This window comes from Macrotis lagotis, chromosome X (assembly GCF_037893015.1).
Source record: "Macrotis lagotis isolate mMagLag1 chromosome X, bilby.v1.9.chrom.fasta, whole genome shotgun sequence".
Classification (NCBI taxonomy): Eukaryota; Metazoa; Chordata; class Mammalia; order Peramelemorphia; family Peramelidae; genus Macrotis; species Macrotis lagotis.
The window spans coordinates 623,899,690-624,043,868 of NC_133666.1; the positions used below are offsets into that span (position 1 = coordinate 623,899,690).

The window sequence follows — 144,179 nt, forward strand, 5'->3', positions numbered from 1 at the left end:
CCTCATTTTTACAGATTAGGAACTGAGGCAAATAGGAGTTAAATGACTTGTCCAGGATCACACAGCAAGGTAAGTACCTGAGGCACAATTTCAACTCAGATCTTCCAGACTTCAGGCCAGGTGGCTCTATCACTGCACCACCTAGCTAGGGAAGACCTAAAATAAGGTTAAAACACCCCCTTCACCACCAAGCAATTCCTCTTCAAAAGCATCTCTCTTCCCTCTGCTCCCAAGCCCTCAAATCTCCTGAGTTCTAAAATGACCCCAAATTTTATACAACCTTAACCCCTTTCCCCAGCCAAGGATGCGATTAGGTTTCCTCAGTCAATCCATTTCATTTCTTCAGTTACTCCAGTTCAGTCAATGACTTTCAAGTTCTTGCTCATAGTCTTCTGGTGATTAATTGAAAGGAGTTCAGCTATATATGAGAGAACTTTATCATTTACCTTAAATGGGGTGGGAATAATTGATGGACTGACTCAGCCATTCATTCACCTTTACATTAAAAAAAAGAAATAGCTCTGCTATTCAGAGCTGCATTAAAAGGAAGAATTTTCTTCACTTTGGATACATGAAAGTTATTCGATCATTTATTCTCATATAATATATATATATATATATATATATATAACTATATACAATCTTTTTTACTACTTTGAATATGGAAATGATCTGTTGAGCTTGAATTAAAAGCAGAGGTTTGAAAAAAATTTAATTTTCAACAGAAGCTAAAAAAAGGCTTATGCCAGACTAACCTAATTTCTCATAGAAGTAATATAAGATGAATAGGGCATTGAACTTGTAGTCAATAAGACCTGTGTTCAAATCCGGACTTCCTCCTTACTGCCAGTAAATATCCTCAGATCTCCCCCACCCTTAAAATTAAAAAAAAAATTATGTAACCTTGCCATCCCCTCAAGTTACCACCCTAGATCTCTTTCACAGCCAGCCTCTAAGAGTTATTTACTCTTGTTGCCTCCCCCTTCCCACTCCAACTCCTTTCAATCAGGGTTCTAATTCTATTCCCATCATTTAATAAAACTTAGCTCCAAGAAACCAAGATGTCTTACAACTTCTAAATCCAAAGGCTTTCAATCCTGACATTCCTTGTCTTCTCTGTAATTTCTGACAGACTATTCCCTTTCCTTGAATATTTTTTTTCTCCTCAGGTTTTTGTGACACTATATTTTCCTGGTTTTCTTAATACCTGTTTAGTTTCTTATGTTGTCTCTTTGTCTCTTTTGCAGTCACAAACAATTTTACCCCTAAGAAAAAATTCTATCTCAAATTCAGACCTAACATCATCATCTCTCTCTCTCTCTCTCTCTCTCTCTCTCTCTCTCTCTCTCTCTCTCTCTCTCTCTCTCTCTCTCTAATAGATGGAGGGGGGAAGGAGGGAGGGAGGGAGAGGGAAGGGAGTGGGGAGAGAGAGGGAGGGAGAGAGAGAGAGAGAGAATTAAAATGAGAGCTCATTATCTTTCATTCTAAACCAAACCCTCTTCCTAGCTTCTGTTTTTAAAGGTGATATTATATATAGCGGATCCTTGATATTTGTAGTTGAATTGAGTTCCAGTAATGTAGTGTAGTAGAAAGAGAATTGAATGTGGCATTATACAGTTATTTGGGCAACTGTGTGGAGAATGAATTAGAGTAGAGAAATTTAATTAGACTTTTATAAAACTCCAGGTAAGAAGAGATGAGCATATACAAGGAATGAATACAGGTATTGTGGAAGTTAAATCAAAACCTGGCCAGTTGCCCAAATAACTGTATTTAAAGCAGAGTTCATGTCACCATTATATTGCTTTTAAATTATATTGCTTTTGTTGTCACTCCAGAGTATAAACTCCTTGAGGATAGGGATTTTTTTGTATCCCCCTATACATTATATATAGTAAATCCTTGATATTTTTAGTTGAATTAAGTGATTGAGTTCCATTAACGTAGTGTAGTAGAAAGAGAATTGAATGTGGCATCAGATGGAACAGATTTAGGTTCAAACTAGTTGATTTTAAGCTTGAAGGGTGTTTCATTTTTGTATTTGTATTCCTAGCACCAATAGCTGGCACATAGTAGATGCTTAGTGCTTGTTCATCAATGCAAATTCCACCTCTGACACTAAGTGGATTAAAGACAAACTTCTCTTGTACTATCCTAACTTCATTACCTATAAAATAGAGATAGAAATACCTGTTCTACCTGCCTCATATGGTTCTCACAAGGAGATATTGCATGTAAAATGTTCCATTAAACCCTAAAATTCTAAATACCAGCTATTTTAGCACCAAGGAACTTCTCAGTCTAACAACTTCTTGGGGACAGATTGTTATGATTAATCTTTTAGTATTAATGGAAGTAGCATAGCCCAATGTAGAGCTGTTAATAGGCTCACACACCATTACTGTCACTGACTTGGCAGTCTTTGGACAACTCTCTGGGCCTCAGTGACTCACCTGTAAAATTGGGGATTAACTTGAAGATCACTTCCAGTTCCAAATCTATTCATAAACCTAACCAGTTTTGTTCCAAACTGAGGTTGTCCCAAAATGCCATCAAAAACTTTGCAAAGTAGCTGATAACCCATCCCAAATCCACCCCATCTTCTGACTCAGTGTTCAACAGAGCAGGTACTAATTACATATTTTAAACTCTACTGTTCATTCATGAGTTTAAAGAGCCAATGGATGGAACAGGAAGACCAGTCTTTATAATCACTAACTTGCTAAGTAACCTTCTTATGCCCCCCACAATTCCTGTCCCAAATAAAGACAAGGTAACACATCGATAGATTTAAGACTTGAAGGGGGCCTTAGAGACAATTTAGTCCAATCCCCTAATTTTACATGTGAAAAAACTGAACCCAAAGTTCAGCAACTTGCCCAAAATCACAAAGGTAAGGAAGTAAAAGATTTTAGATGTGAACATTGGTTCTCTTACTCCAAATCCAGAGCTTGTTTCATTTTATTACATTAGTAACAACATAAATTCCTTGGCAAAATGCTAGAGAATTTTTTGAAGGAATATTTCTGAGCACTTAGAAAATAGAACCAGTGATCACTATTAGCTAGCAAAAGCTCATTCTAATTACAGCAGTCAACTAGCAGATCGAGGGAATGTAGTGCACATGATATACTTGCATTTCACTAAAGCATTTGACAAAAACTATCAAGATATCCTTGCAAACAAGGCAGAGGGATGTGAATTTGCTCAAAGATAGTACAATTATATAGATTTGGAACTAGTTGGATGATTGGACCCAAGATGTGCAGTTGATCCAAAACTGGAATCTAATGAATGACAGAATCACATTCCAAAGATATATATATGCTAAGAATGATAGGCCAAATCTTATGAAATTTAATAGGGATAAATGTAGAGCCCTCTTCTTGAGTTCAAGGGGCAGCTAAGTGGCACATTGGATAGGGTGTCGGCTCTGGAGTCAGTAAGACTCATCTTCCTGAGTTCAAATCTGGCCTCAGATACTGTGTGATGAGGCAAATCACTTAACCTTGTTTATCTCAGTTTCCTCATATGTAAAATGACTAGAAATGGAAATGGCAAATCACTCTAGCATCTTTGCTAAGAAAACCCAACTAGGTTCATAAAGAGTTGGACATGATTGAAATGACTAAACAACATGCATTCAAAAAAATAAACTTCAGAACTACAGAATTGAGAAGCACCTAGACAACAACCATGAGAAAAGAATCCAAGGGGTGGCTAGGTGGTGCAGTGGATAGAGCACCAGCCATGGAGTCAGGAGTACCTGAGTTCAAATCCAGCCTCAGACACTTAATAATTACCTAGCTGTGTGGCCTTGGGCAAGTCACTTAACCCCACTTGCTTTGCAAAAACCTTTAAAAAAAAGTGAAAAAAGAATTCAAGGATTTTTTTTGTGAAATGAAAGCTCAATATGAGTCAACATCATCACTCAAATGTCAATGAAACAAAAAAGGGTTAATGCTCTAAGAATCCACTGGTCTAAGCATCCCCAAATGAGCAATATGATAGTCTGTCTTCTGCAGTCATATCTCATCTGAGGTATTACATTCAGTTCTAAGTGCCAATTTTTTTAAAAGACACTGATAATGTGGCAGCTAGGTGGCACAGTGAATAGAGAGAGCACCAGTGTTCAGATCCGACCTCAGACACTTAATATTTACTTAGCTTGTGTGACCTTGGGCAAGTCACTTAAACCCATTGTCTTGCAAAAACAAACAAAAAAAACCCACTGACAAATATTCAGAAATGAATGGACAAGATGGTGGTGACATCTGAGAAGTGATTTAAAGATGAGTTCAAAAAGTTCAGGCAGCATGAACAAGAATGTTGTCTAATTATTTGAAGATGTCATGTGGAAGAAGGATTAGATTTGTTCCACTTTATTTAGAATCAATGATAGGAAGCTGCAAATATTTAGACTGGATATAAGCAAAAATTTCCTTGTAATTAGAATGGTCAAAAGTAGAATATGTGAATCTTGGGAGATAGTTTCTTATATTAGAAGAGCTCCAAAGGGAGCCCATATGATCACTTGTCAAGGATGCTAAGGAAGGGATTCTTTTTATTGAACTAGATACCCTTTGAGATCTCTTCCAATTCTGAGAGTCTATGATCCAGTTTTGCCACTATGTAAATCATTATTGTTATCTCTGTCACAGGATTTCTCTTCAGTATTTTTCCTTTTATGTCAAATACAACTGATGAGCTAAATAAAGTCCTTGACTCAGTCATATATTTCCTTTTTATGAATTCTTTCATACTTAATAAGAGCAGAGGAAGAGTTTTCCCATATTTATTTCATTCATAAGGTTTTATTTCACCCATGAGGTTTCTCTGATTATATTTTGTGTTCAGTAATAAATACTCTTGAGAATAAAGACTATGCCACATTCATTAGAACTTCTCATCTGTATAATTGCTATTAATGGAATTAGATTTATATACTGACTAAAAGCTTTTCTGAACTTCCAACTCTTATTGAGTTCCTCTTAAATGTGAGGACACACAGAAAGCTTTTTCAGTCATTACAGTCATAGCATGTTTCTCTAATAATTATATGAAGCTTTAGAATACTATAAAGCATTTTAAGTGAAATCTACAGTAATGAAAAAAGAAATTGATTTAATCAGTTAAATCCCCAAAACAAAGTGGACTAAAAACACACACTGAACAGATTATGACATGCAGTGAAAGGGAGAAGGCATTATGTTAGTCCAATTTTTTTATTTGTATGTATCTATGTATGTAGGTATGCATGTTTGTGTGTATGTGTGTGTATATATACATATATATATATTTATATACTCCCCCAGAGAGATACATATATACATCATACATTTATGTGTATATGTTTAGGAATCAGAAAGAGATCTCACTGGATTGGGATACACTTGAGAAACTGCACATTGCTTTCAATAAAACCCAACAGCTTCCCATTGCAACAACCCATCTCTTGAAAAACCAATATTCTAGACATTATGTGGTTTAAAATTATGGAACACGATAATCTAAATAGATACCAAATTAAAAGTGACTCAAAAAGTAATGAAGTCATAGCAGCATGTTGCCAATCATGATTTACATTAGAGAAGTAGTATAAACAATATTATAGAAGACATAAAATGCCTGGAAAAGAAGGTTAGTCAGTCAGGTAGTGAGAATGACACACAACGAAGAGGCACACCGAGTGGCACATTTGGTATCCTGAAGATAATAAAAGGATCAAAAAACCTCTGGTACAGTGGGTGGCTATTCTTTGGAAGATTTATAGAAGAACATAGATGAGAAGTTATAGAGGAGTGTCAGTCTGTATGGGCAGAAGTAATCACAAATCTATGAAAGTATGCACTGGCTAGAGTTCAAAATCAGCTTAGATCTGAAAGCTCCCCTGGATTCATAGCACTTATGATAATATTTCTCTCCTTAGCAATTCTATGATGTTGAACAAGGAAAGGTTTCTGACTAAAGGTTTTAAAGTCTTTTATATTCACTTCCCTCAGATGGTTCTTTCCATTCTCAATTTTCAAATGTTGATGAGAGGATGCAGATTCACTAAAGGCTTCCCTGCTTCCCTGACCAGGCACGTATTGGGTTTCTCTAATACACACACCGGATTTCTCTCCTGTGAGAATTATTTTATGTCTAATGAGTTTGAAATTCTGATTGAAAGCTTTCCCACATTCCATGATCTCTCTAGTGTGAATTCTAGAATGTCAAATAAGCAAATGTTTTTAAGTATTTTTAAGTATTTCCCACATTGTTTTCATAAGGTTTTCTATGGAAATTCTCTAATGATTGAGCAAAGTCCTTCTAATAAGTCATTTACATTGTTAAATTCATGGGACATCTCTCCAATATGAAGTCACTGGTGATCAATAAGAGCAGGCTTCAAGATTGAGGGCTTTTCAATATTAATTAACTCTTGTTTCTTTTCACTGTGAATTTTCTGGTGACTAGTAAGGGTAGATTTCTTTCTATAAGCTTTCCCACATTCCTTACACTCATAGGGTTTCTCTCCTGTGTGAACTCTCTGGTGCTGAATAAGGAAAGCTCTTCTGATAAAGCATTTGCCACATTCACTACACTCATAGGGTTTCTCTCCACTATGACGTCTCTGATGATCAATAAGAGTAGACTTTTGACTGAAAGCTTTTCCACATTCATTACATTCATGAGGTTTCTCTCCAGTATGAAGTCTCTGATGTTGAATAAGGGATGCCCGTGTACTGAATTGCTTTTTGCATTCATTACACTCGTGATGTTTGCCTCCATTATGTAATTTCTGATGTTCAATAAAAGATGGCCTATGTCTGAAAGCCTTCCCACATGTACTACATTTATAAGGTATCTCTCCAGTGTGAAGTCTTTGATGATCAATAAGGGTAGACTTCCTCCAGTAGGCTTTACCACATTCATTACACTCATAGGGTTTCTCTCCAGTATGAATTCTCTGATGTTGAATAAGAGCAGATCTATGACTGAATGGTTTTCCACAATCACTACACTGATAGGGTTTCTCTCCTGTGTGAATTCTCTGATGCTGAATAAAGTTTAGGCTTTGGGTGAAAATTTTACCACATTCATTACATTCATAGGATCTCTCTCCAGTATGAAGTCTCTGGTGATCCACAAGAGTTGACTTTTTTCTATAGGCTTTCCCACATTCATTACACTTATACGGTTTTTCTCCGGTATGAATTCTCTGGTGTTCAATAAGTAAAGCCTTTCTGATATAGTGCTTACCACACTCATTGCATTCATAGGGTTTTTCACCTGTGTGAAGTCTTTGATGATCAAGAAGGGCAGATTTTTGACTGCAGGCTTTTCCACATTCAGTACATTCATATGGTTTCTCTCCTGTGTGAATTCTCTGATGTCGAATAAGCAAAGATTTTCTAATAAAGCACTTATGACATTCACTACACTCATAGGGTTTTTCTCCAGTGTGGATTTTTTGATGATCAACAAATGTAGACTTCTTATTGTAGGCTTTCCCACATACATTACACTGGTAATGTTTCCCTGCATTGTGAATTTTTTGATGATCATTAAGAAGAGATTTCTTACTGTAGGTATTTCCACATTCACTACACTCATATGTTTTTGCTCCGGTATGAATTCCCTGTTGTTGTATAAGTAAAGACTTTCTGATAAAGTGTTTGTCATATTCATTACACTCATAAATTTCCTCTCTACTGTGAATTTTTTGATGTTCAATAAGATTTGAGCTCTGTCCAAATTGTTTCCAATATACAGAATTATCACAAGGTTTCTCTTTTGCATAATCTTTCTGATATTTAATTAAATCTGAATTTTGTTTGAATCTCTGACCCATTTCATCCCATTGCTGTAGCCTCCCTCCTGAAGGATCTCTCTGAAGTTGAACAGGGTTAGAATTAGAAGCCAGCCTGAAGTTTCGTCCAAATTCTTGGCCTCTCCCTCCAGTTGGAGATGTCTGATGGATCACTGGAACTGTCCTGATACCTATCTCATGAGAAAGGAGCTTCCTCCCTACAGAGGATTCCCAATTTTCCTTTGGTCTTCCTTCAAATTCATAGGCTTCTCTCCATTTGGATCCCTGAGGAGCATTCCCTGTGAGTCTTTCCAAAATTGACCATTGTGTTTCTACCTCTTGAGAAATTTCCTGCTTTGGAGACAGTTCATTTTTCTCAGTCCTTGATTCACAATCTAAAACAATAAATATAAAATAAAAATATTAAAAATCAACAAGAAATAAGGTCTTAGGATCTATGGGACAGATAACCCAGAGAGTGATGAGGATGGGGTATGTTTATTTCATATGCTCTGCTTATAAATGAGGTTCCTGTCTATCTTCTCAGATATGCTAAAATGGCTTCATATATGCAAACTGGATATCAATTGATCAACAAATACTAACTGAATTGAAGAGCAAATAAATCTTCATTCTTCCTTTTCCATTTTGATGACTGAGAAAACAAACAATATCCCTTTGTAGCTATGCTGAGTAAAAGGCAAGGGAAGTCACTGGGAAAGACTGGAGAAAAGAAAAAGAGTTGATTGCAAAGCAGCCATGACAAGCAGAGAAGAAAAGCCAATAAGGAATACTCACAATTTGACCTCACTCATTTCACCTGAGAACCTAGCAGCCTAGGTGACCATGCTCTGGATCATAAGAGCTGATCTACTAGAAAAAAGAAAAAACTCAGGGAATACTAACTGAAATTAAAAGAGAATTTTTCCCCTTATGTAATTCACCAAATGGTCCTTCAGTTTGTTAGTAACTTTGGAAATCCTACTATTGCCCTAATTTCCTTCCCGATGTGACCACTCAGGTCATAGAGTTAACAATGCATGTGAGGCAATCAGGTTTCTGGGATACTTACTGGGCTTGCTATCCAATATTGAAGTCCTGATCCATCCTGCCCCAGATCCCATGAATGAACACAGAAAGTTGGTTCATTATCTCAGAACTCAGCAGAGTGGGAAACTATTTTCTTATGGTTAGAACATTCTTTCCTCCTATTCAACTCATCACTGTGATTCAAATGAAGTCTGCTAAAGCAAAAATTACTTGACCCTGTTACTATTCCCTAGATTTTCATCCTGACCCAGCTTAGCCCTAACCTTCCTCTCCCTATTCTCTCTTTCCTTATCATCCCTGGACCCCCATCACTAAACTAGCTCTCAGCTAAAATTCACATTCTTCCCATAAAAACTAGTTTTCACTAGAAATTAGATTCCTCAACAGTGCTATCCATTTACTTTCTAATGTCCCTCAGGACAAAAGAAAAGTTGGCCTATTCCTTATTCACTATTGCTTCTTTTAGACTTTTTTCAATCTTAACTCTGAAACTCCTCCTTTAAACTTCATTCTAGTTGTCTTTATCACACTATCCAGGATCCTTATTACTATCTTCCATTAGCCTCCAGGTCACTCTCCTTACTCTAAGAAATATAAGTATTTAGCTCATGGTTTCCTCCATGACAACTGTTCCCCTTATATAATGTCTTGTCTGCCCAGTTCTTTAATTTCCTAAACTCTCTCATAACCTGCATCTTTATTCCACTTCTGTCACCTAGAAGGGCAGTCTAATGTTAAAATTTACCATCGATCCAGACCATGTTACTTTCATGACACTGAAATTCTCCACTCTATTACTTATCTTTATATCTCACTCCTTTACTAATCCTTCCATCTCTACATGCTCTCTTGACCCAATCTCATTCTCCTTCCTTCAAAATCTTGATTCTGTGTCAATCCCAGTTCAGCTAAGTGCTTTATTTTACCCTCAAATCCCATACTTCCTTTTCCTACTATCATTCATATCCTGCTAATTCTCAGTGCTGGTTCACTGTCATCATATGGTTTCCTTTATCTCATGCTTCTGATTGCTGCTAAAGCAGCCATGCAGTCATGATACCTGGGTCCATTACAAATTCATATTAATCTAATCTCAGGGAGCTCATCAGGGCTGTTCAACTATCCCTCTACTCTTCCATGATTGACTATTATTCCATGTCTGCCAATCATGATCTTTGAGGCGAAAGCTTTGCCTCTCTCCTCAAGCATCATATGCCACTTTCACCCTTATTTCTCTATAAGCAGATGACTCTCTTTTCCACAGAAAACTGAAGCCATTTGATGCGTGACCTCTTATCTCCTAGTCAGCACTTCAAAAATTCTCTATAACTTCTCTCATCCTCTCCTTCTTTGCTTCACTTTTTCTCAAAGGTAGCCCTCCTTACTATTGATATCACTCTTCATTTCCTCTCAGAGCGTCATCCCTTTCCCCTGAGAACATGCCTTTTCTTTCTCACCTTTCACCTTTTCCTAACTACAGGTTCTTTTCCCATTGCATAAAAATATGGCCAGGTATCCTCTGATCTGACCCTGCAATCCTGTCAAACTACCATCCTAGATCATTTCTTTCTTTTTCTGTCAAGTCCCTAGAAAAAGTTATAACTTTTTGCCTCCATTTACTCACCTCTGAAGCACTCAACACTTTGAAGTCTTACCTGAATTACAACTCTACCCTACCACTTTAATGAAATAGCTCTTCCCAGACCTACTAATGATCTCTTAATTGCTAAATTCCAATGGCCTTTCCTCAGTTATCAGGCTTTTTGATAGTTCTGGTTTTTGACCCTGTTGACCATCCCTCCTTCTTTGAATATTCTCTCCTCCTTTGGTTTCTGGGATACTGTTGTCTTCTGTTTCTCTTATTACTGTCAGATGGTCATTTTCAAGATACTTCCCTGGATCATTATCTATTTCCTATCCCTTAATACTGATGTCCCTCTAGACTGGGTCACCAGTCCTCTTCTCTAGTCCCTCTTCCTAAGTAATTTGATAAAATGAGATATTTGTAAATCATTTAACAAAGTGCTTGCCACATAGAAGACCCTACATAAATGTTTATTCCCTTCTCTCTTTATCTACTATAATGGGTTCAATTATCATCTTTATATAAATGACTCCTTAAATCCATACAAATAATCCAAATCTTTCTAATGAACTTTATTCTCATATCATTAGCCACCAGCCGGATGTCTCCATCTGAATATATGGACATATAAAACTACATTCAAAACAGAATCACATTATCTTTTCCCTTTAAACTAGTGCCCCTTCCAAATTTCTCATTTCTGCTGATAGCACCAGCAGTCTTTCAAGTCATCTGAGTTAATAACCTTGGAGTAATCTTTGGCTGCTCTCTAATCCCCACATAGTCGAACACCACTTTTTTCTTCCCTCTATTCAGTTGGTCACTACTATAATTCAGGCCCCCAACACCTCTCAGTTGCTGTTCAGTCATTTTTCACTCATGTCTGACTTTTTATGATCTCAGTTGGAGGTAAAGATACTGAACTGGAATACCTTTCCTTCTCCAACTCCTTTGATAGATGAGGAAATCGAGGCAAATAAGGTTAAGTAATTGAGACAGAGTTAAGTTATTTGCCCAGGGTCACACAGCTACTAAGTATCTGAGGCCAGATTTGAACTCAGAAAGATGTCTTCCTGACTCCAGGTCCAGTACTCTATCCACTGCACACCTGAGCTATCAGTTATACCTTTGTAATAGCCTATTAATTGGTGTCTTTGCTTCTATTCTCTTCCCTTCCCCAATGTAATCTGGAATATCACCATTTCTACTCATACTAAAAACTATAAATTATTAGAGATATGTACACAAATTTCATTAATAAGACTGATTTATTTTCCCCCTTCTTTCAATAAAATTTTCTTTGGTAATAATGTGAACTATGTGTTTTTGCACTCAGGGAGTTTGGCTCAACCCCAAAGTATACATGGAGGTTTTTGAGTACCTGACACTAAGATCACATAGGTGTTAAGATAGCATAGTGGATAGAGCACTGGCCTTGGAGTCAGGAGGATAGATGTTTGAATGCTGCCTCAGACACTTGCCACTTGATAGCTATGTGACCTTGGGCAAGTCACTTATTTCTGATTGCCTCACATCCAGGACCATCTCCAGAAGTCCTGATTCATATCTGGCCACTGGACCCAGGATGGCTCTGGAGCAGAAAGTGAGGCTGCTGACTTAGCACAGCCGCTGCCCCCCCCACTCAAATCCAATTCATGTGCTTGTCATGGCATCACCTCCCCTGATGTCATGGTCTTCTTCTAGAATGAAGGACAAACAACAATGTGTAAATAGACATGCCTAGAAACAAGGAAGAAAGGGTAAAGAATATCTGAATCTCATACCAGAACTGGTCAAAAGAAGGAAGAATACACATTCACACACATGCACACACATAGAGTTGGGGGAATTAGAGATGGTAGACTTAGAGAGGAATTAGTCCTAAACAAAGCAAATTCTAAAAATATATAAAAATGTCTAAATCTCTTTTTGAGGTGGCAAAAGATGGCAATCTTATAGGGTACTCATAAACTGAGAAATGAACAAGATTTGGTAAACAACAGAAAACTATTGTGCTAAACTCTTATCCACATAGTGACCAACCAAGATTCCAGATAAAATATGATTCCCTACCTTTCTGATAAAAAGATGAAGGACTCAGAAAGCAGAATGAGCAAATATTTTTAGGACATGGTTTGTATAGAAATTTCTTATGACTGATTAGGTATATTTGCAATGGTTTTTGTTTTTTCTTGTGTTTTCAATTAGGATAGGTAGGGGAGAACAGGGAGAGAGTAAGAAAGTGATCTTGTCTGATTAAAAAACCCAAAAAAAAATCTATGTGTGTGCATGTATCCCAAGTCATCTTTACATATATAAGTATGAATGTATTCACCCACTACATATTAATATATATCTATATTGGAATAGATGAATAGATATAGATATCACTAATGAAAAATTTTACTTGACTATATATCTTGAAACAGAAGTTTGCAGCTTTGCTTTTCTTGCTTTCTCAATGGGGGAAAGGAGGGTGATGAAATGGAAGTGAAAAGTAGAGAAGGATGAACTTTGTTAGAAAAGAAAAGAAAAAAGTGATGCCTACTGGAATAGGCTGCGAGTAGAAAAATACTTTTCAGACTAGTACAGAATAATTCCCAGAGATTCTTCTGAATTCAGTTACCTACTAAAGCACAGAGAGCTGCCTGTGAAACTCAAATTACAAACTCTCAAAAAAAGGGAGATGGCCTATGTGTTAGGATTTTTCAGAATTTCTGGGTTTATGAGAATGCTTGCTTGTACCAGTCTAATTTTTTCCTCTCATTTGATTAGCAATACATGAATTTTACATTTTATAACAAAATTAATATGTACAGGGCACCAAAAACCTCCAGGGCATAAATAAATAAACCTTTTCTATTTTGTCCAGGTAGACAAATGTCTAAATTATCATGGTGATGTTCTGTGGCAAAAGACTGCATTTTCTTCTAGTGTTATAAAGGAGCCGTATGTAATAAAATTGCTTTTCCCTAACAAGTCAAAGTGGATCCAGGGAAGCTTAGGAGTCTGTCTGGAAGTGGGTAGATTTCTTTTATGTATACTTTCAATAACTACTTTCTTTACTCCACTGTATTTCTATCATCCTGTATCTCTTGTCTCTTTCCCAAATAGTTTTACACAAGTAACTTTCTTCCCTCATCTCTAATAATCCTCAATCACTTGCAATTCAGATTCTGATCTCACCACTTTAAGTAAATTCTGCCTTAAAGGGAACAACAATCATGTAACTACTTAATTAAATGGTTGCTTCTCAGTCCTCATCCTATCTGACATCTTTGCAACTTTTAATATTATCACTGCCTCCTTCTAATTACTCTCTCCTCACTTGGTTTCTATGACATTGCTTTTTTCAGTCTCTCCTCTTACCTGAATGTTCCTGAGTCTCTTTTGTTGGATTATCATCCTCCTGCCACCCATGAAGAGTAGGTGTCCCCAAGGCTTCGTCCTGGGCCTTCTTCTCCTAACTATACTCTCTTCCTTGGTGATCTCATCAGCTCCCAAGAATTCAGTTATTATCTCTATGCAGTCAACTCCCTTCAACAGAAATGGGGAAGTTTGGAAAAAAGGCTGGTTTTAGAGAAAAATATGAGTCACGTTTGAGATATGTTGATTTTTAGATGCCTACAGGACACCCAGCAGTAAGTTGGTAATATGAGAATGGAATTTAGGAAAGAGATGAGAGCCAGATATATAGATAGATAGACAGACAGATATAGATAGGTACACACACACACACACACACACACACACACACACAAACACACGCTGCCATTCACTTTGTAGGACCTGGCTCCCTTCTACAAGCTTCCTTTTCCAGCAACAGTTGTACTTTCATTCCTATCCCCAAAATCACGGTAGGAGAGATAAAATACTCCTTGTTTCTCATCTCCACTCCCAGACTTCACATCTATCTCCACTATTCAGAAATCTTCTCCTCTTTTGAGATTCATTCAATCCATATTTATTATATAATCAAGATTCTGATCACTTGTTATTTCCTGACCTCCAAGGACACTCTTCTTTTTTCAATGAATTCAGTGTGTGCTTCACAGTCTTTCTCTCCTCCCCAATTTTTGTCCCCAACAAAGGAAATAGATACATAGATAGATGGATGGATGGATGGATGGATGGATGGATGGATGGATGGATGAATGGATGAATGGATAAATGGATGATATGCATATTCTCTTAAAATATTTCCCATTACTTAAGTCCACTTTAGATATACATAGAGTCAAAATCATATCCTTGATCTTGCTGCCATCAACTAGTGTTCCATGGTCCTGGAATCTGAAATTCCTTTATTGATCTTGCATCCTTAACCCTGTTCTTTGTACTTACCATGACCCCCAATCCCTCAACCTCTCAGTTCTTTCCCAGGTCACAACCCCTGCATTGGCTACATTTACTTCCCTTCTCCATTCTGACTCCTTCATGAAATAATTCATCTCTACACTTTCTTCTGTCAAGTCCCTTGGTGCTCTTGTCATATCACCAAGTTCCAGGCTTAGAATATACTCATAAACTACTATTTACACTGTTATTCACATGCTGATGAATGAAAACTACAGAAAAACACAAAATGGTATTGACTGGGTCCACTACAAATTTATGCTACATATTCTCAACTGGGTTCTCGCCATTGCAAGGCAATGATTCAGTTCTCTATCCCAACTCCAGGAACTTTTCTTCCTTCCTCAAACCTCTTTTACTTCATTGAAAAAGGTCAGGACATTCGCCAGGAACTCCATCTTTTCCTCTTCTCCTCATCTCATGACTCAGATGTCCTTCCTTCAGTATTTTGTCCTTCACTTCTGTCTCATGTGAAGACGAGACCTTTCTCTTAGCTAAGATGAACCCCTTTATATAAACAATTGGTCTCATTCCACCCCTTCTTCTCCAACAGATTAGCCCTTTTATCATTCCCATTCTCACTATTCATCAATCCACAAATGCTGACTTCCTAATTTCCTTCAAGTCTTAGTTAAAAATCTTACTATCTTCTGCAAAAAACCTTTCCTAGTCCTCTCTGGGCTGGGAACAAGAAAACCTGAATTCAAATCCAACTTCAGATATTTAACTAGTTGTGTGACCTTGGGCAAGTCACTTAACCCTCTTTGTCTCAGGTTCTTCATCTTTAAAACAGGGATTATTAAGAGCACCTACCTTTCAGGGTTACTGGGAGGCTCACAGGAGATTATAACGGTAAAGCATCTGGCATAGTGCCTGGTACATATTAATGTTGTACAAATGCTAGGTGCTGCTGTTGTTGTAATCATGATCTTATTTGTACAAGTTTGATTACATGGGAACTAGAAGCCACAAGGCAGGACAGTGGACAAGGTCTGGATGACTTGCATTCAAATCCAGCCTGAGATATTTACTAGCTATCCTAATTTCTACCTGCCTCAGTTTCCTCCACTGTAGAATAAGGATAATGATAGCACTGACCTTCCTGCCTTCATTTCCTTCCTCCCCATTAGACTGTGAGTTCTGGTTTCAACAGTCTTTATTTCTTCGTGGCACACAGAAGGTGCTTAATAAATGTTTGTTCTTGACTTAATTATCCATCAATCAAGGGGGAGGAAATCATTGGTGATGTGGAACCCATTCACAACTGGAAAGCTGAAATGTCAACCTAGGGCTTTTTTTCATTTGTTGCTATTGTTCAATCGTTTCAGTTGTGTTTGATTCTCTGTGACTCCATCTAGGGTTTTCTTGGCAGAGACACTGGAGTGTTTTACCATTTCCTTCTCCAGTTCATTTTACAGATGAGGAAACCAAGCCAAACAGGGTAAAGTGACTTGCTCAGAGTCACATAGCTGGTAAGTGTCTGAGGTCAAATTAAAATTCAGGAAAATGAGTCATCCTGACTCCAGGTCCAGCACTCTTCCCACTGCACTCACTCTTCCCAGCTGCCTTCCTTTTGTTTACTAATAGGTAAATAGCCTAATCAGACATTCAGTCTGGACTATAGACATATTCCATAAAGTACAGAGAAGATATACCATAACCAGAGATTCCAGAAGAAAAATGGCATACAGTAAAAAAAGGAGATTCTTATTAAATACCAATTATATAATTGTGAATGGATATAAGGAGGAAAATGACAAGAATGGGAAGCAGTGTGGTATAGGTGAAAGAGCATTGTCTCTAGAGTGAGGGGACCTAGGGTCAGATTCCATAACTATACTTACAACCTATGTGACTTCAAGAAAGTCACTTAATTTCCTGTGGTTTCCATTTTCTTATCTGTAAAATGAGAGAGTTGGCCTCTGATATCCCTTTCAATTCTAAATCTATTATCTTATGGTATAAAGACCTCTCTAATAAACTAAAAATTTTAAAGGATATATAAAAAGAAACTTATGAACAAAGAAAATACAAAAGAGTGATGTGGATCTTAAGAATAGTCTTATAAACACTAAATTTTAGACTGAACAAGGATTATAAAAAATAAGAACACAAAATGAACAAGAACATAAAAAGGGATCAGAAAGTAGTGGCTAGAAGTTGGTACCAAGAAAGAGTTGGCAACAACAAGAGACAAGAACAAGGAATAAGGAGCCAAAGCTACCCCCAGAAAACCCAGGCAAACAGCTCAATGCTTCACATTAGAGGTCCCCATTGAGTAGATGACCAAATTATGGTCCTTTCTAAGCCTATCTGCCATCTGTATCCTATATCTTACATATATGCCTATTTATGTACAATTTGACTCCCACATTTGGGTATAAGCTCCTTAAGGGAAGGTACTGTTTTTGCCCTTTCTTTGCATTTGCAGTGCTTAGCAAATTCTTGCTTACTTAAGTTTACTTATTTAAATTGAGATCCAAAAAAGATTTCAAAAGATTGGAATGGTGGGCTGAAGTTATTAAGATTAAATTTTTTTTTAAGTATCTAGTCCTTCAATTGGATTAAAAAACCAAACTGTAGGGCAGATGGGTTGCACAGTGGATAGAGCACTAGTCCTGGAGTCAGGAGGACCTGAGTTAAAATCCAGCCTCAAACACTTATGACCTAGCTATGTGACCTTGGGCAAGTCACTTAACCCTATTGCCTTCTTTAAAAAAAACTGTACAAGTATAGAAAGAACCAGTTGACTAGAAAGTAGCTAATGGGAAAAACAGTGAAGATTTTCATAGACCCCAGGCCCAATATGAGTCAGCAATGTGATGAAGCAGCTAAAAAACTAAATGCAGTTTTCAGCTATCTTACTATGTCATATCCAGTAAAACGAAGGTTATTATCACTACTGCATTGCTGCCCTGATTAGACTACATCTACATTATTTTGTCTAGTTTAGAAAACTATGTTTTAGGAAATACACTGAGAAACTAGGATATAGCCCAATAAAAATTACCCACATAGTGAAGAGATTTTTACAAACTATGTCCTATAAGTGTCAACTGAAAGAAATAGGGACATTCACTAGATCTAGACCTAGGAATAACATGAGCATTCTCTTCGAATACCTGGAGATTTATTACATGGAAGAAAGATTAGATTTAGTTATTTTGATTCTAGAGTATAAAATTAAATATTTTCTTTAGAAAACTATGACTCTAGAAGAGAGTAATTATTGTTTTTGTCTTTGTATTTCTAATGCTTGACACATAGTAGGCATTTAGCGAATATTTGATGAACTGAATGAATGAATAAATGAATGGGCAGAAGTTACAGTGGGCCAGATTACATTTTAGCACAAGGAAATACTTTCTGATGATAACAGCAGGCCCAAAATGGAGTAACCAATTTCCTATCTCTTGAATTGTTGTTCTACATCAGTGGAAGTTTATGTAAATGGAAATTCTCTGAACCAATGAAATCACAGATCCAATCTTTTTTGCCTACCAAAAAAAAGGATAGAAAGAAAAATATCTTCTAAGAGAATAAGACCAAATAATAGTTTCTACTAAATTTCTGTGAGCCAGGGACAAAAAGCAGGTTAAAAAGATTACTATATGTTTGGTCAGAGAGTAAGAATGAGCAAGAATCAGACAGTAACTTTATTTAAAATTGTATCTATCATTGGGGAGGTTTTCTGCTGTGAAGATACATATACAATGCATACTCTTCCAAAGAGAATTTGTTCTTTACATCTTTGAACTAAAGACCTAACCACTGTGCCCCAGTGTACCACTGAGCACACAGGAGATAATCAGTAAATGTGTGTCTTCAATGACTGAATAAAGATACTACACTCACCCGAACAGTTGCCTCTCAGCAGTTCTCTTCCCTCAACTTCCTGAATGTCTAGGATCCATGGTTCTTCACCTCGTTCTAGCTGGGAGATCACATTTGGTTTGGATACTGGAAACCCTGTGCATGGGGAAGGAAATGGGGCCCAGTGATTTGTTCTGGATATACAGAGCTGTACCAAGTTCAATTCCAGACCCTGGATTTTCAGGTAGGTGAGAAGAAAAAAAAAGTCCATGATAGAAGAGCCGAGAAAAATCTTAATAAATTTCTGGATGGAATCTTGAAACTGTGATCCCAGTGGTGATATGGGTACATGAGGCAATGAACTAATTCTGTGCTACCCACAAATTTAAAGGCTGAAAGGTTTCATTTGCTAGAACCTCTAAATTAGATTCCAGATGAGATGCCTGGTCCTAAATCAGGAAGAAGTATGAGTTTTTTTTTTTACAAAGAACTGAGACTTGATTAGAGTTAAGGAATATCTTTTTCTAATTGTAAATATACCAAGTCTATCAACTGCCATAGGTAAACAGAACTTTCTTATTTGCAAACCTCAAAAGGATTAGAAATCTGTAATCCCTGATCCTCAGGTCCAAACCTAATAAAAAAATTTTATGCCCTACACTGATTCACAAAACAAGAAAGAAAGGAACTTGGATCTAAGTCCTAGGGAAATTCTTACCCAGAGAGACTACATTTCCATAATTCTCCAGCATCACATCCCTGTAGAGATTTCTCTGAGCAGGACCCAGATGGCTCCACTCCTCCCGGGTAAGATACACAGCCACGTCTTCAAACATCAAAGTTGCCTGAAATATGTTCCTGTGGCAGCCCAGTGATAATCCCAGTGTTTGGCCCTAGGGTAAATCATACAATCATAGAAAGTCAGAGTTGGTGAGGAAGGCAGAGGCCTGTTCCTGAACAAGAATTGGCTATGCAATATATTGGCTGTTAAGTGTTTAAAAGATCTATAGGGAAAGAGTTCTTGAAAACATTGGAAGGTAATCTAATGAAGCAGATGTTCTGCAGAGGTCTATGAAACACTATGAAAGTGTGAAAATATGTGTGCATCTAGATATGTAGGCTTGGATATACATTTTGAGAGATCCTCAAGAAAGGACTAAGAGACAAAAATGAATTCAGAAAAAAAAGGAAAGGATGAATTTTTTAAAAACAAAACCTCCTACCTCAAGACTTAACTTCAATTTGGTAAGTTACAGAGGAGGTCCCCAGGTCTTACTGTGCAAAGACAGTAAGTATATTTCTGAAGACTGAGTGAAAAGTAGCCTAGAGAACCAATGAGCTCTGTTCATGGAGACCCTAACCCCAAGGGAAGGAATAAAGATTTATTTCCCTGGGTTTGAAGTGGGAGGTGCAGGAAAGTAGCTGGCTAGAGAAACTCTAGCAAGGGAACATAACTGAGTTGTCTAGAGTCAGTAGTAATGGGATCTCAGGAAGAAAAAACTTACCTGAGATCTGAGTGGAAGAAGTTCATCTGCCATCACCTGATCTCTTAGGTGCCCTCTGGAAGAAGGGACTGAGCGGAAAGAAGGAAATCTTGAGTGAGACCAATACTGTCCTGTGCTTTCTCTTCTACCTAACCTTAAGACTCTCTGATCCTCCTTACCAGTGCTTCAGGGAAATGAGGAACCATTTAAAGCCCTGACTAAAATTAAATCAATCAACTAATGAGCAAGCATTTATTAGATAATAACTACTAGTTTCAGACATTATGCCAGGTGCTGGGAATACAAAGACAAAAACAAAACAATTTCTCCCTTAAGGAAGCATACATCTTATCAGAGACAACATATATACATATATAAGTATCTGCAAAATACATGTGAAAGAACTTGGGGAATAATTTGGCATGAGGGGAAGGTATAATTATATTAGTGAAGTTAATAAAGACTTCATGTAAGAGGAAGTACTTAAGTTGAGTTTGAGAAAACTAAGGATCTTGAGGGATGCAGGCGAAGTGAGTGTGTACTTCAGGCATGGGGGACAGCAAATATGAAAGCAAGGAAGCAGGAGGTGGAATGTCCTATATGAAGAACAGCACAATCTGACTGGACTGCAACGTGTGTGGAGGCGAGTAAGGTAGGTTACAATCAAATTGTGAGGAAATGTAAATGGCAAACAAGGGAATCCTATTTGATCCTAGAAGAGAACCACTGAAGTTTACTTAGTAATGGAGTGACATGGTCCAAAAATTAGGAAAACAGGAAAATCACTGGCACTGAGGATAGACTGGAGAGGGGAAAGACTTGAGACAGGGAAACTAATTGAAAAGCAATTACAATAGTCCAGGCAAAAGATGATGATGTTAGAATGGTACTGCATTAGTGAAAAGAAGATATGAGAGATGTTAAGATAACCAAGGCTTAATCATTAAAAAAAACAGACTTCTGATAGCTTTATGCATTCATCTGATAAACATTTCAGAGTCCAATACATATGAAGGACTATATATTCCATCAATTATAACCATATCTAAGGCAGTATGGTATAATGGAAGAATTTTATATTTTTAAGTTGAGAGAACCTAAATCCCTAGCCATGTGACTTCAAGTTCCTAACCTATCTCTTTCACTGTTAAAAAAAAAATGGTACATACAGTGTTTGAGTTGCAGTCTGGTGGCATTCCTCCCATTCTCTAGCATTTTTTTGAAGATCGCAGAAAGGCTAGAAAGATGGGTTGAATTTTAAAAGATGGGGTGGATAAATGTAAAGTCCTGTACTTGGGCACAAATTACACAAGTATTGTATATATATTCAATGCTTCATGTGAAAAATAACTGGGGATTTTAGTGGACTTAAAGTTCAATATGACCCAACAGAACAGTAACATGAGAGCCAAAAAGGCTAATTCCATCATAAGTAATGTGAACTGAAGCATTGCTTTGAAATATTAAATTAAATTGCAGATGCTACATTTTAGAAAGAATGTAAGCAAACAAGAATATAAGAGGGGACCAAGGTAGCTAAATGGCTCAATGAATCGCACATTAGGCCAAGGGCCAGGAAGATGAGTTCAAATATAACCTCAGATACTTACGGTTTGTGACATGAGCAAGTCACATAACATCTGCCTGTCTCCGTTTACTCAACTGTAAAATGAGGATAATAATAGTACCTACCTCACAGGGTTGTTGTGAAGATCAAATAACATCTGAAAGGACTTGATACAGTGCCTGGTATATGTGTCTGCGTGTGTCTATATATCAGTGTCAATATCTGTGTCTTTGTCTATGTGTACATATATGGCACTATGTAAATACTAGTCATTTTTTTTTATTGGTGAGAACATGAGAGATCATACTTCATGAAAAAAAAGCTTGAAGAAACTGGACACATTTAACCTGGAGGGAAAAAAGGTTTAGGAGACACATGATAGTTGTTATTTAAGGCTAGAAGACCTATCATGAGGAAGTGAGATTAGCCTGCTTTGCTCAGCACCAAAAGGATGAAAAGTAGAAGAGAAGTAAAACACACACACACACACACACACACACACAGAGTATTTAAGGGATTCAGGGATTCTCCCCCAGGAGACTAACTACTGAGATTCTTTTCCAATCAGAAATTCTGAGTCTTTGGTGAGGATAGGTTTAGAAATAGATAAAACAGGAGAGGAACTCACATCAGATGGGATCAATCTCCTCAGGACAGAAGGTGAAGTCATCTGATTAAAGAAAGCAAGGATATTTATGATAAAAAAAATACCATCCATATCCAGTTAAGGAACTATGGAGTTCAAATGTAGAACTTCAATTTTTAAGTTATCTTGTGTATTTTGTTTTTTTCTCTAATGTTTTTCCCATTTTGCTTTGACTTTTCTTTTACAACATGATTACTATGGATCTCTATTTAGCATGGTTATACATGTATAGCCTATTTTAAATTGTTTTCTGTTGGGAGAAGGGGGGGAGGGAGGGAGAAAAATATGAAACTCAAAACTTTGTAAAAAAATGATTGTTGAAAACTACTGTTGCATGTAATTGGGAAAATAAATTTTTTTTAGGTTTTTTTTTTGCAAGGCAAATGGGTTTAAGTGGATTGGCCAAGGCCACACAGCCAGGCAATTAATACGTGTCTGAGACTAGATTTGAACCCAGGTACTCCTGACTCTAGGGACGGTGCTTTATCCACTGTGCCACCTAGCCGCCCCAATAAATATTTTTTTAAAAAGAAAGGAAGAGGGGCGGCTGGGTGGCACAGTGGATGAAGCACCGGCCTGGGAGTCAGGAGTGCCTGGGTTCGGGTCCAATCTCAGACACTTAGTAATTGCCTGGCTGTGTGGCCTTGGGCAAGCCACTAAGCCCCATTTGCCTTGCAAAAAACCTAAAAAAAAAAAAAAAAAAAAAGTAAAAAGAAAGGAAGAATAGCTGTGTGTGAAGGACTAAGAAAGAAAGCTTTGGAACAGTTGCTATGAGAAATATACATGTTTTACATTGACACAATACTTCAAAGTTTGCAAATTTTCATCATCTTCACAATAATCCCATGGATTTTTATAACAGGTATCATATTGCTTGCCTTCTCAATGGGTCAGGAAGCAGCTTGGAGGGTGAGAATTTGGAACTTCAAAATATGTAAATAAATATTTTTAAAATATAAAAAAATTTGTATGGTAATTCCATGAATTCCATGATACAAATAGTATAGTTAGTAGTATGCCTATTTTAAGATGAAGATGCTAAGGTTTGGAGATGTTAAATAACTTGCCAAAAGTCACAAAACTAATGACAGGGCTAGAATCCAAATATAAGTCTTCTGTTTCCATGTCCAATATTCTTTCCACTAAACCTATTTGATATTCAAAATGAATCTGTGATATCATAGACGAATTTTCCTTCAATCCAGATCACAACCCAGCTATATTTACTCTAGTCCTCCCATAAATTTGCTACAGGGTCCAGCCAATATGCTGGAGTCCTTCCTCAATTTCTTTTATCATGAGACTACCAGTCAGAAAGAACACTCACTGGTTATTTATCTGGCAACTTTCGGGTCCTTTCAGGACCAATACCTCTTCTTCTATTTCATTTTTCTCATGATATTTCTAACTTCTCATCTTCAAAGCTCCTCCCTGATGACATTACAATTGGCTCATACTTACCACTGCACATCTTCATCACCCAATATGAGATATTCATTTTTCAGTTATATCCCATGTCTCTCAGACACAATGATAGAATGTGGTATGAAAAAGTTGGGCCTTTACTTCTAGGGGAAGGTGAGGGTGATTAAAGTAGTTCTTCAATTTCCTAAAGGGTAATCCAAACTATTCTCCTCATATTTAATTCTGGGCCCAAATCAGGTGGTCATAGAAGTTGAGAAGGTTAAAGATATGTATTTCTAGGGTATTAGAATAATAAAGTGACAACTATACTCTCTGAAAATGTCAGCAAAATATATCTGTGGTCTTGGATGCTGATATATCTACAGTTTGTCCATCCAATTTCAAATCACAATCTAGGAAATAAGACATTACTTTTCTACTTCATTTTTCCTATGAAGGTAGCCAGGTCAAATTCTTTTGAGTGGTTTGAGATCCCCAGTCAGGAAGTTCTACAGTATTTCAGGGCTTAAAGAAACAAGCAAATTGCCATCCCTGAACAGGAGCATTTGGAGATCTCACCATGCCCTGAAAATACTCTTTGACTTGGGCTCTGTACTGGATTCTCCTCCATTACAGTAAAGATATCTTTGTATGTATCTCCTTGTTTTATGACTCACCTGATTCTTATGATCTCAGGGACATTAAACAAGGTTATTTCTGTTGTTATGTTTTTCAAATCATCCAGGATTGATTCTGATCAATGTGCTTGGCACAGTGTCGGCCACATGTAGGTACTTCATAAATTCCCTTCCCTAATAAAAGATAGCATGTTAAAAGAGAGGTTGGATGACAGTTTAATAGTGCAGTGAATCAGCATGGTTTCTCCAGGGAGAAAAGGAATAAAAAAGACATATGATGGGAGTGCACCAGAGTTGGTAGCTACCAACCCAGGAATAGCAGAAGGTCAAGGGAGCCAAAGAATTTAGGGTAAAAGAAAATGTAATGTGAAAATAGCTGAACCTTGGTTGATAACTGATTAGAGAGGAAAATTAAAGCAGAACAAGGACTGAGAAGGAATCAAAGAATGAAAGGTTTCTCTTCTCTATGAGAAGAAGAATAAGGTTGAAAGAAATCAAGAAAAGACTGTGCTCAGAAAGGAGAATTTTAGAGGTAAAGATCTACAAATTAATTCTATATGAAAATGAGATAGAATGGTAGGTAGCTGAAATAGAAATCGAGATCAAAGAAGTTGAGAAAGTTGAAGTCTATGATTCTAGGATATGAGAATAATAATTAAAATGACTAGAGTCTCTGAGAATGATAGCAAAATATGTAGTAGAGAGGAAGATCATAAGAGAAAATGTCCTTGAGGTAAGTAGGTAATAGTGAAAAATAATCATGAAAATAAGGAATAATTGGATCGCCATGAACTTCAAAGGAAGAGTTGGAGCAGATAGTAATAGAGCAAAGGTCAACAAGCAGCAGAAGGGGAAGGGTATATGCTCACCCCATCCTTCTTCCATTTCTTGAAATTATGAAGTAACCAACCTTAATTGTTGTTAGGTGCCAAAAGTAGGTGCCAAAAATATAGACTTCTCCTCCCACAACAATTCCAAGCTTCTGCTTCTACAACATCTGTCACTTTTCATTTCTTTTCCATCCCCATAGACCAGGGCTAGTCCAGACCTTTATTGCCTCTATTCCTCCCTGAAATCTCAATCTCTCTCTCTCTCTCTCTCTCTCTCTCTCTCTCTCTCTCTCTCTCTCTCTCTCTCTCTCTCTCCTGTCCACCTTCCTTTCTCTCCAATCTATGTAATATAAGATGTCACATTATTATCTCTGAAGCATATGTCATCTCCTTTCTTGAAACATTTTAAAGGCTCCTTACTCCCCCATTAATGTGGCCTGAAAACACAATCTGACACCAGTCTTATTTCTAGCTTTATCTGAAACTATTCCTTTTCCTGTACCTTTTGTCCCAGTAAATCTATTACCACCTCCTTGTCTTCATCATCACCTTATTGTGCCCAACCTCATTCTGCAGAAATTCTATCCTTTAAAGCCCATCTCACGGGTATGTCTTTCTTGAAGCCTTCCCTAATTACTTCAGATGAAATGATCCCTCTCTCCATGGCACTTTTAGATTTGCATTTCTCTTTTACAATGATCATATTCTGCTTCACACTATATTTATCTATAACTTTCTTCTTCCCCTACTGAAATAAAAAATTCCCTGAAGGCAAAAGCCAGATCTCTCTGAACCTCAGTATCATTCTACAGGAGACTTCAAGAAACATTTGGTGAAGGAACACTGAGATAGAACATTTCTTTGGCTGGAAGATAAAGAGGGCTTGTAGCAAAATCAGTCCCCAATTATATTTTGGGGCTCTTCATAGGGTTGATGTACAGAATAGAAGAATTCCAGGCTCATGAAGAAAAGGGGAACATAAATGAATATAATAGCTAAAAAGGTCTTCAGAATCAGGATACCTTTTTTTATTAAAAAAATTAAGTTTAGTGAAACAATAAATTTAAGTGTAGTTTTATAATGCCTCAAGTAAATAATAAGCATTAATTATTCAAAATTATATACCAGCAGTTCTTAAGTTCATGGACTACCAACTGGTCATTTCGTAGATCTCAGGGGATCCAAAAACTTGGATGGGGAAAAAAAAAATTAAACGTTTAATTCAATATAGTTAATTTCCTTTGCAATCCTATTTATTTACTTCATGAATTGAAAAACAATATTCTGAGGAGTTCATGGGCTTCATGAGACTGCCAAAAATATTCATGACACACACAAAAAAGATTAAGAAACCCCGCATTGTACGTGAAAGCTGTGACTTAGAGGGTTTCAAATGTAATTACAAGTTCATTTCAGCTCTTTAGGATAGTCAACTGACCAGGGGCCATCCTTATGTAGGAAACTCCAGACATCATGCCTGCTAGGATAGAATGGTCTTTCATTTATCTCTATCCCATTTATCTCTATGCCATAGTTCATCTTTTACAGATATTATTAGGTCTTATGGTAGTATAATTAATTATTATAATAAAAATTAACACAGAAAAGAAGTACTTAATATGTAAAATTAACAACAATCTTATTCTGCAAGACCAGTCAAGGTCAAGCTTACTAAACAAAAGGAAATAAACCTGGTCAATAATCACAAAGGTTACAAAAGTTACATTTTTCTTATATTCAATTTTTCTTGGGATTTATAATATAATGTTTATTGCAGATTTTAACAGTTTTATTATATTATTTGAAAGCCAGAAATAATTTTGCTCCTTTAGCTATATTGTATCATATTTATTTTTACTCATTCAGAATTTTTATATTTTAAAATCTACATATAAGCTTTAACAGAATTAGAATGGGGGGAAAACAGTAGATCTTTAACCTTAAAAAAAAAAGCAGGTATTTCTAAAAATATTGACAATCAATAAACAAACAATAAAAAACTCCAGCAAAATCTTTATTTCTAAATATGTATTACTGGCCATAAAGAGAAATGTGTTCAAAAATTAAAATTTAAAAGTTAAGTACTGAATATTATTTGTTTTTAATATTTTTTTCAACATGTTTCTAAAAAGTTTTTCACTCCTGTTTGGGAAGGGTTTCAGTATTTTTAGTTTAAAACTACTTACATATTTTATAATATAAATGTGTATGTGTATGTGTGTAAAAGAAATCGATAAAAATGTCACAGCAAACCTTTTAATACAATTATTATTATTTAATTTTTATGGGATCTTTGGTCTAGAAATTGTGAAGAGCAACAGTATTAGATATGCTTTCAAATTAAGTAAATTCTCTCTTCTATTGTGGCATTATTTAAAAATTAAATCAAAATGGTACAAATACATATAATAAAATAAAAATCTACACTAACAATTTGTAATTTTGTTTTAACAATGATACCCAACAGTACTTATTCCATGTTATTCATTGTATTATATTTCATTGCAACCATCTGTTGCAAGTTCATAATATGCTTTAAAATTGCAACAACAGTGGATAGAGCATCCACCCTGGAGTCAGGAGGACCTAGTTCAAATCCAGCCTCAGATATTTAATAATTACTTAGTTGTGTGACCTTCGGTAAGCCACTTAATCCCATTACCTTGCAAAAACAAAAAAAAATTTCAGCAACAACAAAAAGGAAAGTTCTTTGACTTAACTTTGACTTCTGTTCATGGACCACCAGCTGGTCCTTTGGTAGATCTCAGGGGATCCAAAAACTTGGATGGGAAAAAAAAGTTAAACCTTTATTTCAATATAGTTAATTTCCTTTGCAATTCTATTTATTTTACTTCATGAATCGAAGTAGTTTGATTATGAACAGATATTGAAAGCTGGCATTAACACAGAAATAGCAACCTATACCTTTAAATCTGTTTTTTTAAGCCAAACCACAACTCAGATATTACATATAATCCATATGATATAAATAAGCTACAATTCTCTTAATTTTCATATGGAATGAAAACTTAAAAATACACAATTTTATTATTATTTCTAGGATTACTTTTAGATGTTCTTCCATCTATTCCAAAGCAAATCTGTTTCCCTAATACAGATGGAGGACAACGTCATTTATTTGGTTTTTACTAACTAGTATCCAGATAAAAGAAGAATGATGCTGAAAAGCTTTTAATAGCATCATCATTCATCAGATACTGATGCATCTCTGCAACTGCTTTATTATTGTGCCAGTTTTCTCAGCTATTTTATTTTAATTTTTTTTTCAAGGTAAAAAGTGACTTGCCCAAGGTCACACATTTAGGTAATTACTAAGTGTCTCAAGTCAAGAGTCCTCCTGACTCCATGGCTGGTGTTCTATCCCACTGTGTCACCTAGGGGCCCCTGTCTCAGCTATTTTCAAAGGATCAAGGAGTAAGGCTTGATTCAAAAAACAAAAGAAGGAGCTTGCTTCATTCCAAATGTTGTTTCCAAATGTTGACTTCAATTTATAGCACAGCCTTTCCCTGAGGATTGAGAAGTGCTCTGGAAAACATTCTTTTTTCAAAGCCTGGGGCTTCATGACAAATTAACCAGGCAGCAATAAGGAGTCGAGCTGTTAGTTCTCCAGGCAACTCAAACGTCACGTGCCCCGATTTTGCAGAAAAACGAGCAGCTTTCCTTGACATCTGCGGCGCGAAACAGTTTTAGCAGCTCAGACAGTCTTTCACACATTTCAATTTGAACTTCACTTTATGTCCTACCCAGAGCGGCGGCACGGCCAAACTTTTTAACTTTGGTTACATAAGTCTCTGGTGCATACTTTTATTCCATTTTATGTACACATTTTATATTACTTATTATATTATACATATAGTATAAATTATAACTACATAATATATAAATTATGTTATGTTTATACATTTTATATTATTTATTATATTATAAGTTATAATTATGTAATATGTAAACTATAATATATATAAATTATATTGATACATTGTATTTCATTACTCAAGTCGCTGATTTGATCTGATCTGACACCCACTGAACTTTATGTGCCTCTAACTTCACTTTGCAATCAATGACGCTTCTCATCTATTACCAACGAGTGAAATTAGCAGCCTCGGTAATGAACCCCAGATGAACTTGACCCTACATATCATCCACGCTCGCTTGAAGGTGGGGATGGATACACTGTGAATACACTGGAGGAGCCCCTTGGGGTTAACGCGTCTCAGGACGCCCACTCCCGGGTACTGCGAGACGGAATTGGGGGGAGGAGACCCCGTGGCTGGGAAAGTGGAAAGAAGGGAAAAGGGACCCCATGACCCGGATCCTTTTTTTCCGGGTGCGAAAGGGTTAAAAGTGACCCACTAGGTGAGGGGGAGGGACGGAAACCTAGAGGAGAGAGGAGGAGGAGGAGGAGGAAGAAGCAAGGGGGCGGGGCCTTCGCAGAAGGGGGAGGAGGAGGGGGCGGGGCCCCGCGGGTGGGGGAGGGGACGCCGCGGGTGGAAGGGCCCCAGGAGCCCAGAGGACTCACCTTCCAAATCCTGATCGCGGGCGGCCAGGCGGCACCGCCCGAAGCTCAGACTGGAGGTGGCCGGCCCGGGGCGCGGACCTCTCTGTCGCGCCCTGGAAGGCTCGCGGCCACAGGCTCGCCCTTGGCCGATCGATGGGCTCCGCGGTCGCTGGGTGGGGGTGGGGGGCGGGGACGGGGGAGGGGCGGGACTGGGCAGGGAGCCGTTTTTGTTCCAACAACCGGAAGGAAACGTCGGGCCGCTAGCGAGAGCTCGCCGGTCCTCCGCGCGGCCTAGAGCGGCTCCGCGCCAGCCCGGGGCTTGGATTGGGTGGATCCTAAGGAGGAGGTGGGAGTCGGGAGTTGTGCTTCCGGTTCAGGCCGTCCGGCTCCTCCGAGAGGGCGGGGTTTCCGGGTCCGGACCTCCCAGGTTCGCTCGGAGACCGGCGCCTCCTTCCCCCCCTGCCGTGGCACCTCGGAGCGGAGGGTGAGCGCCGGCCCCGCCGCCTCGTGGGTCCGCTCCTCTTCCCCACAGTCTCCAGGCGTGAGGTTAGAGGTGAGCGCTCGTCCCTCTTATTCTGGGGGGGGGGGCCCGGCTGTCATTCCTCCGACCCGGCCCCGGCAGGGCACTCATAGGAGCCCCCGGCCGGCTGTCCTTCCCAGGCACCCCTGAGGCGTTCCATAAAGATGCACAAGAAACCGGGCGTGCTTACCTGGCCTGAGGAGGCGTGGATCAGGAGTGCAGGTAGATAGAAGGGCCAGGAATAATGACACATCCTTCCCCATAGACAGGAGGGAAAGAGGGCGATGATTCCAAGAAGCAAAGGAGGACAATTGATGGGAGGCTGGAGGTCACCGACCTATCTAACTGGGGGGGGGGGGGCTGAGATTGCCCTTTGGGTACTTGAGAGATTTCAGAGAGGAGGATCACAGAGGATTATAGACTGATCTATACGTTGTAAGAGATGAATCAGTGAAATGTGTGACTTCCTCCAGAAGCCAGACAGAAATCTGCACCTATCACAGTGCCTATAGCTGTAGCATGCATCCTCATAAATGTTTGTGGAATGTATAAATGAAATTGGATGATGGGAATCACCTTGAGTTGAGGATTAGACTCAGAGAACTGGAGGCTCCCTGGCTAGTGAATCATTAGGACGGGAGGCTGCAGAGTCAAGGCTAGATTTGGGGTGAAATGAAGTGAGGGACAGAAGGAGAGGATAAGGGACTCAAGATCACTACCAGACTGAAGAATAGTATTACTATGTGTAAGAGAAAGGGAGAGATGGAAGAATTAGAGATAACCTGAGAGTAGAACAGCAAAGTCCCAAGATATGAGAGGTGTCATTTCTGAGCTGTGTCTGGGTATGTTTATGGTAAATTTTTAGCAGTCACCTTTCCAAAACTAAGCAAACAAAAAAGACCAAAAAGTTGCATAATCAAACAGTTTTGAATCTATTCTGCATTATTAGTCTAGTTTATGACTGCATAAGAGTGGAGAAGAAGTTTAGATTCAAAAAGTTAAAGGAATTATGTGTTTGTGGTATTAAAGGAGTTTTTTAATATGTAAATTGAAGTTTCCAAGGATAAAAAACTAGGAATAAAACAAATAAGAATACCATAAACCAATTTAAGAGTCAGTAAGGAAGTTGGAAGAGTAACTAGAGTAATTGTAGAACATTAGTATCAAATTAAAAAAGAAAGGGATCCTGCTGATTATATATATTGTCATAGAAAACCACAAAATAGCATTATGTTGAATTTTTATTTTAAGTATTTCACAATTTCATTTTAATCTAGTCAGGGCCTTGGCTATAAGCATGAGTTTAACACCTGTTATAGATGATGATTTTAAAGATTGAGGGAGCATAATATATAATCAGATTATATGGATTTTAAGGGAGGAAAAGGTTTTGAAGTATTCTAGGAATACAATCCTGAGACTACAAAGGATGCTCAGGACTTCCCTCAACCTGCCTAACATGAAGTCTATTGTCTTCTCTGTCCCCTGAAGATTCAGAGGCTAGGTCCTGGATACCCAGGACAAGCCATCAGATCCCATTCTCTTTCCTACAAGCAGGTTTTTAAATGTTTAAACTCATGTGAGCTCCCTGCAATAGTGAAAAGAAGAAGTGTGAGTCTTAGGACATGTGGACACAAAGGAAGCTTGAAGGGAAAGAACATGAGAAGGTAAGTGAAAGAGAACTGACATTCATTCATTGAACAAAGACTTACTATACCTAGTTGTCAGGTCTCTCTTTAGATGTAATAAAAGACCATTTTGTGTTGTTTAGAACTACTAAGGTCCTTTCAGCACTAAGAAGTTGGAAATTAAGAGTGTGACTCTTATGAGAATAAATCCTCTGCATCTTTTTAACTACATTTTCATTGGATTGAGTTTCCCTTCTTACCTGCTTCAGCAGAACAGGGATCTTTTGATATTTTTTCCTTCTCTGTGGGGTTGATTTCAGGTTTCTCAACTTGTTCCATTTTCTTCCTCTGCATCATATTTTTTTGGATACCATTTCTTTTTTCCCCCAAATATTTTATTCTCTTTTCTATTTAGATGTGAAAAATGTTTAACATTTTTATTGACTTTCTAATTCTCCTCCTCTCTCCACTTCCCCCTTATGGAAAAGGCCTGCCATTTTATTTACATGATGCATGTGAAATCATGCAAAACACATCTCAATATTAATCATATTGTAAAAGAAAACAGCAAAAAAACAAGAAAAATAGTTTTTTAAAAAATATCCTTCTAGGGCGGCTAGGCGGCGTAGTGGAAAAAGCACCAGCCTTGGAGTCAGGAGTACCTGGGTTCAAATCTGACCTCAGACACTTAATAATTACCTAGCTGTGTGGCCTTGGGCAAGCCACTTAACCCCCTTTGCCTTGCAAAAATCTAAAATAAATAAATAAATAAATAAATATGTTTATTTATTTATTTATTTATTTTCTCTCTACATTGAGATTTAAGGTACCATTTCTGTCTAGTACCTGACTGTATAACTCTTATACTGGCTGTTGTCTCATCTAAATGTGAATTTAGTATGAATATCCCTTCCCTCTGTCCCCTTACTACCCAAATAACCATAAACCCATTATCTAATTCCTGGAGCACACTAAGGTTTACAAAACCAGACTTTCCTCACAATACCTTAGGATACAGGTGGTACAAGTGATGTCATTCCATTTAGGAAGAAGAGGCCAAGACTTCTGAAGCTACCCATTCCATTTTGGAGAGCTTTAATTGTAAGTCATCCAGCCTAAACCAGCCCCTTTGAAACTCCTAATTCTGCACTCAGGGGCTAAGCTGAGTAAATTTAATCCAACCATTTCAATATTTAGAATCATATGAAACCTATCTTACTAATTTTTTCTACAGATTAATGTTTACTAGTTTCCTTCAGTGAATCCTTACATGGCACAACCTGTTTTGATTCAATCAAATCCATTGTGGTTGTTTTTCTCTATATCAGAAGTTCCTAACTCATGATAGGTGAACTCTTTTGCAATTAAATAGATGAGTCAATATACAAGGCAGACCCATGCATTTATTCTGGAAAAGAGTTCAATGCATTGTCCAAGGTAGAACTTGAGTTCAAATCAACTCAACTCTGGGTCCAGTTCTTTTTCTTTTAATCCCCTCGTAACATTGATGAGAGACTTCAATTACCCAGATATCTACAACAAAGCTGAGACATTACTCAGAGCTTGACTTGCCTTAATGATAATTTCATTCTTTATTTTCATCTTCTGATCACATAAATGTCAGTTGATGAGTTTTCTCTGCCTTCTCATCAGTCTTTTTAACAACTGATTCATTTTCTCTAATCAGAATTGTCTTTGTCAGTATTTCATACTTGAACTCCTCTTTCCATTCCTCCTAATCTCATTTCCCTGATAACATTTTAGTCCACAGAATCCTACCCATACTTTTCTGAATTCCTTGGATTCTGACCTCTCTAAATCCTAGTTTACATTTTAGACTATTCTCAACGTCTTCTCTAGCATATCATCTAAGAGAGAATAGTTACTTTCTTCAACATTCCTATCATTTTCGGGGTTTTTTTAGGTGTTTTTTTGGCAAGGCAAATGGGGTTAAGTGGCTTGCCCAAGGCCACACAGCTAGGTAATTATTAAGTGTCTGAGACTGGATTTGAACCCAGGTACTCCTGACTCCAAGGCCAGTGCTTTATCCACTACGCCACCTAGCCGCCCCTATTCCTATCATTTTTCAACCCAACATCTAGTTCCTGCTCATTGGAAAGATTCAGATCCAAAATAAAATTTCCCTTTATTGGTTCCTTCACATTGTGAACAATGAAATTGTCATTGATACAAGCCAAGAACAATGATTATCATTTCTGCTTTGCTTCAAGGTAATTAGATAATGAGTTTTCCTATCATTGTTGTGAGAATCTTAATAGAAAGAAATTTGGGTCAGAGTTGGGGAGATCTAGGCTCAAGTGTCCTACTTTGATCAACTTTAAAGTTAATATATGGAACCCTTTGCCAGAATAAATGCATGAGTCTGATGGATATGTTGACTCATCTACTTAAGTGCAAAACAGTTGCCTATTCTGAACATTTAGTTGCTTGTCAGGGAGGTGAGCAAAGCCCAAAAATAGAACTTTTTTTAAATTTAGGGCAGTAGGGTTAAGTGACTTGCCCAAGGTCACACAGCTAAGCAATTAAGTGTCTGAGGCTGGATTTGAACTCAGGTCCTCCTGATTCCAAGGCCAGTGCTGTATCCACTGCGCCACCTAGCTGCCCCCAGAAATAAAACTTTTATGGATCAATAAAAACCAAAGGGTAGGAGAGGTAAAGACCAAGTTAACCTGTATATTCAGGAAATAGAATTGTATGAGAAAGATCCAGGAACCAAAGGAGAGAAACAGGCAAAGAGCATCTGAATGACAACTGAGAATCAGCCTGCCTTTGCTCTGAAAATAAGTACTGGCAACTGAGGATCCTTTGCTTTGCTCTACTCATTCTTGCCAGTCCAAAAAACCATGAAAACTCTTAAGTCTTTTTTTTTTAAATTATGTTAACAGCTGCATTTCGGTACCCTTGGTTTCCTTTTTAATCCTATATATTTTATTTTATACATTTTAAAAACATTATTCCAGGAATGTATTTCACCAGACTGACTAACAAAGGGCTCTATGACACAGAAAAGGTGAAGATCCTCTGCAAGTCTTCCGTAGATAAGGTGAACTAGACTTCCTTATGAAAGGAAGCAAATTTGGCCTTTTACTTTGCACTGATATTTCATCAGATGAAACCTAGGGCAGAAATATAGGTTTGAAAAAGAGTATACGTTATTTGAAAGGGACAGGATCCATAAAAATCAAATAGTGGGGGGAGGTAGAGAGCAAATTAGCTTGTATGTTCAGGAAATACATTAGTTTGAAGAAGATCCAGGAATCAAGGGAGAGAAACAGGCAGGGAACATTCTAGTGACAATCATGAGACAGAAAAAGCAACACCATCATATATTATATACCACCAAGACAAAAAGAGGAAAAGAAGAGGTCCCAGGAAAGAACTCACTAATTTGGCATGAAGGAATTGAGTAGTGATGGGGGGGGGCGGGAACAATAATGGAATAATGGCCCAATCCCAACATTTATTAAGAATTCTCTCTTTTAGGGGCGGCTAGGTGGGGCAGTAGATAAAGATCTGGCCCTGGAGTCAGGAGTACCTGGGTTCAAATCTGGTCTCAAACACTTAACAATTACCTAGCTATGTGGCCTTGGGCAAGCCACTTAACCCCATTGCCTTGCAAAAACTAAAAGAATTCTCTCTTTTTGAAAAACAGAACAGCTGGCTACCTCAAAGGTTTGCCTTAGTGATAATATTCTTCAAAAGGTGGAAGAAACAATGAAAGGAATTTTTCTTAGGGACCCAATTCTTATCAGTGAAAAGGAATTGGTTTTGGGGGTAGAAATGGTGGGAACTTTGGGAAGAAATAATCATTCCATTTGTGATAGAGAAGGAGAAAGCAAGCTGGTAATAGAATAACCTGCAGAATAGATCTGGGGATGGAAAATTTAAGGAAAGTCATCCTTTGAGGTATGGGAAGCTCTCAAATAGGACATTAAGAAAATGCACAATGATTTCATGTTAGAGCTAGTATTCTGCAACTGAAGCAATATATTACTCTGAGACAAGATTTAAACAAACAATCTCTTTTACTAAAATCAACCTGGTATTGCCACTGGGAAAAGCAATTCACAGAACAACTCAAAAGCAGTCCAGAGGATTAAAAAAGCTAATAATCCCAGAATCCTAACGTAGAAAGGCAACTCTCCAGAGTCTCGGGATCTCAAAAACTCTTGGCTGGAGCTCCAGAGTCTAATAGCTGGATCCCCAGTCAGTGTTCCCAGGGAACTGACAGTGTTTCTGCTTTCTTGATCTACTCCACCAGGCCAGGGTTGTGAGAGATAGGGGGGTTAACCCACACCTCCCCATTTCTGTCAATATCCTGGTAACTTAGAGTGGATGGGCAGGAACTTCATAAAGCAACTCCAGTTTCGGGTTATTTTGGGTGATTTTTTTTTTTTGGTGTCTTTGATTTCCACATCTGTGTGTGTGTGTGTGTGTGTGTGTGCCCCTTCTCCCCACATATGAGCTTTCCCATGTGACAAAAAAAAACAACCAATTTAAATTTTTAAAAGACATAGAAAGTATAAACAAGGGCAGATAATGAATGAATATAAAAGCCTAACATGATGTTCTAGGAATTGATTTAGGAATGCAGATTTGCTGAGTCTGGCATGTAATTCTTAGAGTTTTTTGTTTTGTTGTTTCGTTTTTAGCTATATCAGATGGGGGAACAGAGAATTACAGAAATAATAGAACTGTTTGTTCACAGTGGATGAGAGGAGAATTAACTCATACTTAATTCTATTTTTCTCTACCAAGAAGAATAATTTGTATAAACTAAAAAAAAGCAGAATGAACATGGATGATATGTAGGAAGAGAATAGTTATTACTTTGATGAGTTTCAAGTCAGCAGACCCAGACAAACTGTATTGAAGATACTGGCAGAATCAGTAAATGTGGTAACTGAACTATTGTCAGTAATGTTCTCTGGAAAATAATGGAGAACAAGAGATGTGCTGAACCAGCAAAGGACAGATTTTTCCCAATTTTTTTTTAAGCTGAAATATCTATAATCTGCAAACTGTATACCCATAAGCATCTTTTCAATTTCTTGACAATCCTGAAATGAGTTATCAGCAAGAATGGCCAGTAAATAATGAGCAAAAGAAATATCTTCCATCACAAATAACTAATCACATTTCCTTTTCTTATAGAAGTAGACTAATAGATCAAGACAGTGATGATGTCCCTTCCTTCCTGGAGAAGCCCTTGACATCAGAGAGGTGATGCCATGACATGCACATGAATTGGATTTGGGTGAGGAGGTGCTGTACTTAGTCACCACCCTCACTTTGTCCTCCAGAACCATCTGGGTCCAGTGACCAGATATGAATCAGAATGACTGGAATTGGTGCTTGTTCAAGGTAATCAGGGTTAAGTGAATTGCCTAGGGTCACACAGCTAGTAAGTGTCAAATGTCTTTAGGCCAGATTTGAACCCAGGTCCTCCTGACTCCAGGACTGGTACTCTATTCACTGTGCCACTCACAAAGCAAGTCAGCAAGTGTATTATGTGCCAGACACTGCTCAGCAAGTTAAGGATAAAGACAGATAAGTCTGTGCCTTCCCAAGAGCATAAAAGGAATTATCTCAGGAGGAGACAACATGCAAGCAACTGATACAGACAAGATATTTGCAGGATAAACTGGAGATAATTCAGAGAGAAATCATGAGCATTAAGGGAGACTGGAAAAGAAAATGAGATTTTAGCTGAGACTTTGAGGCAAAGGTGAAAAGGGGGAAAGCATTATAAGCATCTTTCCAATCAATGAAAAGATAGGAGATGGAGTGTCTTGTAGAAGGAACAATAAAATAAAGGCTAAGTGTTATGGAAGCACAGAGTAGATAGAGGGGAGTAATGTATAAGACAACTAGTTCTGAAGGCCTTTTAAATACCAAATAGAAGGTTTTATATTTGATCCTGAAGGAAACTCTGGAGTTTATGAAGTAGTCTGATAGATTTGAACTCAGGTCCTTCTGACTCCAGGGCCAGTACTCTATCCACCGCACCACCTAGCTGCCCCCAAGTAGTCTGATGGATATACCTACTCTTTAAGAAAATCACTTTGGGGCAGCTAGGTGGCACAGTGGATAGAGTACCGGCCTTGGAGTCAGGAGGACCTGGGTTCAAATCCAGCCTCAGACACTTAATAATTACCTAGCCGTGTGGCCTTGGGCAAGCCACTTAATCCCATTGCCTTGCAAAAAGAAAAAAGAAAAAAAAAGAAAATCACTTTGACAGCCAAATGAAAGCTGAACTGAAGTGAGGAGAGATTTGAAGAAGACAGATCAACAGGAGGCTATTAAATAGTCCAGGCATGAGATGATCAGGGCTTGCACTAAGGTGATGGCAGTCTCATTGAGGGAAAAAGGATATATTCAAGAAATATTGCTAAGGTAAAATTGACAGCCCCTAGCAACAGTTTAGATGTGGGTGGTGAGGAAATAGGGAGTCAAGGAGGACACCGAGGTTGAGAGACATGATAGCAGTTTCCTAGGCAAGCAGTAATAGGGAAGTATGCAAGAGGAGAGATACAGTTTTTTGACAAAAAGTTGGGGTGGTTTTGTGGAAAAGATAATAATAGCTGGATTTAGATTTATTAAATTCCAAAGGTAGTCAATAATAGAATCGTCTAGGAAGAGCTCTTAGAGAGCCCCAAACTCTAAGCTTGATCCCTAGTATTTAACATTTTTTATTAGTGACTTCAATAAAAGAATAAATAGTACTTCATCTCAAATTTATAAAATTTTACAAAACGTGGAGATTTAACACATTGGATGATAGTCAGGATTCAAAAAATTTTAGAAATGCTAAAAAGTAGGCCTGAATCTTTTTTTTGTGGGGATTTTTTTTAGGTGTTTTTTTTTTTGCAAGGCAAATGGGGTTAAGTGGCTTGCCCAAGGCCACACGGCTAGGTAATTATTAAGTGTCTGAGACCGGATTTGAACCCAGGTACTCCTGACTCCAGGGCCTGTGCTTTATCCACTGCGCCACCTAGCCGCCCCAGGCCTGAATCTTAGATGGAATTTAATCAAGATAAACAAAGTTTTATACTTAGATTCAAAACCTTCTTTCACAAATATAAGATCAGATAGGTATAATTAGATAATACTTTGAGTGGAAGAGATCTATAGACTTTAAGGTACTGCAAACTCATTATTAGTTAATAGTATGATATAAATGAATTAATGGATCTATGATTTCCTCAATAGATAGTATTTCCCACATGAGAACTTTTGATTTGTAACATACCTACCCAGCTCCTAAGGTCACAAAGCTGGTTAGTGTCAGTAGCAGTCTTGAACTCCAGGTCTAGTACTTTATTCACTGCCTCAGGATATCTACAATTGAAGAAAACTCTAAGGAAAAAACATCACAGTACTTTCTAATGTTTCTGTAAATCACTCAGAAATTAATTATTGCTGATCCACATGGGAAAGCAGATAATCAGAGAAAATCACAAATTTTTGACAGTTTAGTAGGAAATAAACATAGAGCAAATAAAAGGTGGAGGTCCATATGAAAGCTGAAATGCATTATATAGTCAAATAGACAAAGAACAGTAGTAAATTAACTCAAATCATTATTAAATTATTGTTATTTCAAAATTTGTAGAATATATCCTAAGCAGTAAAAAGCCATAAATCCTAAATACTGAATGGCTATAATGTTAAAATAGCCTCATGACTATCTGACCATTCATTTCTGAGTCTTCTTCATGAATCTGCATTTACTTTATCCTCACTAACTTTGGTTATTCCTCAGAACTCTGTCTAGGACCTTCATTCACTTTTTTTTAATATACCATCATGCTTAGTGGTCTTATCAGCTATTAATGGTTCAATTATTGAACTCTATGCAAATAATTCCTAATTCCAACGTGAATTTTTCTTTGGAATCCTTGTTTTCTACCATCTACCTTTTGGACATCTAAGATGTCCCATAGGCATCTTTTGCTCAGTGTGTCCAAAACACTACATAGTATCATTCCCTCAAAATTTCCCCTTTTTCTAATTTTCCCATTACTGTTGATGATATAACCATCCTTCCAGTTCCTGCTACCTTGGTGTTATCTTCAACTACTCATTTATACTTATTCTACATATCCAATCTGTTGCCAAATTTTGTCATCTCTTCCCTTATGATATTTCTCACCCATGTCTTCTCTTCATTCACTACCCTAGTTTGAAGCCTCTCCATCTCTCACTTGGACTATAGCAAATGTTTTCTGATGAGTCTCTTCCCAATCTAGTCTATTTTTCACCTAAATGCCCAAACTGGTTTCCTAATGTTCACGTCTGAACCAGTCCCCTCTATTTAATACACTTTAGTGGTTCCCTTTTACTTCCAGGAACAATATAAAATCATGCGACACTTAAAGTCCTTTATAACCTGGCCCCATACTATCTTAACACTTTACTCCCTTCAACAAATTCTACAATTGAACCAGTCAGTCAGTAAACATTTACATATGCCAGGCACTGTGCTGTGTGCTAGGGTACAAAGAAAGGCAAAAGATATTACCTGCTTTTTTGGGGGGGGGGGTAGTTAGGTGGCTCAGTGGATAGAGCACCAGCCCTGGAGTTAGGAGTACCTGAGTTCAAATACAGCCTCAGACACTTAATAATTACCTAGCTGTGTGACCCCGGGCAAGCCACTTAACCCCATTGCCTTGCATAAAAAAAAAACATTATCTGTTTTTCAAGAGTTCACAATCTAATGGAAGAGAGAGTGGGCTCTAGGGGTTTTGTTAGGTTTTGAAGGAAGTGAGGAGGTGAAGGTGAGGAAGAAGAGCATTCTAAGCATGAGAGTTGGCCTATGTCCTGTAGCGTGGAGTCTTGCTCAAGAAGCAATAAGGAAACTAGTGTCACTGGATTGAAGAGTATGGATGGGGAGGAGTTATATAAAAATGTAAGAAGACTAGAAAGTGCAAAGTGGGATTGGAGTCTAAATTATGAAGGATTTTGAACACCAAAGAAATTTTGTCTAGAGAATTTTGATTAAGTTTGGGGCTGTTGTATAGTATGACATAGACCTCCACTTTAGCAAAATCACATTAGTGGCTGAATGGAGGATGAATTGGAGAGAAAAGAGATTTGAAGCAGGCAGGCCCACAAATTTTGTCATCTCTACCTTTGTAGAGGTGATTGTGTTCAATTGTTTTTCAGTTGTGTCCAACTCCTTCATGATTCCATTTGAATTTTTCTTTACTTTTTTTAAATTTTTTTTCCCCTAGACAATTGGGTTTAAGTGACTTGCCCAGGGTCACACATCTGGTAAGTCAAGTGTCTGAGGTTGGAATATTTAGGGAAAAATAAGTATACTACTTTGGTGAGAGTGAAAAGTTCAAATCTATTTTGGGCTTCTTCTACAAGGGACTTATTTGATCTCCTGCATTCATCTCACCCTTCTGTCACTACCCTGGAATAGGTCTTCATTATCATTTGCCCCCAGACTATTAAAATTGTTTTATTCACTACACTACTGCCTTAATTCGTGTTTTTCTTGGCAAAGATACTGGAGTGGTTTGCCATTTTCTTCTCCACAGATGAGAAGACTAGGGCAAACAGGGTTAAGTGACTTGCCTGGGGTCAAACAGCTAATAAGTATCTGAGGCTGGATTTGAACTCAGAAAAAGAAGTCTTCTTATCTCCAAGTACCACACCCTTATCGACTTTGCTACCTAACTACCCAGTAGCTTGTTGCAGTAGTCCAGGTGTGACATGATAAGAGCCTACATCTGTGTCAGAGGAGAGGAGGCACAGTTGAGAAATTCTAAAAAAGGTAAAATCGACAAGCTTGAATATGAAGAACAGGGATGAGAGATATTCCAGCGTTGGGGAGACACTTGATCATTGAGTGATGGAGCACTGGGAAGTAGTAGGGATGTTTTGAAGAAGGAAGAGTTATGCTGTCTTCACACATGAAATTCTCATGTCAAAGTTGACTTTATCTGTCATGTGTAAAGAGCAGGTATTCGGGACCCCAGGAGCAGGAAAATCATAGACACAGAATTAAGGAGAAAGGATGCATATTCAGGATAGGCAGAGAGTACTCCAATAAGGTCAGCTAGGTAGTGCAGTAGATGGAGCACCAGATCTGGAGTCAGGAGGTTCTGAGTTCAAATGTGACCTCAGATACTTAATAATTACCTAGCTGTGTGATCCTGGGCAAATCACTTAACCCCATTGCCTTGCAAAAAAAACACCACCACCAACAAAAAAAGATGTGAAGCAGTATAGTAGAAGGCTGGAAAGGGGAGTGGCATCAAATTACATAAGGCCTTGACTGTCTAGCAAAGGAATTTGAACTTTATTTGGCAAACAGTAGGGAGCTACTGAAGATTTTTGAGCAGAGGAATGATACATCCAATTCTGCACATAAATAAGATTATTCTAGCAGTATTACAAAGGATAGATTTGAACCTGGAAGTACCTGTTAGTAAGTCATTGTAATAGTCTGGGGGCAAATGATAATGAAGGCCTATACCAGGGTAGTGACAGAAGGGTGAGATGAATGCAGGAGATCAATAAGTCCCTTGTAGAAGCCTCAAAAGGACTTGAACTTTTCACTCTCACCAAACTAGTATACTTATTTTTCCCTAAATATTCCTTATGTATTTCCCCTAACTTTGTATGTTAGACACATTTCAAGAAGTTTACAACTAGAAAAACCCACAGTAGGCATGTGCAGTATGTTGGAATAAAAATTAATATTGTATCACAATTAGAACACATAGCTAAAACTGACAATGATCAATCAATGTCACCCTGTAAATCCTTGAGGGGAGGCCTGGGAAATTATAAAACAGTACTCCTCTATAACACTCTCCTTTTTCTCCCTTCAGTGAGAGCTCCTGTTGAACACAGAGGAGAGCTGAGGTCAGATGATGGCATCCAAGTTCATACCAGCTGAGCCAAAGGTGAGCCTCTCCCTCAAGCTACTCATCCCTGCTGCTTCTAAGACCTCTTCTAGGCAAGGGAGTTCAGAGTTCCCCATCCCCATAATTAGCATACATGCAAACACACACGTTTACTCAGAATTTCACATCACTTCAAGCAAATTATCATGCACATTGTATCTTTCTATAATTAACGTGTGCAGACACTTACACACCTACACATATACATACTAGTGGTAGAGAATTTCAAGTCAACCAACCATGTACCCATGCCTATAATCAGCACACTTACAGAAGTATACTTCATCACTATCTACCTGTATTATTTCTTTTTTTTAATACTTTTTTCCAATTACATGTAAAGATAGTTTTCAACATTAATTTGAGTTCCAAATGTTTTCCCCTTCTTCTCCTTCCCCTTCCCCATCCCCAAATGGCAAACAATCTGATATAGTTTATGCACAAGCAAGCAATCATGTTAAATATATTTCCACATTAGTTTTGTTTTGGTTTACTTGGTTTTTGGCTTTTGCAAGGCAGTGGGATTACGTGACTTTCCCAAAGTCACACAGCTAGTAAGTGTCTGAGGCCAAATTTGAATTCAAGTCCTCCTGATACTGGGGCTGGCACTCTATCCTCTGTGCCTCCTAACTGCCCCCCACAGCAGTTATTTATATTGGTTCTTTTAAGGATTTTGCAAGGCAGTGGGGTCAAGTGACTTGCCCAAGGTCACACAGCTAAGTAATTATTGAATGTCTGAGGCTGGATTTGAACTCAGGTACTCCTGACTTCAGGGCTGGTGCTCTATTCACTGTACCACCTAGTTGCCCCTCTATTGGTTTTTAATTTGAATTCCAAAGTCTGTCTCTCCTTTCTTCTTACCCCTCCTCCCTTCTTGAGAAGGCATATGGTTTGATAGAGGTTTTCCATGTACAGACATGCAAAATATAATTCCACATTATCCATGTTGGGGTGGGGGGGTTGTACAAGAATAAAGTTTTAAAAGTTTGATCTGCGTTCAGACTATGTTAGTTCTTTCTCTGGAGGTAGATAGCATTTTTCCTCATAATTCTTTTAAAATTATCTCAGATCATTGTATTGCTAAGAAAGCCAAATCATTCTTAGTCAATCATTGTACAATATTGTTATTTTGTGTTCAATAGTCTCTAGGTTTTGCCCACTTCACTTTGAATCAATTCTTGTAAGTTCAGACTTGTTCAAATTGATTGGCATCCCCTCAGTTTCCAATTCTTTGTCACTGCCTATTCTGTTTCAGAGGGAAGCTCGATGGTGTAATGGATAGAACACCAGCTATGGAGTCAGGAGGACCTGAATTCAAATCCAGTCTCAGACACATGATACTTACTAGCTTTGTGACCCTGGGCAAATCACTTGACTCTAAATGTCTTGCATCCAAGACCATCTCCAGTGGCCACTGGACCCAAATGACTCCAAAAAGAGTGAGACTGATGACTTAGCATATCATCCCCTCACTCAAATCACATGCATGTCATGATATCACCTCCCTGACTGATGTCATGATTTTCTTCGAGAATGAAGGACAAACAACTGTTTCAGTAGTCCTTTCTCATCACATTTTCACAATCACAAAATACACTTTTTTTTTAAACAAAATACACTCTTGCTCAGCTTTTATGCCATTAGATGTTGTTCTTGCCTAAGGTTTTTCCCTCTTATTAGTACTAAACTTTGGAAGTCACTCTGGAGCTATAGCAGTAATCTCTTGTTTCAGGCCCTTGTGACATTTGTGGATGTAGCTGTGAATCTCACCCAAGAAGAATGGCATCTTCTGGGCCCTGATCAGAGGAGTCTTTACAGGGATGTGATGCTAGAGAATTATGGCAACATTGTTTCTCTGGGTAAGGCTTTCTTTGGACTTAGATTTGGTTTTTAACAAATCTAGATAGCTTGGGGAAAATTTTCATGAAGTTATACTATAAAATTAATTCTTCTATCTTTTAGAATTATTAGACAGATATTTTTAAATGGAGAAAAATTTTCACTTTCCTTACAATTATCAATATAATTTTATATGTAAAATCTATATTCCAATTTTGAGGCCTTATTACTAAAACATATTCAAAGCCTGGATTTTCACAAAAGATAAATTTAGAGGCCAGTCTTGGAGAAAACAGTCTATAATCCTATTGTTTTCTCATAATTTACTATTCCATTTGATCAGAAAACTTTTTCATTATGTTTTTACTATTTTGTCTAATTTCCCCTTTTTAGGGGGATGTCATCCCTTTATTATAATTTAACCACAAATACATATACCATAATAGAGGGAAAAACCTCCCTTGACTCTGTTCAATTCCAGGCTTGAGACATATCTCAACCAATCATGTAGTCACAGAGTATCAAAGGCCAGGTCAGGATTAATCACATGAAGATATTTCCTGTTCAGGAAATAACATAATAAGAAAACTGAGTCAAGAGGAACTTACCTTAGGCCATTCCAGAGTCATCCCTTTTCCTCAGAACAAACATCCACCTGGCACAGTTCTCAGACTGCAACTCCTGCCACTTTTTTTTTGTTTGCTTCATGATAATTTAGGCAACCATCCCTGTAATCAAAAACTCAAAACAATAGTAAATTATAATTTCATGAATTTTTACCTCAAATAGCAAAATTTCACTAACCACAATTTAGGGATTAACTATTATTAATTGTTTATGTTTCCCTAACATACATTTCATTTATCCTTTACTTATAAATCAAAACTAATCACATTCTAATGTTTCGTACATACAGCAAATAACCTGATTGATGAGTCATATATTGAAGTTACATATTTAAACCATCCTGTACATTTTCATAAGTGATAGCCAAAAATTTTCAAATGAAAACTTTGCCCAATTAAATATTTAGCAGTCTGATGAATTCATTTGACTTTCTAATGGAGGTAAAGAAGTATAGTATTTCTGCTCCTCATACTAAGGAACATGCCTGATGGATACAGTAGAAGTGGGTAGTTTGAGTTTTTCCTTAATCTGCACCTTCTCTCTTTTCTAAACTTCTTGAAAGAAACCTTACCCTTCCAAAGGTCCAGGACTCTCACCAGTCTGATGTGGACCTCCCCTAAGGTATGAATTTCCCCACCTAGTGTGGACAGAACACTTCAGCTAATTTTTCCTTTGTGCTTATGTCAGCAATATACTTATGCCCCATGAATTCTCAAATTCCCAAATGACCCATTTTTAAGACATTTCCAGAGGGTGCTCAGTTCCTTCTTGTCATAATCATCTCCATATACACTGCCTTTGACATCTTAGCTAACCTCTGTAATACTCAGAATTTGGGTAAGGTCTGTATATAGGACAATCCATCAGGTCCAGTTTACTTCTCCATGAGCAGGATTTCAAGTGACTAAGCCTGATGTGATATCTCAGCTGGAGCGAGGGGAAGAGCCATGGGTTCTGGAAACACAAGGAGCTGAAGAGAAAAAAGTCCTTAGAAGTGACTACTTAGGTGAGTGAGAACCTTTCCTTCATTCAGTCATTTTTACATGTATTTACTGCATGTACTATACATAGTTATTGAATTTACAGGACAGTCCACAAATCCCTGCACAATAGAAAGCTTGCTCTCATCCAATCCCTGCTTTTTTATACTTCTAAGATATCTCATACTTTTGGGAATCCTTTATTTGCTATGTCATTCCATGGGGAAGTTTAGCAGCACGACCTGCTCAAGACCTTCTTGGGTCAGAAGAATGCTAGAAGAAACATGGATCTGTCTTATGACTGACTGGCAACTACAAAAAAAAAGAACATACACACTTTCAAACTTTCTATCTGGAAGGTTCTCTATGCATTAATCCATGTTACAAAATCAAAATGTCAAGTTGGAAGGGATATGAGCACACATATAGTTCAGTTCAAATTCATAAAAGAAATCCCCACTACAGTAACACCTAGTGATCTGCAGCTCCTTCCAGTGAGGAGGAAGCAAACTATCTCCCCAAGCAGCCCATTCAACTTTAGGACAGCTCTAATGGATAAGACATTTTTTCTTATCTCAGCAGGCTTAATTTGCCTCAATTCGGCTTCCATCCATTGTTCTAGTCCTCTCCTCTGGGACCATAAAGAAAAAAATAGAGCCCTCTTTGAGGCAGCTAGATGGCCCCCACTAGATAGGACATGGGACCTAGAGTCAAGAAAACCTAAGTTCAAATTCAGTCTCACAACTTGTATGACTCTTAAATAACTTACTGTCTTTTTGCCTCAGTTTCCTAAACTGTAAAAAGGAAATAATATTGGCATCTACCTCAAAGGATTTTTGAGTGGATCAAAAGAGATCAAAAGCTCTTAGCATACTACCTGGCTCATAGTAGAAACTATATAAATGCTTCTTCCCTTTCCCATCCCCCTTCTTCCCTGGGACAGGCCTTTAATTCCTCAAGAGAGCAGTCATTTTTTTCCCCAGATCATCTCTTCAAACTCAGCCTCCCCAATTAATTCAACTGCTTTTTGTATGGCATGGTCTCCGGTCCCCTCACCAACCTGGTTACCTTCTTTTGAATGAAATTCAATATAACAACAGATCCCTTATGGCAAATCTCTGGAAATGACATTGTCCTAATCAGGAGTATTCTTTGGGCCCAGTCATTCAGCCAGTTTCTGGATGTACCTAATTTTGATATTTTCTAGCCCTATCTCTATGAATTTAAGAGGAGCAAAAGAGTCTTTATCAATCACTTACTAAAATCTAGGTATACCATATCCGTTTATTTATTCATCTGATAGTCTTTCAAAAAATAAAAAATAAAAATATTGTCCAAAGAGCATTTCCCATATCCAAAAACAAAATAAGGTTTAGCTTTTTCTCCATCATCCCCTTGTCCCATGAAGTCCTATTCTCCATATGTTGTTTGTTTCCTAACATAACCTTAAAAAAAAAATAAAAAAGAACACATTATTGTCTTTATTTTTGATCATCATCCTGGGCTCTTGGATCCTGGACTATTTTTATACAACTATTCCCATTTTGTATTCTCATTTGTAGTTGTATTTTACTTCCCCTTGCATCTATATTCTTAAATTCAGAGTTATCAGTCTTATTCTCAGTGATATAGGTATTCTTTCCATTGAGAGCAATAAGGTGTTTTCAAGCCTCCTTCTATGTTATGTCCATAGCCTCAGATACATCTTCACATGTTATTTATGTTCATGGCCTCAGATACATCTTCACATAATCTTATATCCAGTGTTCTGGTGTTCTTCCTTGAGGTTTTTTTGGATTTGGGTTTTTTTTTTTAATAATTATGATTACCAATGTAGCAGTTCTTTCTCCTCATTACATGACCAGCTTTCTGATCAGACATTTCCGGAATGATGACTTTCAGGCCATTTCTTGTATTCAGATCATCATATGTAATACATTACAGTCTATATCCCACTCTACATCTCTTTTTTTAGTCTTCTGGGTCACCACTTCTGAGACTTCTTGGATTGTGATTTTTTCATAGCCATAAAACATCACAATGAGAATAGTAATGTTGAAAAAAAGATAATTTTTTTTTGTGCCAGAACTCATAGGATTGGAGCAGAAAGATATCTTAGAAATCCTCTCATTTTAGGGGGCAGCTAGGTGGCACAGTGAATAGAGCACTGACCCTGGAGTCAGGAGTACCTGAGTTCAAATCCAGTCTCAGATGCTTAATTATTACCTAGCTGTGTGGCCTTGGGCAAGCCACTTAACCCCATTGCCTTGCAAAAAAAAAAAAAAAACTTAAAAAAAATCCTCTCATTTTCCAGATGAGGAAATTTTGAATCCCAGAGCATCACAAAATCATAGCTTGGGATTATTAAAAGTGTTATATAGTTCCCTCTTTTCTCTTCATCTCTGAATCTGTGTTCCTATTCAGTTCTGGACCCAGTACATTGTTCCTCTGCAATATCTATCCAAAGTAATTCATTGAATGTTCATCCAGATCTCCATATCTTGACCCAAGAAGTATATAATATATCTCCCCCTTGCATTCCTAGGACCATCTCTTTGGATGACCCTTCAGTACTCTGGATTGGATGCAGTCAAAGCAATTCAATCCATAAATCAAAATATCTTAAGGACCTTACCATTTATGGACATTCATTTCCTGTGGACATACATGATTATGCCTTTCATAACAATGGCAATCTCCTGTGCCTGGCATACATATCCTTGCTTTATGTCTTGATATTTATATCTTCAACATTTCTCTGGTTATCTCTATGGTTGTAACAATGAAAGAATACTCTTAATTTAACGGGAGGCATTATATCTGAGTTTTGCACTGTCATGTCACATGCTTTTTTTTTTAATAACCCATTAACAGACCCTGAAGGATTTTTATCTTTTCTACACTTTTCAATCAATTGTGTAACTAAAACTCTGGCTATTATAGAATAACCCACATGAAATGTTATTGATAAAGGACACATTGTATGCATGAACTGTTCTCATATACATGTGATGAAGGTGATAAAATAGGCATGTGCATTATAAATTGCTGATGTCTTCTCTGTTTCCTTTTTTTTGTTGTTGTTAGGTTTTTGCAAGGCAAATGGGGTTAAGTGGCTTGCCCAAGGCCACACAGCTAGGTAATAATTAAGCATCTGAGACCGGATTTGAACTCAGGTACTCCTGACTTCAGGGCCAGTGCTTTATCCACTGCACCACCTAGCCACCCGCTCTGTTGCCTTTTAAAAAATATTTCCTATTCTTCTGTTCTTTGAAGACTCTTGAAAATTAGTTCCTCGAGAATCTTCAGAATTGTAGAACATACATTGAACATTTATTCTGCTTGTACTTTTACCCAAAACTCATATTCTGCTTGTATGCCTCAAGCAATATGGAACTTATTGCCTCCCTCGGCAATCCAATCTATTTTCAAACAATCGTTGTTAATTAACAAAAATCGTTAAGTTTTTCTTTCTGTTAAACTGAAATCCATCCCTTTAAAGCTCCATTGTTCAATCAGGAAGCACACAGAATAAGTCTAATTTATCTTACACATGAAAATCACAGTTAATATGAAAATAATTTTCTTGTCCCTTGTTTCCTCTTCTTCAGGAGAAACATCCACCTTTGATTTATTACAACAAACATTTGAACTGTGCAGAATAATGTGCTAGTCTGGGGATTAAAAGACAAAACTCCTCAAGGACAGTTTATAGTCTTCTTAGGGGAGAAGATATTATATGTGTTTTAGATAAATATAAGGTGATTTGAAGAGTAGCAGTGTACTAACTAAAAATTGGAGAATAAAGGAAGACTTCATGGAGGAGTTAGTATCAGAGCTGAACCTTAAAGGAAGACAAGAATTCTGAAAGGCCACTATATGGACAGAATACATTCAGGGCATAGGCAAGGTTAAATAACTTGTGTAACTACCAACCAGAATGTTGAGTTCAGGAATGCTACTGGACCTTAGAGGACTTGAAAGAGTGTAAAATTAAACTAAGGAGAGTTTGTAGAAGACATTTAAAAGCCAGACTCTTAAGTTGGCATTTTAGCCTAGAGTCATCAAAGAGCCAGTGTAGATTTTTTATTAGAGGAGAAATAGGGTCAGACCTCAACTTGGGTGATGTTCAGTTCCCTTGGTATCCTTCAAGACTTATCTCAAATGCCTCTCCTACAGAAGCCCTTTCCCCTTTCTTTCACCCTTAAGATGACCTTCCAGGTATTCTGTATGTACTTTATATGTACATATTTATTTACCTTTTTTCTCCTCCAAAGGAATTTGAGCTCCTTGAAAACAGTAACAGTATTTTTTACCTTGCTTTGTACTCCCAGTGCTTATTACCATAGTTATTGGCCCATGTTCAGAATTTAATAAATGCTTATTGACTAACTGAAAAACATGGATTATCAATGAAGGATGGGAATGGGGATGGGGAAACAGGACTACCTACAGAAGAGTTAGTAAGCCTTTACAATATTAGAGACAATACAGCAGAAACCTGGGCTCACAGGTAGGGTTTTTTTGCCATCAACAGTGTGACTGTGGGCAAGTTACCTCAGTTCTCAGAACCTCAGTTTCCTCAGTTGCTTCATTCTTTCCCTAGCCTTAATCTCTGAATGGGCATTGGCGCAATCAAACTGAGATCTAGGAAAGACCTTAACTTTAAAAGACCAAGGTCTCCCAATGTTTTCAGGGCCATCTCTAGCCCTTCTTATCTATATCTTACCACTAGACACAGATGGCACCAGAGGAGAGAGTGAGGCTGCTAACTTTGAATGAGAATTAAGAGAATTGATGAACTGAGAGACCAGGAATCTATCACATAAATAAATCAGTATGAAGACTCAAAGGGGATATGATAGCTGTCTTCAAATATTTGAAGGATTTTTGTAAAGAGGAAAGATTAGACTTGTTCTATTTGACCTCAAAAAGAAGAAGCATTTCTTCCATCTCCCCCATGGCCTCCTGAGTTCTACTTGTTCAGTGTCTCTCATTACCAAGCAGATTTCTGTGATTTGTTCCCATGAGCAGGAGATGAGGCCAGAGAATTCCACAGTAATAGTTAACTTCTCAAATTATGAAAACCCAATTCTTCAACTGCTTTTCAGATATTACCAAGTGATAATTTTAAAGCAGATATACATACACCTCTCTAGTTATCACATAGTTTTAACTGTAGATCTAGACCTCTCCTGTGTGATTTGTTTTTCTATCCTTCCTTTCCCTCCTGTCTCCCATCTTTCCTTTCCCTCCTATCTCTTCAGTTCAGGTCAATTAATATGTATTTGTTAAGTTTCAGGTAGACATGTGTATAAAGTGATCAAGAATTGTTTATTCACAAAGTAACTAGGATAAAGCAGCCACTGGATGTGTTACCTACACATCTCTAAGTATATCTCTCTATTCTGTGAAGCTAATATTGAGATTTATCAGTACCATGTCCCTCTGGAAGGTTTTTATGTAATCATCTTATTTATGCCCCACAAAATGTCTGTGGTCTCAGAATAAACCAGATTATATTTATATTTTTGTTTTGACTGTTTCAGATTGTGAAACTCAGACTGAGAGTAAGAAGTTGTCTCCAAAACAAGAAATTTCTGATGAGATAAAGTGCCAGAATCTGATATTGCATAAATTCAAAGGACTTGTGCCTCAAGGAACCACATTTGGAGAAGCTGTTAAAAGTGAGGATAGGCTAAAGGAAATGTGGGGATCTCCTGCAGGGAGGAGCCTGAGGACATTCCTTTCCCAGAAAAGAGGCTTCAGGCCAGTACTGGAAAGAGGTCAGGATTGTGGTGAATTTGGGGAAAATCTCAGTTTGAGCATGACCCCTATAAGATATCAAAGAGTTTCTTCAGAATGGAGACCCCAGCAATGTGATGAAATAGGGCAAATATTTGAACAAAATTCAGAATTAATTACATATCAGAAAGAACAAATAGAAGAAAAATCCTGTAAAGCTAAAGTATATTGGAAAGCATTTACTCAGAATTCAAACCTCATTGAACTTCAGAGAATTCACACCAGTGAGGAACCCAGTGAGTGTGTTGCCAATGAAGAAACTTTAAACCAGACATCAATCCTTATCAAGAAGGAAAAAATGCTTAATGGGGAAAAACCCTATGAATTTAATGAATGTGGAAATACCTTTAATACACAATTGTCCCTTATTCAAAATCATAAAATCCCTACTTTAGAGAAACCCTATCAATGTACAGAATGTGGGAAAGCCTTTAGTTTGAAAGGAAACCTTATTCGACACCAGAGACTGCACACTGGAGAGAGACCATTTGAGTGTAATGAATGTGGAAGTGCCTTCAGTTTGAAGGGAAATCTTATTCGGCATCAGAGACTTCACACAGGTGAAAAACCATTTGAGTGTACTGAATGTGGGAAGGCCTTTACTAGGAGCACTGCCTTTATTCTTCATCAAAGACTTCACACTGGTGAGAAACCTTATGAGTGTACTGAATGTGGGAAAGCCTTCAGCCAGGAAGGAAACCTTATTCAGCATAAGCGATTTCATACTGGTGAGAAACCATACCAGTGTAATGAATGTGGAAAAGCCTGTAGTGATCGTACATCCCTTATTCATCATCAGAGAATTCACACCGGAGAGAAACCTTATTTATGTAATGAATGTGGAAAATGCTTCAGCCAGAGTTCAATCCTTATTAAACATCAGAAAATCCACACAGGGGAAAGACCCTATGAGTGTAATGAGTGTGGAAAGGCCTTCATTCTAAAATCTTGCCTTTTTAGACACCAGAGAATTCACACTGGAGAGAAACCATATCAATGTAACGAATGTGGAAAAGCCTGTAGTGATCGAACATCCCTTATTCATCATCAGAGAATTCACACTGGAGAAAAACCTTATGTGTGTAATGAATGTGGAAAAGCTTTTAGCCAGAGTTCAAGCCTCATTACACACCAGAGAATTCATACTGGAGAAAAACCTTATGAGTGTAATCAGTGTGGAAAAACCTTTAGTGCATCTTCAAACCTTATTCAACATCAGAGAATCCACTCTGGAGAAAAACGTTATGAATGCATAAAATGTGAAAAAACTTTCATTTTGAAGTCTTACCTCATTAGACACCAGAGAATTCACTCTGGAGATATCTTGTGAAGGAAGACACCTTTGTGGGAGAACCTTCAGTACACATTTTTCTTTTACTTGATATCAAAAAAGTCACACTGGCAACAAACCATATGATTGTAAAAGAACCACAGAACTTTTATCATAATAATGATTGTGATCAAGTCATTATGCAACACTTCAGTCTTATTCACCAATAGAAAAGTTATGCTGGAGAAGACTGTGATATACTTTTAATAATAATGTTCACTTTGCAAGTTAAGCTTTTATACAGAAGGTCCTTTTGCTTCTCAAAATGCCATGTGATTTAAGTATGCTGCAACTGGATGATAGTATGGTGTCTGCACATGAACTAAACATAGAGGGTTCATGTCCTGGTAACTTAGGCTCTTATTAGAAGATATTTTACCTCCTCAAACACTACATGTGTGATTAATGCTTTCTGCCACTTAATAATTGTATGGTGCTGTCTGACACCTGAATTTGAACTATAGGCTTCATATTCATGGAAGTTCATAACTTTCCAAAGGCAGCCTTATGGTCCAGTTCTCACATTTTTTCAGCATGAATATCAACATTGTTTTATATTTTGAAAAACCTTTATTAACTAAGGTAAATTAGGTGACTTTAGGGAAACTATATCTAATTAAACACTATTTAGAGGGCATTCATTAACCAATTGCTAGGCTTCACTTAGGTAGCTTTTCTCCTTAGCAATTGTTCTTTATCTTTTATCTTTGTACATGGCCACAGGGAGAAAGATGTGACATTTTTCAATAACATCATGATGTCAGCAGTTTATTCTGTTTAAATTTTTTGTTTGTGTGTATTCTGTTGTATCAGATGAACTTTAACTGCTTTGTCAATTTGTATTTGAAGGTATTAGTAGAAGTAACAACACGTCACAGTTATTTAACTTTGTATCAGGTGACCCTCCCGGTTCTGCACCTTTGTGAGCCTCATTTATTGTAGACCAAGAGCTTCCCACAACTGCCAGAAGACATTCAGAAAGGAAATTAAATGTCTTCCTCCCTCTCCTTAGCTCTAATTTCATTCCATGAGGCATTTAAAGTACTCAAATGGTAGGAAAATGGAGTTCTATTTAAATAGTTTATTTTCATTTTTTATCCTCAGATTCTCACTCTTTTCCCATTTGCCAACCAACTGGGTTGTTAGGGAAGCTGATTAATTTGCCTAAAGCCAATTAACCTAATAATTAATTTGCCTAAAACCATCTTCTTTTCTATGTTACCATATGCTCCCTCAGCCTATCAGATCAATGTACCTGGAGCCATTTTACCTAAAACCAGTTGACCTAACGCCAATTTGCTTAATGATTAATTCACTTAAACCTATTAAGCATTTTGGCATAATTTTGTTTGTGTGTGTATATGTGTGTAAACTATTTGTGGTTTTTAGCCTCCATAAGCATTTTTACTTCTTTGTGTCTCACCTCCTTTTGAGCACTTTAAATATTTCTTAGAATGTCTAAGGATAATACTGACTAAGTCAAGTATTTATCAAATTTATAACTTTTCATATAAGACACAATGGTCTTAACTTTGGGCAGTTTTCTTGAAGATTTTTATCTACCTTTGTGCATTTACCATGTTATTAATTGAGAGGCAGTGTGGAATAGTAGAAAAAAGTACTAATGGACTTAAATCAAAATAACTTAAATCAGAACTCTTAATAAAATTAGTACATATTTGGTGTTCATATTAATGAGGCATCATCTTGCAGACTAATGGTGAAAAAAGATAATAATTTAGGGACTTCAAAGATGAACTATTCTAATCTCTTATCTAAAAAGGACTCCCTATAAAAATATCAGCTGTTCAGTCAACTTATTTTTTTATAAGTAAGCAATAAGGATTTTTTTTTTTAGTTTTTGCAAGGATTAAGTGACTTGCCGAAGGTCACAAAGCTAGTTATCAAGTGTTTGAATCCAGATTTGAACTCCGGTCCTCCTGACTCCAGGGCTGGTGCTCTCTATCCACTGCACCACAGCTACCCTACTCAGTCAACTCTATTTGAAGATCTCCAGGGACTGTGAACCTCTCCAAGTAAGTTTCTTCATATTGAATTGAAATATTTGTAACCTTCACACATTGATCCTAGCTCTGCTCCCTGGGGCCAAGCAGAATAAGTTTAATCTTTCCTTCAAAACAACTCTTCAAATTCTTGAAGATAGTTATTAGGTCCCTTGCCAAGTCTTCTCTTTTCCAGGCTCACCATCTAGTTGAATAGATCCTCATCCCCCACCATCCTAGTTGCCTCTCCTCTTTTGTGGTCCAGTTTGTCAATGCCCTTCCTAAATGTGGTGCCCGAACCAGAACACAACACAGAGCGGCTTAGCTGGGGAGAGGATATTCTGGGCAACACGCTAAACTACAGCTTTTTCAACTGAAAGGGCATGCTGTTGACATATAGTGAGCTTGCAATTCACTATAAGCTCTTTGCTTTGTCTCACAATCTTTGTATTATGTCTCCCATACCCTGTACTTGTGCACTTGATTTTTTAACCTGTTTAGAACTTTAGTCAATTTAATTCTGTTACATGTGTTTCATTTTCTCAACCTTTAGAAATCTTTTGGAGGATTCTTTTCCTTGGTGAATTATCTGTCCCTCTCAGCTTTGAAATAGAAAGATAATTGTGATAGTTATATTTTCATTCAAATCATTAATTAAAATGTTGAATACAACTTGAAGGACAGAACCCTGTTACATTCAATTTGTGGCCTATCTTCAGGCTCATTGGTTATGTCTGGAGAGGACCTTAGAATTCAGCTAGCCCAAACCTCTTACATGAGATTTGTCAGTCACATAAAGGTTGATATTATTCTTTTGAGTCCTATCATTCATCCACTTGTAAATTTATCTGATTTATCTGTTACAAGCTCCCCATCTTGATCACAAGATTGCTGTGAAAGGCACTGATACATAATTTGTTGAATTACAGGTTATAATGGTTATGGCATTTCCTGGATCTCTCAATCTAATGACCTTATCCAAAAAAAAAGTAAAAAGAAAAGAAATTATGTTAGCCTAGCATATTTTTGTCCTTAATTAATCCAGCCTTGTTTTCTGAGACTCCATGAGCTATCTCTTGAAAATTCATTCTAGAATTCTGGAAAGTAATGTTAGGTTCATAGTTCAAGGAATCTTTTCTCTTGAAAATTGGCCTGTTTTTCCACCTCCATTCCCATAGCATCTCATTCATTCTCTGTTATTCCTAAAAGATAATTGGCAGTTATATATTACTTATTAATTCCATATATGTTTTCTTAAAAAGATGTTGCTCAAACTAATCCTTAAGGTCGAGGAAGAATGCTCTTATGTCCTTAATGTCCTGATTTCCAATCCACTGCAAACCTTTTTTTTTTTTGCTGGCCTTCCATTCTGGCTGCATGATTGAGAAATAAAATGGAAGGTGAGTAATTGTGATCTCTCAGCTTCCCATTGCCTCAAGGAGTACTTAATCCTTTTTCTTCTTGCCTCTAATGTATTTTACTTTAGTATTTATCATAAGACTTTGTTCTAGGCTTTAACCTTCCTTGACTATAGTTTACACTTTTTTGTATTCATCCTTAATTATTATCTACCCTTTCCATCTTTTTATTCATGTCTTTTAAAAATCCATGCTCAATAATAAGCTTCTTATCCTTTCAAATCATTGGGGGAGAGAAGCAGGGCAAACTGGTTATCCCTTTCTTGCCTGGGCTGAAAATGCAGTGCCTTTTCAGAGCCCAATCCCATTGCTGATTGGCAAAGGAGCTTGACCTGTTGTGTTTACAAACTGGGTTGGCTAGCCCCTCCTTAGTCAACCTGGAGATATGTAACTCCAGAGGTTTTTTTTTTTAATGTTTTAAATGAATAAAATGAAATACATAAGGTTACAGAGCGAACTAATAACAGAAGAATGTTGAAGCCAGGCTTAATGTGGACACCAAGATCAACTTTAATCCTACTGTGGCAAAAAATCCTCAAGCTCAAGTAGTTCATCAGCCTCAGCCTTTACAGTAGCACAATTTTATCACCCCACCTGGGCACTTGAATTTCTTAAGATGTCTATGAAGGATGATGTTTTAGACCATAGATTCTCATGACTAATTGGATCATAAGCTCCTTAATAGAAACTGTGCAGGTGATATTGCCCAAGATTTCTAAACTAATTTCTAACTAGATATCAAAGACCTCTTAATTATAGTCCCTGAGTCTATGTGGTTCCCTGAATGTTTTAAGTTACCCGTTTCTTAAGAGACCTCCTTCCCTCCACTTTTACTGATGTGAAATAACAATTCCTTCTTTCCTTTATTGGTTCTGTCACAAAAACCAGGCAAGTTTACTGTTAAAGTTTAGTCACAAAGGACTCAAGATTGATCTGAGAGGCCTGGCTTCTTCAGCACCTGGCTTACCATATTCCCTCCCCATTTATTACCATCATCCTTTGGAATTTGCATATTTCAATATTTCATCTAATATTCTACTCTTCTTTTCAAGAGACTTTTTCTCTCCCAGCATTGTCATGTATCATCACCCACATAGACTTCAACCACTGATAGGCTATTATCACCACTATTCCAAATTACTGAATGTTAGAGATGAAAGATCTTGGTTGTCTATTTAGAACTAGAGTTCTTTACCCTTTTGGTGACTTGATACACTTTGTCAGTCTGCTGAAGCCTCTAGACCCCTTCTCAAGATAATGTTTTTAAATGAATAAAATGAAATACATAAGATTACAAAGCAAACTCATAACAAATATAGGTCTCAACATAATTTCACAGATGCTCTGAAATCTATTCATGGGCTCTTTCCAGGTCTCTGGATCTCAGATTAAGACTTCCTGCTTTAGAAAAACAGTCCAATAGGTGGCATAAATTGTCCAAAATTACACCCAGATGCAAAAAGCAAGTCTGAGGGCAGGGATTGTCATTATTGTCATTCTCTCTAGTACCTGGCCTAAGTACTCTGCATATAGTAAATGAATATTGAGTTGAACCCAGTCCTCATTCTCAAGTGGACTGCACTATCTTCTACATTACAGCTGTCTTTATTTTGAGCTAATGAGAAGATGGAAGCCTACTATGTGCCAGGTCCTAAGCTAAGTACAAGGAAAGACAATGAAACAGTCACTGCCCTTAAGAAATTTAATGAGGGAAATAGTGCAGGCAAGATAACAGGATAAGTTAAATGATCTCAGAGTGAATCTCTAAGATTAAGAGTGAGAAAGGCTTCTTGCAGAAGAGGTATTAGCTGAAATTTGAAGGGGGAACCTTTCTAAGCATAGGGGACAGCCAGTAAAAATGTTTGGAGGGAGAAATGGACTTTTATGGGAAGCCAGTACCACTGGACTGTAAAGTTGAAAGGTGGGGAGGGGAAGGTGGAGAGAGAAGAAAGGTATTAAGAATAAAAAGATAAGGAGAGGTCAAGTTAGGAAGGCTTTAAAGAACTTTGAATACAAACAGATTTTATATTTAATCTATTGGAATTTATTGAAAAGACCACTTTGACAGGAAGATAGATTGGAGTGGAGACTTAAGACCAACCAGTAGTCTAGATATGAGATGGTGAAGCCTACATTAAAGTGGTGGCAGCATCAGAGGAGAGAAGGAACAAATTAGAGGGACCACTGATTTGGATACTTTCAGAAGAATAGAATAGAATTTCTCCTCAGAAAACAAAATCGATAATTTTATGTATTGAAAAAATAATTTTAAAATATCTTTAGACTATCTTTGCCTATATGTTACAGCAGCATTCAAGAATAATGTTACCAATAGGTTAATGGTATTTTCACTGTGTTAAGGAAGAAAGATAAATGACAGAGTTGCAAATAGAGATTTGAGTTTAAAAGAAAACTAACATACCCTTACATATTTGCCTATCTTTGGTGATGTCTAAATTTTAGAGGTTTTTCTAGCTTCAGGCCCAACTTGACTCCCATTATTTTGTTTAACAAACACACGCACACACACAAACACATTCTGCCTCACTCTGTCCCAGAATGATTTGAAATTGACCCACCGGGGTGCTCTGACCCAAGGTCAATGCCTTTCAATCCCAAATTTATTCTAGGCCCACAAAGAATACTTTTGGTTCCTAGTAGACTTTGTGTTTCACCCATTCATATATATGATCATTTTGCAAACTAGAAAGGTTACTCTACCCAAAGTAGGAGAATGGGATAAAAGGGATTTTTAAAGCTATTTTAAAAGGCTTAAAACTGAGCTAAAACATGGGGGATACCCTGCATATAACTAAAGTTTTCTCATCTCACAGAAGACAATGATACAATAAAAAAAAGCCCTTTTTGTTATATCTATCACTTTGCTTTCTCAGTGAAAGCAGCTGTTATTTATATCATCAGTTTCATGCTAGGAAGCCTGCCCCTGGGATCCTATATCCTATTCTTTATGGCATTTTTTTTTGCAAGGCAAATGGTGTTAAGTGGCTTGCCCAAGGCCACACAGCTAGGTAATTAAGTGTCTGAGGCCGGATTTGAACCCAGGTACTCCTGACTCCAGAGCTGGTGCTCTATCCACTGCACCACCTAGCTGCCACCTAGCCACCCCCCTATATCCTATTCTTAACCCTGAAAGGCAATGTGTAAGATATTCATCACAGTAGAGTTCCCTTCATCAATTACAAACTTAAAGCCAGCAAGACACTTGATGAAATGGCAGTAATTTGTACTTACCTGACCATTTTCTATTTATTGATCAGAAGAAGCTTTCTTTGTCATTTTCTCTACCAGAATTTTCTGGCAAGTCTTGAAATTAAGCAAAGAAAGCTTAATGTCCAGCAAGTCGATTGCCCTACCACTACTTTTTGTCAGTTTTGTAAATCAGGAATTTCTAATCATCTGGCACTCTGACAGCAGTTCATTTACAGTTCTCTGATCTGTATATGTATTTTTCCTTTTATAAAAAACAAGCTATGTATCCTTTTGTTACTGTATTCCAGTCATGACTTGCATCCCCCAGCATGTTATGCTTATTGCCATATATTAAGATCCCATTCAAACTCCATACATTGGTGTATAAGCTCATGTCAATATATATTTTCCCAGGGGGCAGCTAGGTGGCGCAGTGGATAAAGCACCAGCCCTGGAGTCAGGAGTACCTGGGTTCAAATCCAGTCTCAGACACTTAATAAGTACCTAGCTGTGTGGCCTTGGGCAAGCCACTTAACCCCATTTACCTTGCAAAAACTAATATATATATATATATTTTTTTCCCTTCCACTACTTTTCTTCCCATGTCAAACCTGGTGGACTCTGGTATCTGGTTTGACAGTTGGATATGACTAGTTTTCTCCCTCTTCATTTTCACTTTAATGCCCTTCAAAGGAAACCAGCAAACCTCTAGGTTTCATATATTAGCTAACAATCAGTCTTATTTATATCTTCCACACTCTCTTGCTTTTGAATCAGTAGTGATAAAAGACCCTTTGTGTGTCACCCCTTGCCCCAAAACCCTCCACTTCCCCCTCCAGAATTGTATCTGTTTTCCTCCTGATGGTATTCATTCCCACATGTAACACCAGAAGTAATGTTCTGAGGAATCTCAAAAGGCCCTTATAACATTTTGGACACACATCCAAGGAAGATGGTATCCCTCTGGAATTGTCATGTCAGAAAAGAGCCAGTATCCTCACTTCTTAGAAGGGAGAACCATCTACCATGAAGCAGCTCTTCTCTGGCTGCCAGTAATAGACGTCCTTACTCTGTGGCACCTGTGGATCTTATTTAAATAAGAAAACATATAGAAGTCTATTGCACTTTATTTTCCTTAGCATTAAAATAATACAGGACTTAAAAAAAAAAACCCTAATCCACCCTCAACATCAGTATGCAATATTCTAAGCAAGTACATGCAAGCAGTTATAGGTATTTCTATTTAGGTTTCAATCACATACACTTTCAATACATTCTCTTCATAATTTTGATATCCCTTGGACCATAGGTATGGGTTTGGCCAGCAATTACTGTTTCTTGAAGACAGCAATGACTTTCCATAGTCTTTAATGTTAACTACAGCTGCTGGAATCCATGTTGCTGACCTCCATACCATCAACAAAAACTAGCAGGTTTTTGTGTTTGGGATTTGGGTCCTTTTCCCCCAATTCATTCCATGTAGTAGTTCCATGTTTCCTGTGTAAATATTGGAGGGCAACAAACTGGGTAACTGTACATCCAATCCATATATCCTCCAAGTAGCATAGTTGATAAGAGAACTGGTTTTGGAGTCAGAAAAACTTGACTTTGAGTCCCACCTCTGGTCACTAGCTAGGTAGCCTTGTTGTGCTCTAACCTTGCTTTTCATCTGTAAAATGGCCATCTGTAATGCCTACATCATAGGGTTGTTGTGAGGCTTAAATCAGATAAAGTATGTAAAGTGCTGTGGAAATCTTAAAGCACTTTACAAATGTAGGCAATTACTATGTTTCTCCAAGTAAGGTAGAGTATATTTAAAATAGCAACCACTACTGGAGTTAGTAGAAAGTTTCATCACATTGTTTTAAGGTATGCTCATATATATATATGGATATATGGATAGAAGTGAAAAAGTATCCACAGTGGAAGTTTCCATAATTAGAAATCCAATTCTGACAGCTAGGGTCACTGCCACCTCAAAGATGATTATAATTGATCAAAGGGAGTTGCTGACTCCTTTATCCTTTAATCAGCAAGTAAATATGTCATTGCTGAATGTATGCAACAGAGGTGTAGATTCCCAGTCTAATGATGTTACTCATCTGCCTGAAACACTAATGGAACAGTTCTGTAGGTATTTTCCAATACAAGGGCTTGTGATCTGCTCTGAGCACATGGGTATCTTGAGGTCTGGAATCATAAGAACTCTTCACATCTTTCCCTTTACTAAGCTTTTCAGAAGCAACATGCTGAGGAGGTAAATAGAGATAACAGGACTACAATGTTTCACAGAACATACACACTAGGAAGCTACACAGACATATCTTGGACACTAGCTACTCTCGAAGATACAACATATCAAGTGAATCACATGCATCTTATGGAACATTCACATTTGGTTGATTTACATTATCTTGTCTTTGCATCACCACAGTGATTAGGCACATTCTGACATTACAACACAGGGTCAACTCTGGATATTATGTCATTCAGTTTTGGTTTGGTTTTTGGCTACTGACTTGTTTATATTGTACAAATGTCCATCGGGTCTCTCCTGCAAAGACAAATTATGGTGATATAGCAGAGCAACATAAATATAGTATGAAACCAAGCCCTATGAGCTCAAGGAGTTTAAGCAAATTCTAAGTCTTGGAAGTTGTAGTTTATGACTAAACAATCATATTAATGCTTTAGAACAAGTCAATACCCAAATGGAATTTCAAATTGCCCCAATTCTACTCTGCCTACGGCCAGTAACAGGATTTATCTGTGGTCAACATTTTCCATCCCCCCAGTTGTAAATACCAAACTCCTAACTTGATACCAAGGCTTTCAGGCTTAGGAATGGGTATGTTTGCCACCTCAATGGCAATCTGGTGACACCAAAACCTTGATCCCAGGCTTCCTTGTCCCAAAAAGCTGAGCATACTTCCCAATTAATCAGAGCATCAGTCTTTCTAAGAGACAAACTTGCATATAGCAATCTTTTGTGAGGAGTCCCAATTTTCCCTGTGGAAAAGTGGTAAAAAATTAGTTGAAACCATTAAGATTGGTTGAAGGAATCGCATGGGTTTTGCATAGAAAAAATGGTATACAGAACACTGGCTATCATCAAAGGACAGGAGTGGGAGAAAGAATATGATAGATGTGGCTAGGATTTGTCCAAAGAAATCAGAACCATGACTAATAGATTGAAGTTACAGAGACAAAAATACATGGAGTCAGAAATGAGCAGCCAAGTCCTGCTATTATCAAGGAACTAGAATGTTTGTCTACAACTTGCATCAGTAGCCTCTTTATTCTGACCCTGGCCCTAATGAACACATTTAGATATGCAAAGGTGTTCCATTGTATACATGAGGCCAAGTCACTTTCAACAAATATTTCATTTTATATTTGTCCAGGTCTACACCTAGAATATCACTAGCCGGGGGCAGCTAGGTGGCACAGTGGATAGAGCACCAGCCCTAGAGTCAGGAGTACCTGAGTTCAAATCCGGCCTCAGATGCTTACTAATTACCTAGCTGTGTGGCCTTGGGCAAGCCACTTAACAAAAACTAAATATACATACATACATACATATATACATATATATATATACATATATACATATATATATATGTATATATATATATATATATATATCACTAGCCTTTTGAGACTTGTCTTCCAACACGAAGTCTAATGCATACCCATCTCAAAAATTTACTCCAATGATCTAGACTTATGAAATGAGGATTTTAGGAGCAGTATGACTGTCAGCCTCTTAGTTTCAGGGTTGATATTGGAACAAAATGGGGCATTCTTAACCTATGTAACAGTTGCCAAAAAGCTTACTTAGCCATAACCTAGCAAAGATACTGACCAAAGCTACAAAAGTGCTTAGGTTCGGTGACAAGGTCCTACTGTCTTCATATAGACATGTATCTGGCTAACAGGGGAAGGTATAGTGACTTCCTTGGATTTTGTATCTCCCAGGTCTGAAAGATGCTGATGCCATGATGGTAGAAAATTTTATGCCTTCAAAGTGTCTAAGAAGAGGCTACCAGGAGGCATCCAAGGAAGCACAAGATGAGCCTTGTCCTATCATGGGTCAATCAAGTCTATCAAGTTTAGGGAAAATTCAGCTTAATTGGGGAAAGGGAGCAGATAGAGGCTGGTGAAGAACCTTGGTAGATATTGGTTTCAGAATAGGGGAAAGAAACTCCTTGTAGTCAAGATGGTGCTCAACACCCTTGGAAGATAACCTTGCACCAGCTGACCCAATATAATCCACACACCCAAGGCATCAGTTTCCAATACACTTCTGTATCTTCATACCTGTCCCTGAAGAGACTGTATATGTTATAGCCTATCCAGACACTACAGTGGAATCTTTGAAATTCTGTATATGATCATCCGGGACTCCTGGTTATAAGTTTGAAAATATGCCAAACACTACTTTAAATCACGTAGTTAAATGTACCTATGCCAAAGACCCAATCAGAAAGCCAGTAGAGCTAGCATTACTATAACTATGGAACCTTGGAATCTGTCATTGACTTAATGTCCTCCTTCATGCAGTCATCAACAGTTGAAAATAATCCCATTACTTCTGCTGAGTCCACTTTCCTGTTTCTTAGGGAAATGTTTAGCACTATAATCACCTTCTAGTTCAACTTACTGTAATCAGTTTTTTGTATATCTCTTCCATGAGATTTGCTGTCCTCCAGAAGATTTACCTCTGTGACATATCATTCCCTTGTCAGGCAGGCAGACAAAAGCAGAATGCAAAAACTATGTTTCTTTTTCTTTTTTTGGTTTTTGTAAGGCAATGGGGTTAAGTGACTTGCCCAAGGTCACACAGCTAGGTAATAAGCATCTGAGGTTGGATTTGAACTCAGGTCCTCCTGACTCCAGGGCTGGTGCTCTATTCACTGCACTACCTAGCTGCCCCTTAAACTATGTTTTAAAAAAAAGGCACATCCAAACATTACCATTAAAACAAATGATTAGAAAAATTGACCACAGCAGGTTGATACCACCTATTAAACTTGTCTCTCTGTAACATATAATTCCGTGGAAAGTATAGCTTTTACCCAACTTGTCATTTCATTCCATATTGTGGTTTCAGTGGTTAATGATTACCAAGGGAGTTAGAAGCTAGACAGTTTGAGACTTAGTTAAGTGTGCAAAGAACCCTGTACATGGCTCATGAAAGAATGAGAAGTCAGGTCAGAAATTCTCTTGCAGATAAGGGACTATAAAGGACTACAAGGGGCATTCATCTTTGGGAGGACCAGGGGTAAGCTAATCTTTTTCTTGAGAATAGTAAAAATGGCAATCATGTTGCTATGAAGTCCTTTTTCCCAACCTTCATCTGACAAGGAACCCAGTATAGTGGATAGGACAGACTTGGAGTCAGGAAGAACTGGATTCAAAGCCTACCTTATAGCCTTACCAGGTATGTGACCCTACAAAAGTCATTTAACCTCTCTTTTCCTCAATTTCCTCATCTGTAATATGGGAATAATTATAGAACCTCCTCACAATGAAATGAGATGTGCTAGGCACTGTGCTAAGCACTAGTGATATAAAGACAAAACAAAAAAAAGTACCTGTCCATAAGTAATTCATTCTCTAATACAGGAAATAGCATGTAGACACCTATGTACAACAAGCTGTATGTAAGATAAAAAGGAAATCATCAACAGAGGAAAGACTGGAATTAAAAGAGATTGGGAAAGACTTCCTGAAGAAGGTAGAAAGAGATAGAGATAGAAAAAGAGATAAAGGGAAAGCATCCCATGAATTGGGAAGACAATGAAAATGCCTAATCAGGATATGAAGGACCTGTGAGGAGGTCAGTGTCTCTAGAATAGGGTATATTGTGGAGGTGTAAGCTATAAGGAAAGGCAAGAGGAAGAATAGATTATAAAGGACTCTGAATGCCAGAGGAGTTTATATTTGATCTTAGAATTGGGAGGCCACTGGAGTTTATTGAGTATGAGGATAAATGGTTGGACCTATCATTTTGACACCTGAGTGGAGGATGGACAGGAGGAGTAGAGAAAGACCAACCAACAGGCTATTACAACAATAGAGGCATGAGGAAATAAGAGCCACACTAGGAGGGCAGCAATTATCAGAAGACAAAAGGGAGAATATGCAAAAGATTTGGGGAAAATGAAATCAATAGGCCTTGACAAAAGACTGGATATAGGGTGAAAGAATTAGGAGCTGAAGATGACACTTAGATTACAAGGTTGGGTGACTGGGGGAAAAAAGATACCTTCAACAATAACAAGGAAATTTGGAAAGGGAAGGGAATGATTCAGTTTGGGATGTGATGAATTTAAAATGTCTACAGGGTAAGCAGTGAGAAATACAAGAGTAAGGGTCAGCAGAAACTCATTAGAGGCAAAATAGAAATCTCTAGTCTCTTCTCCCCCAACCCTTCTCCAAGGGAGACTTATTCTCTGCCAGAAGGGGAAGTAGGCAATTTGGCTCTGAGGTTCTCTGCTCTGCTCTACTGATAAACAGAAGGGGTACCAGGGCAGAAGTCTGTCTGTTCCTTTAAATATTCTTCAACTAAGGGATATAATCGGATTTGAGCTAACATCATGCTGCTTTATCATTTTAGAGAAAAAGGAGAAACCCAAGCTCTCTAAGGCTTGACCCCTTTCCCCCTAAACACAAGTTTCACAATGAACATACATAGTAAATAGTAAAAAACAGCATTTATCACAATTATAGCAAATCAGAAATCAGAGCAAGTGTGTACCAGACAATATTTAGTGAAGGAGCTCTTCCACTTGGTGTAACATCACTCAGTTGAACCAAGAATGTCCTAGATTTCATACAAGGGGAAAACTCCCCAAAGTCTCCAGTGTAGCTAGCTGGGAATAGGGATATGATGGAGGCTGCTTCTATTGTTTTCCCAGAATCTTTTCCTTTAGCAACCTGAAAAGGAGTCAGCAAACCAGAAGCCCCTAAAGTGACTTGATGCTTGAAGAATTCCAAAGAAGACCTGAAGCTTAGTGAATCCTGAAGGTGACTGGCCTCAAAAGGGAACTAGGGAAAGGCTGGAGCTCTTTCCCCATTCAGGGCAGGGTCTTCCTTCTCACCAATAAGAACAATTCCATACCAAAGGACTTTGTAACAGATATTGAACATGAAATGTAGTTTTTTCTTCCCCTCTATGCCACAGAATCCCTGGTTTCCTTCAAGATGCAGTTCCAGTGCCAACTACTACAGGAATCTTCTCCAATTGTTTGTAGCCTCCCATCAAATTTGTCATGTTTTAATTTTTTGCAATCATGTTGTTCCCTTCTTTCCTCCCTCAAAAAAAAATAACACAAATCCCTTCAGGGTGGGGATTGTTTTTCTTTTTATTCTTAGCATAAACTGGTATATAGCACTTAGTGTTTCTTGATTGACTAAACACAGCAGGACCACAACCAGATCCTGGAATATCATCTAACTCAAATAGTCATTTACTTGCCAATTTTTAAAATTTCTATTTCCTTAATGGCTCATAGTAATCCCTTCTTTCTACCCACATGACCAAAGCCCTCCTTTAGGCCTTTATCACCATTTGCCTGAACCATTGCAGTAGATTTCTAATTATCTTCCTGTATCAAGTCCCTTCCCTCTCCAATTCATTCTCCACATAGCTACAAAGTAATTTCCCTAAAGTGCCAATTTGACCCTTATCACTCCCTTCTCCATTAATAAACTCCAGGGGCTCCAAAATTGTCTCTAGGTTTAAAAAAAAAATCTGATTTATCATTTAAGGCTCTTCATAGGCTGGCTCCAATAATGCCTTTCCAACCTTTATTATGCATCACTCCCTTTCCCGCACTCTACAATCCAGCCAAACTGGATATGCTACTCCTCACACACAGTGCTCCATCTTCCATTTCAATGCCTTTACACTGGTTGCCCTATTGCCTGGAATCTACTCCCTTCTTACCTCTTCCTCTTGGATTCACTCATTTCCCTCAAGAGTCAGCTCTACTTCTACATAAAACCTTTCCTGACCCCCCCCCACCTCCAGTTACTAGAACCTTCCCCAAATTGCTTTGTATTTGTTTTCCTTATATTTATACACTTTTCAATAGAAGGTAAGCTCCCTGACAGGCATGACTGTTTCTTTATCCTCTGAGGGTTTCTTCAGAATGTCTGGCACATGGGGCAGCTAGGTGGCTCAGTGGATAGAGCACCAGCCCTGGAGTCAGGAGTACCTGAGTTCAAATCCAACCTCAGATACTTAATAATTACCTAGCTGTGTGGCCTTGGGCAAGCCACTTAACCCCATTGCCTTGCAAAAAATAAAAATAAAAAAAAAGAATGTCTGGCACATAGTAGATGTTTAATGTTTGTTGATTGATGTTATTAAAAACTTTCTTCCAGGTCCACACCAATTTTCTAAGTAACAATAGTAAAAAAAAAATTAATAATAGTATTTATAAAGCACTTCAAAGCTTGCAAAGCACTTTACAAATATCTCATTTTATCTTCACAACAACTCTGGGAGGTAGGTGCAATTATTATTCCCATTTTACAGACTGGAAGTTGAGGCAGACAGAAGTGACTTACCTAGGATCCACTAGTTAGGAAATGCCTGAGGCTGGATATTTCTACAGAACCAGCATTTAATCTACTATACTTAGCTACCTCTAAACATCATGTGTGACTGAAAATGGTAAAAAAAACTCCCCTACAGATGAATACAAGGATTAAAAAAAAAGTCTAAAAATTACAATAGAGATAAAATGAAGAAATATGCTCAATTACATCTTAGAGTTGGGGAGCTTAAAAATGTTTACTCTAAAATATTTTAAAGTATATTGTTTGGTATAACTTAAATGAAGAATTTTTAAACTATATAACAGGGTGAGAATTTATAATACCTGGGGATTTGGAACAGAGTCACACTTTGAAAATAATTCAAGATACTTGTTCTAAGGGTCAACTAATGTGAAGTGTTTTATACTGCCACCTACTGGCAGGCAATATATGCAATATTGTAGGAGGAAAAATAATCCTAAGTGGAAATTGCTAAATAAAAATCACTACTTGGAAGATTTGTCACAGGTTGTCTATCCAGAATAACTATTTGATACCTAATAAATCTAGACAAAGTACTTTATAAATACTTAAATGGAATATTTTTATTTACACAATGCCTCAAGTATTAATTCTAAGCTGCTGAATAATAAATTTCATTTACTGAATGGCTTTCCATAAACATATTCTGTCTCGAGTCTGAGTTTTCTGGTTTAAGAACTTAAAATAAAGGCTTTCACAACTTCTCATGTTCCCTGCAAATGAAGGTCTCTCAATATACTGTGTATTCACAAGTATTCCCTCTAGTATGAAATCTAATGTCTAATACCATGCTTTTCATGGTGAGAATTTCCCATAATCACTGAATCATATGGTTGGAACAAACTCCAAAGTCATCTGTTCCTCCCTGTACTTGCCTCCCAAGGCAACCCATTCCATTTTGTAGACTCTTTATTTTTTGATGCGTGAATTCGTTGATGTCTAATAAGGACTGAATTCTGGCTAAAAGCTTTCCCACATTCATTACACTCGTATGGTTTTTCTCCTGTGTGGCTTCTCTGGTGACGAATTAGGCCTGAACTCTGGATAAAGGTTTTCCCACATTCATTACATTTATAGGGTCTTTCACCTGTATGAATTCTCTGATGTTTATTAAGGCTTGAACCCTGACTGAAAGCTTTCCCACATTCATTACACCTATATGGTTTTTCTCCAGTGTGAACTCTCTGGTGTCTAATGAGAGATGAATTCAGAATGAAAGCTTTTCCACATTCTCCACATTCATAGGGTTTCTCTCCAGTGTGAATTTTTTGATGCTGAATAAGATTTGAGGCATCACTAAAGGTTTTTCCACATGAATTACATGCATAGGGTTTCTCTCCAGTATGAACTCTCTGGTGCTGAATAAAGTTTGACGGATCATTGAATGTTTTCCCACATTCATTACATTTATAGGGTTTTTCTCCTGTGTGAATCCTCTGGTGTTTAATGAGCCTTGAACTCTCACTGAAGGCTTTGTCACATTCGTTACACTCATAGGGTTTCTCTCCTGTGTGAATTTTTTGATGTTGAATAAGATTTGAGGCATCACTAAATGTTTTTCCACATGCATTACATGCATAGGGTTTCTCTCCAGTATGAACTCTCTGGTGCTGAATAAAGTTTGATGGATCACTGAAGGTTTTCCCACATTCATTACACTCATAGGGCTTTTCTCCTGTGTGAATTCTCTGGTGTTTAATGAGCCTTGAACGTTCACTGAAGGCTTTGTCACATTCATTACACTCATAGGGTTTCTCTCCTGTGTGAATTCTCTGATGTCTAACGAGGTTGTAGCTTTGACTGAAGGTTTTCCCACATTCGGTGCATTCATAGAGGTTTTCACCAGTGTGAATTTGTTTATGTCTATTAAGCAAAGACTTTCTGGTATAGAGTTTACCACATTCACAGCACTCATAGGATTTCTCTGTAGAGTCAATTTTCTGTTGATCAGTGGTTGTAGAATTCTGATTGTTATATTCACAGCTATCCTCTGCAGGATGAATTTCCTGTAGTTCACTGAGAGTAGAGTTTTGCCTGAATGCTTTCTGATAGCCAGCAGGTTTCTCTTCCGTAGGGTCTTTCTGATACTTAGTTGGTTCTGATTTTGGTTTGAAAATTTGACTTATTTTATCATACTCCTGCAAAGTCACTCCTGAAGAAACTCTGAGATATCTAATAGGGTTTGAGTCCAGACCAAGGCTTTTTACTAAGTCATTATGTTCTTGGCTGGTCACCCTTGTGTAGGGTATATGGTGGATCATTGTTACTGATCTGAAACCTCTCTTCTGGTAAAGTAATTTTCCCATTCTTTTCCCTGCAGAAGACCAACAGTTTTCTTTCGATATGCCCTCATGTTCATTGGCTTCTCAAATTTTGATCCTTGGGAAGTATCCCTTGAAGATCTTTCTAATATTGAACAGTGGAACCCCATCTCATCAGAAATTTCCTGTTTTGGAGACAATTCGTTATCTTAGTCCTGGTTTCACAGTCTGAAAGAATAAATACAAAATGCAGACATATTAACTTCCTGTGATAAAACTAGTAGCTATGTTCAAGGTGAAGGCACTTCTGGGCATGTTCAAACTAACAGTATGTTAACTGAAAAAGGGATTTTGGAATCATTCATCACACCATTCTATTTGGAATCATAAGATTTATTTCCTTGATATACTTTTGGCTCAGTAATGCTGCCCTATGGCTACCAAAGCTTTCCATCTTATTTCCCAAAATTAGAATTAGTGTAAGGAAAAACTTTCTAATGACCAGACCTACTCAAAAAATGAAAATGGATACATCAGGAGGTCATTGGTTTCCTTTGCTTAAAGATCTTCAAGCTAAGTCTGACAACTTGTTCAGGATTCCCATACATGTATCACTTGAACTCCAGAGTTCCTCCCAACTTGGTTATTCTGTAATTCCTATTACTATAATAGGATCATCCATAGGCCCGGCCTACGCTGATATCCACTCTTGTCATTTAACATGCAAAAAAAAATATTTATGCTACTTTGCTGTCATCTACAAATCTGATGAGTTCACATATATTTAAGTCATTCATAAAAATATGAAACAGCAAAGGGCAAAGATTGACCTGTAAGTCACTCCACCAGAAGTCAGCTTCCAAGCTAAACATTAATGACCATTCTTTGGCTCTCATCACTCAACCAGCTTTGAATACATGTAACAGTATTCTTCTCTAGTCTACATCTCTTTAGAGTCCACAAGGACAAAATAAGAAATTCTATCAAATGCACTACTGAAATCCAAGTATGCAATTTGTCTATAGATTCTCCCTCACTCACCTGAGCAAAAGTCTATCCCCAGGATCTCTTTCTCCTTAGCTTCCTGAATGGCCTTTACCCATGCTTCTTCCTCTCACTCTAGTCAGGAGATCCCATCAGGCCTGGTCACTGGAAATCCTGCTTGAGGGAAGAAAATAGAGATTGCAGTTTTTATATTAGGTCCATAAAACTGTCCTAAATTCAGACCCAAGCTTTAGATCAGTAAGGTCTAAGATAGGAAAAGAGGGCAAAATCCAGAGAAACTAGGATAGAAAAGCCCATAGGAGGACTACTACACTGCTCACAGGTGTGTGTTCTCGGGTCTACATCCCAGAGCACTGGTGAAACAGGAGAAGTGGTAACATGAATATCAAGGGAGACATTAACATAAATGTTCCCTTTCCTCAAAGAGTATGAAAAAAGACCAACATTGGGGAGGAAGGGAAGATTTAAATTTAGGGAGGTTTAAAGGCAGCTGTTCAATTCTAACTCAGGACAGACTAGGACTGTAAACAGGGAGTAGAAATGTATCATCTTTAAAACTGAGTTAATATTACCACCAAACTCACAAGACTGTTGCAAGAAAAGAATTCTATCTACAAACATTAAATTACTATAGAAATGAGAGTTTTTATTATTATTTCATTGCTTTTGTTGATAAATCCATTGTCTTAACCGAGATGGGATTAAGAATTTCTGATACAGGGGCAGCTAGGTGGCACAGTGGATAGAGCACCAGCCCTGGAGTCAGGAGTACCTGAGTTCAAATCTGGTCTCAGACACTTAATAATTACCTAGCTGTGTGGCCTTGGGCAAGCCACTTAACCCCATTGCCTTGAAAAAAAACCTAAAGAATTGCTGATACTTGTCTATATTCCAAAGACATCATAGTCTGTATTACAAAGAGATCATAAAAAAAGGGAAAAGGACTCATACACAAAACTATTTATAGGAGCTATTTTTGTGGCGGTAAAGAATTGGAATTTAAGGGATGTCCATCAATTGGGGAGTGGCTGAACAAGTTGTTGTATATAAATATGATAGAATGATATTGTTCTGTGAGAAATCATGAGCAGGCATATTTCAGAAAAATCTGGAAAGCCTTACATGACCTGATCTGAGTGAAGTGAAAATACTGTACTCCTTAACATTATGTGATAAAAAAAAATTTTTTTAATTTTAAAGAGAAAAAAACACTATGTGATGATCAACTATGATAGACTAAGTTCTTCACAGCAATATAGTGATCAAAAACAATTTCAAAAGACTTGTGAAAATGCCATCCACATCCAGAGAAAGAACTAAGAAGTCTGAATGCAGACCAAAGCATACAATTTTTCACTTTTTTTTTGTTTTTTTTCTTTCTCATGGCTTTTTCCCTTTTGTTCTGATTGCACTTTCATAACACAACTAATATGAAAATACATTTAACATGACTATATAGGTATATCCTATAGAAAATTACTTGCTGTTTTGGGGAGTGAGAAGGAAAAAGAGGGAGAGAGAAATATGGAACGCAAAATCTTACAAAAATAAAGGTTGAAAACTATCTTCACATGTAATTGGGGAAAAAATAAATATACAAAAAAAAACTGCTGATACTTGAAACTGACTGCAAATACCCTTAAGCCTTTCATATACCTATTTGATTCACTAGGTCAGATAAACATGAAGATGCTCAGATCTGAGTCCCCAAGTACCCAGCAAGATCATGTTCCTATAATTACCCAATAATACATCCCTGTAGAGGTTCCTCTGAGCAAGACCCAAAAGAACCCATTCTTCCTTTATAAAATCTATATCCACATCTATGAAGTTCACCAAGATCTGGAGGAAAAAAATTTCAAACTATAGCCACAATGGCAGTCCAAATCATTAGCACTTAGGGAAAAGGGAAGAACTACCTTCCTTTGGTAAGGGATGAAGTATATGGGCATATGACTATCAAAAGACACAAGAGAGTGCCTTGCCCCAAAATTCCCTGTAATGGGATACCTAAGGCTCTCCCCAACAAGGGGTCCAACATAATACCAAAGAAAGAGGCCTGGGAGCTATAAACTGATTATATAAGTAAATTAATAATCAAAGTGGCACACTCATATCGGGGCAGTATGGGGCTGTTATCAGACAAAAACATTGATTTCTGCCCAAAAAAAAATCCCAGTGTTAATTATGGAAATCAGACAAAAGGAGAAGTTATAGAGTGTGTTAGTGCAGATTGGTTGACTGGTTTGAGGTTTACTCTGCTCAGCACTAGGCTTGAGTCTCAAATACCTGGATGCCATGTCAATGCTGTGATGGCTAGAGTCCTAGGTATGAAAGGCTATGGACTGAATACTGGTCTTATTCTAGCTGTGTCCTGGTCAACGTGCTTTCTTTTGGTTTACATTAATTTTGATTTACATTATTCATGGCCTTCACTGACAAGAATTCCTTTATTACTATGATGATGATGATGATGATGATGATGATAGCTTTCACTACTACTACTTTAGCTAGGAAAACCAAATTATTTATAGTTTTACTGCTTAAGGAAAACTCATTATGGTTTTCACTAATAGGGACTACACAGAGAGAATATGCTAGCAATGACATGAGTGCTTATATTTTCTTGAATCTAAAGGAACTGTAAGACTGATGTGACTCTCTTTCTTAAGATGTAGCTAAGGGGGTGGCTAGGTGGCACAGTGGATAAAGCACCGGCCCTGGAGTCAGTAGTACCTGGGTTCAAATCCATTCTCAAACATTTAATAATTACCTAGCTGTGTGGCCTTGGGCAAGCCACTTAACCCCATTTGCCTTGCAAAAACCTAAAAAAAAAAAAAAGATGTAGCTAAGAGATAGAATATTCTTTAGAAGGGAATAGGAAGTTAAAATAGGATCTTCACCTATTCCAAACAGGAAAACGAATAGGATTAATAATTCTTTTCAATTGTATACTCCTGTCAAAATTTTTCTAGGTATTGTATCTGAAAATACTATATTTGTGAGTGAAAAAAAATCTGACACAACTAAACCCATGATTGCCCAATCTTTATTGAGGGAAGGGGAAATAAAGGAAGGAAAATGACATTAAAGGAATAATTTCTTCAATTTGCTTAAAAAAAAAACTAGAGATATTTAACCTAGAGATGAGAAGCCTTAAAGGGCTTCCAATAAAAGGTAACATCTAAGGATAATAATACCCATTGGTTGTTGTAAAGCTAAATATAATAATATAACTTGCCAGAGGTACTGCAGTGTTTTGTAAGGAATAGAGAATTAACTTAATCAGAGTATGAGAGGAGGAGGAGCAAAGTCCATTTGGGCTGGAAAGATCACTTGAGGTCAAGTTGTGTAGTGCTCTAAAAGCTAATAGGAAGGGTTTATATTTTATTTAGTAGTAATGGGAAATCACAAGAGTTAGTTGAGGAGAAAAATCATGTGGTGATGTTTGTTTTGGGGGTTTTTTTTAGGTTTTTTGCAAGGCAAATGGGGTTAAGTAGCTTGCTGGAGGCCACACAGCTAGGTAATTATTAAGTGTCTGAGACCGGATTTGAACTCAGGTACTCCTGACTCCAGGGCCGGTGCCCTATCCACTGTACCACCTAGCCACCCTGTGATGTTTGTTCTTAAGGAAAATTACTTTGGCAGCATTGTGGGGGACGACATGGAGTCGTAATAGATTAGAGGCAGGGAGACCAAGTGAAGACTATTATCATAATCTAAGTGAGAGGTGATGAAAGACAAGACTAGGAAATTATCTGTGTGAGCAAAGAATGGGTCATATGTAAGAGACATTGTGAAGATAGAAATGGCAAGATTTGCCAACTTATTGCATGTATAAGATAAGGAAGAGTGAGGAATTGAAGATAATAATATGAGGCACTAGAGGAATGGTAGCACCTTTGACTGAAATAGGGAAGTTTTAAAGAGGGAAAGGTTTAGGAGAAAAGATAGTTCAGTTTTAGGCTGGATTTAAGATATCTCCAGGATACTCGGTTTGAAGATGTCTCTAGGATACTCAGTTTGAAATGTCCAATAAGTAATTGGTATGGTGGGACTGGTATTTAGAGGAGGGAGAATGTGAGCAGAAATATGGAGAACTGCTCAAGGGATCAGATGTGAGAGAAGTTGTAATGGTAGAAAAAGCAAGATTTGGCAGCTGATTGTACACAAGGGTGAGGGAGAATGATCCAGATCCAGGATAAAGTCAAGATTACAAACTTAGAAGAAGCTAGTACTTTTTGTCATTAACTCTGGGTAAAAAAAAATACAAGTGATGATCACCAATCATCTATTCATTTAGAATGTATCATGATACTAATTAGAAAAAATAGGAAAGTATATAATTGTAACATACCAAATAAGAAAGACCCAGAAGAAACTAAGCACAATAGTTCAGTATTTTGAAAAGACCAAGAACACAAATGACTAGGGGAAGGAATCTTTATTTAAAAAGAATTTCTGGGGAAACTTGAAAGAAGTTTGGCAGAAATTAAGTTTAGACAAGTATTTACATCATATGGTAAAAAATCAAAATAAAAACATGTCTTAAATATGAAAGTCCATCATCAAAAATTAGAAGAGAAAAGGAGGTACTTTTGAGATTTATGATTAAGAGAATTCCTAACCCAACAAGAATTAGAGATTTAAAAAAAAACACCTAGATATTTTCAATAATATAAAATTAAAAACATTATGCACAAGCAGAATCAATGTAGCTAAAATAACAGACATTAGATAATTGGGAGAAAAAAATCTTTGCACCAAATATTCCTTCCAAAAGTCTCACAAATATAGAAGACCTAATAGATAAATGGTTGACCTTGAAGTTTTCAAAAGAAAAACATAAATTATCAACAAAAGGAAATATGCTCCAGATCACTAATATAGGCCCATCAAATTGGAAAATATGATGAACATTCTTTGCCCCCCCATTGATTGTTCCCTTTATCCCTAGCCTTCTCAGCCTTAACCCACCAAAAGCTGCCCAACCCTTCCACTGTACTATCTTGAATGTATGCTCCAAAGGCAAAAAACTTGCTTTCACATTAAACTTTTCCTTTTCCTGATTCTGTCATATTCTTGCATCCCCTGAGATCTGGCTTCCTCCTAATTAAGTCAACTTTCCTGGCCAACCTTTTCAGCCCTAGTTATACTTCTATTCATATCCACAACTCTCTGATCATGGTAAATAATTGAAAATGGAATATTCCTTATTCACTATTGCCACTTTTAGGTACTCCCCCTAACACTTACATTCAGTAATTTCTCTTCCTTTTGGGCTGATACAATCCATATTTTTCACCCAATAAAGATGCTGGTAGTTATGAGCTACACATAATCATAATTGACCTTGCCATCGTTCACAAATATATCGTTTCCATGTTCATGAATTCAGAGTTTATTTTATTTAATAGTCCGTTTTCTTCAGCCTTGAAACACTAAACTCTGATCTTAATCTTCACCATGATTTCCAATCACTGGACCCCTCAATTCCTTTCCAGGCCATCATACCCATCTTGGCTACACACTCTCCCCTTCTATATCTTGACCTTTTGGTGAGCCAGTTCTACCCTAAATTATTTTCTTCCTTGACCATTTATCCTGTTGAAGATCTTACCCAATCATGCCTCAACCCTAGATTATCCCTATTATCCACTGCCTCAGATCCTACACTTGCTGCTGAATAAAGCTGGGGAAAAGAAAAAGTCACACAATTGTGCTGAGTGGATCCAGGACAAATTTCTGTTATCTAATCTCAGCTAGACCTTCCCTACTGCAAGGTAAATCCTTTTATATCTTTATAAATGACTCATCATACTACTTAACACAGTGGCTTTTCCAAATCTCAAATTTTATCCCTCTTCAAACCTCTTATAACTTCCCCTCCTTCCACTATCTGAGTTGAGAACATTGCCTCAGATTTCACTGAAATCACTGAGTGCTCCCTTCTCATTTACATTATCAAGATGCCTTCTACCAGTTTCTCTTTCTTCAGTGCTATTTCATAAGAAAAGGTGGTCCTTCTCCCTAACAAGGCAAATCCCTTTACAGGCACAAGTGATTCCATTCCATTCCATTTCACTGGCAGATTGCCCTTCATACTTTCACTAATCAATTATTAATCTTAGTATTTTGTTTTTCCCAGTAGGATGCAAAAACAAATTTTAATGTTCATTTTTAAAATTTTGAATTCCAACAATGTAAAGACTAACAGACTTACCTTCTGTGGGGGTGGGGGGAGGGAAGCGAGATTAGGGGGAAAATTGTAAAATTCAAAATAAATAATTTTTTAAAAGATTTTATTTTGAGTTTTACAATTTTTCCCCAATCTTACTTCCCTCCCCCCATGCCCCCAAAGAAGACAATTGGTCAGTCTTTACATTGTTTCCATGGTATACATCCAAATTGAGTGTGATGAGAGAGAAATCATATCCTTAGAAAGAAACATAAAGTGTAAGAAGATAGCAGGATCAGACAATAAGATGACAGGGTTTTTTTTTCTTTCTAAATTTAAGGTAGTAGTCCTTGGTCTTTGTTCAAACTCCACAGTTGTTTCTCTGGATACAGATGGTATTCTCCATTGCAGACAGCCCCAAATTGTTGTTGAACTGATGGAATGAATGAGTCCATCAAGGTTGATCATCACCCCCATGTTGCTATTAGGGTGTACAGTGTTTTCTTGGTTCTGCTCATCTCACTCAGCATCAGTTCATGCAAATCTCTCCAGGCTTCCCTGAAGTCCCATCCCTCCTGGTTTCTAATAGAACAATAGTGTTCCATGACATATATATAACACAGTTTGCTAAGTCATTCCCCAATTGAAGGACATTTACTTAATTTCCAATTCTTTGCCACCACAAATAGGGCTGCTATGAATATCTTTGTACAAGTGATGTTTTTACCCTTTTTCATCAATCTCTTCAGGGTACAGACCCAGTAGTGGTATTGCTGGATCAAAGGGTATACATATTTTTGTTGCCCTTTGGGCATAGTTCCAAATTTCTCTCCAGAAAGGTTGGATGAGTTCACAGCTCCACCAATAATGTAATAGTTGTCTAACTTTTTAAAAAAATTTTGAATTCCAGGGGCAGCTAAGTGGCACAGTGGATAGAGTACTGGCCCTGGAGTCTGGAGTACCTGAGTTCAAATTGGGCCTTAGACACTTAATAATTACCTAGCTGTGTGGCCTTGGGCAAGCCACTTAACTCCATTTGCCTTGCAAAAACCTAAAAAAAAAAAATTGAATTCCAAATTCTCTCCACTTCTCACTAATCTTGAAACTCTGTCTACTGACTGCTTCTCTACTTATAAACACACCCATCTCTCCATCCTCAAAAAAATCACCCATTCTTGCTAGCTATCATCTTTTATCTCTTCTCTCTTTACTGGCTAAATTCCTTGAGAAGACTGTAATGGATGCCTCCACTTTCTTTTCTTTCATCCTCTTAATGCTCTGTATTTTTTTGTTTGTTCATCCTTCATTTCAAAGGAGACTGTGACATCAGAGAGGTGATTCCATGTCAAGCATATGAATTGGATTTGAGTGAGGGAGGTGCTGTGCTACACCAGCCTTACTTTCTCCTCCAGAGCCATCTGAATCCAGTGGCCAGATATGAATCAGGACAACTGGAGATGGCCCTGTTAAATGACTTGCCCAAGGTCACACAGCTAGTTAAGTATCTGAGGCTGGATTCGAACTCCAGTCCTCCTGACTCCAAGGTCAGTGCTCTATCCACTGAGCCAGCTAGTTGCCCTTAATGTTCTGTAGTATAGCTTCTAATATCATTCAGCTGATACTATTCTCTCCAAAGTTACCAATGATCTCTTCATTAACAAGCCTAAGGTTCCTTTCTTAATCCTCATCCTTCTTTACCTCACTGCAGCCTTTGACACATAGACCACCTTCTCTTCCTGGATGCTTTCTCCTTTCTAGGTTTTTATCATACTGCTTTCTCCTAGTTCTCCTACCTGTCCAACTATTCCTTCTTAATCTCCCTTACTGGATATAAAATCCTCTGTTTCTAAAGTTCTCCATAGCTTGTCCACTTCTTAACTTTCCAGTCTTTTTTATACCTTACATTCCTCACCTTTCACACCCAACATATTCTGTTATCCTCTTTGCTATAACTAAAACTAGATAATCCAGGGATATCCCCCATGTGTGCAGCTTTCTCCCTCCTCATCTCCAACTCTATCTAGGTTTCCTTCAAGTCTCACCTAAAATTCCACCTTCTTCAAGAAGCCTTTCCCAATCTCTTTTAGTGCTAAAATCTTCTTTCTGTAATTATTCCAAATTTATCCTGTTTCTATCCTATATCTATAAACTACATAGTTGTATGCATGCTATCTCCACAATTTGATTATTAAATTCTTTGAAAAGACACTGTGTCTTTTGCTATTTATTGCATTCCCAGAGATTAACACAAAATCTGACATATAGTAGGTGCTTAATAAATGACTACATAACACATTATTGGATCCTTTCAGTGACTGATTCTAGATGATTAGGAAGTCATCAATGACAAGATCAATTTTAACCAATTCTCAAATAGCTCTCCACAGAACTGAAATATAAATCACTAATACATAAAGTAAAATGGATGGGTTTGCTATGTACCAGCCTATTAAGACACTTTCCTTCGTAGAATTCAGAATTAACAAACCCCAGGTTTCCAGTGAACAGAATTTAAGAAATGCTAGTACAAGCAATGATTTATTATATTCCCCTTTTCTCTTGTACCTTCTTCCTTGCCAATTCCCCACCCCCAAACTTCATTTTCTCTTCCTTCTTTGAAATAACTGAGATCATCAAGGTGAATTTCTCAGCTTCCTTCCTCCATCGTCCAAACTATTTCTATATAATCAACTTTTATTTTAATCCTTCTCTCCTCATTATTCCTCACTAAAGTCAATTCCAGATACCTGAGGCCTCTTTTCCATTCCTTGCTACTTCCTCCTTGTTTCTAATAATCATCCTTTCTTTCATGTATCTTCAATCTCCCTCTTCACAGGGTCATAGTCTTGTATCCCTTTCCATCTGCCTTTTAATATAGTTATGTCTCTGGAATCCTTTCTTTCAACTTTTCCATCCCATCCATCTACCATCCAATCTTCTCTCCATTTCTAAATCATTTGAAAAAGGAAACATTCAATATAAACATTTCCTTTGTACCAATACCTCTTCAATCTCTTGCAGTCTGGTTTTGGGTCCCATCCTCCATTGAAACTCTCTTAGAGGTCACCAATTTATCAACAAATCCAATAATCTTTTTTCAGTCTTCATTTTCTTTAATCTCTGCTGCTTACGACACAGTTACTCAATCCCTCCTACTGGAAACTTTCTTTCATGGGCTAGACACCATACTAATTTGGTTCCCTTACTACTTCCTACTTCAATTACCAACTCTGTCCTCTTCCCCACCTTTTATTGTGGATGTTTCAGAAGACTATTTTAATTTTAGCCTCTTTCAGACTAAGTTTTTCAATTGTAAAATGGGAATCACAATAATAATAATAAGCTCGGGATTCTTGTGAAGATCAAATGAGATAATTATAAAATTCCTTTGCAATTCTTAAAGTAATATAGAAATATCGGGTATTATTTTTTGTTCATTCTCTCCCCTAGATATTCTATTTATTTCCATGGCAGCATGGAAACTTTGAGAGATCTGAATTCAGGAAGAAGAAATCTCATTTTGAATTCTTCCTGAAATGTAATATCTGTGTTATTTTGTACCAGTCACTTTTTTTTTACCTATAGACTTTTTCCATGGGTTCTCCTTCAAGAGATACAGGTTATAATCCATCCATGACTTCTCATTTGTGTAATTCTCAGGCCTATCCTACAAATTTCCCATAGAAGTCTGCCTAACATGCAGAGGGCATTAATATCCTTGGAGCTTCAGATCCTGTGTAGATAATAAGGAGGCTTACAAGCATTCTACTGCTTTCACTCTTTGGTCAGTCCACTATTTTTTCCAGTCATACATTTCTATGCCACTTCTTTTGCATGATCCCATATAAATAACAAGTTGCTCCCTATTCATGCCTACCATGTACCTTTCCAGGGGGTGCTTGGGTGGTGAAATACAACTTTAATTATTCAGAAACAGTAGAATTTCATGACCTGCAGTCATCATTGGAAGTATAATGAAGCTAAAAATAGGGGCTTTTGTTTCAGAAAGAACCTTACTCAAAGGCAAGAACTAACCTTTGCTTTACAAATGCTTAGCAAAGCACATAGAAAGTATTTAATAAATGTTTAATGAATGACTAAGTGAATCTTGAGATTATTAAAAGAACCGTACATCTAATTGTGTATCATTGTCTAGACAAAAGGCATTCTTTGTCTACTCAGTTTTCTTCAAATATGGATGATCAAACCCAAATCTTTTGATGGTGGATCTAATACAGATAGAGCTGTCTGGGTATTGATGTGTTAATAAATAAAAAACATAAAGGATCTTACCATCTATGGATACCCCTTCTTCCATTTGGATGCTAAGCTAGATAGCTTTTTTGTTTCATTACATTTTTTTTCAATTAACAAACTACTGGAGGGGGGGAGAAAAGAAAAACAAAACCCTTGTAACAAATATTGGGTTGGAGATCTTACATGACCATGGCAAACTCCTTTAAGAAGCAAACATTATCCCAATTTAAATATTAATAACCAAAAAATCATCAAAGTTATGTTCCAGAATTTTTTTTCATCTATAATATCCCTATTGTAATAGGGCTAATAATACTTAGTTAATTATCATACAGTATTATGGTTGATATTATGTGAAATAATGTATGTAAAGCATTTTACAAACCCTCAATAAATATTTGATCATGAGTTATAATTTTATTCAATTTTTTACCTCTGTGCAGACCACTCCCAAGTCCAGACAGCTAACTATTATATTCCAAAAGCACAGATATAACTGTTTACCTGCTCAATGAACACCAGGAGCTCACTGTTACCTGTAGAATCAAATATGAACTCTTCTGTTTTACATTTAAAGCCCTTTACAACCTGGGAGCAACCTGACTTTCCTCCCTTACTGAACAATTACTTCCTTTTATAAGTGCTAAGGTCAGTAAAAGGGCCCTTTTGTTGTTCTTCACTTATAATGCTCTACCTCCCATCTTCTTACCCCCATGCCTGGAATACTCTCCCTCCTCAACTTTGCCTCTTAGAATCCTTAGCTTCTTTTAGAACTCAGCTCAAACTCCACCTCCTAAAATGAGTTATTCCCTGGTACATCCAGTTATTAGAACCTCACCCTCTTTCCCACTCCCCCCAAATTATCTTATAGTATTTTGAATAGATGCAAGAATAAAAGTCTAAGTGGTTTAGTGGTTACAGAGTTAGACAGGAAAATCTGAGTTCAAACCCCACCTCAGTCCCTAGCTGTGTGACCATGGATAGATAAGTCTCTTAAGCTCTCTCAGTTTTCCTACAGGCTAAATGTAAATAAATAGCACCTATTTTACAGGAGGTCTATTATTAAGGTTAAATGAGATCATATATGTAAAGTACTTTGCAACCTTAAAGTCCTATATGCAACACTTTTTGTGTTAGCAAAGAACTAGAAACAAAGTAGATACTCAGACTAGGGAATGTTAAACCAAACTGTGATACAAAATATAAAAAAAAAAAAACCACGCATATAAAAAAGCAGGTCAGCCATGAATTGATCCAACATGAAAGAGCCAAGAAAACAGTAGACATGACTACAACTACGTAAATGGAAAGAACAAGCACAAAATAACTGAAAATGAATATTGCAAAATTACAAAGAACAAGGCTGGTAGGAGGAAGAGATAAGTGAAGATACTTCCTCCCACTCATTTGCAGAGATAGGCTCCATTGGTAAGAAAAAGGAATATATTGCCAGATTTTTTTTTCAATGTATTGATTGAGTCCGCCGAGTTGTATGTTTCTCTTTCTCTCTCTCTCTCTTTTTCTTTTTCCAAGGCAATGGGGTTAAGTGGCTTGCCCAATGCCACCCAGCTGGGTAATTATTAAGTATCTGAGGCCAGATTTGAACTCAGGTACAGGACTCCAGGGCCGGTGCTCTATCCACTGCACCACCTGGCCACCCCTCTCTTTATCTTTAAAAAAAAATCTTTGTTATATAGAATGGCTTCTGAGGAAAATGGGAAAGTTAATTTAGGTGACATAAGAAAAAATACCAATAGAACTTTTTTAAATAAGAAAAATAATATTATGGTAATGAACAAACTTGATCTCAAAGAAGAGATATAAGAATACACCTCACTTCTCACTCATCTGTAGAAAATGAAGGTCCACAAGTGAGGAAATAGTGCCTGATATTTTTCCCCATTTTGATCAATTTGGATAATTATCTTCTATTCTTTTCTTTTTAAAATACTTTGCTATGAGGGTTTTCCATTTTCTTCTCCAGATCATTTCATTGAAGAGGAAACTGAGGCAAAAAGGGTTAAGTGGCCCACAGTTCCACAATCTTGTTTATGTCTGAAGGCAAATTTGAACTCAAGTTCTCCACAATCTATTTGCTATGACATCTAGGTGCCCAGCATTTATATAGCAATCATAAACTTATCTATATATTTATATGGCACTTTATGGTTTGTAAAATGCTTTATAAATATTATTTCATTTGATCCTCAAGGAGAATCCCACAACCCTGGGAAATATTTGCTATTATTATCTCCATTTTAGAGAGGAGGAAACTGAGATAAGTAGAGGTTAAATGACTTGCCCAAGACGAAAAGTTAGGAAGTGTTGAAAGTGGGATTTGAAGGCAGTTCTTTCCAGACTCCAAGTCCAGTGTTCTATTATTCACTGGGTCACCTAGCCTTTAGTTTGTGGTTTTATCTAGTTTATGCTTGCTCTCATCCCAACTACTTTGGCATCTACACAATCTGAGCTTTTTTCCTTCTAGAGTCATATTGTCCTCTACCTGAAATACCTTCCCTGACTCTTTTCCCCCAAAAGGAGGCTGAACTCTTCCCCCTAATCACCCTTAAAAATCCAATTTAATTGAACAAGCATTGATTAAGTGCAGACTATGAGATTACAAAGGCAAAAAACAAGTCTCTATCCTCAAGGAAATTACTCTCTAGGGAGGTGCTGAGGGAAATAAATGTAAGACAGAAGACAATATAAGAAAGAAAAAAAGTAACAACGAAGCTGGCATAATGCCAGGGCTTAGCACAATGCCTAGCCAATAGTAGGCACTTCTAATTGATTGATTGTTAGATGGATGGGGCGCTGAGTCTTGAAGGAAAATGAGTCTGAGAGCCTGGGCGGAGATGGGAGTGTATTTCAGGCTCTTGGATGGTTCTACTGTACAAATCAGGGGATATAGTTAGTTCCTTTTGGCTGGGTAAAGTGCATAATGGAGGAATAAAATGAAATATGCCTGGAGAGGTAGGTGGAACTAGATTCCTAGCCCTTTAAAGCCAGTCTCGGAAGTTTGCATTTTACAGGCAAAGGGAAGCCACAGAAAGCTTTGATAACAAGAATGCAGAAAGGGGAGGTCAGAACTGTGGCTTCGGGGAGACTTGCATTTTGGCAGCATTCTCTGCAGAATGAATGGATGAAGGGCGAGACTTGGGACAGGGTGGTCCTTCCTTAGAAGACAATCAACAAGCATTTATTGAGCACCGACCCCAAGGTGCTAGGAGCTGGGAAGAGAAAGAAATCAAACAGCCCCTGGCCTGATGGAGCTTGGCTTGGCCAGGTTCCTTCCACCTCGAAGAGGCCCAAAATGACATCACTGTGCCGGAGCCAAGTTACAATGTATCCGACTGACCAGGCACGGGGGCGGGAGCCTCTAGGCCAGGGCGGGCAGGGCAGGCCCCGGAGCTTCTAGTCGACATCGGGCGCTGGAAGAAGGGCCCGGGAGGCCTTGTCACAGAAAGGGGCTGCGTGGGTCAGGTCTCGAGGTCCTGGGGGGGGGGGGGCGGGGAGGGGCCTGAGGGCAGTCCGGCCGTGGAGACTCCCCAGGACAAGGACAAGGGCGGTGGGGGGGCGCACCGGGCCGAGGGGAGAGCCTCCTCCACGAAGCCTTCCCGGGTGCTCCGGCGCCAAAGCCCCCTCCCCCTGCACCCGGAGCAGACGGCCCCCCACCTCCTCGCCCTTCCCCCCACCCGCCTGAAGCTCCCTGCCAGCAGGCCCCGGAGACCCCGTGGCCAGCGGCGCTCCTTGACCTGCCCCGCCCGCACAGACTCACCCACAGCCCGCGAGCCGACACGCGCGGAACCGCAACCCTCCGCGGGCTGGAAGCGCCGCTCGCGCCCTCCGGGTGGGGCCCCGCTTTGTCCCGGGCCGCGGGCGGGCGGGGGAAGGGGCCTCTGCCCCACCTCACTCGGTGCGTCAGGGGAAGCAGCGCGGAGCGAGGGAGGCCAGCGAGCGCGCCGCTCCGCCGGGAGCCTAGAGCGGCCGGGGCCAGCCGCGGGCCCGGATTGGGCGGCTCCGGGGGCGGGGCGGCGGCGCGGCACTTCCGGTCCGGGAGAGCCGACTCGGGAGGGGGGTAGAGACCGGCGCCGAACCTGGCCGCGGAGCCGCCTCCGAGCCTACGCCTCCTGCGCCGCCCCGGATCCGAGGGTGAGTCCGGCCCGCGCCCCGAGGCCTCGCGGGTGAGAGGGCCTGCGGCCCCGGAGCGGGGGGCCGGCCGGAGGGGGCGGGAGGGACGCAAGCTGCCCGTACCCCGGCTGTGGCCTAACCCCGCGGGCTGCGGCCACGCGACCGGCCCCGCCCGCGGATTCCTCCCGCCCCCCCACGGTCATCTATTTAGTCGCCCCCTCCCCACGGAATCCCCCAAACGCCACACTTTTCCTTTCTTCCCTAAATGTCAAGCTCTTGTGGGGACGAGGTTCGGACCTGTCAGGATCGGTTAGGCCCCAGCCCCCCTTCCAGCCTCTGCAGACCTGATGATCCTGTCGTCATCTACTTCTTTCTCCCAGGCCGGGCACAGACCCCCTGGGGCACTCCGCTGGAGACCTTCCAAGTTCCTCAACTACTCCTGGGGTCCCCGAGTTCTGAATCCGCCTAGCTGGTCCATCACCACCCCTAGCGAACCATCTATTCTTAAGCCTTTCATTTTATCCTGAAATTCCTTTAAGTCTGTAGCTTTCCTTTGATCTGCCAGAAGGAGAACCCTATCAGAAAAGGAAATGTGAGCCTGTTAGTGAAGCCATCCATGCAGATCTTTTGTCGTCATCATATTCTTTTAACTCACCTCTGATAGTGTAGTCTTTGCCACTTATTCAATAGTTGTTCCTTTTTTCTGCAGTTGAGGTATATATTATTTCTCTGACTCCTCACTTTTTCCATTTTTATGACTATTAATATAAATATTTATAGTTAGCTTTTAAGTAGCAATTTAAGGTTTACAGAGTGCTGTCTTGTTATCACCATATTTTAAAGTTGAGGAAACTGAGGTTTAATCATACAGATTTTAAAAGTTTTTGCACAAACAAACTCAGTGATTTTAAAATTAGAAGAGAAATGGGGGGGGGTGGCTAGGTGGAGCAGTGGATAGAGCACCGGCCCTGGAGTCAGGAGTCCCCGAGTTTAAATCCGATTGAGCTAATTACCTAGCCTTGTGGCCTTGGGCTAGCCACTTAACCCCATTTGCCTCGAAAAAAAAAACTAAAAAAAAAGAGAAATAGGTAACTTGAGGGAAAATCTTTAAAGCAGAATTCTCCAGATGTCATCTCATATACAAGAGATATATAGATTAAATATATACATATATGTACATATGGTACATATGTATTAAAGTGGGGGAAGGGCTGTTATCTTGACATTGATTTAAATATTTAAGGATAAGAACAGTTCATTCCCCAATAGCTAAATGAGTAAAGGATACAAACAGGCGGTTTTCAAAAAAAAATTCTGAACTATAGCCACATAAAAATACTCCAACTCACTTATTAAAAGAATGTAAATTAAAGGAAATTTAATCCCTCCATGTCACAGTCATCAAACTGGCAAAGATGAAAAAAATGGAAAAAGACAAATAGAAAACAGGTATGCCACTACATTCTTGGTGAGGCTGTGAATTTATCCAGGAGTTCTGTAAAGCAGTTCACAATTATGCTCCCAAAGTCAATGAGTTATCTCCCCAGGAAAATTATAGGCTATCACAGTATTCCGATGATTAAATTACTGAGTATAACAGGAAGATCTGAAGAAGAAAGACAAAGGCAATCTTATGACAGAATCATAAGATTTAAAAGGAGGCAGGGTGGCTAGGTGGCACAGTGGATAAAGCACAGGTCCTGGAGTCAGGAGTACCTGAGTTCAAATTTGACCTCATACACTTAATAATTATCTAGCTGTGTGGCCTTGGGCAAGCCACTTAACCCCATTTGCCTTGCAAAAACCTAAAAAAAAAACATTAAAAGGAAGAATGGGTCTTTGAGAGAAAGTATCGATTCTCTCATTTTTACAGAGAACACTGAATATGAAAGTCACAAAGTATCAAAGTTGGAATATAATTAAATATAATATAATTAAATATATAATTAAAGGAATGTATCAGATAACCTACCCAGTGATACTGCTATTAGATCTATATCCTAAAGAAATCAAAGGAAGAAAGAAAAGATCTCATACCTACAAAAATATAGAATTTTTTTTTAGGCAGCAAATGTTAGGAGTGCCCAGTAAAGCAAAAAAATACATGAACAAAAAGAGAGATATAGTAAAAGGAGCATGCCTTCAGATACAAAATGGCATTTCCCAACCCTGAATGGGTGGGAAGCTAGAATTCCTTAATTGCATGAAAAGACCATTAAGACTGTGTGAAAGGAAGAATGTCTATGGGACTGGCCAACCTCATTGCATCTCCTTGTCATGTGATCAACCCAGAGCCCCAGCTCTATGGGAGTCAAGGGGAAGAAACTTCTGCTTGATCTTGAACTAAGAGTAATTTCCTACCTGAAAGAGCCTTGTAAAACTCCATTTAAAAAGACCACAAAATCACTCAGTGTTTGACATTTGAAATATTAAACATTACAACTGCCCACCAAAGAGCAAGTCCAGGAGACAAGTGGACCCATCCACTCACTATACACTAAAAAGAGCCCAATGGCAAAGTGACCTGCCTTGGTCCTCCTGGTAAAAGCTACTTATCTAGGAATCATCTGCTTGGAGATGATATTTAAGTCTATGGTAGTTGATGAAATCTTGAGTTCCAAGAGAGAGCCTTGATTGCATCCATGGTCTAGGGATAGTGACATAGATAACAGGATTACAAAGGAAATTATTTATACTTAAATAGTTATCAAGATTGATTTTTTTTTTAACATTTATGGACTTCAATAAGGTTAAGAATCCCTGTCTAGGAGAAGATACTCAAAGGTGTCTGATGCTACAGAGGTCAAGTAGATGATCACTGAGAAAACTATCAGATTTGGCAACTTAAAGATTATTGGTAATTTTAGAATGAGCAGTTTCACTTTGAAAGGAATTTCCTGTGGATGGGGAGGTCCTCCTCTTCTTTTTTGCAGTTCAAATTCAGGATCACTCCTTCCCTCTCCACCTTTTTTCCTTTTTATCTGAAGCATCCTTTTGACATTTTGGATTTTGAAATATTTATATCTTTTTATATTTTATGTATATATTATATATATATGTATGTGTGTTTATACAGTATACATTATATATATATAATTTCATATTTATGTATACAACTTTTATATATGAATTTTCTCCTTTGCAAAATGAAGGAATTAGACACTTCATCTCAAAAATCCTTTCCTTCTCTTAAATCTTACAATTCCAGGGACTACACTTTTTAGCCTATTTGTTAACCATCCTTCCCACCCCCCCTTCTTCCACCACTACTGTAACATTCAGTAATTTAATCAGTAATACACTGCTGGCTTCATAATTTCTGTGGGGAGATAATCATAGCTGCTAGCATTTTGTTGTTTTAACTTTGCAAATTATTCTATATTATCTCATTTTATCCTTATGACAACTCCAAATGAGGGAACTGACAGTCACAGTAGTAAGTTCTGGGACCAGATTTGAATGTAAATCTCCCTGTCTCAGGACTCTATCCACTGGGTCATACCTATTAAGTTTACATATATGTCTCTCTACTCTTTCAGACTTCAACTTTACTAGCCAGTTTTGCATTATAAGTATTAATTTCCTGGATGCAGTGTAACTATGTCTATGACCCCTCCTATGAATACAAAAACAAAAATGAAATCCTTGCCCCTAAAAAGCTTTCATGACATCTTCTGGAAGATATAGATAAGTAAAGATGGAGTGGAGGGGAGATAATAACTTGAGGAAATAGGAAAGAAAAAAAGATGGGTTTGGGGAGTTAATCTGTAGAGGTAAACCAAGCAACTCTGTCCAGCTCACTTCCAGAACATCTTTGAAAGACTCTCTTTATAAACTGTGAATTCATTTTATATATTTGATGATTATAAAATACATATTACAAATATATCAGCTATTTTATGTTTGATCTTGTTTCTTTTGTCTTGGGTTTTGTGGGAAAATCCTTTGAGACTGATGTGTTTTGCTACATAATTTTTCTGATAACTTGGAGACTTTTTCATCTCTTTAAATTTTGAAATTTGATGTGGATTCACCCAGATTGAGTTGAATTTAAAAATCCTTTTGGGAGGTGTTTGGGATTCTTTCTATTGATAGGGCAGTTCATGGTTTTAATAGTTTGGGGAAATGTTCTTTAACAATTTCTTAACTGTGTATATTTATTTTTTCTAGCTGTGTTTCGATTTCTTTCTTTTTCAGTGTTGTTTGCCAGCACTAGTAATTCTAAGATTCTTTCTAGACCTGCAACTTTTTCCTCTATTGTTTCTAAATCTTTTCCCAGTTATCTTATTTCCTGAGTTTGTTTTTCTATTTCAACTGAATTATCTATCTAATGTTGTTTTGTCACTTTTTTTTAATGTATCTAGTGAGATCTTTAGGAGTCTTTATGTTTTAAAATTTTCTCCTTCTGTAATTTCTTAGCTGTTCAGCTCCTCTTGTGATTTTATTTTAGAAGTTGGAATATTCCTTGAATATCATTAAAGCATCTATGCATTTGAACATCTCTTGGAATTTTCTTACCTTGTCTTTGATAAAAAAATTTTCAAACATTTTATTTTTTCCATTTACATACAGAGACAGATTCCAACAATCATCTTTTTGTGAGGTTTTGAGTTCCACATTTTTCTTCCTCCCTTCCTTCCTTCTTCCTCCCCAGTACAGCAAGTGATCTTATATAGGCTATATATATATATAATCATGTCTAACATATTTCCATATTAGTCATGTTGTGAAAGAAGAATCAGAACTGAGGGGGAAAAAAACCATGAGAAATAAATAAAATATATAAAACAAGTTTTAAAAGTGAAAATCATGTGCTTTATTCTGCTTATTCAGACTCCACAACTTTTTCTCTGGAGATGGATGGCATTTTCCATCACAAGTCTTTAAGACTTGTCCTTGATCCCTGAATTGCTGAGAGAAACTAAATCCATCTCAGAGATTTTTTAAGGTTCATTTTGTCTTTTTAGCAAGTTTGTCTTGTAAATGTTTCTCCCACCCTCCCATCTCTCATTACACCATCTTTCTAGGTTTGAAGCTTTTTTATAAATCTATACTGGACCAATTATGTAGAGTGTCTAGTCTCTACTCTTGAGTAGTACTCTACTTGAGAAGGCAGATATTGTGTCTCTGATTTTCAGTAAATATTTAGAAAATCAGGAGGGCCAAAGATTCTTTGAATTGGAAGGTACTTTATAGATTAGCTAGGAGAGTCTTCTCATACTAGTATAGCAGCATCCTTTCATGAAGGTGATCATACAGCCATTGTCATTCAGTCATCACTACCTTACAGTAGTAGTGATTACCCATTTCATCAAAGGACTATTTCTGCAGCTGAGCAAGAATATGGCTTGTTTCTTGCCCCTGGAACTACTTAAAATAAGGCAGATCCCTCTTCCACATAAGAGCCCTTTTAGATATGTAAAAATAGTTCTTGTGTCTCTCTAGTATATTTTCCTTTCTTTCTGGCTGATTTTGCCAATTTAATATTGACAGATCTCTCCCTAGTCTGACCTTAGTGTCTATATTTGTTTCAGTCTTTGAACATTGTACTTGTGCATTTGTTTATAATATCCTATAAATTGTGACCAAATTAATTTTTTTTTTGTTTTTGCAAGTTTCCATGTGGTAGACTTTTGAAGCTGTGAACCTGGACATGGGTCTCCACCTGTCTTTTTTTTTTCCACTTCCTTTCAAATCAGGGCAGTTCTTTAAGCTGGATGGGTTGTGGATTCCCTGAAAGATGAACACAGTTCTTGTTCCATCAGGAAATAGGGGTGGCAACTAGAAAGTTACATCTACAGATCTGGACTCTTTCCTTATCTAATGTCCTCCAGTCTTTCCCCAGAACATGAAGCTAAGCCTCTACTATGTGCAAGCTCCTAAAGTACTTTGTCCTCACTTTTATATTGTCTTCTTCCCCTAGAATGTAGTGGGGAAGACAGATTCAGTCCCAAGCCTTCGAATCAAAGCTATCTGTTAACAAAACTCTCTATTCCTTAAGCTAGGTGGAACCATATCCATGTGAACTAGAGTCAAGGTTTATAAACAGGTTAGGTGACTTTACTGAACTCTTAAGATATAATTGCATCATAAATTTGTAACATTCTTTTTTTCAGTTTTTGCCTATTCTTACCTGGAAAGAATTTTTATCAGCTCCTTACCATTTTTTGTAAAAACATTCCCATCTCTCTCATTTACATTGCTTGGACTTGTAGATTTCTTGATTATTAATTCCTGGGAATGGCTGTATATTATTGGCTCGATTTTTTTTTAATTTTATAAACAAACAGGTTCAATTTAATAAATATTATTTAAGCATCTATTGTGATTTCTTATACTAGGCTAAGGGACACAAAGAAGAGGTCTCAGTGCCTGCTTTAAAAGAGTTTACTATCAGGGTGGCTAGGTGGTGCAGTGGATAGAGCACTGGCCCTGGAGTCAGGAATACCTGAGTTCAAATCCAACCTCAGACACTTAATAAAAACCTAGCTGTGTGGCCTTGGGCAAGCCACTTAACCCCATTTGCCTTGCAAAAAGAAAACCTAAAATAAAAAGAGTTTACTATCTATTAGGAGGAGAAGATGTATATGTAAGTAACTGAAACTTTTTAGAGTAATGTAGGCAAACAAAAATAGATTATGTTGACGGGGGAAAATCCAATAGAGAAGCATGAGAGATCCAAGAGAGAAGGGGTAGTTCTAAGTAAAAAAATGAGGGAAGATTCCATGGAAGAGATGTCATCTGAGCCAGGAGATTTCACTGGGCAGAGACTGTTCCAGGCATGGCATGGAGAATGACATGTGAAAATGCACAGAGTCCAGAAAGGACAGAAAAGATCAGGAAACAACAAGTAGTCTGATCTGGAGACCCTTAACAAGAAAGTGTAAGAGTAAATTGGAGGACTTTTAATGGGAGGCTAATAGAGCCATGGCTAAACAGTGAGAGATACACCAAATTTGGACAAGAGTTAGTATTCTAAAGAAGCTAACTTTTTTTTTATCAAATTGAAACAGAGAACTATAATCCTTAATACATTAAAAACATACTATGTAAAATAGAATGTAAGAGCAGATGAGAAATAAAATAACAAACTTGCTGGAGCATGGAACATTTTAGTTGGGTTCTAAAAGATGGGTGAGAAGTACAGGAGGTAAAGATGGAGGGAGGGCAAGGCTCTCTTCTATTGGTTTCTCTGGAACTGAATGGATAGAATGTACTTAGCCTCCCTCCAAACTTTGACTTTTTTGTGAATTGTGCATAAATTGACACAGTTGAACTAAGCATAGAGGAAACCTGGTATATTCTTTATGGGCTTCTATGAACAGTCAGGACAGATGATAGTAAGCATTTATGAGGACAGATGATAGTAAGCATTCATGCCCTCTCTCCCATTGGGCAGCACATATTTTTTTTCTCAGGACTTTATTATACCTTAGATTTTAGAGAAATTCTTCTCTATATATCTTCCATTGAGATCCAGGCTGCTCTGCCCCTTCTCTCTCTACTCAGGCTTTATGATCTTGTGTTTTTCCTCAAATCATTTTTATTTTATTTCATTTCATTAGTATTGTGCATTAGAAAATAATTTTTAAAGATTGTATTGCAAGAATGTCATTGAACTTTTGCTTAAAGAGTTTTATTACTGAAAAATCTCTGAGAATTGCTGGCCTAGAGAATGAAATCTCTATAATTATCTTTTAAATTTTATTTATTTTAGGCAGTGAAGCTAAGGTCATACAGCTAGGCAATTATTAAGTGTCTGAGTTCAAATTTGAACTCAGGTTCTCCTGATTCCAGAGCTGGTGCTCCACCCACTTCACCACCTAGCTGCCCTGAAATCTCTTTAGCATGACATTCAAGACCTCTATTAAGTGCTCATCCCTCCCATCCCCCCACTTATTTCTCCAGTCTTGCCTTCCTATTCAGTATGCTCCATTGGCTCCCAAATAACTCCAAGATCAAATAGAAAGTCCTCTGCTTGGCCTTTAAAGCCCTTTCACAACTTGGCATCTTCTCTCATTTTCAGTCTTATAACTTCCTCCATTCCATACTCTCTGTGATCCTGCTTCAGTGACCTTTTTTCTCTTCACATATGACCCTCCTTCAGCCTCTTCATTGACTGTCACTAGTGTCTGGAATACTTTCCTTCAAGGCTCAGTTCACTTCCCACCTTCCCCAGTCTCCCTCAAAACTAAAACCTTCTCTGAGATTGCCTTTACGTTGTATATATATATCCTGTTGACACACCACTCAGGCTTCAAAATCTTGTGTTCTATCTTAAATCATTTTTATTTTATTTTATTTCATTAGCATTCATTAGTACATTAGAAAATAAAAAGATTATATTGCAAGAGGGCAGGTATCCTTTTTTGTGTCCCCAGTGTGTAACATAGAGCCTGGAACACAATAAGCACTTATTAAATTCTGTTGACCAATTACCTGACCTGAAATGTTTCCTCCGGTCCCACTGGTGAATTTACAGCCACACCTTCAGTTAGGAAAATGCATAAACTGTCACTCACAGAGTTAGTGTTCATGATGATTTGACAACAGCGTTATCCAAGGGACTTTGTGATTCCCTACAAGTTCTGGTTGGGAGGGTGGTGGAATCCTGGCATTTCTCAATCTTCACTGCTTTTTTCCCCCCCCAGCTCTGCCTGCTCTCCAGGTGCCTGCACATCTTCTGAGGGGACCCCAGGAGATCAGGTAATGGCAGCTGAGCTCCTGCCAGCCTGGTCCCAGGTGAGCCTTTCCACTAGAGATCCCATAATTGTTGGGTGCCCAGTGACCCCCCCCCCATTTTCTACCTATACCAGGACCCTGTTTGTCCAGTAGCTGTTTCTACCAAGCACCTATCCCTAATTTTCATCTAGGGATGAGAGGAACCATATGGCCTGCTCTCTGGTTCCCTTCAGATCCCATTTCTCACATTTTGTCCTTTCCATCCCATTCCTCTCAGCCTCACAGAACCTAAGCCTATCTAAAATGAGCAAACTTTCCTATAAGTGATCAACCTTACTCTGAAGACCTCCAAGAACAGGGGGAATTCACTCCCTACTCAGAGAACCCCTTCCATATGTGGTTCTCTATTGTGCTAAGAAATTTCACTCTCTAATGCTATTGGTCCCAGTTCTGTCTTCCATAACCACTGTTCTTGTATGTCTTCGGTGATCTGCCATTACTTTCATCTTTTCTTTTGTGCAGAGTCCCCTTTGGGGAACATCATCTCTATCTCTGTAGCTTTTTCTGTGCTTCTACTTACACTGATGTGTTCTGTACCCCTTAGGATACAGTCATGAAAGGGCCAAATCCCTGATAGAACTCTCCTGGGGGTGGCTAACTCAGAGTAATTCGCTCCATCCTTTATGCTAGCTCTATGATTTTTTTTTTAGGTTTTTTGCAAGGCAAATGGGGTTAAGTGGCTTGCCCAAGGCCACACAGTTAGGTAATTATTAAGTGTCTGAGACCAGACACAGTTAGGTAATTATTAAGTGTCTGAGACCAGATTTGAACCCAGGTACTCATGACTCCAGGGGCCGGTGCTTTATCCATTGCACCACCTAGCCGCCCTAGCTCTATGATTTCTGCTAGAAACTTGTCCATTTCTTCTCCCTGCGTTCTCCTCCCATAGCTGTATTGCCTTTGTCCTGATCCACATGATCCTCCCCAGGGAGGACATCTTTCTGACTCAGCCAACCCTATCATCTGCTTATTTCTTCTGAACATGTTGTGCCTATTCATTGCTATATTCAAGTCATGAGTCACACCCCATTAAGCCTCTGTGAGGTCATATTTACCTATTTCTATCACAATTTAATTCACTTCATTCATTCCATATCCTGTGATCACCTTTAACTGCTAGTCCCATTTCTATGCCTCTTCCCTTTTTTGCACTCCTGTGGGTTTTTGGATGCCTCCCCTGCAGTTCTTTCCCTTTAAATATACCTGCTGCACTCTATAGAATCTGGTTTAGTTATATATACATAATTTTATTTAGACTTGTACATTTTTATTTTGAAAATTATTATAAATTTATGAACTTAAACTTTCCTTTTATCAGGAAAGATTAAAAAATAAAGTCTCTTGCCTAAAACTGTTAAGACAATTAATTCAAACAAGGCAATGACCAAACTTTCTTTTCTACTTTCCCCTTTCTAAGATTATCTGAAGTTCTACTACCTTAGATTTTTTTCTTTTTTTTTTCAATACAGAGCTGTAGTTGTTGTGTGTGGAATTGTGATAATGCTGTTCTTGCTTTTACATCACTTCATGTCTTTCCCCATTTTCTCTTTATTTGTATTCATTCTTTTTTATGAAACCATGGTATTACTCTGAAAGGTTTGTGATTTGGTGTCTTTCATCTAGGGGGTAATTCAATGTGAAAATTCTCCACTGATGTAGACAATTTATCTGTTACTTTTAAGTCCTAGAGAATTGTCTTAGAAACCTAGAGATTAGTTGCTCTGTCCATAGTCACAATTAATATTGTTCAGGCTCAAGACTTAAATACAAAGGCTTCCTGATTCCCAAGTCTTGCCCCCTATCCACTCTGCCATGCTGCCCCTGATTTTGCATTGTGCATCATAATTTATTGAGCTATTTTACAAAGATATTTAAATTATTTTTAATTTTTTTCCTCTAAAAATAAGTATAGTGAACTAATGTTTTTATGTAGACACAAACCTTTTTTTTTTAAACAAGAGGTCCTTTTTTTTCCTGGTATTGAATTGCTGGGTCAGGGAATATGATTAATTTTGTGACTCTTTTGCACATTGCCAGACGGTTTTTTATAAAAACTGTTTAACAGCTTATAATTCCAACAACAATCTATTAGAATTCCTGTCTATTACCTTTTTTTGACCATTTTATTGAGTAAAAATATCTTGAAATTGGTTATTAAAGTAATTGATCATTTTTTCATGTGGTCATTGACAGTTCATATTTCCTCCTTTGAAAGTCATCTGTTATATCCTTTGATCATTGATTAATAGGGAGTTAGCAATTCACATGTGTTAGAATTTGATAAGATTTTTTCTATATATATATATATATATATATATGAAATATATGATCATAGTATTTCAAAAGGATTTTTTAAAGTTCCTGAATTTCACCCCTTTATCTAACACATTTATTACAATTATTTTTCCAAATAATTTTCTTTTAATTTTAGAGCCATTTCTGTATGCTGCATAAAATCCTTTTATCTTTGTATAGCACAAGCACAGACACCGATACATCCATGCCAACACTTTAGTTTGTGGATGGGGTTTGGAAGTGGTAATTCTTAAATCTAAAATATTTACCATTTAACACAAAAGCAATCATAAGTTCACAGCAAAACCAATGCAAAATCTTTCTTTCCTCATTCCCCCACCCCCACCCCAAACTAGAACAGACAGTAGACAGCCACCAGTCACTCCAGATGTCCCATTTCTAAGATTGTATGTGCTGGTAGAGAGCAACAAGCCCCAACCAACTCCCAGCAAGTCAGCCCAAGAAACAGCTGTGTCAGCTGAAAGCTTTCTATTCTAAACATCCTGGCTCCATGTGATCTTTCCTGCTTCCTCTATGATTTTTTACAGTTCTCTGTGCTTTCAATCAAAGCCTCCTAGTGGTCGATGTCTATTCTTTATGAGATAAAAATGTGTTTGTTTCAGATGTGAATCTAATGTATATTTATGTAATCTTTCCAGAGTCTCTAAACTGTTACTTAATGTTTCTCAGTTACAAACTTCTAAACTTTTTTAAAAAATCATATGCAAGTAAAACAATGGATCACATTGCCCTGCAGCCATCATTTCTGCAATCATTTCTACACCTTCAAATAGATCTTCTCCATATATTCGTCTGAGGGACAATTCTCTATTTTGTGTTGATAATATTCTGAGTCTCCTCAATATTTTTATCTGAAAAATTGTTTCACAAGTTGATTTATCAGTTTTCCTTACACAAAAATATTTTATTAAACTGCTTTAAGCTGCTACACACTGTTTCCATACCTTACAATTGTATTATCAAATTCATCATTTTGTCTCCAATAATTTCACCTGTATTTGATATTCCTCCTCACCATTGTCAGTTCAAATATAGTTTCTTTTTTGTCTTTTCATGGTCTTTTTATTAGTTACTCTATTTACATCTAGCTTTTTAATTGTTGGTATGTTATTCTGTACAAAGATTCTGTATCCACTATTAGTCTCATATTTTATTGACTCACCCTAAAGAAAATCAGACTAAACAAAGTTACTCTGATTTATATTAACTTGGTTATAATGTATTTACTGTAAACTTTCCCTTTATGAAAGAAGCCTTGCTTTTGGAGCACCTTGTTCTCTTTTCCTTCTTGTTTCTCCTTACCTTTACTTTTTCCCCCTTTCTTTGTTCTGTAATATTTAATTAATTTAACCAACACAGTATATTTTACATACCCTCAAATTTGTTGGCAACTAGTTTGTCATGATTAGAAAAGTGTGAATTAGTTTTAAATGTTCATCCTTTTTTCTTTTTTGAGGGGGGTGGTGTTGTGCAAGGCAATGGGTCACAACAGCTAGGTAATTATTAAATGTCTGAGGCTGGATTTGAGCTCAGGTCTTTCTGAGTCCAGGGCCAGTGCTCTGTACCACTTAGCTGTCCCTCATCCTTTTTTTCTTGAAGACAACTTTGTTTCAAGTTTTCTTTGAGGTTCATATGTCTTCCTGTAAATTTCTTTGCAAAATCAAAGTACTTCTCAAATGTCCATCTCTTGGCCTTAATACAGCAAACAATATACTTGAAATAGAATTTTCTTAAGTAGATAGTTCATGTCCCTGTAACTGAATTTTGTGTGTATTGTAATCCCATTTCCACTGCATTCCCTGGTTCTCATTGAAAAAAAAATGTGATCCTAACATTATTAAGTAATTTTATGTTACTGGCACCCTGGAGTACTTTTTTCCTTATAAAGGTTTAATTATATGTTAAATTCTGGGTCTTTCCCAGTTGGAGTCTTGTGTTTTCTTCCTTATTTATATTTTTCCTTTTTTTCCTCTACTTCTCCAAAGAATTTTTGGTCAGTTTTCTGGAATATTGTATTTATATTACTATTTTATTTTTCTAAATTTTCTGGAACATCAATATTCTTTTGTTTGCCTCATCATTATACAAATTCCATGATTGTCTTTTGTATCTAAATGTTTTCCTGTTCTTTGGTTAATTCTAATATTTCTGAGCCTCTTGTTACCTGTAATTCATTTTCTGTACCATTAAGTCTGTTACTTGTTTATTCCTTTAGGAAGGTGGCAAGGAGGGGAGTAGTACTACAGTCTCCATATTGATGCTTTAGTTCATTATTTCCTTCCCATTTTTTATCTCTAGCTTAAGTTTTTCCAGGATTTTTTTTTACATTCAAAATTTTTTATTTAATCTGATGAACTACTTAGCATATTAATTCTTGCTTAATTTTTAAAAATATATCATCTATCTTTTTGAAAACATTTTTTTAGATTTCATTGTTTTCTTTTTACACTTGCTTCACTTTTAGTCTATTAGCTTTATATATGAAATCACAAAACTATTACATATAGCTTATTTCTTTCAGAAATACCAACATTGCCTTTCTTTGTCTTTTTTAATTTTTACAAGGCAATGGAATTTAGTGACTTACCCAAGGTCATACAGCTAAGTAAGTATTAAGTGTCTATTCAAATTTGGACTCAGGTCCTCCTGACTCCAAGGTCGATGCTCAGTCCACTTTGCCATCTAGCTGCCCCTCTCCTGTCTATTTTTAAAATGTTTCATTGAAATGCTTTTCTTTATTCTCTTGCCTTTTTTGACAACACTTTGACTATATCCCCAACTCTCTTCATTCCCCTTCCCCCATAAAAGCCCTCCTTTATAATAAAAGTATAGTCATACAAAACACATTTATGTTACAATGGTTGTGTCTAGAAATGTTTCTGCCATTCTGTACCTATGATCTGTTATCTTTCCCCATCAGGCTGTCAAGAGTTGTGCATTGGTCATACCACATTGATCAGAGTTCTTAAATCTTTCTCTGTAGTTTTTACAGTGTTCTGGTTGTTCTGATTTGGCTCACTTCATTCTACATAAATGCATAGAAGTCTTTGTCTGAATCCAACCCTTTCATCTTTGTTTTAATAGTGCTAAAATATAGAGTTATTTACATTCATATAGTATAAGTTGTACAGCCATTATTTTATTTAATTTGATGGAATTATACTTTGTTTCCAGTTCTTTTTTTAATTAATTTTTTCCAATTACTTGTAAAAACAATTTTTACCATCCATTTTTAAAAATTGAATTCTAAATTCTCCCCTCCCCCCCAAAAGACAAGCTATTTGATATAGACTTTATATGCCCAGTCAAGCAAAAAAAATTTCTCTATTATCCATGTTCTATGAGAAAAGAGACCAAAAACACAAGAAAAATAAAATTTTAAAAGTATTCTTCTAGGGGCAGCTAGGCGGTACAGTTGATAAGAGCACCGGCCCTGGAGTCAGGAGGACCTAAGTTCAAATCCCGCCTCAGACACTTAATAATTACCTAGCTGTGTGACCTTCAGCAAGTCACTTAACCCCATTGCCTTGCAATAAACTAAAAACAAAAAAAAAGTATGCTTCTATCTGCATTTAGTCTCTATCACTTCTTTCTCTGAAAGTGGGTAATATTTTTCATCACAAGTCCTTAGGAACTGTCTTGGATCACTGAATTGCTGAGATTAACTAAATCATTCACAGTTGAACATTATATAGTATTGCTGTTATTGTTTTGGTTCTGTTCATTCTACTTTGCATTAGTTCATGTAAATCTTTACAAGTTTTTCTGCAAGTATTCTGCTTGTCATTTCTTATAGTATAATAGTATTCCATGACAGTCATAGACCACAACTTGTTCAGCCATTCCCCAACTAATGAGCATCCTCTCAATTTCCAAATCTTAATCACCACGAAAAGAGCTACTATAAATATTTTTCCTTTTTCTTTGATCTCTTTAGAATACAGAGCTAGTAGTAGTATTGCTGGTTCAAAGGGTATGCAATTTTACAGCTCTCTGAGTATTCTACAGAATAGTTGAGTCAATTCACATCTCCATCAACAATGCATTAGTGTCCCACTTTTTTTATATCCCCTCCAACATTTGACTATAGATAGCCTTGACTTATTCTTCTAAAAACTGTCTATTCATATCCTTTTACCACATTTGTCATTTGGGGAATGACTCATTCTTATAAGATTTGACTCAGTTCTCTATATATTTGAGAAATAAAGTCTTTATTAGAGAAGCTTGCTATAAAGTTTTTTCCCCCAGGTTTCTGCTTTCCCTTTAATTTTGGTTGCATTGGTTATGTTTGTGCAAAACCTTTTTTAATTTAATGTAATCAAAATTACCCTAAAATAGGTAAGCTTTCCATAATGCTCTCTATCTCTTGTTTTGATCATAAATTCTTCCTTTATCCATAGATCTGACAGGAAGATATTCCATGCTCTCCTAATTTGCTTATGACAATTCCCTTTATGTATAACTTATGTACCCATTTTGATCATCTCTTGTATATGGTGAAAGATGTTGGCTATATCTAATTTCTGCCAAAGTGCTTTCCAGCTTTCCCAGCAATTTTTGTCATATAGTAAGTACTTGTCATAAATGCTTAGACCTTTGTGTTTATCGAACACTAGATTACTATGATCATTTACTATTATTTATTGTGTATCTAATCTATTCCCTTGATCCACATTTTTTATTGTTTTTTGAATTTTACAGTTTTTCCCCCATTCTTGCTTCTCTATCCCTACCCCCCACAGAAGGCAATCTAATAGTCTTTACATTGTTTCCATGCTATACACTGATCAAAATTGAATGTGTTGAGAGAAATCACATCCTTAAGGAAAAAATAAAATATAAGAAATAGCAAAATTACATAATAAGATAACTTTCGATCCACATTTTTTTAAAAAAAATTATTCTGTTGGTATCCTTGACCTTTTATTCTTCTAGATAAATTTTGTTGTGATTTTTTTCTAGCTCTATAAAATAATTTTTGGTAATTTGATTGGTACTGAATAGTTCTGAATAGTGAATTATTTTTTAGTCCAGTTTTTTCCTTATAAAAAGTATGTCTACAGATATTTTGGTACCTTTGAGTTATTTCCTTCTTTCTCTAAGCACTTTGGGGAATATTCTAGTAGTGGTAATAGCTTAATCAAAGGGTATATGCTGTTCAGTGATTTTTTTTTTTAAACAAGGTTCAAAATTGCTTCCCAAACAGGTTGAACCAATTCACAGCTCCACCAGCAGTTTGTTAGTGTTTCTGTCTTCTCATAGCCCCTCCAACTGTTCCACAGTATTTTTTAACTGTATCAACACTTTTCTTAATAGTACTCATTTATTTAGGTTTCTTTTTAGTTCTCTTCCATATTTTCTGTTGTGGATCAGAAAGTCAAACCCATTTTAATGACAGATCTGATTAATTTAGTTGTTCATTTTTCAGATCTTACTTTTCTCTTCTAAAGCCTCTGGTGAAGGAACTGAGATTACATCATAGGAGATTTGTCTGAGAAAATTGAGGATATTTAACTTAGATAAAAGTAAATAAGCATAAGGGGGACAAAGGGTAAGGGAGAAGATAATGTCTGTCTTCGGATATTTGAAGAGCTGTCATTTAGAAAACCAATCAGATCTGTTCTGCTTAGACCCAATGGCAAAGTTGGGAGTAATAGGTAGAGGCAGATTTTTGCTTGATGGAAAAGGAAGGTCCCTAACAATTGAAGAGTTGTCCAAATCTGGAATGGCCTGCCTTTCTAAGTAGTGTGTTCCCCTTAGTTAAGTCTCTGTTTAAAAGCTAGTTGTTGTTGTTGAAAGGATTCTTGGCAAGGAGATGAAAGAGTTGAAAGAAATAAAAGAACTGAGGACTGTTCTGACTTTGAAATTCTGTGATTTGGCAGTGTTGCGAAAACATGCTTGTCCTCTCTTTCCAGATCATTTGGTGATCTAACTAAGAATCCTTAGTGATACTTTCCCTCCATCTTTCTCCATTCATTCACTTGTTCTTTCTAAATTAGAATCCCTTCATCAGTCAATCATATAACAAGTTTTAAGTACATATGAGTATTTTAGGTGCTGGAGATTCCTCCACTCTACCAATGCTCATTTCTTCCTGGCTGTTTGCAGAGCAGTCGACGGTTCAGGGTCCTAAGAAAGGAAAGAATCTGCTGGGACATCACCAGTGACATGTTCAGTGCATCAAAGTTAGAAAATGAAGTTCTCCATAAGGCTTGCAGAGGAAAGCTATTGCTTCATGGAGGTAGTGGCTCCTGAGTTTCCAGGTTACTTCTGAAGGAATCTGTCCTTCATTCCCACATCAGGTCTGAGAAGTTTCTCAGGGGGCTTTCTTGAATATGTCTGTTGTATGCCTCAGGAAGCAGACATCCCTACTAATTGATTACTTTAGGTGGGCACTGCTTCCTCTTTATTACAAGGCAGCAAGTCACCAACTACAAATGTCTCTTTACTCTATGACTACTACAGAAAGGCTTAGAGTAGCAGTTCTCAGTGGTCCAGAGACTCCTGGTTGTCCCTGTATCCCTTTTAGAGGGTCCATAATGTCAAAATCATTTTTGCAAAAACACTTTAAGACATTATTTGCCTATTAAACTACTTCCCTTTTCAACTACATACCTGTATACATGTATGAAGCCAGATTTTCTTCATAACTTCAACCAAAGCAACATATTGCTAAAGAGTGAATGCAGAATCCAGGGATCCAATAGGAAAATCCAGCTGTCTTCTATGAACCTGGACTTAAAAAAAACTATTTAAATTAAGCAATGCCATTTTTCTCACTAATTTTTTTGTGGTGAAAAGATTATTTTTTCATAATAATATTTATGCTAAAAGGAGCTTATTATCTTTAAAATGAATTAATAAATATTCTAAGGATCAATTTTCATTTCTAATGTTGTGAATATTGATACATATAAGCCACCATAAACAAAAGCTCTGTCATCCTCAGTAATTTTGTAAGCATGCAAAGGATGCTAAAATTAAAAAAAAATTGAGAATTTTTGGCATAGGGTGCTAGACGTGAAATAAAGACTCTCTGATTTTTAAAGTCCATCCCTTGGATTCCCAACTGTGTGACCTTGGGTAAATCCCTTAGCCTATTGAATTCTCAGTCTCCTCACCTATAAAATGGGAATAACACCTATATTACTATACAGTGCTTTTGTGAAGCTCAAACGATATGACTAGAGCTCATTCCCAGTTTCTAATCCCAGCTTCAGCCTGAAAAGGAATAACCAGGGCACAAATCCCAGTCCAAAGGGAAACCTGCATTTTTTTTCCATTCTGAACCAGCAGAGCTTTCCACAGCTCATAGTAGCTGAATCTAACAGCAATCTGCTGTTGCTCAAACCCACATCCAGGTCAGGAACTTTGAAAATCAGACTTTGCCCTGGATCAGACTACTCTTAAAAGCATGCAGCTATCCAGTGTGAGACACTTCTGCAATCCTAGATTAACAAAACACTAAGTATCCCAAAAAAGCAGCCAGAGGCCCAGTCCAGATCTTCCCAAGAGAAGTATGCAGAACCTTTGGACAAGAAGTTCAAAGTCATAAAGTAAGTTGGAAAATAAGCAGAAAAGAATCCCACCATAAAAACTGTTATGCCACCGGGCCTGGAGTCAGGAGTACCTGGGTTCAAAACCGGTCTCAGACACTTAATAATTAACTAGCTGTGTGGCCTTGGGGAGGCCTCTTAACCCCATTTGCCTTGCAAAAAAAAAAAAACTATTATGCTCATAGGGTTAATTATGTCACAAATTCAGAAGACAAGAATGACTCCAAAACATCCACAAGCAAAGATTCAAAGTATAACCCAGCATGAATATAAATTCAATTAGAATTGTTGGAAAGGATAAAATAAGGCTTTCTTTTAGGTTAAAAAATACTTTTATAAATGAAATTGAGTGCTTGAAGGAAAAACTGGAAAAGAATTAAGAACTAATGAAGAAAAAATTGGAATTAAAAGCATGACACTAGAAATACAAAACCTTGCCCAAGCAACAAACTCCCTGAAAATTAGAATGGCTCAAATAGAAGCCAGTGACTCCATGAGACAATGAGAAATATTAAAACAAAGTCAAAAAATAGAAAAATGCAGGATATCTCACAGCAAAAACAACTGACCAAATAATCTTAAAGAAAACTTCCCATAGCTTATAGAACCAGAGGACAAAGTGGAAATTGATAGAATCCACTGGTCACTGCCTGAAAGAAACCCCAAAATGAAAATTGCCAGGATATCATAGTCAGAATCCAGAATTTCAGGTCAAAGGGAAAAACCTGTAAGCAGCCAGAAAGAAAGAATTTAACAGGGTGACCCTGAGAGAAGGGTTCACAATCAAAACCACATACAAGCAGCCAACTATAAAGAAAAAGCTTGGAATAAGAATTCAAAAGACAAAACATATAGGCATACCCCCAAGAATAAATTAGGGGGAGGAGGTGTAAGCATTTATATAGGGCCTACTATGTACCAGGCACTGTGCCAAGCATTGTTCTTTACAAATCTCTCATTTGATCCTCAAAACACCCTGCAAAAATGGTGCTGTTATGATCCCCATTTTATGGTCAAGGAAATTGAGGTGAACAGAGGTTATTTGATTTACCTAATATCCCAGGGGTAGTAAATGTCTGAGGCTGGACTTGAATTTATATCTTCCTAGCTCCAAGTTCACCATTCTTTCCACTGAGCCATCAGCTGCCTCAACAAAACAGTATAATCCTACCGGGGTGGGGGGGGGGGGGATAGGTTTTTCATTCTCATTGAAAAATTAGAACTGCACAAAAACTCTGAAATTCAAATACAAGAGTTAAGAGAAATATAAAAAGATAAACACAAACTAACATGATAAAGAATTAAATAAGGATAATAAACTGCTTATATTCATGTCAGGAGATAATCCATGTATCCTCTCTGAACCTTATCATGTATCTTCACATAAAGTATGTCCTTGGACAGAAGACCTGCAAATGATTCTGTTATGTCTGAATGTTCTTTAAAAAATGTCTTAGGTAAATTTAATAGGGATAGACAGGTACATACTCCAATGAATATCAGTTCATTAATAGTGATGCATATAACTGTTAACAAAGTGGTTTAGACTGGTCACCTCAGTAAAGCCAGCAATCGTAATAAGAAAAGGAAGATGTTCTTTATTGATACACAAGAAAGGAGGAGGTTTGGTAGTCATGGAACATTGTAATTGGCTATACTAAGAAAAATGGGCTGGCATTTAACTAAGGGTAATCAAAGCCTTCTGTATCATGGTAACCATTTGCATCTTGTAATCTTTGCCAGGGAATCAAAACTACCAGACTTACTCTTTACTCAGAAGAGAGAAAATCTCCTAATTTTACAAAGGAAGAGATGGTAACTTGTGGGGTTATCAGGATGAGAGCTTAAACTTCTCTATTAATTATATCTTTAAACTGAGGGGAAACAAATTCCTGAACTCAGTTCAAGGATATAGCAAGGAGGGGCAGCTAGGTGGTGCAGTGGATAGAGCACTGGCCTCGGAGTCAGGAGTGCCTGGGTTCAAATCTGACCTCAGATACTTAATAATAATAATAATAATAATTACCTAGCTGTGTGGCCTTGGGCAAGCCACTTAACCTCATTTGCCTTGCAAAAAAAAAAAAACCTAAAAAAAAGAGAGAAGGAATTACTATAAAAAAAATTGTGGAAGGATATATATAGCAAGTAAAGGCTTTAGGCAGATACAGACTCAATTATAAAAATCAATATAGCATAAACTCAATTACATTGTGGAATTAAGACAAAAGAAATTGAAAGTATTATTCATTTTGATATTTTCAAGAAGAATGGAAATTTGACATGAGTGCCATCAATTTGAGAACATTTTACACTATAAGAAGCAATGAAGGAAAAGGTTTCACAGAAACTTGGAAAACTTTTATGTACTGTTGCAGAGAGAAGTGAACAGGAATAGAAGAACAATTTATAAAATAACATCAGTATGGTAAAGGCAAACAACTTTGAAAGAATTAGAAACTGTTTATCAGCATAATGACCACCCAACCACAATTCCAAAGGATTAATAACGAAACATGCTTCCCCCTTCTGAAAGAGAGAAATACACATACATTTCTTTTAAACATGGCCAATGCAGAAATTTGTTTTGTTCACTGTACATGTTTTTAATCAGGATTCTGGTATTTTTTTTTAATTCTCATTTCAAGGTTTGGGAAGGGTAGATTTTTCCCCTGATTGAAAAAAAATTAATTTAAAAACAAAATATTGTACTTAGAATTAGAAAATGTAGATTCAAATCTCAACTCTGATTACTACTGGCTGTTATGACTTTTGACAAAGTTAACAACCTTTCTAGAACTCAATTTGAAGCATCTCATAAATGTGAATTCTTCATCGTTGCTCAGGGGCCACAGATTTAGTAGTTCACTGACAAGTGTTCTTTCATTACATTCATTTGTGAGATGATATGAACTTGCTGAAGGCAAAAAGAACTCTCAGAGTTTCTCTTCACTTATCTTTCAGATAGGTTTCAACTCTTTGTTAACCATTTTTGTACTATCCTTTCTAGTCTACAGGTCATTCTCCTTTGAAGGGAAAGAGGCAAAACCAGAGATAAGTAGTTCTGTCTTCTTGCAGTTGTCCATTATTATCACATCCCATCCTGAATACCAAACCTGTCCATCTTTGATATTCCTATGGAGCCAACATAGCTTAAAAGCCCTTTTTGTTGTACTTCGTATCTACACCAAGCCTCACTTCATTCTGGGTTCTAGTACAACTGATTCTGTCCTTATAGGACTATGTCACCTTTTTGTAGTCTTATTCAACTAGCTGCCTTTACTTCCAACATTTAGATATATCTTTTAAAAAATCAGAGTTGGTAATTAAATTCTTTGATTATCTACATCAGATCCTTTAGACTCTTCTCTTTTGTCTTTCACAGTGGAATTAGTTGTCATCAGAATTTAGTTATTCGTTTCTCTCTGTACTTTTTAAAATCCACATCCACTCATATGGTTTTCCTGTCCCCTATCTCCCAACTCTTTTTGAGGGACATATACCCCTACATTCAATGCATGTGAAAACATTTTTACCATTATATATTTTATTTTATACTTCTCATACATAAGTACAGACAACACACACATACTGAATGTTTGTTTATAATGGTATATACCTTATATCAAAAGGTATGTTTTCTAACTTTCTTCTTCAATTCCATTGAATATGTCACCTCCTCCCCTATCCCTAGGGCCAAGGAGTGGGACTACAACATGAATGTATTATTTCAGGTGTTGGTGACTTTCACGGATGTGACTGTAAATTTCACCGATGAGGAATGGAGTCTTCTAAACCCTGCACAGAGGGGCCTTTACAGGGACGTGATGCTGGAGAATTATGAGAATGTAGTCTCACTGGGTAAGGTCTCTCCCCAATCAGATCCAGGGTTCTTACCTTTTACCTTTATGGATGAGCTTAAACCATGGTAGGCTCATTCATGTGGGGTTTAGTTTTTAACATCAGAAATTCCCAGTTACATGTGATAGGATATTTGTCTTCCTCTAGCCCCCAACCTGGTCTTCCTAGGTAGGGAATAGGCATCTTCCTTAACCCTCCCTGAATTTGCACCCCTTCCTCTAAATTCTCTTTGGGAACTCCAGGCCCATAACCCTAAGTTCTGTTCTGGATATTTGCCTAGACTGGTCCAGCCATTTATGGCCTCCCTGGATATTACCTTTTTTATCCCTTCTGTCCCTTGCAGGGGCTGAGGCTGAGCTTGGGACAGCTCTTTGTACCAGACAAACCACCAGGCCCTGTTTCCTTCCTCACAAACAGGATTTCCAGTGTGTGAACCTGATGTAACCTCCTCTTTGGAGCAAAGGGAAGAGGCATGGATCTTGGACATGCAAGAAGCTGAGAAGAGAGAGATCATGAGAGGAGACTGCTCAGGTGAGTAAATAAGAAACTTTTTAGTTATTAAACATATTTATTTTGATACTCTATGAAAAAAACCCTGAGAATTTTTGGAGACTACAAGTTCAGTATGAATCCGGATCCTGCAAATTCAAAAATACTAATGTATTTATCAGTGCATTAATAAATAAAAAAAAAGGATAGAGAGAATAAGAATGATATTAGTTCTGTCCTTATACTAGTCAGACCACATATTGATTATTATTTTTAGTTCTGGGAGCCATTTTCCACAAATGATACTGACACACAAATGCATTTTAGAGGAAGACCTGGTCAGATGAGAATTGGTTGAAGGAACAAGGGGTGTTTATCCTAGAGAAGAGACTTGGAGTGACAGAATAGTTGTATGTATTCCTTTGAAGGGCTGTTAATCAGAAGAGGGAATAGATTTATTCTGCTTGACCCTAGAGGGCAAAATAGAGAACATTTAATAGAAATTTCAAAGGGAGAGGGTTTTTTTTTTAGAGAATATTATAAAGGGGAACCTGTTTCAAATATCGATGAGATTTGAGCCCTGGGGTCCCTTCTGTCACTGAAATTTTGAGAATTGAGAGCTTGCCCAACTTTTGTGCAGCTTCAGATACACTGATAAAATTTTTTAGTTTTGTGCCCCTAACTCCATTTTCCTACATAAGCTCTCTAGTCCTGTTTGCTGTGCTTTTGAGGACTATATATATATATATATATATAGTATTTTAGTCAACTTGGAATTTATATACAAGCAAGATATATACAAAAAAATTTGAAGTTTTCTTGGAAAGAGGGCACTAGCTTACAAGGGGGTTGGGAAAAGCATCTTACAAAAAGTTGGATTTTGATTAAGACTTAAAGGTAGGGGCAGCTAGGTGGCGTAGTGGATATGGATAAAGCACTGGCCTTGGAGTCAGGAGTACCTGGGTTCAAATCTGGTCTCAGACACTTAATAATTACCTAGCTGTGTGGCCTTGGGCAAGCCACTTAACTCCATTTGCCTTGAAAAAAACCTAAAAAAAAAAAGACTTAAAGGTAGCCAGGAAAGTTAGAAAGTAGAAATGAGCTGAGAGAGCATTCCAGACATGGGTAACAGTCAGTAAAAAAATATCCAGAACTCCTAAAAAAAAATATCCAGAACTCAGAGATGGTATTTCTATTTTGGGGAATAGAAAGGGAGCCAATGTTCGCTAGTTTGCTTGCAGTTGGAGGGAGGTATAAGAACACTATAAAGGTAGGAAGGATCCAGATTGTGAAGGTCTTTAAAAGCAAACATGGCTTAAATTTGATCCTAGAGGTAATATGGAATCACTAGAATTAAGTGAATGGGTCAGACTTGCATTTTAAAAAAATCACTTTTATGGTTTGAGTGGAGGAGAGACTTAAGGCTAGGAAACCAACTAACAAACTCTTGCAGTGGTCCCAATACAAGGTAATATGAATGTGATCTAGGGAGGTGGCAATGTTGGAAGAGAGAAGGTGGTAAACATAAGTCTTATGAAGGTAAAATCAAAGAGCTTGGCAGCAGATTGCATACGGCCAGAATGGGGCAGGGGAAGGGAAATTGAGAGTGAAGAGTCAAGAATAACACCTGGATCATGTCCCTGAATAATAGAAACCATGGTAGTGCCTTCAAAATGGGAAGAGTCCCAGGGAAACATAATGAGTTCAGTTTTGGACACTTGAATTTAAAATGTCTTCAGGGGGTGGCTAGGTGGCGCAGTGGATAGAGCACCGGCCCTGAAGTCAGGAGTACCTGAGTTCAATTATGTAATTAACATTAACCTTTTAATCAATTAACCCTTTTCACATAAACTACTCACACCATTTCCTTTCATTCTGTAATTCTGAAAATTAATTTGTTTTTATTTTTGTTTTTTGAAAGATAGTGGGGATTAAGTGACTTGCCCAAGGTCACACAGCTAGGTAATTATTAAGTGTCTGAAGGCAGATTTGAATTCAGGTCCTCTCAACTCCAGGACTGGTGCTCTATCCACTGGGCCACCTAGCTGCCCCTTAAAAATTAATTTAACCCAAGTTCAGGGCTTCCTCTTTATGTTTTAATAAATTTCATGTTGTTTTAATCAGCATATAGTATTAACTGTTTGATAGTGTAGTGTTCAGTTCTCTTCTCTGAATTTGAACCCAGGTTCTAATATTTATCAGACCTTGAGTGAGGTCTTCAACTCTGGGGTCCAGGATTTTCTGTTTTGTAAAATGACACTCATACCTCACATATTTGTTTTGAGAAAAGTGCTTTATAAACTTTAAAGTATTATATAAATATGAGTTATCATTATTATTCACTTTATCAAATAATTATATTTGACAAATTGAATAAACATATTTCCTAGATCTTTATTCACATAGTTACACTGTATATAACATAATTGAGACCAGAAGCATATAGCACTCCACTAGAATCCTTTATGTAGATTTTTATTCCTCCATTAATTAATACTTTTTGAATTAGGACTTTAAATGGTTTGATAACCATTGTATTATCATCAACTGACTAGCAGCCTGACCACATGTTTATCTTATTAGACTATTAAAAAAGCCTTGCTGAAATTTCTACAGTATTTCCCTGATAATGACTGATTTAGTAATTATAAATAAGTAAAGAAAAAGAGAGGAGGAAGGAAATAAAGCTAATCTAGCATGATAGAATCATAGACTTTTTGAATTGAAAAGAGCTTTACAGAGACCAACCACCTAACCAATGAATTTCATTTTAAAAGTTATCCTTGGGGCAGCTAGGTGGCATAGTGGATAAAGCACCGGCCTTGGAGTCAAGAGTACCTGGGTTCAAATCCGATCTCAGACACTTAATAATTACCTAGCTGTGTGGCCTTGGGCAAACCACTTAACCCCATTTGCCTTGCAAAAACCTAAAAAACAAAAAAAAACCTAAAACAAAAAAGTTATCCTTTAAAACAATAATTCTCAGAAATGATTATCTAGCTCTTAAAAAAAAATTCATACAGGGCAGCTAAGAAGTTCTCACTTCTAATGTTCCCAAATCAACTTTCTTGTCCCTGAGGTCCCACTCTTACTTGATAAGCAGAACTAACCTGATCTTTTGTCCATATGACAATATTTGTAGTCACATCACCAGTGCCAGACACAATCATATTTGGTAATGGCCCTCTTAAAATGTGCCCAATGTAATGCAGTCATCCACATATGACCTGGGTATTTGATATGGGAATTTAGACAAAAGCCCCTTAACCTCTATATGCCTCATAAATAAATAAATATATATATATGTATGTATGTATGTATATACATATACATATATATATGTATATATATGCTTTTTCAGTAAATGAGGAAAGTTGAACTAGTTGATATTTAAGAGGCTACTTATCTTATTACCCCCCTTCCCATATTTATTGTTTTTAATATTTCTATTCCCAGTTCCCAATTAAAATTAGTTCTCCCTCTGATCGCTCTTCCTATATACTCCAATGGGACTACCACACTGTCCCCAGTAATGTCCTGAGGCTGATTTTGCTATTTAGTTGACACTTTCATGGAAACATCTGTGAACTGGAGATTATCCTTTTTCTACCCCTTCTTTTTCTTTCCCCTAGGAAAAGAGAAGAAGTAACATTTGTGGTTTTTTTATTCCTTGTTTCAGATTGTGAGACCAGAATTGAGAATAAGAACCTATTCCTAAAGCAGGAAATTTCCGAAGAAGTAGAATCCCAGAATATGATACTGGAAAGACTCATGGGGGATGTTGTTCCCCATGGACTTAGTTGTAGAGAAGTCTTTGAATCTGACGACATGTCAAAGGATGGTTTGCAGTCTTCTGCAGGTGAAATCCATTCTCAGAAGAGACATTTGAGATTAGTAACAGTGATGGATCAAAATCCATCTGAAGTAGCGAAAGATCAGACTTATAATGAATTTGGAAGAAACCTCAATCTGTACTCTAATCCTGTTAGAATTTCCTCAAAAGAGAAACCCCAGCAATGTGATAACATGGGCCAGATATCCAAACAGAATTCAGACCTAATTATACTTCAGAAAAACCACACAGAAGGAAAATCCTATAAACCTAAAATATACAGAAAATCTGTAAGGCAGAGTTCAACTTATGTTAAACGTCAAAGAAAGCGCACAGAAAAAGTCTATAAATGTAATGAATGTGGGAAAGCCTTCAAACAGAGTTCAAGCCTCATTAGACACCAGAGGATTCACACAGGAGAAAAACCCTATGAATGTAATGAATGTGGGAAAACATTCATTGCATCTTCAAACCTTATTCAACATCAGAGGGTTCATACTGGAGAAAAACCATATGAGTGTAATGATTGTGGGAAAGCCTTCAGCCAGGGGTCAAGCCTAATTCGCCATCAGAGAATTCACACTGGAGAAAAACCATATGAATGTAGTGAATGTGGGAAAGCTTTTAATGTCTCCTCAAACTTAATTCAACATCAGAAAATTCACACTGGAGAGAAACCCTATTCATGTAAGGAATGTGGAAAAACTTTCATCCTAAATTCTTACCTTATTAATCATCAGAGAGTTCACAGTGGAGACAAATCCTTTGAGTGTAATGAATGTGGGAAAGCCTTCAGTGATCGCACATCTCTTATTTATCACCAGAGAATTCATACTGGGGAGAAACCCTATGAATGTAACAAATGTGGGAAAGCCTTCAGTTTGAGTTCAGGCCTCATTAAACATTTAAGAATTCATACAGGAGAAAAACCTTATGAGTGTTATGAATGTGGGAAAATCTTCAGGGCATATTCAAACCTTATTCAACATCAGAGAATTCACACGGGAGAGAAACCTTATGAATGTAAGGAATGTGGAAAGACTTTCATTCTAAGTTCATACCTCATTAGACATCAGAAAATTCATATCTCATGAATGTAATAAATATGGAGAAAAACTACAAAGGCATCTAGTATTCAAGATCAGAGATTATGGTACAATCTTTGTCTAGCACTGCAGCTTTATTCAATATCACAGGAGAGAAACCTTGCAACAGCTCTTTCAAGTCATAATTTTAGTTTGTCAAAATCTCTTCTAAAGGTGGTCTTCTTGCCTCTTAAAACCCTGTTCTTATTATTGATTTATGCCTCCACCAGTGGCAATACAGTAGCAGTCAACTGAACTTAAAAAAACAAAAGAATACTTTTCTGCTCAAACTTATTCCTACACGCAGAGCAGTATATATTGCACATAGCAGGCATTTAATAATGTGTTTAATTTTGTTTAATCAAAGTTAACTTCCAAACCATCTTATACCAGAAATGATATCTTTATTAATTCAATTAAATTAAGGAACTTTAAGCAAATATTGCAATTTAATTTGGAGGGAAAATTTTATAAAAAAAAATTTTTATTATTATGGACCTGTTAAAGCATCAACAAACATGAACATTTCCTTATAAAAAGAAAAGAAGATTGTATATATGATACCATGAATCTCTGATATAGACAGCTTTTTTTAAAGTACATATTAAATTTTACATGTTATTTCTTACACTATCCTGTATCCCCTTCTGAACTTCTATTTTCTTAAGTGTAATTTTAAAATATTTCATTAACTATTCCTATTTTTTGGTATCCACTACCTCCATAATTCTCTCCCTCCACAAAAAGTAAAAATTCTTCCTTCTAACAAATAGTTGTATTAAAACAATGCCACACATTGATCATGCATGTCGAGAAATTTGTCTTATTCTGTGCCTCTAGTCTATTGCCTCTCTGCCAAGCATTAAGAAGTATATAATTCATCATCACTCTTCTAGTTGTGATTGATCATTGTATTAGTCATAGTTCTTAAGTCTTTCACAATTGCTTTTCTTTACAATTTGTAGTCATTGTATTAATAGTTCTCCTAATTCTGTTCACTTCACTGGCATTAGTTCACAAAAGCCCTCTCAGGTTTCTCATTATTTCTCATGGCATAATGGTATTCCATTACATTCATTTACCATAATTTGTTCAACCATCTCCCAATTGATTGGCACTCCCTTAGTTTCCAGTTCTTTGTTACTGTAAAAAGCTACTACAAAATTTTTTGTACAGAGAAGTCCTTTTCCTCTTTCTTTGATCTCTATTGGTGTAGGCCTAATAGTGGGATCACTAGGTCAGAGTTTAAAGATCTCAGTTTAGTGATCTTTTATAGTATAATTCCAAATTGCTTCTCAGAATGGTTTGAACCACTTACCAGCTCATCAACGGTACATCAGTATGCCTTTCCAACCACAGACACTCCAACATTCATTCTCACCCCTATCCCTCCTTTGCCCCTTAATTCAGCTTTAAAGTTACATATTCTAATGAAAGTAGTTTTTTGTATACTTAAATACCCTGTGGTGAAAATACTTTTTTGTTATATGGGATGTGACTTACTTCTTTGAAAATAGTTTGTTTTGAAGCCTTTGCTAATAATGACAAAGATGTCATAGCTGTTTTTCTTTACCATAGCCTCTCCATATTTTTGCCATTACAAGCCAAGCAGTTGGTCTCAGCTGCCAGTTTTACTTCCTTTCATATTTTCTCCTTTCAGCCATCAGAGGATGACCAGACAGAGAAGAATTTTTTTTTAATTCTCTTCCTTTCTCCCCATGAGGAAGAAGGGAGAGAAAGATAAAACAGTTGATAGTGGGAATATAGACTCTCATGGACTGCCTCTTTCAACAGTAAATGGTCTTTCCTGTTTTCCTTATTTTTAAAAGATTACTGTGCTCCTACTTCTGCCTTCTAGCTGGGTGTAGTTTGTTACATTCCAGGTAGACACTGATAATTGTGCAGCAATGTATTTTATATCCTTGTCATTTGTTCTGTGTAGATGAAGTGCTTGGCACTTTTTGGTTATTTCATGAGACTGATGTGGATTTCTGTGCTAAAATTGTTCTCATTAAAAATAATAATTTGTTTTTCTGTTTTCCATTTTCATTACCCTTAATTTCACCTCGAAGTAATTAATATAAATTTGTTTGCAACAACAAACATTTACTAAAAACCTCCTCAATGTGCATTTAGCTGCACTTGGTTCTGCTCCCAGGGCTCAGGGCCACAGGCCACAAACTGCCTTTCCGGGTGGGAGAGGTTTCATAGGAGAGCAGGGTAGACTACATCTCAGTTCTCCTTTAATTCTGATGATCACCAAGCCTAGAGAAAAATTATGACTTCTGAATGAATTGAAGGGGAAAGTACAAAATTCATTTTATGCTCAAGATCCATCAAAGTATAGGCATACAGGGACCATTTTTAAACATTTAAATATCTAAAACATCAAACTTCATTTGCCATAAGGATACTCTAGAAAACGTCCCTATAAAAAAAGGAATAAGGTAAGGATGTCCACTCCACTCTTTTATATAGTTTTGGAAATGCTAATAAGATGAGAAAGATATTAAAGCCATGAAGATAATTAAGTAGAAAATAAAATTATCCTTATTTGCCGATGACAGGAAACCCAGGGAATCAAGAAAGATAGTAATTGGGACTATATACTCTCAAGAAGCAATAGAAAAGAAAATTTCATTCCAAATAACTGAAATAGATTAAAAATACCTGGGGAGCAGTCCACCAAAACTTTCAAATTAGTGTTTCTTAAATAAAGAACAATTTTAGAAACTGGAGGAATGTTCAGTATCATATCTGGATCATGCCAATATAATAAAAGACAATACTACTAAAGGTAATTTATACTTTTAATGCTATAGCATGTTATCAAAGACACTTCATAGAAATTAATCAATTTGGAAAAATAAAATTATCAGAAATAACAAAGTAGGACAAAGCAGAACTAGCAGTTCCATTCCTCAAACTAAATTACAAAGCACCAGTCATAAAAACCATCTCATACTGGTTAAAAAGAAAATCAGTGAAACAAAAAAACTGGAAAACCTGAAACAATGAAACTCAGTAAACCAAAAGAAAATTTAGGAAAAAAACTCCCTATTTGATAAAAACTGGAAAAAGTGTTAGTAGCATGGAAGAATTTTAGCTTAGGACAGCACTTAACAGTATATAATTTATTCTAATCTATATGTGATCTTAACATTAAAGATCATAATTATTTTAAAAATTATAAGAAAAACATTACATTTCACCACTACACACAGGTAAAATATTCAACCAAATAAAAGATAAAGAAATTACAAAAGGAAAATAGATAACTGATTGCCTGAAACTGAAAAGCTGCTCATTAAGAATATCCAGAATAAGAACAGAAGTCAAATGGAGAAAAAAGAACTTTTGTATAAAAGTTCTCTGATAAAAGTTTGGCATCCAAAATATAGAAATAATTTACATATATACACACTGTCCCAAAGATCTTAGTGCATATTTGAGCTTGTTGGGCAATAAAATATCTAAACAAATCATGGTACATAGAATGTTACTGTGCTAGTAGAAATTATAAATAATAAAGTATAGAAAGATCTACAGAAAACTGATGTAAAGTGAAATTAAGCAGTCAAGAAAATCAAATATATGATGTCAGTAATGTAAATGGAAAAAATTCCACAAAGCAAGAATGAATTGCAAAAGTACAAGAACTGGAGTGAAAGAAGAAATCTGAAAAAACTATCCTTATCCCATTTCCCGTACCATGTTCAGAGATTCACGAATGGAGTTCACTGCACATATTTTCAGGATTTTCAATGTATTAATCAGTAATGCTGACTCGTCATTAAAAAACATTTTTATATGAAACAGTTTCCTGTGAGAGATAAAAATACTGGGGGGGAGACATTCTGATGCTGTAGGAAAAATGTCAAAACATTTAAAAAAAAAAGATTTAAGAGCCAGACCCTCTAGTATTAAACTTCCTATAGGGAATGTGGGCCCCAACCAGATCAAAATATAATTGAGAAATTTTTAATAAAATAAAACACAAATATTAGCTTGTGGTTTTCTAAGACAATATGCTGCCTGCAAGGACACTTATATGCATTTTAATTTTTTACCACTGCTCTAGGATATTTTTATTTTAACAAAATATGACTCCTGATTTCCACTCTGCTACTATCAAAAATATTTATTAAAACTTACTCTCAGGGCGTCTAGGTGGCGTAGTGGATAAAGCACTGGCCCTGGAGTCAGGAGTACCTGGGTTCAAATCCGATCTCAGACATTTAATAATTACCTAGCTATGTGGCCTTGGGCAAACTACTTAACCCCATTTGCCTTACAAAAAACCTAAAAAAAAAACCAAACTTACTCTCCAGGGCAGCTAGTTGGTGCAGTGGATAAAGTACCAACCCTGGAGTCAGGAGGACCTGAGTTCAAATGTGACTTCAGACACTTAATTACCTAGCTGTGTGGCCTTGGGAAAGTTACTTAACCCCACTGCCTTGCAAAAAAAAAAAAAAAAACCTTAATTTGTGCCAGATATTGTGCTAAATGCTAGAAAGAAAAGCAAAAACAAAAATAGTGCTTGCCTCAAGGAGCTTACTCACTAATGGAGAAGAATACATGTAAATGTACAAGGTATACACAGTAGAGTATTGACCTCAAACACTACCTTGCCCTGATTGCCTTAAAAAAAAAATAAAAGGTCTACACAGTAGAAGGAAGGTAACCTCAGAGTATGTGTTTTTAATCATTTTTGTATCAGGGATCTTTTTGGTGGTTTAGTGAAACCTACAGACTCCTTTTAAAAATATTTTTAAATTCATAAAATATTACAAAGAAAACCATTTATATTTAAATACAATTACATGCAAAAAAAAGTTTTTTTTAAAACAAGGTCATGGACCTCAGTTTAAAAACCTTTCCAGTGATGGAAAAAGCTCAGGTGATTGAGGGTAAGCTTTTTCCCCATCACCATCCTCTTGCAAGATGATTGGTTTGTAATTTTCTTATGATACATTAATTTGTATTATATTGAGTCATATCCCTTATACCTACAATCTACAGATATTACTTTCTTCTTGCCTGGGCATCCTCTACTCTCCTACCCTATAACCACTTCCTAATCAATGTGGACAATGATAACCTACCTACCTAAATTCAATGTCTAATATACTGTCATCCTACCCTACCCACCTGAGGAAGCAATGAGAAGGAATGCATGAAGGGTTAAGTGTTTAGGGGAGAGTAGGAATACCCTTTCTTTAAAGGAAGAATGAGGGAATAGGTGATGAAAAAGAGAAATGGAGGAAGCTTATACTGAATCTGTCTTCCTAATGAACTAGGAGATAAGTTATCAATCAGGAGTATAGGGGAATTTGGGGTAAGAGAAAAAAAGTTTGGAATGGGTGGGAAAGGAGAACTGATAAAGTAGAAAGATTGTTCAGTAGCAACAGCAAAGTGCTTAGGTGAATCAGAATTTAGAAGAGTTCCTCAGTAACTTTCTAATCAAATCCACACCTGGAAAACAATTTCCTCTACACAACACCAAACTAATGATCAATCCTTTGCTTGAACATCTCCAGTGAAGAGGAATCCACTGCCTTTCCAGGCAATCCATTTCACTTTAGATAGCTCTCACTATTGGGAAGTTTTTCCTGATATCCCAACCCAAAGAAGCCTATTTGCTTCTTGGTCTCTCTGACCCATTGCTTCCAGTTCTACCCTCTGGGATCCAAAAGAAGCATAATCTCTTCTAAATGAGAACCCTTCCTTCAGATACTTGAAAGAAACTATCATAACTATTCTCTCTAAATATCCCTAGTCCCTTCAACTGATTCTCATGAAAACAACTTTCCTCTGAATTGTAATAATGTCAATAAAACTGACCTCATCCAACACATTCCCTTTTTGGTTTTGTAACTTTGGACACCTTTTTATAATGTACCTAAGACTATTATCTTCTGTTAAGGGATTTTTTTAATTATAAAATTATATCTTTTCTCTCTGAAAGAAAATGAATTGTTATTGCTTCCATAAGAATATATAGGGGCGGGGCGGCTAGGTGGCACAGTGGGATAGAGTGCCAGCCCTGAGTCAGGAGTACCTGAGTTCAAATCCAGCCTCAGACACTTAATAATTACCTAGCTGTGTGGCCTTGGGCAAGCCACTTAACCCCATTGTCTTACAAAAAAAAAGAAGAAAGGGACAGGATGAGGGGGAATAGGGGGAGGGAAGGGGGGAATAGGTGATAGAAGAAAGGGAAGATTGAGGGGGAGGGTACTCAGATTCAACACACTTTTGGAGAGGGCCAAGATGAAAGGAGAAAGAGAATAGAATAAATGAGTGAGGAGAAATAGAGTGGAGGGAAATACAGCTAGTAATAGGAACTGAGGGAAAAATATTGAAGCAACTTTTCTGGTGGACTTATGATAAAGAAAGCAACTCACCCCAGAGATAGAGCCATTGAAATCTGAACACAGACTGAAGTACAATTTTTTTTCTCTCTCTCTCTATTCTTGAGCTTTCTCATCTTCTTGAGGGGTGGGAGGGGTTTATGTTTATTCTTATGTTTACTCTTATAACATTCAATTTACATCAATGTATGGCATGGAAACAATGTAGAGACTGTCAGACAGCCTTCTGTTGAGAAGGAGAAAGGAGGAGGGGGGGGGAAATTGTAGAATTCAGAACCTTGCAAAAAATGATGGGTACATATTACTATTGTATATAATTGGAAAACAAATAAAATGCTAAAATGTTAAAAAAAAAATAAGGAAATAGTTTTCTGCCACATGTGTTTTCTACACATATGCCTATCTACTTATTGAACTTTAAGTAAGTGTCCAGACAGTCTGTGTTTTTGTGAAAGAGTATGTCCCAGACTTTTAGAGGAAAAGTTTTATTCAAACTGCTTTTGCTATACCTTCTTGGTAAATTCCTTATCCAAAAGCTACTAACTAATTGTTAGTGTGGAGTATGCAGGTTGGGGGCTCAAAAGTGATAGTATTAGAAATTACAGTCCAACAGAGTTACCTCTAAAATCCTGAGGAAATAAATATTCTAGGCACCTCAATTCAGTTAAGGAAATGGCTACAGAGGGGGAACTACAGCTCAGATGAATATGGCACTAAAGCATGAATCCTTTCTAACTTATCAGTGTCCTTCCTGAAAAGTAGCTCCCAAAATTAAATGCAATATTCCAGAAATAGACTGATAAGACTTTGTATATAATAAGAATTTTTTTTATTCAGTCAGTAATACAAACTAAGATTACAGTAGCTTTCTTGCTTACTATTATCACTCGGTTGATTCATATTGAACTTGAACTAAATCCCCCTGATGTTTTTGTTTTTGTTTTCAGACAATTTGCTATATAATCATACCTTTCCCATCTTGGACTGGTAAAGCTGACTTTTCATTTAACTTTATTAAATTTTATTTTGTTAAATTCAGCTCAATGTCTTAGTCTATCAAAATCACAGCCCTCTTTAATCTTTGGTTTCTATTCCCTGGTTCTTCCACACTTCTATAGACATAGTCAGATCTCTCCTACTTTGAGAAAAAAAAAGCTCACTTTATCCAGCCTTCCCTTCATACTATCTTTCTATAACTTTTTTTCACAAACTCCCCCCCCAAAAAAAATCTGTATTCATTGCTTCTGTGCAAAGTCAGCCACTTGCAGACTCAGACTGAGTGACCCCATGTTTAAAACCTTGCTTAAATTTTGAGTGTATGCATAGTCAGCCTATAGGAGATGGCAATCTGGAAATAACCTTGGCAGCATGCACATTTAAATTTGTGATGAGGCAGCACAAATTCCACACCCTTACCCTTATATGAAAATTGTTTTCTCATCTATAAAAGAAGCTGTGGTTTGAAATCCTTCCAGTCTACATTCCAACCGCTTGATGCCTCAGTGTACTAATTAACTCCTTTGTCTTATTTTCTGAATTTGCCTTATTGATCAGGGCAAAGGGAACCAGGATTTTCTCTTAATATTTCCACTTTCTTGTTTTGTTTTGTTTTGTTTTGTTTTTTAGGATTTTTATGTAAGGCAAACGGGGTTAAGTGGCTTGCCCAAGGCCACACAGCTAGGTAATTATTTAGTGTCTGAGACCGGATTTGAACTCAGGTACTCCTGACTCCAGGGCCGGTGCTTTATCCACTACGTCACCTAGCTGCCCCTATTTCCACTTTCTTGTAAGTACCCGGAATACCAAGCTCACATGTGGGACTCCAATAATACCTACCCCAGGCTCAATGTATTCTACAGATCCACACTTACTCAAAAATATAACCCAGATTTGTGTGCTTTTACCCCTTAATCAATTGAGGACCCAATAAGTTCAAAGTATTTAATCAAATGATATGTTAAGAAATATCACATAGAATATTCTTCCCAAACTTAGAGTATGATAGGAACAAAAAAATTGGCTAACTAATTTTCCAATTTCCCACTAACTCTAAAATCCTGTAAGAAACATCTTGAGTCCTCTCCAGTTTATCAAGGGTTTCCTTGAAGCATGACTCCCAAAACTAAAAACAAGAATATAGATATGACTCAATCAAACAACAGTATAGCAGCATCTCTCTATGTTTAGAACATAACTGCTTAGTAAATAAGCCATGAGAAAAAAACACTATAAAAATTCAGAGCATCAATTAATAAATCAACAAGAAGGAGCAGCTAGGTGGAGCAGTGGATAAAGCACCGGCCCTGGAGACAGGAGTAACTGGGTTCAAATCAGGTCTCAGACACTTAATAATTACCTAGCTGTGTGGCCTTGGGCAAGCCGCTTAACCCTATTTGCCTTGCAAAAACCTAAAAATGAATCAAGCAAGCAAGCAAGCAAGCAACCAATCAATCAATCAACAAGAGATCCTAAAAAAATTCAAGCCTTAAAGAAATGACAATGCTCTTTATAAAAATTACAAAACAAAGTGATCTGATGAAACACAATATTAGAAATTCCAAAATAGCCCAAATGAGAAATGAAATCAATAACAGAATTGGGGATGACTATACATCATTCGCATAAGTTGTAGTTGCCAGTGCAAAAATTTTTAAATTAGCAGAATAAAAAGAATTCAAGATGGAGAATTACTCCAAAAAAAAAGTATCATGGGAATTTTTAAATTTTTTCATTAATTATTTGAGATTTAGGGAGATTTCTCAAAGTCTGTCTTTTGGGTTTTTTTTTTTTTTGCTTTTTGCAAGGCAATGGGGTTAAGTGACTTGTACAGAATCACACAGCTAGGTAATTATTAAGTGTCTAAGACCACATTTGAACTCAGCTCCTCCTGACTCCAAGGCTGGTGCTCTAACCAGTGTGCCACCTAGCTACCCCCCAAAATCTCTCTTAATAATCATATACCAAAACAAAAGCTGTCCCATGAGATGTGGGAAAAAAATTTAGATAAGAAGCCAGAGAAAGAAACCCAATTGTTCCTAACTCCTTAGTGACATGTAAACCCTTCTCAAACAGCCTACTGTGAATCCTCTCAATATAGTTTAATCTGTAACCTGTCTTAGTTTATCTATATAGTTTGTTTAATGAAATTTGTTTCCTTAGGGGATATATGAGTTTATGACTCTGTTTGTTCAACTTTTATAACACTGAAGGAAATATAGATTATGGCTCTCTTGTCTTTTTTTAAAATTTTTATAAATTTATTTAAGGTAATAGGATTAAATTACTTGCCCAAGGAGCTAGGCAATTATTAAGTAACTGAGGTGGGATTTGAACTCAGGTCCTCCTGACTTCAGAACCAGTTACTCTCATCTAGTTGCACTTGTCTCATTTTTAAAATTTAAATATGTTATTTATTTATTATTCCAACAATCATTTTCTGAAAAGTTTTAACTTTTACAATTTTCTCCCTCCTTTCCTTCCCCTTCCCCAGACAGAAAGCATTCTAATATAGGTTATACATGTATAACCATGCTAAAACATAGGTCCATATTAATTAATCTATCTTCTCTTGAACTTTTATGGCCTAAGAGGAATGAACAAGGTTGTCATATATAAATGAATTATATCTCTGATATAATTTTACCTAAAAACCTTGTCAGAATCTTCCTAATTGTTCAGGTTTTCTCTGAGATCTGAACCTATGTTTGAGCATAATAATAAAACCTACGTTTTTATCTCCTTAATTTCTGTGTTGTAATAAATATATATTTGATAACAGTTACCCACCACATGAATTCAGAAAGGAGATATTTTTTCCCATAACAAAATGGAAAACAGATGAACAGATCAGAATACAAAAATTCTTAAGAGGAAGAAAATCTGGCAGAAGCAAACAACATTAAAAGATAATGTTAATCATAATTTCTCTTTGGCTAAAACAAAACAACAAAATTAGTTTTATAAATGAAGTTTAATTCTCTAGGATCTTTCCAAAATCCATGGGTGGATGGCAACTTTACAAATGCCAACCTTGACCCAAGATTTTGGGGAATTTTTATACAATTTAAACAAAGAACAATACAACTTTAGTCAGTCAACCAATGAGATTTTACATAGATGACATGGTTTTACAATCTTCTTCTCTCAAATCTTATAATATTTACTGAAAATTCCTATTGATAAGAATTCCACTTATGGGGAAGAGTAAATGTTTACAAACAATAGAGTTTTCTCTCTGCTCATCCAGGGTGACTCTTACTTATCTTAAAGTTTGTTGATCAGGCACTAACATTGTGATAAGCAGATAGTACTGACACAGGTGAAGTCATCATTCTAGGAGACAGGCCTTACATACCAGACTAGTATATTATAACCCTTAGTTAAAGGTTAAGAGACTAACTTCTGATCAGTAATATATAGATCAAGAAATATTAATTCCATCTTAAGAGAATATCAGGTTAGATAACAAGAACATGATCTCTCCAAAATCCAAAGCCTTGAAAACATTGTTCAGAGAAAACTTTACCATCATATGACTCCCTGAAAAACATGTATTTAATCTAATATCCTTTCATAGTTTATTAATATTTCTTGATCTGTATAGTTCCAATTAAAATAATAATAACTATTATTATTATTATCATTCTGTTAGCTCTAATTGAGGATTGTAGGTTCTGAATGTTTATCTCTGTTTCCCCAAAGGGTCTGTCCTTTTGGATAGAACAAAGGGAAAAGGTTTTATCTGTGCAGATCTTTTTAAATGTGCATCTCAGGGAATGGCTTTCAAGTTGTGTATTAGATTGAGAGTCATCCTAGCAAGACAGGAAAAAACTGCTCTGGTTATCTAGAAGAGATAAATTCTTTCCTTTTTGACACCCTGATAAGAAGAGACAGCAGTCCTGGAGGAAATTACATCTTGTCAAGTTGGACACAGGAATTATAAATTAGATAATACTCTAAGTAATCAATGACAAATAAATGTATAATTTGATTGGTTAGCCACCAATAGTTTTATGATTCTGTGTTCATTCTGTATAAAATGTCCTCCCCCTCCCCCTCCCCTCCTCCCCTCCTCCCGCCCGGCTCAGGGGGGCTCTCGGCCAGACCTGCCCCAGGCCGCGCTCCCTGGATCCCGCGCCTTCATCGCGCCCCGCCCACGCTCGCGCTTCCTTTCTCCCTGCCTATTGGCTGCGTTCCCTTCGCCCCGCCTCCAGGCGGTGCTGCTTCCGGGCGGAACGCCCCTTCCGGATCCGGGCGCCGTGCTTCCCCGGCCCTTCTCCAGTTCCCTGGTTACGTGATTCCATGAGCGCGGCCCTTCCCGGCGGCTCTGCCCGGTCAATGCAAGGCTCACTTCTCCCGGGTAGCCCAGGGCCGCCCTGAGCCAAGGGAAGCCCGCGGCGGCCATCGCGGGCCAGTTCATCTCAGTGCAATACCACAAAGTCAGGCTCAGTACCCCGGGCCTCCGAGACCTCCACAGCGGGCCCGTTACAGGAGGGCTCCCTGCCCGAGCTCGCAGGGTCAGAGGATGCGAGAGCTGGGCCTCGGATCCGGGTCTCCCACCCCCCTAAGTGGCGGCGATGCCAGCCGGGGGGGCCCGGAGGCGGGGGAGGGGCGACCCTAGAGGCGGCCCAGGGCGCGTGCGCGCTGTCGAGCGGAGCCGCGCCTCCATCCGGCCTGGGCTGGGCCGGCTTCCCCCGCGCGTCCCGGGATGAGGGTGACTGACAGCTCCCGCCACGCCCGGAGGCCTGAGGGTAGGCGGGGTCCGCGGGGAGGGTCAGGGGGTGGTGAGCTGAGGGGGCCAGTGTGAGCGCTGTGGAGTTGCCCTGCACCCCCTCCTCCGGGCATCTGGGCAGACTTCCGCGCCCCGCCCGCCCTGTGCCCCCTGCCACAAGAAGGGTCTCGGGGCGGCCGGTGCCCGGCCCTGGAGGCAGGAGGACCAGGCTTCGAATCCGCCCTCAGACACTTCGTAATCACCTAGCTGTGTGGCCTTGGGCGAGCCACTTAACCCCGTTGCCTTGCAAAAACTAAAAAAAAAAGGGCTCTTGACAAGAGATGATGCGGGGGGGCTCGGAAATCAACGGCAGCCCCTTCTCCCTTCACCTCCATGCTTCCTCACTAGGGACTCAGCTTTATAACGGATTTATATACATATACATATATATGTATACACACACACACACATATAAAACAGACTAATCCCTTTTCATGATCCACAAAGAGTTAATGCTCAAAACTCACCTTTCTGTTAGTATTCTTCATTAAAAATACCTGTGAGTCTAATTATCAGTTCAGGGATTTATTTCACTGATGTAGATTTTTTCTTTCACTAATGATTCACAGCCCCTCTATGGTGATTGAAAAGATGATTCTTGAGTATTTTTGTCTAGGAGGCAATGGATGGAGCACCAGCCCTGGAGGAGGAGGACCTGAGTTCAAATTCGACCTCAGACCCTTAATACTTACCAGCTTTGTGACCTTGGGCAAGTCACTTAACCCCATTGCCCCACACACACACACACACACAAAGAGAAAGAAAAAATTAGCCTGCGGCTAGTGATGAGGCTTATTACTGATTTTTAGTCCATTACTGGGCTTACTCTGGCCTTCCTCTTTTAAAGAAACTGCTAGCACCTTTCTGCATCTCTCAAGAACTCAAGATCAGGGAGCAGCTAGGTGGCAGTGGATAGAGCACCCACCCTGTAGTCAGGAGGACCTGAGTTCAAATCCAGCCTCAGACACTTAATAATTACCTAGCTGTAACCCCATTGCCTTGCAAAAACCTAAAAAAAAAAAAAACAAAAAAACACCTTAAGGTTATCTGGATTCCTATCATACTGGAGCATCAAAATAAGAATTTGTTGGAAGGTTATTCCTGATTTACAATGAAAAAAACTGAAACGAAATAATCCAAAGTCATGCAGTTTCATCAGAGCTAAGATTTGAACCCAGGAGCTCTGATTCCAAGTCTTTGTACAATCACATTTTGCCTCCTTTTAGTAATTATTACCTCCTTCTCACAGTCATTCAATATTCTCTTCCTGTACCTGTCATCTTTTCTGTTTTGATCTCTCCCTAATTATGACATCTTTCCCCAAGAATATCCTGCTCTATTACCTATCACTATCTTCATTACCTTCACATTTGTTTCTTCATTTTCCAGTAAATACCAGCATTTTTCTTTGTTCTCCAATTTCCTTCTTAAACAATTGCCCTTTACCACTTTCATTTTTTTTAAGGTTTTTGCAAGGCAAATGAAGTTAGTGGCTTGCCCAAGGCCACACAGCTAGGTAATTTATATTAAGTGTCTGAGACCGGATTTGAACCCAGGTACTCCTGACTCCAGGGCTGGTGCTTTATCCACTGAGCCATCTAGCCGCCCTCCACTTTCATTTTCTACTTCTAACTTTCTCTCCCTCTGTATTACTATTTCATTTCTAGAATATAACTGGGTAAGATAAAGATGTAAATCATTAAAGTTACAAGATTAAAGAGATGTGAGCAGGATGTTAAAGTATTCATTGGAGTAACATCAGTCTACCAAGACAGGAATCTCTAAGGAGAGTGCCTTCTAGTTCTACATATATAATCCAGAAAAACATCTTAAAGGAAGGGACTGTTTCATTTTTGGCTTTGTGCCCCCTCCACTGTATCCTACATATAACAGATCCTTAATGCTGGTTGAATTGAATTGAATTCACCCAACAAGAATTTATTAAATGCTTCCATATACTAAGCACTGTGCTTGATGCTAGAGACATAGAGACAAAAATAAAAAGTCTGCTCTCAAAGAATTTCTGTTCCACCTACACAGAAACATCAAAAAATATACAAAGTAAATATGAAATAATTTGGAGATAAAGGATACTTATGGATCAGTCATTTAGGAGACAGGACTTGAGCTGAATCTTTTAGGAACCTAGAAGTATAAGAAAAGTATAAGGGAATGATACAACAAACAAACCTGAAAAAAAATTACCACAAGTTTTCAGATTTGGGCTCTGTAGCCTTCTGAGTTACAATACTTAGAAGTTTCCATTTATGTGTTATTTCCTTTTTTTGGTCATGAAGAATGTTCTGAAGTCTTCAGCCTCTTCCCAACTGTGCCTCATCCTTGTATGTCCTTAACCACCTGCACTCACAGACTGGAGCACATGTAATCAGCCATGTCTATCTACCTATCTACCCATCTATATGTAGAGATAAAGATAACATAGTTATAGATTTAGAGATAGAGAAAAAATACTTAATCACAATCTCATGGTAATAATCATGCTGATGTAGTACCTGTTAGTTTTTCAAAATGCTTTCCTCACAATTGTAAGTTAAATTAGTGCAGGTTTTATAGGTGGGAAAAATGAGGCTCAGAGGTGAAGTGCCTTGCTTATAATCACTGAGGAAAAAGCTGGGACTCAAACCAGGTTGGACCCCAAGTTCAAGGTTGTTTTTAACTACTGTCTGGTGCCATATATACAATGATTCCCCCATTCATAAGCATTCATAAATACTTAAACTAACTACAACTCATAAATATATACCTTTCATTATCTATGCACACAGGAAAGCTTCTACATCACAATCACAAGCAGAACTCTAGATCATGGAAAAGTTGGAAGGCTAGGAATTTTCTCTAAGCTTTCAACCTCTCCAAAACTGAAATTATGAGCCAAAAATAAAGTAATTTCAAATATCTTCATGATTTGGGATGCTTGAAGTCTAAAAGATTAAAAAAACAAAGCCATGAACTGATAAAACTACATTGAACTCTCTTAGCACCCCTCCCTCAATAATACCATTGGTAGTAAGACTGCCCCAGCTAACCCATTCAAACTCTCAACAAAAACTACATCTTTGTATGCCTTCCCTCTTTCCTGTATCATGGAAATCTCAGCTCCAGGCTGCAGACATCTGATTAGGTTAGTTTGCCAGCATATATTTGCAGTGCACCAGACTGGAAGCTTGTTGGGGCCATACATCCAGTAGCATGAGGGGTAGTGTTTCTGTGCTGCAAAAGATCTCTGCAGGAGAGACTGGAATAGTGGGACAGGGACAAGATGTGTCTGGGTTGGAATAGGCACCATATCCTATCTCTGTGGCCACCCCCTCAAGCCTCAGAAACTAAACTACAGAAATCAAGTAACAACATGGTAGATCTCCAAACTACCAGTGCTAAACCAAAGAACTAGGGATTAGGTTGTATGACACTCCACTAAGCCTGAGAGAAAGTACCCAGCTAGAGTCAGTTATGTCCACCCAAAAGTCACTTGGGGCAGAGGACTATTCGAGGTGTACCATGTGAGGAAGCTGAGATGCTTTGGAATTCAGTCTCCCAGGAAACCACCATTAGAGAGAATTAAGTCAGAGCCTCAGAAAGTGAGTACTGGGGGAAATAAGGTTAAAAAAGGAGCTGAAATTACCAGGAAGAAGAAAACCCAAAGACCTTAAAATTAGGCAAACAAGTTAACTATGAAATCATTAACTGCAGGAAAATAAATAGTTTCCATATCTAATAAATGAGTTCAAACATCCATGAATTAAAACTATAAAACAAAGGAAAATGGTCCTATGCTCAATGAGACATAAAACCCTGGAGAGGAGAATATGGAATCACAAAACACTGTTCCTGAGGAGTTCAAAAGAGATGAGAAGTATGAGAGCAGAACTTACAGTCTGCACAACAAAATGAATGGGTAAAACAGAAAAGGTGAACAAAAGAGAATAATGTACTGAGAATGCAAATATACAGAAGTAAAGAACGATCTAGAAGAGAAGAAGCAAAAACCCAATGATATTAAAATATATTCACTATAAGCAATACATGCTGATCTCAAAGACAGGATGCTTAGAGATAAGCTAAGAACATGACAGAACCCTTCACACCATAATGTAGGACTTAGAAGACAATTATCCAGACCTTTTGAACATAGAAAATGGAAGGCCAATTGAAAGAATTCATAAATTGCCTCAAAACAAAACCCCAGTATTGCAAGCTCTAAGACACATTGGGTAAAATTTGACAATCCAATTCAGAAACAAGAAGTTCTGCAAGCAATCAATAGAAAGATCTTCGATTGCAAGGGATATTCAAATACCAGAAGACTATTCTGCACTCAACAGAAAACAGGATGCAATGGAATAATGAGTCCCAAAGGGCAATGGAGTAGGATGCATCCTTGAGTAACTTAACCTGTAATTCTGAGTTTAACCATAAATGAAAAAAGATGGATATTCAATAATGAAGAGGTATTTGAAAGAAGTGGAAAGGAATGTATGATGTGACTGAGTCAAATTGAGGGCTAGCAATGAAGGGAAGTTGACCTTCATGATCTCAATGAGAAAAAAAAACCTGCAGGCTAATGAATGGGAAGAAAGTAGGGAGTATTGAAAAAAGAGGGAAAGGAGTTTTGATTTGGTTGTAAATGGAATTTCATTGAGAATGCTCCCATGGGTGAAGAGAGAGAGGTGGTTTATGAAGGAAGATGGGTATGTACTAGGTATGTATTGGAATTCAGGAAGGGGTGGGAGTAACTGATACCTGGGGGAGTCAGGGAGCATGAACCTAGGAAGAGGAAAAAGACACTGAAGTAAATGAGAGCAAAGTAATGGGAGAGGATATCAGAGAAGGGCTGCATAATCAGGGATGTGGTAGAGGAATGGTCTAATCATGAAGTAGTGTCCTCTCTGAACATTGTTCTGAGAGGGAGAAACAGAGGGAAAGAATCCATGGGGCAAGTTCTACAAGGTAATGGCAGAAACTGCCTAGAGAGAACTCAGAATGGATATATTGGAAATTTTGTTACATAGGGAATATTGAGAATAGATAAGATTAGATAATTTTTAGAGGTAATGAATCAGAAGCATAGAGAAAGCAGGTAGGTAATGAAGAAAATAAGAAAAATCCTTTTTGGAAAGGGATGCAAAAAATGAAATGCAAAAGATGAGAGGATGAGGGAATTTACTGAGAGGAAAAAAGAAGCAGAGGGGAACTTCTATAACCAGATAACCAGATAAAAGCAGAAAAGAAAAGAACTAATAAGTAAAACCCTACTGGGAAAGAAGAAACAGGCAAGAGGAGGGAATCAAGGGTGAAGAGAAGAATACTAATGGGAACAGGATCACTTTAAAAAAGATTAAAGTTCAGTAATAAGGATGTAATAATGTGCTGTATTTATTTTATAATATTTATAGAGGAAAAATGAGACATGGAAAATGTAAACTTAATTCTCATAACTTCATGTGAATATTCATCCAATAAAATGAAAAAAATGACAGATTAAGATAAATACATTTAAAAAGCCAAGGTATACAAAATAAAGTGGAAGGAATAAAATTTATCATTCATCAAATAACTCTTCAAAAGCAAGAATTACAATTATACTACCTGAAAAAGCAAAAACAAACATTAAAAAATAGGTATAAACAAGAAAGTCACATTATGTTAAAAGGAATCATAGACAATAAACCAATATCTAAATCTTCCAAATGTCTTGGCATCCAATTCATAAAGGAGCTAGAAGAAGACATAGTAACAACCACAGTGACAAGAGACTTCAGTGACTCGTTTAGAGAAGCCTAACATAAAAGGGAAAATATGAAACTGAACAAAATATCAGAGAAAGCCACAAGTGAAAAGACTTATGTCATAAAAATGAAAATGCAAAGGAATATACATATTTCTCAACACTGCATGGAACTTTTACAAAAATTGACTATATTCTAAGACATAGAGTTAGTGCAAATGTGTAAAGGCAGAAATAGTTAATATATTCTTCATAGACCACAATGTAGTAAAAAAATTGGTTTATTGATCACAAATTCAAAGAGACTATGAATGGTCAAAGAACAAAGAAATAATAACTGAAAGAAAATGATAATGATGAAACAATATATCAAAATGTCTATTAAAGCAGTCCTTAGGGAAAATTGGATATCTCTAATTATATATTAACAAAATAGAAAAAATGATTAATGAGCTGAATATAAATTTTTGAAAACTGATAGAGTATATACAGATAGAGCACCAATCCTGGAGTCACAAGGATTTGAGTTCAGATCTGAACCTTAGATGTTTACCAGCTATGTGACCCTGGGCAAGTGACTTAACCCTGGTTTCCTCTTTAAAAAAAATTAAAAGCCAACAATTAAGCACAAAAGATAATAGATAAATTAGAAACAAATGCATATGGATAAATAAAACAATCAAATGCAGAAGCACATATACACTTAGAGTCTTTGCAATATTAGATTCTCTTTCCTTCAACTAGTAGAAAAGACCTCGGGGCTGAGCAGAAACATACTTGAGATATCAAAGACATTTGCAGGTAAAGCCATGCACTCCACCTGGAAGAAGTGCAGGTATCTAGGCTCTGCTAAGAGGGCACTTTGTATGGATAAAATGCTGGAAAATTATTGGATTTGAGTTTATGTAATACAAGCCATTTGACCCAGATGTGAATATGAATTTCCCTTATTCACAGTTATGGAACTTGGAATTTGGTTGTAGCCAATTACACAACATTGTTTATACTTATGTTACTTATGAAGGTCTCAGATTTGGCATGAAACCATCTTTGTTCTATGCCCCTATAAATATCGAGGCCAGAGGATAGAATGGTGGAGGGGGAGACTTGTGAGTGGAAAAGTGGATTTGCTAGAAGAGGATTTAGGATTAGTAACAGGAGGAGATGTGAGGGGAGAAGCACAGTGGGAACTGATAAACAGATTTAAGAAGCATGAACTAGAGACTTGGGATATGCAAATTGATTTGTGTGTGGAGGCAGCCCTGCCACCAAGGCTGTACAATAAATCTTTTTCTCCTCCAAGTAGCATTCCTTTGACCTCTCTGAATTAAAGAACCTGCAGTGCACACAGGAGAAAAGAAAAACCTCCAGCTCCTGTCCTACAATTAGCAATGGGGATGGAATTTGTTCAGGAACTCCTGCTCCTCCCCATTTGTTTTACACTCAGTTCAAATTTAAGATTCTATTTCATCTGGACTCAGATAGGACTTTCTATTTTCAGGGTTTCTGCTCTTTGTGCCTGGGCAGTGTGAGCTCTGATAAGTAGGAAACGAGCAACTTCCTTTAACTTTCCCTGAATTTTTCCCATTCTTCAAAGTTCTCTCTAGGAAGATTGACTTTCTAACCAAGCTAGGGACTCTTTCATCATCCATTTAAAACTTCCTCGTAGCTAAGTTTTTCCCACCTTTTTTTTTTAAGTTTTTGGAAGGCAATGGGGTTACTGGCTTGCCCAAGGCCACACAGCTAAGTAATCAGGAAGTGTCTGAAGCCACATTTGAACTCAGGTACTCCTGACTCCAGGGTATCCACTGCACGACCTAGCCACCCTTTTCCCACCCTTTTAAAAAGAAGACATATAAACCAGTTATTTCTGGGAACCCAGATCATTTATTCTCTCAACAAGGGAATATAGTTATAAGGCTTCTCTGAAGGGCTTTCTTTGCTGCTAATCTGTGCATCTGCAGCCATTCACTCTTGAGTATTAGAATTGGACTTACAGGACATGCGCTGTCTGAGAAGTGTTACATTCATTTTCTCTCAGTGTGGCACTTTACAGGATTTTCATGACCTAAAAGCATCAGAAAATTTGTGACCACTCAGACTGATGTCAGTTTGTCTAGTTTTTATTAACTCTTCCTTAAAGCAGGACAGTTTTTAAACTAAAAATATTTCTTCTAATTGTAATTCTGAAATTTGATGAGGAAAATCATACTCTACCTTTCTGTGTTTTTATAAATCAATCCCAGAAACATCCTTCTCAACCTCTGCAACCCAGACAAGCCATACAATGGCTTTTAGAGTTTTCCTAGGTTGTAGAATCATACCTAGAGAAGTTCACAGTTGGAAGGCATCTCAGAGATTGTTATCTCAAACCAATATTCTAATAGTAGTGCATAACATTCCCTACAAGTGTTCTTTAGTCTTCTCTTTAAAACATGTTGTGACAGCAAGTCCATTATCCCCCAAGGCAGGCTAAATCACCTTTGGACAGATGTAATTGTTAGGATTTTTTTTTCTTTGCATCAGACCAAAATCTCACTCTTTGCAACTTCCTCCTAATGCTACTAGTTTTATCCTCAGAGATCAAATTAATTCTAATTCTTCCACATAACAATCTCTCAAATACTTTAGTGCTCAAAGCCTGTCATCCTATAAATAAAACTTGGATTATATTTACCCACATTGAATCACATCTGTAACCTCTCAAATTTCACTGTTATCACGATTCTTGTTTCTTAGACTCTTAGAAGTTTAGTGCTGAAGGGATAGTTTGGTCCCATCGAAAGAGTGTTATATTTAAATTACACCATCAAATAAGGAAATTGCATTGGTTAAAAAACAAAAATAAAAGTGAATAACTCCCTTCAATACCACCCCCACATCCAATCTCTTCCCAAGGCCTATTGATTTCACTTTTTTTGACATCTCCCAAATATACCCCCTTCTCTCCTCTGATACTACCACCACACCTTCATCACCTCACATCTGTATTGTTACAATAGCCTACTGGTGGATCTGCCTGTTTCAAGTCTCTAATTCATTCTCCATCAGTAGTTAAAGTGATTCTTTCTAAAGGACAGGTCCAGTCATATCACCCCACTAGTAAATAAATTCTGGTGGCTTACCATTGCCTCTAAAATTAAATATACAAAGCTCTGCTTCACATTCAAACCCCTTCATAACTTAGCCCCCCTCCTCAGTTTCCAGGCTTCTTAACTCTCTGCTACCTACTCTTTAGTCAAGTGATACTGGCTTCTAGGCAGTCTCGTTGCTCTGGGCATTTTCTCTGGCTGTCTTTCGTGGTTGAAATGCAATCCTCCTCAACTCCTGCACTGATTTCCCTGCTTTTTTTTAAGTCCCAACTAAAATCCCAGCTTTTTGTGAAAGCCATCTCCAATCCCTCTTGTACCTTTCCTCTATTAACCATTTCCTATCTAATTATATAGCTTACTTTGCATATATTTGTTTGCATGTTATCTCCTCCACTAAACTGAAAGCTTCTTGAGGATCTTGTGTTTCTTTTTTTCTTTTCACTTTATTTTTGTATCTCCACTGCTTAATACAGTGGCTGGAACATAGTAGATGCTGTATAAATGCTTGTTCCCTTCTCCCGCCTTCCTTTGAAGACAAAGATGATCTTTCTTATATTTATTCCCCATTATAATCCTAATAACCAGTACAAAACCTTGCTTGTATTGTTGAACCCAAAGAGTGAGATGGAGACCAGAATTTGATAAGTTTGGAGATCTTTATTCCCAGGGATTTCCTGGGGATAGAGTACCCAAATCAGACAGCATCTGAGTGTTCAGGGGATTGGGTTTTTATAGTGTTTGGTGGGGGGGTACTGAGAGTAAGCAGGATACAGAAGCAAAGACAGCAGTTAGATATATTGTCTTGTCATACTAATACAAACATGTAAACATATGGCTCAGTATAGATGGGGGCTAGACAGAGTAGGAAAAGGGTCAAGGTCTTTGTATTATGTCTGAACTTGTTTCCTGAGAGAGGGAGTCACATATTCACAGGCTTCCCACAAGTTTGAGGGAGTGAAATTTACTGTCTTATGGTTCCAGCTGCACCTGGGCAAAGGGGAAGCAGTCCTGGAATTTTAACAGATACAGCAAGATAATTAGGCTAACATGGGTGCTTTGTAAATCTTTAGACAATTTTATGGCATATCCATGACCCCTTGGGTCCTATTCAGACTATTTTTCAGACCCAAAGGCGCCTAGCCAAAGTTATATTTCTAAGGAATTTCTCAGGGCCTAGAAGGATGTCAGGGACCCCTTTCTATAGGGGAATTTCACAAACATTTATATTGTACTTCAGTATGACCTCTCAACATCTGATACAGTTTGCTCATTATCAGAGCTCCCAGTTTCTCCTCTTCCCCCAGACACACTTTTCATCTTTTTCCATAGGCTTGCCTTAGTCTCTAGACTCACTCTGTCCACTATGCTTACCATTGCTCCTTCCACTTTAGTTCCCTACTTCAATCTTCTTTCCTCAGAATTGAATTAATAGGATGATAGTGGAAAGAAAATTATACTTATAGAAAGGAAAGACCTAGATTTGCAGCAATCTCATCTCCAGCATTACTTTTTTGTATAATCTTAGGGCAAATCACATAATCTCTCTGGAAACTCTGTTTCTTCATCTATTAAAAAAGGGTATAATAATACTCATAAGGATTGTTGTGAGGAAAAGATGCAAAAATATGAGTTGTATTATTAATTTCAGTTGACATTTAAATAATTCTCTACATACATTTATTACCTCATTTCATAATAGCCCATCAATAGCATGCCTTCTCAGGAGGCATTTGTTTCATTTGGACTCTATCCTGTTCTTTCCCTGTTTCTTTTCTTCTAGAATAACAGTTGAGTTTTGTATTTATTGTTTCAGATAGTGAACACAGAACTGAAAAAATCACCTCTAAAACAGGATATTTTTGAAGAAATGGAATTATGGCATATGATGTCAGAAAGACTTAAAGAGGATATTTCCCTGGAACCTGAGTATGAAAAAGCATTTGAATATCGAAGCAGATTTGAGGAAGATCTGGAAAACCTCACAGGGGAAAAATTAAGGAAACCTTTTTCCCAGGAAAGAGACTTCAGACCAGTGACACTGATCCATAAGAAAACCTCCACTGAGGAAAGAGACCAGGAAGGAAGTGATTTTGATAACAGCTTCAGTCAGAATTCAAACCCCTTTAGACACTTGACAGTTCCTACAGAAGAGATACCTCATCTTTGTAATGTATGTGGCCAAAGCTTCAAAAAGAATTCAGACTTATTTAATCATCAGAGAATCCATACAGAAGAAAAGCCTTACAAATCTAATGTATATGAGACAATATTCAGACAGAATTCTACTCTTTTTGGATATGAAAAAATTCACAGTGTACAGAAGCCCTTTTTGTGTAAGGAATGTGGAAAAACTTTTAGCCAGAGCTCTAATCTTATTGATCATCAGAGGACACATACAGGAGAAAAACCCTATGAATGTAATGAGTGTAGAAAAGCCTTCAGTTTGAGTTCAAACCTTATTAAGCACCAGAGAATTCATACTGGTGAAAAACCTTACGAATGCAATGAATGTGGTAAAGCCTTCAGTGAAAGTTCTAACCTTATTAAACACCAGAGAATTCACACTGTAGAAAAGCCTTATGAATGCAAAGAATGTGGGAAAGCTTTCAGTCAGAGCTCACACCTTATCAGACACCAGAGGGTTCATGTGGAAGAACTGCAATATGAATGTAAGGAATGTTATAAATTTTTCTATGCACACTCATCTTTTATTCAACATCAAAAAATTCATACCGGACAGAAGCCCTATGAGTGTAATGAATGTGGGAAAACTTTCAACCAGAACTCTGACCTTGTTAAACACCAGAGAATTCACACAGGTGAGAAACCATATGAATGTAATGAATGTGGCAAGTCTTTTAGTGTTCATTCATCTTTTATTCGACATCTAAAAATTCACACTGGTGAGAAACCCTATGAATGTAATGAATGTGGAAAGACATTCAACCAGAACTCTAATCTCACTAAACATCAAAGAATTCATACTGGTGAAAAACCCTATGAGTGTAGTGAATGTGGAAAAACCTTCAACCAGAATTCTAATCTTACTAAACATCAGAAAACTCACATTTCACAGAAACTCTTTTATTGTAATGATTGTAGAAAAGTCTTCAGCATCCATTCAATATTTCTTCAGCACCAGAGAATGCATAATGAAGAAGATCCTAATGAGCAAAATGAATATGAAAAACCCTTTGAGTGTAAAGAAGGTGGGAAAATCTTCAGCCAAAATGGAAACCCTATAAGACATCAAAAATGTCTCACTGGTGAAAGGTCCTTTGAGTGTAATGAATGTGGAAAAGTCTTTAGTATGAGTTCTAACCTCATTAAACACCAGAAAATTCATACTGCATTTAAACTCTATGAATGTAATGAATGTGGAAAAACTTTCACTGAGAGCTCTAATCTCACTAAACATCAAAGAATTCACACTGGAGGAAAACTATGATTATAATTCACTGATTGCTTAAGATATTCATCATCATAAAATTCATGCTAGAGAACATGAATCGTATTAATTTACCATACCCATTCAACATAAGGCTCTTAAATATAATGAACTGAGAAGGCTTTCGAGAAGGCCAACACTTTAAAATTATTTCACCACAAAGTAGCCATACTGGAGATAAACCCTGTAGTGAAACTGCCAATTCATGACTTATTTTTGCTAATTCAGCTCACAAAATTATTTGTTGTTTTCTCTGAGCTCTCCCTGCAATTTGTATTCTTAATATTCTTAATATGTGCCTTTTTCTCAAATGAATGAAAAGTGAAAAATGAAATTTATGAATTTAATAAAATCATAAGATTTACAACTGGAAGGGACCTTTAGAAATCATGTAATTTAACCTGTAATTTTATAGAAGTGATGACTAAGGGCTAGAAGAATTTAGTAGCCTTCTTGGGCCACACAGGAGATAAATAGTGGAGCCAGAATTCAAACCTAAGCCCTTTGACTCCAAATTTCAATTTTAAAAATAACTTTCAAAAAATGTTAACAATTGACGATTATACTACACTCTCCTATTATCTTTATTATAAAAATATAAGGAACAAATGTGATTAGAACAAGTAACCTTAGGCCCATTTCAATGCTGAATTTCAAGATATCTTAATATGATTTTCCAAGAGTTAAATTTTAATATTCAATAATAGGAATAACTGACAGTTTTATAAATCTTCAAGGTTTGTAAAATGTTTTACATATATCATCTCATTTGACTCAAACAACAACCTAGTAAGGTACAGACTATTATTATTTTACAGGAGGAAACAGGATCAGAGAGGCTATATTTGTGATTTCAGAGTCACACAGTTGGTATATGTCAGAATTCAAAACCAAGCCATTTTAATGCCAATTACACTATTACATCATACTGATTCCTTAATTGTTCATTCTTAACATTCCTATTTCTTTATTCTTATATCCTCTCTGATGGAGAGACTATATTTTCGTTTACTATGATAAAACAATTTTTTTCTCCACATTTTGTTTTCAAAATGATTTGCCCTGTTGAAAGACTTATATTTCCCTTAACTGAGGATACTTGTATTTGAGTCTACTGCTTGGGTCATTAGGCAATTGGAAATATCTGATACTGAGACATTCACTTAAATCATAGAGTAGATAAGACTACAGAGTAATCTGGAGTGGGGGGAGGGGTGTACAAGGGTAAGGAAGTGCGAAAATAATTCTCATTGGGGAATAAGGGACATGAAGAGGTAGTTCCAAAAATGATTCCCTAAGCTTGTCAGAATAGTTGTGAAACTTTGATATCAAATTGGATTGACTCCAAATCCACTTTTCTTACATTGCACTACCTGCATCCCTGAAGACTTAGATTCAAGATCCAGCTCTGCTACTACCTAGTATACTTGGAAATATGTATGTGAGGAAGAATGGAATTTGGTATCCCTTTTCCCCAGCTAATTGATGTAAAGTAAGGGAGGTAATAATAGAGCTAAGGAGGTAGTTCTCTAGAATTATGAAGAATTCATTTTGGCATTGCTTTATGGGAAAAAAGGTCTGAATTGGAAGTGGATTTTGAAACTAGCAAACCTTAGTGATATCTTTTGAACAGTTGAAGAATTCAAGGCAGGAATCCATTTTAGGAGGGCAGAAGGGGAGAGGAATTTCTCTTCTCTCCATCCCACCACATCCATCAGGAAAGGAAGTTCAGAGAGTTGAACAAGGATCTGGACTCTTAATAAATACCTCATTGGCTGGCTAGGTGGCGCAATGGATAAGAGCACCCACCTTGGAGTCAGGAGTACCTGGGTTCAAATCCGACCTCAGACACTTCATAATTACCTAGCCGTGTGACCTTGGGCAAGCCACTTAACCCCACTGCCTTAAGAAATCTTTTAAAAGAAAAAAAAGAAAAAAAGAAATACCTCATTGCCTCTATTATCTTCCTCTTTCTGTGCTTACATCAACTGAGTGAGAGGAAGGTCAGGGAGACAGACTTCTACCCCCTCATATTTCTCACTAGCTATATGAACATAAGCACCTATTTATATTTCCATATTTGTAAAACAGGGATAATAATAATTTGCCTATTTTGCAGAATTGCTATGAGCAAATTACTAAACTTTAAAGTAGCATACAAATGTAAAATACAATGATTACTAGTACTGTTACTAATAAATGATGTAATAAGGGATCCAGGATTTTGTAAACCCTGAAGTTTGGTCATGTTCTTAATGGGATGGAAGCACCAGAGTTTGTACCATAAAGTTATTTGTATAAGATTAGGGTTATATTAGATTTTGAAGAAAGGTTTATAATCAGTTTATGGGTTCATTTAGCTTTATGTTGGACAATTCTTTTCACAGTTGCCCTAAAAGACTAGATACAGATACATATATATGAATATATTTTTATTTATATATATAATGTATGTTAATATATATGAATATATATTCACACTTGGGAAAAACTGATTGTAATTCTCACTTATTGTTCAAACCTTATGCATCATCATAAAATTCATATATACACTGACTAATAGTATTTGACTGTTTTAACAAAATATATATTTTCTTATTAAAAGGGGGGGAAAGCATAACAATATCAAGGCAGTCCTGTGTTTAGTATGTGTCTTCCCTCTTAGGCTGACTGGCTTTGTTGTATAGCTCCTACCTGATGGCAGTATACCCCAGTTATAGTAGCACTTTCCAGTACTACAGCTATTACATGATGACACTGATCTGAATTGTCATGCCTCTGCCCTTTAAGCCTCATTTGACTCAGGCCCTGGTAGCTTCTGCTTTAGTCCCACAAGAATAATTCATTCTCTTTTCTCTGCCTCTCAAGGATTGGTAATTGTGTGTGTGTGTGTGTGTGTGTGTGTGTGTGTGTGTGTGTGTGTGTGTGACTAATTCCTTTTTGGAATGTTTTTAAATGCATAAAATAAAACATGTAGCAGTACAAAGGAAATCAATTATAGTGAAATATGAAAATATTTTTAAAAACAAGTTCACAGATCTACCTACTAAGGAAGTTATCAGCAAGCAAGGATATCGTTTTCCTAAATCTTTAATCTGTAGTTTACTGCTCTAAAAAGTTTACTTCTGCAGGAGAGTAGAGTTTAGTTGTAGTTTTGTTACTAGCTAGGATAGCTGTATAATGTGAAGAAACTTATTTCTTTCTAGATTTGTTTCCTCAGAAATTAGGGAGTTGGACTCTATGATCACTAAATTCCTTTATAGTTTCATGATTCTGTGAAAGATACAAAACAGCAAAGTATATTCAACACTATAGCTTGTCCCTCAGTCAGAAATGGGAATTTGAAAATGTTTCCCTCACACACTTTACCTGCCACCTGCTTTTCATGCATGTTACCCACCTTTTGTGCATGGGTTTTAGCTTTCAGAGCCCATGATTAATTTTCTTCTGCAAAATCTTCCCAGTTGTCTTAGCTAGGTGTAATCTCTCCTTCCTCTGAGCTTCTGTAGGACCTAATACTATTCACTTGGTACCTTGAAATTATTGCCAAGTATTAGTGTTTATCTTTTTGCAGAGAGAGATCCAGAGTTTAGAATTTACAGTTGGACCACTGTACCCATGTTATCACTTTAGATTCTTACAGCAAAATACACAAAAGTTGCCCTCTCAGGCTGATACTCGCAGCTCTTCAGAAAGCTGTTTTCCCACCCTGTCTGAGTTAGACTTCCCAACGTGCCACCTTTCTCCTGGGGAGTCCCCTCAACTACTGACTTTAGTCTCATTGCACATACTGTCCAGGTGCCCTCTAGCAGTTAGGGGAGCTTCTCATGCTACTGGATTATTTAACTGACTGGCCTCCAATTAACATCTTGCCTCCAATCATGCCATATTTAGCATAATAGTAGCTTTACTATGGGCATTTATTGCTTATTGAATAATTGAATATAAGCACTCTTCCAGCCTATGGTCTGAAGGATCAATTTATCTTTTACAGTTTCCTACCACAAAATAAATTACTTTGGTCATTACTATTCTAGATCAAGAAGTTGGACCATCCAACCCTGGAGGAATTCTAAAATGGTTTCAGTATCTTTCTTCAGTGAAAATACATTGATAGAGAATCTTGAAGGAAGATAAATGTTATCTTGATACATTGAAATTTGGCTCTGTTTCTAAGAATTCAAGAAAACCCAGTGTTTGAAATCATAGTAAATGTGGAACAGGGAGCTGACCAGCTCCAAGAGACACTACCCTGACATTCATTTCAATAAGCATCAACTAAACACTTTGTATATGAATGGCAAAAAGCTTGATAGTCCCCCCAGGAGTACGAGAATGCAGGGAATAAGAACCATGCTCCAGGTAGCCTAGCAATAAAGCAGATGAATGAGGACTTCAGATTCTCAAAAGCTATCAATAGCAGTTTTTTAATAATAGAAATCCCAGCATAAGATACTGCAAAAAATCCAATATTTAAAAAAATTACTTCTGGAATCTTTCTATTTAGAAAAAAAGGAAAGCAAAGCAATATCCCAGGATCAGTTTTGTAGAAAGCCACCAAGGGAAAAAGACTCTCCCTAGGCATGTCTTAAGTTTTTCCAAAGATGCTGTTTTTAATTATATGACCCTTATGGTAAGTTACATTACTTTCCACAGTATATAAAATTGTAAGAGAGGAATGATGAAGAACTTTGTTTAAGTATAATGATATTCACTCAAATCTTTGTGATTAGTTATTGTGTCTATAAATTCAATAACAATTTCATACTATACATTGTATAGTTATTATAATGCATTAAATAGCAATCAAATAGAATGTAAATGATCTTGTAAAACAAACCTAGACAGTAGGCAATTGGATGCTTCAGTTCAATTTGGGGGGAGGGGTTGGGTTTAGGATTAGTTATGAGTCACTAAGGGTTAGTAAATATGGATAACTAATAAGGTTAACTCAGAAGGCAAATTTTAATATTCCCTTAAATATAACTATCTTGAGCACTAAGAGGATGTTGAATTGTTCCAGTAGTGTACAACTCTTTGTGATCCCATTTGGGGTTTTCTTGGTAAAGATAAAAGAATGGCTTGCCATTTCATTTTCCAGCTCATTTTACATAGGAGGAAACTGAGGCAAAGAGGGTGAAGGGATATGCTCAGGGTAACACAGCTAGTAAGTGTCTGAGGCCAGATTTGAACTCACAAAGATGAATGTTCCTGACTTCAGACCCAGCTCTCTAGCTACTGTGCAATCTCAAGTCCTAAATTACAAATATATAGCTGAGTAAAAAGGAACTCACACATTAATTGCATTAAAACACTTTCTCAATTATATTATTTTAACTTCTATTAGAGACAAAAGAACAGTTTTCATTTTAAAAATTTATCTAAATTAATGTTCATTTATAATTTAATTTAATAATTGATTCCAACATAAAATTCAAGCAGGGAACCACATAA

General features: G+C 37.3%; 5 protein-coding genes across 22 annotated transcripts; 3 read left to right on the plus strand and 2 right to left on the minus strand.

Moving 5' to 3' along the window:
* Nucleotides 1–3,951: 3,951 nt before the first annotated feature.
* Nucleotides 3,952–29,833, minus strand: LOC141500221 (uncharacterized). Of its 8 annotated transcripts, none has more exons than XM_074203212.1 (7): nucleotides 29,712–29,793; nucleotides 22,279–22,320; nucleotides 21,253–21,320; nucleotides 20,105–20,172; nucleotides 19,318–19,492; nucleotides 18,642–18,755; nucleotides 3,952–8,190 (listed from the first exon to the last, which is right to left on the minus strand). In XM_074203212.1, the coding sequence occupies exons 3-7, from the start codon at nucleotides 21,296–21,298 to the stop codon at nucleotides 6,365–6,367; spliced, it is 2,229 nt and encodes a 742-aa protein (XP_074059313.1). In that variant the 5' UTR covers nucleotides 21,299–21,320; nucleotides 22,279–22,320; nucleotides 29,712–29,793; the 3' UTR covers nucleotides 3,952–6,364. The 8 variants fall into 8 exon arrangements, with proteins under 8 accessions (XP_074059313.1, XP_074059311.1, XP_074059312.1 ...); XM_074203210.1 differs by adding an exon at nucleotides 24,378–24,512 and having other exon boundaries at nucleotides 21,253–22,320; nucleotides 29,712–29,770; XM_074203211.1 differs by lacking the exon at nucleotides 29,712–29,793 and adding an exon at nucleotides 24,378–27,069.
* Nucleotides 29,834–29,923: 90 nt separating this feature from the next.
* On the plus strand, nucleotides 29,924–116,328 carry LOC141500223 (uncharacterized). 10 transcript variants are annotated; one of them, XM_074203219.1, is made up of 7 exons: nucleotides 29,924–30,243; nucleotides 30,351–31,877; nucleotides 37,014–37,223; nucleotides 42,707–42,781; nucleotides 44,514–44,640; nucleotides 46,140–46,253; nucleotides 51,777–60,549. In XM_074203219.1, the coding sequence occupies exons 4-7, from the start codon at nucleotides 42,746–42,748 to the stop codon at nucleotides 53,360–53,362; spliced, it is 1,863 nt and encodes a 620-aa protein (XP_074059320.1). In that variant the 5' UTR covers nucleotides 29,924–30,243; nucleotides 30,351–31,877; nucleotides 37,014–37,223; nucleotides 42,707–42,745; the 3' UTR covers nucleotides 53,363–60,549. The 10 variants fall into 10 exon arrangements, with proteins under 10 accessions (XP_074059320.1, XP_074059324.1, XP_074059326.1 ...); XM_074203223.1 differs by having other exon boundaries at nucleotides 31,768–31,877; XM_074203221.1 differs by lacking the exon at nucleotides 29,924–30,243 and having other exon boundaries at nucleotides 30,261–30,432; nucleotides 31,765–31,877.
* LOC141500228 (uncharacterized) lies at nucleotides 60,535–86,239 on the minus strand. 2 transcript variants are annotated; one of them, XM_074203231.1, is made up of 3 exons: nucleotides 86,065–86,239; nucleotides 71,888–72,004; nucleotides 60,535–71,074 (listed from the first exon to the last, which is right to left on the minus strand). In XM_074203231.1, the coding sequence occupies exon 3, from the start codon at nucleotides 70,889–70,891 to the stop codon at nucleotides 69,437–69,439; it is 1,455 nt and encodes a 484-aa protein (XP_074059332.1). In that variant the 5' UTR covers nucleotides 70,892–71,074; nucleotides 71,888–72,004; nucleotides 86,065–86,239; the 3' UTR covers nucleotides 60,535–69,436. The 2 variants fall into 2 exon arrangements, with proteins under 2 accessions (XP_074059332.1, XP_074059333.1); XM_074203232.1 differs by having other exon boundaries at nucleotides 71,888–72,007.
* On the plus strand, nucleotides 86,401–109,418 carry LOC141500229 (zinc finger protein 554-like). The gene is made up of 4 exons (XM_074203234.1): nucleotides 86,401–86,438; nucleotides 95,069–95,159; nucleotides 108,766–108,892; nucleotides 109,236–109,418. The coding sequence occupies exons 2-4, from the start codon at nucleotides 95,127–95,129 to the stop codon at nucleotides 109,334–109,336; spliced, it is 261 nt and encodes an 86-aa protein (XP_074059335.1). The 5' UTR covers nucleotides 86,401–86,438; nucleotides 95,069–95,126; the 3' UTR covers nucleotides 109,337–109,418.
* Nucleotides 116,329–126,291: 9,963 nt separating the features above from the next.
* LOC141500225 (uncharacterized) lies at nucleotides 126,292–141,142 on the plus strand. The gene is made up of 2 exons (XM_074203228.1): nucleotides 126,292–126,419; nucleotides 137,091–141,142. The coding sequence occupies exon 2, from the start codon at nucleotides 137,145–137,147 to the stop codon at nucleotides 138,723–138,725; it is 1,581 nt and encodes a 526-aa protein (XP_074059329.1). The 5' UTR covers nucleotides 126,292–126,419; nucleotides 137,091–137,144; the 3' UTR covers nucleotides 138,726–141,142.
* Nucleotides 141,143–144,179: the final 3,037 nt, after the last annotated feature.

Excerpts from the sequence above, each read along its gene's own strand:
- LOC141500223 (XM_074203227.1), top strand. The coding sequence starts at position 44,056 with ATGGATAGAACACCAGCTATGGAGTCAGGAGGACCTGAATTCAAATCC. Across the intron at positions 44,641-46,139 it reads TGGCAACATTGTTTCTCTGG|GATTTCAAGTGACTAAGCCT; the intron begins GTAAGGCTTTCT and ends CTCCATGAGCAG. Across the intron at positions 46,254-51,776 it reads CCTTAGAAGTGACTACTTAG|ATTGTGAAACTCAGACTGAG; the intron begins GTGAGTGAGAAC and ends TGACTGTTTCAG.
- LOC141500221 (XM_074203212.1), bottom strand. The coding sequence starts at position 21,298 with ATGCTAGAGAATGGGAGGAATGCCACCAGACTGCAACTCAAACACT. Across the intron at positions 18,756-19,317 it reads TGGAAATGTAGTCTCTCTGG|GGTTTCCAGTATCCAAACCA; the intron begins GTAAGAATTTCC and ends CCCCATGCACAG. Across the intron at positions 8,191-18,641 it reads GCTGAGAGGCAACTGTTCGG|ATTGTGAATCAAGGACTGAG; the intron begins GTGAGTGTAGTA and ends TTATTGTTTTAG.
- LOC141500225 (XM_074203228.1), top strand. The coding sequence starts at position 137,145 with ATGGAATTATGGCATATGATGTCAGAAAGACTTAAAGAGGATATTTCC.
- LOC141500229 (XM_074203234.1), top strand. The coding sequence starts at position 95,127 with ATGGCAGCTGAGCTCCTGCCAGCCTGGTCCCAG. Across the intron at positions 95,160-108,765 it reads TCCTGCCAGCCTGGTCCCAG|GTGTTGGTGACTTTCACGGA; the intron begins GTGAGCCTTTCC and ends GTATTATTTCAG. Across the intron at positions 108,893-109,235 it reads TGAGAATGTAGTCTCACTGG|GGGCTGAGGCTGAGCTTGGG; the intron begins GTAAGGTCTCTC and ends TGTCCCTTGCAG.
- LOC141500228 (XM_074203231.1), bottom strand. The coding sequence starts at position 70,891 with ATGGGAAAATTACTTTACCAGAAGAGAGGTTTCAGATCAGTAACAATG.